General features: G+C 36.6%; 1 protein-coding gene across 1 annotated transcript; it reads left to right on the top strand.

The window, feature by feature from the left end:
* The first annotated feature begins 38,353 nt into the window (after window positions 1–38,353).
* Hgsnat (Heparan-alpha-glucosaminide N-acetyltransferase) lies at window positions 38,354–142,499 on the top strand. Its single transcript, XM_090377329.1, has 16 exons — window positions 38,354–38,515; window positions 45,968–46,083; window positions 49,756–49,871; window positions 53,339–53,408; window positions 68,997–69,048; window positions 70,401–70,495; window positions 71,404–71,511; window positions 76,701–76,849; window positions 90,261–90,373; window positions 92,738–92,859; window positions 101,722–101,848; window positions 110,097–110,183; window positions 120,767–120,841; window positions 134,413–134,483; window positions 139,875–139,987; window positions 142,267–142,499. The coding sequence occupies exons 1-16, from the start codon at window positions 38,396–38,398 to the stop codon at window positions 142,440–142,442; spliced, it is 1,710 nt and encodes a 569-aa protein (XP_090233455.1). The 5' UTR covers window positions 38,354–38,395; the 3' UTR covers window positions 142,443–142,499.
* The last annotated feature ends 1,680 nt before the right edge of the window (window positions 142,500–144,179 follow it).

Raw genomic sequence — 144,179 nt, 5'->3', positions numbered from 1 at the left:
ATATATAAGTTTTCACGAATCTCTTCCCCATTTCTTGGTTTATCTTGCTTGCAATTAAATGATTTCTTTTTCCTAAGTGGTTTTTCGCTATCGCAGTTCTTTTTATTTCTAAATGGCTTGTGCCATCCTCTTGTATGTTGCTTCCAAGATATACAAATTATTATTATTATCAGTCATATGGTGCAAAGAAGCCTGAGGCTTATGCTGCACCAGTCAAAAAAAAAAAAAAAAAAATTCCCGAGTTACCCAGAGAGAGAGAGAGAGAGAGAGAGGGAGGGGAGTCACCAAGGAAGAGAAGAATGATGGTATCCAGCTCAGGACCCTGGGTGTGCAAGCCCGTACTCACCAGATGTGAGCCCCTGGGGTTAATGTACTTACTTGTTCAATTTCCTTATCTATTTTTATCTTGTCTGATTTTCTTTGACTTTCTTTTCCGGCAACCATTATTTTTGTCTTTTTTGTGTTAAGCAAGATTTGGGAATTAAAAAAAAACACGGAGAGCAGTTTTTTTTTTTTTTTTTTTTTTTTTTTGCAATAAGAGTAGCATTTCTTTCTTTATAAGGTACTTGCAAGACTGTCTTTGTCATCTGCTTTTGCAGCCAGCCAAATTCAAGTCAGAGGAAAGCGTGTTCTATGCTGACAGGTATGCGCGTGCGGAAAAGCGTGTTTGTAAAGAAGATGGGGAAACACAGACAAGAACGCAGGCATGCGTGCCTCTCATCTCAGTAACGCCTCGCGTCACTCCGTGATGTCTGATGTTACACAATCTATTAATATTTATCAAGATAATCCGTGTTTGTGGAAAGTAGAAAAGTAAAGATTATAATCTTCGTAATGAAGAATATAATAACCAGAATCTTCGTAATGAAGATTATGACAAACTTGTTTCTCTTTGCAAGCCGGTTTTCTCTTATTCTAATCGCGAGTTTGTCACACAAAAAAATTCTGTCTCCGCGGTTCCTTCCGTACTCCTTTAGACCTTCAAAGATTGCTTTGCATGTTTTTGGAATTAGAATACTGGGAGCCGCTCTAGCCATCCCTGTACTAAACAACTACAAAAAAATACTTTGATACTTTGTACTGTACTTTTATAAATATTCATGTGAATACGTCCTGTTGCAAGAAATCTTAAGGTGACTGGGAGCGTTTTTCAGCGGTTATGCTTACCACATCACCGTATCGTTTTTGATGATTTTATTTCGAACTAAATTTAATAAGTGATCAAATGATACTGTCCATTCTTAGATAATTTTTATAATCATCGGGGCAATTCTTCCGTAACTCAGCAGTTAATGGCATATGCCCAAACGTTGTCTATACTGTTTTACCCACACACTTTGGTGTGTCAGGGAATGACCACCGCATATCCCGGAGCAATATGGTCCTAGTTGCTAATGCTCCTAAAAACCAAATAACAAACAAACACTTTGGTGTCTATTTTCAGTGCCCAACACACTTAGAGTAACACATCGATTGCTCAGCAACGATTTCTTCTTCTTAACATGATTTCAGTTTCAGTGCACACGCTAATTTGAAGACGAATACTCGATTACGAAACAAGAATACGTTGGACGCAGAAGTATAACTGCAAACAGCGGCGGCTATTCCTCTTCAGACAGGGCCGGCCCGAGGAAAATTTGCACATGAGGCGGGGAGGCATGCCAGCACCACTTCCAGATAGAAAAAATTTAAGAGTTTTTATTGAGTTAATGTTTTTATTTTTACTAGAGAAAAGTTAAAAAGACAAACCAGAATATTTATAATGTTTTAATTGTCATATTAAAATATTAACAATAAAAATTTTACAAAAGAGTCAATTTTTTATAAGGACATTTATCAAAATACTAGCAGCGGGTTGCAGTTAGGCTTGTCTTTAATTTATATAGCAATAATAGTTTCAATAATTAAATTTCAGCCTCTCATGTGAAAGAAATTGGATGCACATAGGATTGTAGCCAATCACCTATATTTATACCAAATTTCAAATCGGTGTTCCATTTTGAAGTGGAAGGATTTAGAGACAGACTGACACTTGACAATACTTTAGCAGATGCTTACAGAATAAATATAGATTTTACATTACATTACAACAAGTTACATCAAAGCTATTTAAAAATACCAAACAAAAATTTAAGAAAAATTTTTTTTTTTTGTTATTAACACCAAATGTCATATTTTTATCGAGTGCCAAACGAAATTCCTTTAATGCATTCCTTTCCTTGATTTTATATCAGAAAATGTAATAAAGACATCGGTAAAATCCAAATTTGCATCCACATTATTTTCAATTGATAGTATTGCTAATGGATTTAATTTTGCCCGCGACATTGATGATCGCAAATATATTTTAATTAGCTAAAACTCCTTTTCCCACTTGCTACAGTTAGTGGAATTGTCAGCATAACTCTCAGTGCTACCCATAAATTTGGCAACGTATCTTGTTATTTATAAATTTCAAAATATATAAGTCTTTATCAGGTAGGTACCTTATCAGGCAAAAGTCTTATCAGCGTCTCAATTTCCTGATACAAATCTTCACCATTTACATCGCATTCACTTTTATCACTTAATTTAATTTCAAGTGCATTATACCCTTTCAATAAATCATCATGGTTTACATTTTTTTTTAATGTTGTGCAAAAATCTTCAAGTATCATTATCCATTTTCGCTAAAATCTTTGAAAGGCAGAAGGCCTTTGCATCGGACGCATGTCACATGACTGATGCATTTCGACTGTTTACAGCACTATAGAGAAAGAAAGGGACAGAGAAAGAGCCTCCATATCTTTCCCCAAATCTTTCGTTTTCCCCCTTCCACGAAGCATATGCGCCCTCTCAAACCTTCGACATCCTAATGTCATGCGCCCCCAAAACGTCAGCGCCTCGGGCGACCGCCCGTAGCTCGGGTCAGTCCAAATGACAATTTTTGTATTTAAGACGCTCGTTCTTGAACGGAAGCTGGAGCTCCAGTCGTGCTCGCAAAGTTTGCTGCAGTTTGGTTACCACGCTCTTAGCCGACCGGGCTAGCCGGGTGGGTAAAGTGCCTGCCTGGCAACCCAAAGGTCGTGGGTTCGATTCCTGCCTCGGGCTTGGATCAAAGTACTGCAAAAACTTTGGGAGGTGCATTATGGCCACAGAAGCCTATGCACCAACAACTACCAAAAAAAAAAAAAAAAAAAAAACCACGCTCTTAAATGGTACAGTTTTAACTCGAACTCAAAACCGCTTGAAAGTACGCGCGCAAGTGTGGCTACCGTTTAACCGACTGCAATCAAATCTGTGGGCAAAGTTTTGATTGCGGTCTTTAGTGTCACAGGGCTTGCGTGTGAGCAAACCCTCACTGTTCCAGTCACATGCGTGGTAAAGATTGTCCGTAAAAGCCGGAACTGTCTGCAGTGGCGTATTACCCATTAAGGCAATGAGGGACGTGCCTAGGGGCCCCAAGCCAAGACATTTTCCTGTAGTGTTCTAAAATAGATTGTTTTCAGTAAACACCATAAAAATCTTGATTAATTTAAGCAAAAATTCAAAAGTACAAAAGTTCATTTATTTGCCACCTAACTTTTATTTATTTTTTATTCTTTTTTTATTATTATTTTTTGGAGGGCCCCAAACATATGCCTAGAGGCCCCAACTATCCTTAATCCGCCACTGACTGACTGTCTGTCTGTCTGTGTGAAACTGGCGGGTAGCGGTGCGCCCAAAATTCCGACATACTGATTGTATTAAAAAAAAAAACAAAGTTAGTCTTATTGTTTTAGTTTTTTTTTCCTTTGGTAGTTATTGGCGCATCGGCTTCTGTGGCCATAATGCACCTCCCAAGGTTTTTGCAGTACTTTGATCCAAGCCCGAGGCGGGATTCGAACCTGCGACCTTTGGGTTGCCAGGCAGGCGCTTTACCCACCCGGCTAGCCCGGTCGGTATTGTTTTAGTTATATATATATATATATATATATATATACACACCTTATTTTTTTATTTTTTAAAACTTAATACCAACTGGATAAATTGGAGAAATTTAATAAGAATTTAGAATATAAATATTAGGGGTAAAAACTATACCCATGAGGCCAAAGGGCCAACTATTTAGGTAACCTAAGTTGTACTTCATTGTTGTACCCTATAAATAAACACATAGATTATAATAAAATAGTAAAATTAAAATGATGATATAGCTAATTATTGATATTTGGATACATTGAATGGAACGTTAACTAGGGCTAGCTCCACTCAATAAGTAGCTGAGGTTATCTGTTTCTGTTTGCCAGTTTATCCAGGTTCAAATATACTGAAAAAAGTAAAGTGCAGCCATTACAACCCACAGCAGGATGGAATCCTCCTCAAAAATTCATGCTGAGGGAAATGGACCATAATCTGCCACGCTGGTCCAGTGCGGGTTGGCAGATCGACCGTATTCAGCAGTCAGGGGGCTTGAAAAAAGTAAAGTGCAGCCATTACAACCCACAGCAGGATGGAATCCTCCTCAAAAATTCATGCTGAGGGAAATGGACCATAATCTGCCACGCTGGTCCAGTGCGGGTTGGCAGATCGACCGTATTCAGCAGTCAGGGGGCTTGAACGCCGGTCTACTCAAAGAGCGTGTGTTATTGCACTCCCGCTCCTGCCCACTCGGCTACGGAGGCATATACTATCAATTTAGTTTAATTACTTTAATATATGTTAAATTTAGCAGAAAACTGGCAGAATAACCACTAGCCCGACAGACAGCAGTGAAAATTAATAATAAAAAATAATGGAAGTGAATCAAGAATAATAAAAGTGAGTACCAACTATTAATTAGTGAAAAGGAAAGGTTTATGCCAAAATTAAGGCGAAGAGGAATAAGGATAGCAATAGACCGCAATCTCCCTCGAATTGCTCTAATAGATTTTGAGGTATAAAAATTTAGAGTTAGAAAGCTGAAAGCAAAAGCATAAGAAACAGCATATTATATAGATACTTGAGATTTACCGCGAGCGTAACTGCCCGACCTTTTAGTAAGGATCGTGGTATTGCAGCATGTAGTGATATTTGATGTAAATTAGAAGAAATTTTAGAATACCCAATATTTCATAAATCCAATAATGAATAGAAAAATTACCTAATATAAGTTTTATGAATAAAATAAATCCATATTCTTCTACATAATTTCACATATGGTTATATATATATATATATTCGTTTAATTGTAGATTGTTACCGATTATTGGTGTTTTTCATATAAGTATTAGTGTTCATACAAATTTGTAATCAAGTTATCCTAGTTTGGTTATCTTCATTCCATATGGCCTATACATTTTGAGTTAAGATAAAAAGTATAATGCTAAATGATAATGATTTTTCATAACATTTTACTAATGAAAACATTTATCTGTAGCAAGATAATTATTATATATATATATATACTAACAGTATACAATCAGTTCACAAAAACCACATTACTGACAATCACAGTTTAATGATATCAAAATCACAAATTAAAATTTGCAAAAAATCATACAAATTATAATCAAATGTTTAAGTATTATAATAATCTTATTATACTTAAATAATCTAATAATAATAAGAAGAAAATGGGATATTTTTTCCTGTTACCGCTTTCAAAATATCATGCCGGCGCACATGGTCATGCCTAATGTACAAAGAAATTCATGAAAGTACAGTAAAGAACAAATAAATACCTATATAATTAGTTTTAGTTATGCTGATGATATTTATGACAAATGTTACACACCTGCCAAAATACATTACTCTAAATTTTCATATTCTGAAAGTATTCTTATTTCAAGTTTTTTATCTTTGGCATTTCAATTATTGCTCAAGCGTTCTATACAAGTACCAAAATTCGACTTGAAAAATTACCATTTAAATGCAATATAATAAAGTAAAATTAATTATGTCGTTTTTATTTGCTTATCGTATTTTGAAACTGTTTTTTTTTTTTTTTTTTTGGTAACAGAAAGCATGATCTTCAAATTGAAAGAGATATTTGTCGTTAAAAAATTTTATTTTTTATATTCTTTCTATACAAAATTAATCTAATAAGGTAAATTTTTACTTACTAAAAAACTAATAAATATATAGAATATATTCATATATTTTTACAATATAATAGATGCTGTCGGGATTTTGGGCCAGACTGGGCTGATAGTACCTTCGTAGGCCAGGCAGTACCTCACAGTACTACCTGGCCTACTAAGACTGGTCCAGCTACTAAGACCATATTGCTCCGTGTCCCTGAGGTCGATTTTCTGTTTGCCAGACGAAAAACTCGAGTTTCCGGGAGAGTAGTACCGTGAGGTGAGGTACCTCACCTCACGGTACTACTGCGAGGGCCACAGATATACCATGAAAGGATGCTCTTGGTTGGAAACAGCTTATTTACTGATAATGTGTATGGTATCTGAATGATGCCCCACTGGTATCAAAGGTGGAGGGAGTCCCAATGTGCAATGCGAAAAACATTTTCTACACCATTATACAAAGGGTACTAGGAAAGTTTGGCAATACAGCTTTGTTTATTTAATTTTTTCAAAGTAATTTCCTCTACATTCAATACACCTCTCCATCCTCCGAAACCAATCTTTAAACCAGTTCTGCCAAGTTTCACTAGGGAGTAAAGCACACCCGTTGTCCCAAGCCCGTAGAAGATCCTCATCACTGGAAAACCGCCTCCCTTTTAGCTTCATTTTCACATGTGGGAACAGTGCAAAGTCGCAGGGAGCAAGGTCTGGACTGTAGGGAGGGTGCTCGAGAAGTTTCAGTCCTGTCGTGGTCAAATATTCGGTGCAGGCTTTGGCGCGGTGAGCTGGAGCATTTTCGTGATGGAGGTACCAGGTGTCCATTCTTGACTTTGGCTGCAGGTTCTTCATAGATCCAATAACTTTAGGCAGGCATTGTTCAGTATACCACTTAGCTGTGACTGTCTTCTGCGTGTCCAAAACGACACGTTCCACAATTCCACTCGATTTGAAAAATACAGCTATCATTTTCTTCTTTACAGATCGGGATTTTCTGACAATTACGGGTGTGTCGTCATCATCAAAGACCCGAACTTTGTTTTGAGCCTTGGTCGGCAGATCGTAATAGTACAGCCAAGTCTCGTTACCTGTCAAGATGTTGTTCACATACCGAGATTGTCCCTTATCAAACTTTTTCAACATCTCCCGGCACCAAGTCACACGTCGTGTCATCTGCTCTTCAATCAGTTGATGCGGCACCCAGAGAGAACAAAGTTTCTTCACGTGCAAATGATCTTGCAGAATCGAACGAATTGCTGGTGCATTTAGGCCCAAAGTATCCTCTATCTGTTGGTAGGTCACTCGCCTGTTTTCGTCAAGCATTTTCCTCACAGCAGTAACGTTTTCCTCCGTAACTGACGTTCGTGGCCTTCCCGGTCTCTCAGAATCCTCCAGAGTGAAATTTCCCCTTTGGAATTCGCTATACCACCTGAATATCGTACGATGTGGACAATCATCATCTAGTGCAAGAGTCATTTCTTCTAAGCACTGGTCTATGGTTAAACCACGCACGAAATTATACCGCAAAACTGTCCTTATCTCATTTCGTGACCACGATGCCATCGCAAGCACTTTACGCTCTCATTACTAATGAATAACTGACCCCGTCGACTTGGTGCAGCGGCTACTATGCACGTATGAACATGTCTCAACAAGCAGCTTCCTGTGATTCATTGTTGCGTCATATTGCAAAACTTTCCTAGTACCCTTTGTATTGTCACCACTAGCCTGCATTACAGTTACCTGGTAGGTTGGGTCCATAGAATTGCTGTTTTGTCCATATTTTGGTATTCCAACAGTGTGAAACATCAGAGAAGACAGTGTTTTTACCAACCCTTCACTGTCCAGTGTTGATGTTTTTGAGTGTACTGTAGCCTTTTTTTTTTTTTTTTTTTATTATTATTTCTTTTATTTATTTATTTATTATTTTTTTTTTTTCGCTGACAGGAGTGGAAAACCCTGTGTGACCGTTAGCTGCGATACGCAATCCGTGACAACGTACGTCGAGTTTTGCGTTCTGAAATGCCTCTTTGGTTACCAATAATCAAATTAGATATTATTTGATCCACACAATGTAACCAAATAACCCACACAATAAACTGTTGACCTAAAGTCAGCAGTTTATTGTGTGGGTTATTTAGTGTCCCAATGTTGGCATCTGTTAGTGGATCTCAGTCTTTGTCCAATATATATTTAGGTGGTACGAACACGTGACAAAGTTACTGAATGAGCACTCACTCCCTTCATGAAGAGAGTAGGTATACCTAATAAAGTGGCCACTGAGTGTACGTCAAGTAGTTGTAAAGTTTTTTTTTTTTTCAAGAGTAATTGGACAATACGTTTTGAACAACCTTGTATATTGAGAGAGAGGCTTTTTCCGTCAGGGTTATTCTGCAGCTCTCAGAAATCTTAAAGATTAACAGCAAAGCATTATTATATCATATGCATACTTCCTCTCACACACTTTGTTTGTGGCTTGTGTTATGCGTGGTCGGTCTATGTGTGAATTAACTACGCTTGTCATTCTACTCTCGGCATGACACAACAGAATTTGTGGTCCGTCGAAAGTAGACCTCTTTAATATACACATTCTCGTGCGAGCTGCAGCTGTTTAGTATTGAAAATTTATATGCTTCTCTCTGGCTTGCCATATTAGCATAAGCCAACTGGTTTCTTTAGCACCCGGATGTAAACCAATTTCTTAATTAGTAAACTGTGACAAGTGGAACGCTCACTGCCAAACGACAGTGTGAACGACAGTCGTACAGTTAGCAAAAAAGTAAGTAAAGTTAAATCTAAATACTATTAATATGTTAAGCTGATTTTAAGATTACCCAGAAAATGTACTAGTGTGGGATTGAAATTCTCCCTGATGTCAATCGCGAAAATATTAAGCAATAAGTTCTTTTTAGTAAAAGATGTGGCTCCATCTGGAATGTTTCGTTACTTAATAATGGGAGGATGATTAGACGTAGATGTTATTATAGTAAAGCTTGTTCCGTATTCTATTACTTCAAAATTATGTTTCAATGTACAGTATATAATTAAAACTTTAAGATAATGGTGTAACCGTGAATTTGTTCATTATCGGTGCCATTCCTTCATGTAAAATTCATGTCAGAAGAAACAAGATTTAATTGGTGGTGTTGCAAAACTGGAGATGAGTAAAGTGCTTCACCACCATATTTCGTGGATCCGTGTTATCTAAACACTGCACACTTGGAATAAAGTCAGCAACAAGAGGATTTTTTTAATTAATTTAATTATGAAAACCCACAAACACCAAAGTTATCAAAACCTGTAGTGATTAGTACCGCGCATGGGTTGAAGGTGATGGAGAGGGAGGGGATGCCAGGAACTTTGGTCTGGTGACTAAACATGTGTTTCACCACTTTCAAGCCTCCAGTAAGCAAATGCCGACCGGGCTAGCCAGGTGAGTAAAGTGCCTGGCAGCCCAAAAGTCGCGGATTCGAATCCTGCCTCAGGCTTGGATCAGAGTAAAATGCAAAAACTTTGGGAGGCGCATTATGGCCACAGAAGCCGATGCGCCAACAACTAACAAAAAAAAAAAAAAAAAGTAAGCAAAGTGGTGGTATTGCACCGGTTGATGAGAGTCATCTACCATATAGTGTTACCTATCAAACAGTAACATACTAACATTTAGATTTGTCAATAATTAAACCTTTTCTAAAATACTTTTTATTTTATCTTATTTTTTGTTTCAGTTTATGGATACAACTTCGTACGGTATTGGAAGCTGAGATGATTGTTAGTACATGCTCACAAGAGGGTAATAGTGGCTACACCAAAAAATGAACATCCTATGCTTGAAACATCAAGTGTTTTCAGTGGGAGGCCTTTTGGACAAACCCAGACCTGAAGGACCCTGTAATAAACTAGAGCAACAATTTTCACAAGTGGCAGCATAAATTGAATATTAATAAGTTTGCATAGATGCAGTCGGATCTATAGCTGAAGGCACTGAACACTAGTTTATGTTAATAAACTTGTGACACAGATATGCAGCAAAGAAACGCAACACGAATGAGGTTTCTTGACGCATTTGTGACATTGCCAGAACGTTGTCAAGTCATTTTTTTATAGATGAATGCATTATTTATCGCAATTCACGGCATCGAAATGTATATTTATGGAGTAAGCAAATCCTCTTTATTAAAACGTATTAGAGCATTGACCACCGCACATCTTGTAAGGAGGAATATTAAGTCATCATTTGTTTGGTCCATATTTTTGCTTGATTGGCCAGAGAGCCACAGCTCATTTAATTACCGCCCAGATGTTCAGATATGTGGGGAATTTACAAAGTTGTCAGACAGCGTTGTGAAAATACAGACGAGTTGAAGGACGCTGTTAAAAGTGCTTTTAGAAACTTGAACAATCATATGTTGGTAACATCATATATAGAATATGGCAGCGCATTATCCTTTGTAAAGAACCTCAAGATGTCCATATGGATCACGTTGATCTCTAAGAACCATTTTGTTGATTATTTTATTCCGTACGATATATATACAGTATTTGTCTTACTGCACTACTTCATTTAAAAAAAAAAAAAAAATTTTTTTTGTGTGCCGGAAGAGATAACAAGACATGTAGAATAGACTCGATTGGCTAGTTCAACAATCGAGATTAATTCCCCCCCACCAATTCCCCTATGACAAGTAGACCGATTTTCATGAAATTTTATATTTGATCCTTTTAAGAATGTAACTTTTTTTTTAAAGTTTTCAATTAACCCAAGCTGGTTACCCGTTTACCTCATTTCCTGTTGTAATTAAACAAGTTCTGGGTAGAACTAATGAATTATTTACATTTTCTTAGAACTTCCCCCACTTCCTTACCTATATAATATATAATACGAATTTTGTTCTGTTCAGATTGCAAACACAAAAGCCATTAGGACACAAACAGGACTTGATGGTTTAGAAACCCGCATTCTAGTTTTGAGGATTATTTATTACAATCCTCATTGGAAATTAGGCTGTGTCAGTTTTTATAGTTTTGTTTTCTATATTCGTTATTGTTATTTATTTATTTATTTTTTTTTTTTTAGGAGCATTAGCAACTAAGGCCATATTGCTCCGGGGGGATATGCGGTGGTCATTTCCTGATCTTTCCGCATCCTCCGTATTTGGTGGTCACGGGCTCGAACCCCGGTCTGATCAAGAAGCGTGTGCTACGCACTGCTGCTCCAGGCTACGGAGGGCGCCTTGTATATTCGTAGATGGCGTATGATTTGAATAGAAGTCCAAAACTTTAGTCGCAGAATGAACAGTTTATTTATTTATTTAGTTTATTGCTTTTTACAAACACCCTTAGAACAGCATGCAAGCTAGAAGGATGCAAAAAAGGAACCAATATAAAATAATTACAATTAAAAAAAAAACAATGACAGTATTGATCGTAGAAATATGTACAATTTATATTTGACATTTACATAAATATAAGGAATTGGACACACTGGACTTTAGATAGGAGAGTTCACTGATTCCTCGGATCAAGGGAAAAAACACAGTTGGTTCTTTCTTACTAGACATCTCTCATTACGTGGCTCATGCTGGAAATATATTGTTCAGGAAAGAAAGTATGTTGAGTTTCATTCTTAATGGAAACTGAGAATTCTGTTTGATTCTGTATCGGGATCTGGGCCCACTTGGACAAGGGACTCTTCCTTTCGAGAGGCAACCGCTAGAGGTCAGCGGCTGACATCCGGTACACAGCATTCCTGAGATGTATGATTAATTGGTCTGGACCTTTCTTTTACCAATATCGATCTGGTAGGTGTTGGGCAGGATGGTGTACACGCAATGCACAATCTCAATCTGGTAGTCCTTTTCTTTATGAAATCGGTCACAGTCAATGTCCAGGGTGAGGAACATACCTATAGTATTGGAAGGGAATATCCGGTCAACAGATTTTATCCTTTTCCTGGGTGGCTGCATTGTAGTATGGCTATGTTGACGGGGTTTGTTAGAATTTGGGTGGTGAAAGACAATCTCAGCTATGCTAGGGATTTCTATCTTTTTGCTGATGAATTTTGAGATGGTAGAAATGTTCATTTTGATTACTATCAGTTGAAAATCTGAGATTTTCAACTCGCGCAGAAGACTAAACAGGGGAGGCATAAAGGGCGATGGGAGAGACACATCTCACTACATAGCGTGTTACGAGATTAGAACTTCGAATCTCTGTCAGTTCCTGTTCTCCTGGTGAGGGGAAAAGGTGAGTTTTTCATCCCATATCATACCAAGGTCTTTGTATTGTTGCAATCTCTGAACAGGATGCCCATTGAGGAAAATACTGATATCATTCTTCAGCCTCTTCATAGTGAGTGACATTTGAGCGATCTTTTTCGGGTTTAGGGCAAGTACAATGTCATTTAGGAACAAGGTAAAGTCTTCAAGTTGCCTAGTAGCATCATTTGCAATTAACTGTGACTTGCGATCATCAATGGAAGGAATGAACCAGAAGTGCTGTAGGCGGTGTAAAATAATATATTCATAATGACAGATTTATTTTTAAAATCTTCACCTAAGTTGTATATCTAAGTTCACAACACTTCAACTTTAGAAGATTATAACGATTCCGTATATAAATATTTCCCATTAATTTCTGTTTGTCTAGTCAGATGCAAAGGATTGAAAGTTGCTTTTTATGTTATTATTATTAGCTATATGGTGCAAGGAAGCCTGAGGCTTATGCTGCACCAACCAAAAAAAGTTATCCTGAGAGAGAGAAGTAGAAAAGAATCACCAAGAAAGAGATGTTGTTGGTAAAGGGTGAATAAGCGGTCGATTGAACACACTGCGAAAAAATGAAATGTTTATATTTAACAGTTTCTTATATATATTTTGTGTGCTGAATCTGTGTTATTACTTTATCCCCTGTGCCAATATTTTGGTAGTAGCTGAAGGTTTTATATTTCTGTAACATATAGAGTAAGCTCCCATAGTGCTTTCAAAGGGATTGGTCCTAAAAGCACTGTAAACGAGAGTTATAATGGGATTTTTCCACATAGGCCCAGAAGAAAAGAGTGTAAGAGTAATAGTGTTGAAAGCGGGAGCGGTATAACGGGAGTTTATAACCCTCCCGTTTGAAACACTTATGTACGTATACGCTGTATTACCTAAGCGTTTACTATACATATATGGTAAATCCTTATTATTATTTTTATTTTTACAGGGGATACCAAACGAAACTGTAAGTTATCTTCGAACTCGCTGTGCCGTGTTTGTGTATATTGTAGTACTGTATATAGGTTCATAGCAGAAAAACATAAGGTTGTTGGTGGCACCAAGTTTTTCAGTTAGCACGAATCCTGTTTGGAATGCCTATGGGTGATCGAGACAAGTTATGAGCATGTCATTGTGCTGTAGTAATTTCAGGTCAACGTTACTGGATAGTTTCATGATATTCGTAAGTACTATACCCATTTGCTATATCTCGAATATGGAGAGAGCCCACAAACAGTCATGACGACTGCTACATTATCGAAGTTTAAAAAGTCTGCCAGTCGAAAAGCTGTGGTCTCCTAGAATTAGAAGTTGTATTTCGTGAACAGGATAACAAGGATTATGCCACAGAAGTCTTCTCAGATAAAAGCACAAAATTTCCTAATCAGCATAGATTGGATGACTGAGTAAGGGATTTAGTTCTAACAAAATCCACTGCACAAAGTAAATCCCAGCTGCAAGACTTCCTTATGTAGAAAAATACGTATCACTTAATGTTTTTTTTTCACCTTTACAGAATCTTTTGCCATTTTTTTATTTTATTTGATTGGTCTTTATGTAGATATTGGTATTGTCACAATCCAGAAGACTGGCGTCTTTTCATCGACAGTTCAGATAAAAGTTTGAATGCTTGTGTTGTCCATCTATTCCTATTGCACACTCTGTTCATATTAGAGAAGACTACGGAAGTGAAAAGCATGTATTATAAATAGGAAATTTATAAGCACCGAAGATGGACCTAAGGCTGGAGGTCCCCTTCTGGGTCTGCAAGATGATTTAGAAAGCGAAAGGGAGTTTTCTCTACCTCTGGGACAGCAGAGTAATCTTTCAGAACTACAAAAGAAGAGAATGGTCTGTCAGAATTGAACTGCAGCCTGGAGAACATAATATAGTAAACAATCCCTTGGTTCCAAGAAACCAAGTCTTGCCTCCACAACTCGATATCGAGCTGGGATTGATCAAACAATTGTTGGATCCTCAAGGTGTGATACTTTTGAGCATATACAATCTATATTTGCAAAATTATCTGATACAAAAATGAAAGGTAGCATATTATCTGTAGAGAAGTTAAACGTAATAAATTTGATATACAGTAGTATTTTGGCATATTTACTTTTATTTGATTTCTGGACAAACAATGCTATCCAAAAACTAAGGTTATATAGTTTTTGTCCATCGATTCCTCTTGCGCAGTCTGTTAATATGAGAGAAGACTACGGAAGTGCGAAGCATGTGTTAGAAAGGATCGTTTAGGATAAACTCTCTTCAACGCTCCCACTTTCAATGCTTTTTTCTTCTGATCCTATGCGGCAAAATCCCATTATAACACTGTCGTATAGCGCTTTTAGGGCTAGTCCATTTGAAAGCGCTATGGGAGTTTACAAGTGTTATGTAATTTGACATAACTAAAACTTGATGCCACCAACGACCTCATGCATTCACTTGCTTTGGACTTATATAATATCCACAAACACAGCAGAACGAGTTTGGAGATAACTTACAATTCCGTTTGATAGCCCCTGTACAAAAACAAAACAAAAAAAACCCCTTATTATGCGTATAAACTTCATTCCTAACACTCTTGCTTCAACGTCCTTTTTTTTTTTTTTATGTCCTATGCTGCAAAATCCCATTATAACACTCTCGCTTAGCGCTTTTAGGACCCTTTGAAAGCGCTGTGGGAGTTTACTAGATTTTCTACAAGTGATATGTAACTTGACATAACTAAACAGTACATAATGATAAATAACAGATACATATACAGTATTTATTTTTAAATTAATCGAATTTTTTTATGTGATTGATAGAAGAGAAAGGTAAATGACTAATTATCTTGTTAACAATTAATTATTGATTGATAAACTAATAATATATGAAAGTAAAAGTAATTGTTTTCACTTCACTGCACATATGCTCCAATCCACGTTTTGTAATATTTTCTAATACATAAACAAACCTCCCTCGCAGCCAACACAGCGAATGTATTTGAATACCAAATTCATAAACACCGAGAAATGTAGATAAACAAACATATTTTGAAAATTTATTGCATGTGTTATGGATAACCCATCTAAAGTTCAAACAATCACGTGAAATTTTTCTGCAAACAGAAGATAGTTGTTTTCACCAGATTTCATTCCTGGAGGTTGAAGGTCTTATTCGATATTTGTCTACCACAGATTCCTTGCATTCGGAAAATGCTTCACGCAGATAACACTATCACCTGCCATGCTCTCCTCACGATAGACTACTTGTATTGTATGGAATATTACTGTAGCAGTTTTCCTCAGGTTAACAGGAAACCTGTCCTTACAATGATGTGCCGTGTTTGATTCCATTTGTACTCTTGTAGGGACACTAGATAACTTGATGTTGCCTACACGTTCTTTGCAATTTTGCCATTCCTCTCCTTTAATTAAAATAATCACAGTAGTTCGGTTTAAATTAATTACCTTTGGAACCGCCCTCATTCTGAACTTAAATAATTTGACTGAGCGGGTTATTAACATAGAATCAAGCCTTTTTTTCATGTGAATACCCCATTGACGGAAACATACCCGAGTCGGGTTTCTGATGAAGATGAAAATGGATATTCATATTGGAAACCTTTAAAAGCTTTATTTTTCTCTATTCATAAAACGCCCTTGCAGCTGAAAACCCAGTGGAAAACACTTCTTTTCGAATCTCGAGATGGGAGGAATTTTTATGGATTTTTTACACCGCGGCCAAGCTAGTTGGTGCCTCAGGCTAGAGTCTCACTGTGTTAGTTAATTTACAATATATAAAAAAAAGAATTTAAATAAATCATTAAGCAAGACAAGCATATCTGCTATGGAATACACAGTTTACAGAACAGTATACAGTCGTCTCATGACGTTAATTGCCTTGCGAACATATTAATATTCTACCATAACCCGCAAAGGCAAAATAACGCGTTTTAGTATTATATAATTTTTGTATTTATTGTTAATTATACCAACCGATAATACTATGACGTCCTTATAGGAACTCTTAGTATTAATCGATTTCTATTTTGTCGGTGTCGTTGAGCTTAACTGGTATTACCAGTTTTAGCAGTTCATGGAATGCACCTGCCCTCATTTTGCGTTTACCATCACTACTACTAAATTACCTATGTAGGTAGTGTTTTTAACTCAATCGGTAAGCATTGTCCAGAGTCTAATTTCTAGATAATATTTGTCGGTTAAAATATTAAAAATACATATAATGGAATAGAATGTTTACTAGCTAATGACTAGCGTGAAATGATGTGCGATTTAATTACTGCAAAAAGTGATTTTTGCGGAAGTTTGTTATTGTTGAGTTTTAGGCGCATCAGCGACCACATTACACTATATATATTGTGAATTCAGCTGTTTTCCACCAGATGTGGGGGAGGACGGTGATTATTATATAAACATAGTTAAAATAATATAGTAAACTCCTCGGGTTAAAAAAAAAAAAAAGTGTACAATTTAGTCTACATCCACCAGAAGTCTGCCAGTTACTTGCGTTCCAGAAACGTTGTTAGCGATTTTCCATTGACTTAATGTCTTGATGGAATCATTACCACTGCTCCTCACGCACAGTGCCCAGTTTTCGAGAAAGAAGTATAAGAAAGAAGCGAATGCGAGAAATGAAGTTTCAGCGACATACAACATCCAATTTCTTTATTATGCGTCAAACATTTTCCGAACTTCTCCATCTCTATATGTAGAAAACAAAGTTTCCACAAAACCTTCTGCGCTATTAGTTCTAATACATTGGACATTTTTCAAAGCTTTCATCCCACAGAAGCTCTCTGGTTTGAGGCTTACAAAGATTTTCTCTTTCCCTTTTGCACCACTGATCTTCGGAAATTTCTCGTTTAAGTAATGAAATCCTTTCGAATACATCTGACCCATCTCTTTCACAAAACTCTTCATTAGGCCAAGCTAAATGTGGAGGAGTGGACAGAAATAAAAATTTTTATTGGCTCCACTAATGGAACATACTGCACACTTAGTGCAGTCGACATAGTATAACGTGAATACACTACTCGTTAATGGGCATGAATGTGTGTTAATAGGCATGAATGGAGGGGGTCACAATATATTGCTGTTTCCTATGCCTATGGACACACATTCATGCCCATTAACGAGTAGTGTATTCACGTTATACTATGTCGACTTTAATGAACAGACATAGTGTTAATTGTTTGGCAGCACTGGTAGTTCTCCTGGTCTACGTGTAAGTGTAGGGTTTGTGCAGCATAGTGTTGGGTTGTGTTGTTATGTCCATCTGGCCTCTTAGTCGCGGGGCACTTGGAAAACCTAGGCAACTCCTGTTTCCTAGGTTTTCCAAGTGCCCTGCGAAGGAAAGAAGAAGAAAAAAAAAAAGAGAACATGGGAGTTTGGGACAAAAGAGGAAGGCACAGGAGGTGGATGATAGGAAGCTTCTGCCTGGAAATAGGAAGAGTAAGGGGATGAACGGATAAAAAGGATAAAATGTTCATTGTGTAACAGCCCCAGGGGGTTTCCCCATCTCTGCATTGTGCACTATGTTTGCGTTTCACAGTATTCTGTGAAGGCCAGAGGTTTCAAAAAGTGTAAAATGTGTTAGTGTTGTGTAGTTGTTGTTGTTATTTGGTTTTTAGGAGCATTAGCAACTAAGGCTATATTGCTCCGGGATATGCGGTGGTCATTCCCTGACCTTTCCGCATCCTCCGTATTTGGTGGTGACGGGCTCGAACCCCAGTCTAATCAAGAAGCGTGTGCGATGCACTGTTGCTCCTTCCCACCTGGCTACGGAGGCGCCTGTGTTGTGTAGTATCATGTTATGTTGTTCCTCTGACTATTTAGCTGGTGGGACCCCCCATTGCCCATCCTTAGCCATGTGGACGCAGGTCAGGCAGTAGAGCGATCGCAATGGTACTCTGGCAGGTCCTGCCCCTAATTCCCAAGATTTCAAATTATTATATTAGAGCTGCCCATAATTTCTTATTTATAGCTGTATATGTATTATGTCTGTAAATTGCGTGTGTTCTCTGGTTGATTTGCCTGTTTTGCTGGATGAAAAAACCCCCGGTTCTGGTGGGGGAAACCTTGCTATCTATGCCAGAGACTGACTAATTTAGCCACGGAGTGAAAAAGCCCATTAAAGTTCCTGACATTATTGATGGGATTTGAACCCGGGCCTTTTCCACCAGTGTGGGGAGTGCGGTGACAATACCAGTGTTACCTGTGCAGACAATTTCCGAAGATAGGTGATAGGTATAGGTATGTTGAGGGTCTGACGGCTCTGGGGATTTCTCCCATCTCCGCGTATGTTCTATGTATCATGTGACAGTACCCCGTCTATGCCAGAGGTTTAAAAATAATGTATGGGTCATGTGGTACGTAGTTTGTTGTGCCCATTGTTCATCCGGCCTGTTGGCTGCCGGGCCCCCAGTGGGACCCGGCGTTACCATACCTAGTGACGGGGACGCTGGCCGGGTGTACCAAGAGACTAATTATACTCTGGCAAGTCCTGTCACTTACTTTCCTGGGATTTCGGTGACTAGGACCTAAAATAAAGGTTGGAGCTATCGCTGTTGATTTAAGTAAAATTACATTTAGAAACACTGCGTGGGGTTTTACGCTGAAAGAACTATTTCTAGAGAGTCTAAAAGGTCGGGCAAAATTTGATGTGATTTAAATTTGGACATGTGGGGCAGTTGCTGTACAAGAGAAAGTGATGGGAGGAGGGTGAAGATGGGGGATGAAATAGGAAGGTGGTCACCTTCCTATTTCATCCCCATTTTCAGTGGGGCATGGGCATGCCTCATGACAGTGAAAATTTGGGGAGGAGAGGAGGGAAAAAAAAGCCACACAAGGGATTGCAGTTTTGGGTCACCAGTAGGCCATCCAAATCATCCTAAAGTCTTGTCTTTCTGTGGTATGGTGAGTTTTTTTTACTTGTTCGACCTCCTGCATTCTTTCTAGTTGGGTTGCCTTTGGTGTATTTCTGTCATTGTTTTCCTTCTGGAAAATAGATCCAGGGCATATTGATTGAGTGCCTTGTAGTCCTCATGAGTGTCTAACAGTCTGGGTTCTTGGTTGTCTGGGATATATTGGATTGCCGTTATTAGGTGTAGGCATAGTTGTAGGTCATCATACAAATCACACTCAAACATTGTCTCCAAGACTCTGGGTTGACACAGGGACAGTCCGCATTATTTATGATGCCAAGTTGGTGAAGTTTAGCTTTAAACGGGCAGTGTCCTGTAAGGAAGAAGGTGGTATTTTGATCAAGGTGAAACCATGCTTGCGCCTTAGGGTACAGCTTGCTGACAGTGGGGAAGAATCTTCTGGTCACTGCACCTTTTTCTGTGTTGCTCCATCTCTGCCAAATCTGGACGAGGTAGTCGGTGATTCTTCTCTTCTCATAGTTGTGGTCATTAGTGATGTCAGTGATGAGGTTATACATTGTAGTCAATGTGTTTCTGGCAAGATGGTAGAGCAGACCACAGCGGGTAGCTTTGAGATCCAGGGGCAGAACTCCTACCAGGACTTGGAGGGCAGCCGTGCTAGTCGTTCTAGTTGCTCTCGACGTGGTAAGGAGGATGGTCCTCTGAATGGTTTTGAGGATCCATTTATTCACTTCTAGTCCCACCCTCGCGTACCAGACAGGGGAGCCATATGTGATGGCAGGGATGAAGAGAGCTTTGTAGTACAGAGACGGGGTAGTACGTTTGAGTCCCCAGTCCCTGTGAGTGACTCTAGCAATGAGGGCTGCATATCTTCTTATCTTTTGTTTAATCTATTCTAGGTGTGGCTTGAAATTTAATTTTCTGTCCAGGATTATTCCTAGGTATTTAATCTGTTTGCACAGCTTAACTGTTTTGTTCTCAATCTTAATTTGTGGTGGTCTCCTTAAGTCTAGCGTACCTTTTAGCAGCACCGATTTTGTCTTGTCGGGTGCTAGTTTGAGCAAGTGTAGCTTCGTCCAATCTAGCAGCTTTTGCAGAGCATCATTTGCTTGCATTTCTAGGGAGGATCTGCTGTCAGCCTCGATGGTCAAGACCAGGTCATATGCATAGGCCTGGGCCTCCACACCACTCAGATCCATGGCGAGGAGTTCGTCTAAGACAAAGTTCCACAGGAGTGGTCCAGGACAGAACCCTGGGGGCAGCCCCTGCGGACTGGGCGACTGAGGCATTTATATGGTGTGGTAACTTGCACTGCTCTATCAGTCAGGTAATCCTTCATGCAATTATAAAGATTCAATGGAAGGGTGGCAGCTCCGAGTCTTGCTAAGACGCTCGGCCACCAGAGGGTGTCGAACACCCTGGCGAAATCCACTGTGATGACGAGGAAGTATTTCCTTTTACAATGGGTGACTCTAGAGAGGAGGTTCTGTATTGCTTCGATAGTGGATTTGCCAGGAGGAGTAAATCCGTATTGCTTTGTCATGTTAGGATTTACTTCATTATAATGCCTTCTGATTCTGGTATGTAGCAGCCTTTCGAATATTTTACTGAGGGTTGGTAGCAGGGCTATGGGTCTTTAGGAACTAGATGTCTCTAGTGGCTTTGGGTTTTTTAGGAGCAGTTTTAAATTTGCCTTTTTCCACTGTAGTGGTAATTTACCTGCTTCCAGGCACCAATTGAATGGTTTTAGCAGTAATTCCGGTATATGTTCCATTACTTTTTTGGCCATCTCCGATTCAATTAGGTCCAGTCCAGGGCATTTCTTATTTTTCGCGCGGCTTGCTGCATCCTGAATTTCTTCTAAGGTGAAGGGGGGTTCTATTTGGTCATTATTATAGCAATTGTTTGCTTGGCAGATAGCCTGCTGCTCATCTGTTAGTGTTGTTGGCAGCTCCTGAAGAATGTTGTCCAGGATGTTCCCGGTCGACTCCTCCCAGGTTATGGTTAAATTTCCTTGTGCTGTTTTGGTGGCTGTCACGACTCCCCCCCCGGGAGTTTGTAAGTGGTAATTTTGTATACCATCCCCCAAGGGTTGCTGTTCCCTGACCCTTGTACCAACCTCTCCCACGATTCTCTTTTCTTTTTCTTTATCTGTTCAGTATAACAATTTCTAGCGATTCTATGTTTGTTCCTATGTTCAATGACTTCTTGTTGCGGGCGATTCCTCCTAGCCCTCTGAATGAAATTGTTTCCTTCTGTGCTGTACTAATTTCTTCATTTGTGTGAGCTCTGGAGTGCACCAGGGCGTGGCCCCTGCAATGGGGATTCTTCTCTTCATGGCTTTCTCTGCTGCTGCTTCTGTTATTATTTTTGTTAAATCCTTCTGGAGTCGTTCCGGGTTTTCGCTCCCACATTCCTGCTCCCTCAGTGTGTGCAGGTATTGCTGGCCTGCTGTGCATAGTCTCTCGGAACGTGTCCCAGTTTGCCTTGCTGAGGTCGAATCTATTTAGCATGTGCCTGTCTGTCGGCAGTTGTTCTTGTCAGATTCCTTTCTAATGTGAAGGTTATTGTACAATGGTCCGAGGTCATCCAGGCGTTTCTAACCATCCAATTTGTGATGCTTCTATGTTTGTGGATAATGTTATGTCAATCTCTACTTCCCATAAGGTGTTGCAGAAGGGTTGGTTTTTAACAACAAATATGGAGTTGGCCAGGTGCTCCTCGAGCCTTTGCCCATTCGTTGAGCCTCTTCTTTCAGGCGTGGTACTGTGCCAGAGGGGGGACCTGCAGTTGACGTCTGCCCCCACTAGTATCTTGTGTCTGCTTAGTGCAGTTTGAAGATTCTCCAGGTATGTTATCACATAGTTGATTTCTGCCCCTGGCCTGCATTATAGAGCAACCACATAAAGACTTCCCATTGAGGTGACAAGGTGGGCACATGCCGCCCAGGGAGTGCAGAATTGTGGGATTTTTGTGACCGTGATATGGGGGTTTCTGATTATCACAGTTGTCCGTGGGGTTTCATCTGTGTACTGCACAATTTTGTATTTAATAGGATATCCCCGTACTTGCTTTTGGTGCGTGTATGGTTCCAATATTATGAGGATGTCAGCGTTTTCATTATCAGCTTTTAGTTGGACTTGTTCCGCCACCGCCCTGGCATGCTGTGCATTGAGCTGGTGGAATGTGAGAATGCTGGAGTTGAATTGTTTATGGTGTGTGGCCATAATCTATTCTTTGTTGGTAGGAACTCTTGAATTTTTGGTATGTCGGATACCCAGTATCGCGGATGGAGTGTGAGTGCTCCAGTTTCAGACTCTTAAAGTTTGCACAGGTTGGTGCATCAGTTTTGTTGGGGCAGATATTGTACTCATGCCCTTTGCCAGAGCAGTGGCTGCAGGTCGGCTCCCTTTTGTGTGCAAGTATGGGTGGTGTGGCATATCTGCAGCAGCAAAAGCACTTGGGAATGGGTATATGTTCCCGGTATCTCAAGCTGCTCCATTCTATATAAATTCTGTTTTGGGTACTTAAGATTTGCCAAGCAGATGGTGCCAGTTCCACCATCCAGTTTACTCCCATCCTGTTCTTTGCTTTTATTTTGAACTTTGGAAAAATCAGCTCAGAGGGTTCCAACTCTGGGAAGTGGCTCTGTAAGTTCTTTCTATAAATCTCGTTGGTTAATTGCTGTGGATCCATGTCATACTGTACATCAAATATTAGTATAGTTGGGCCTTCTTTTTCGGTAATTCTGCCTTTAGCCCTAATGTGGTTATTTTCTCATTTGTTTTTATTTCTTCTATCTCCTTCTCGCTCTCAGTCTCAATCACGATCCCTGGGTTCCTGGTTTTGCGGATAGATTTTATCCTGGTGTTTTGAAAGTCTTCCTTCATATTATCTATGACTTTTTTGTTTGATTTGCTCACTTGATTGGTTGCTGTCCCCGGTAGGTCTCAGTATCACTATATTTGGAGTTTTTGTGAGTACTTTCTTCTTTTGCATTTGTAATTCACTGGTTTTTTCCCTCTCACTTGGGGTGTGCCTCAGCGCTTGGGCATATGATGGGGTGCACTGTAGCATTTGTTTGCCACCATCAGCATCTTTATATGCTTCTAGGGCTGCAAGTGCCCTCTGGTGCTCCACATTTGTTTGCAGGAGGATTGTTTCTAATTTAGTCCATTGAAGGACTATGTCTGCTCATAAGGTTGAAGAAATTCTGCTACTGTTATCTTTCATTATGTTTTCTAGAGTGGCTCGCAGGGTGAGCACTTGCTCAAGGACTGTTCCCTGTGGCAACGCGAGATCCAGGGGGAGATTTTTTCCCCCTTGTTTTTGCTTGGTTCCTGTCGATCTCTTGCTTCACTATTGCTCCTCATTTCCCGGTCTGGTTTTTTAATATTGTACCTCTTGTTTCTCCTCTTGCAGGTGGCGTTTTGTCTGGTTTTGTCCTGTTCTTCTGGTTTGTCCGGGGTGGGTTTCACTGCTCGCTGGTCGGTAGATGTCTGGGAACCCTCTGGCTGGCCTTGTTGACTGTCTGTCATCTCCTCCAGGTCTTGTGTTCCCATACCCAGAATTGGATAATGGTGCCAAGATAATTTTTTGCAGCAGGATGAAATCTGAGGGATGAAAATCCACAGGATGAAAGGTTCTGAAGGGCAGTTGCTGAGTTGCTTTGCTGCTGGGGTGCAGTGTTTAGTTCTGAGTCTTGGAGTTTTACGAGTGGGGGGGGCAAATCTTAACCCCTAATTATCAAGAATACCGGATGATGAGTTTGGTTTAGTGTTTGTCCTGGGGAGCCATTGGGAGCACTGCACTACGCATATTATTATATATATATATGTTCTCAATATCTTAAATGTAATGAAATTAATAACTTCTATTTATCATATTTTAAATCAAATAAATTTAGTACCAATAAATATTCTCGATATAGATGTCTTGAGGTACGTAGCTACCAGCTCACGCTAACGGTCACTCAAACAGGGCTTGACTGCGTGGTGTACACTGAGAACAAAGACCTTTGTTTATTAAGCAGCCTACTAAAGTCAAACAAGGAAAGCTAGCAAAATATCCAAAATTCATCATGAAAGTTATATGTGGTTGTAGAATTGTTCAATTACTGTTCCCGATAATTACTATCATCAATATTTAAGCAATATTTGTGGTACTGTTCACTTTAACAAAATTGACAATATAACAATATACAATGCAAAATCACGTTGTGACCCGGTGAGATCAACACTAATAAAAATGACCATAACTTTCTATTACCTTGGCCGATCTTCACGAAGTTGATGTCCATGGACACATCTTGAGAAGAGGAACTTGGACACAAAATAAATCAAAACTTGAAACCAATAAACGGCACAACAAATAACAGAGCACCAAAATGCGTGTGGCCAGTACTTGGTCAGCGCCCTCTCTTCAATTTCCGAAGATGTGAGCAATGGGGTGGTTGGCTTTAAGTTCCTGTTATGTAAGAGAATAACTTTCAAATTCCCTGTGAGGAATCGATGAAAATGTGCCATTCATGTTTCATCTGTGTACTGCACAATTTTGTATTTAATAGGATATCCCCGTACTTGTAATGTATTGTATACTTCTGCCAATTCCTTAAAAACTTCATTCATATCATGGCAGTAGCAGAGCAGACTGTTTATTGTAAAACACTGTTGCCAAAACTGTTTTTTTTTTCCCATAGTGCACCACTTCAGCATTCTTCTTTCCAAATTTTTTCTGTTTTAATCTTCAGGATAGAATTTCCTCTTAATCTTTGAAGAGAGCTAGGTCTCTAATTTGGTCATTCGACTCGTCATGGGTAAACAGCTCACCCCAGAATGAAGTAGCATTTAAAGCAATCCTCAAAGAGATATTTTTATCCATGCTCTCTGGTTCAATCGGAAATGCATGAATAGGGTGGCTTTATTGATGCCCTTAAATGCACAAGGATTTCCAGAATGGTACATAAGGAGTGGTATTAATCTGTAATCTCCCACTGCATAGCCCCAAGCAAGAACGTGGCCCTATCTTTTGAAGCCTTGAAACCTGGCATTGTCTTTTCCTCTTTGGCAATGTATGTTCGATCTGGCATTTTTTTCCAATACAGAGCAGTCTCATCACGTTAAAAATTTGCTGCATTGAATAGCCTTGAATAGCGTTGAATAGCCTTCATCAATAATTTTTTCCAACACATCACAAAATTTCTCTGCAGCTGCAGAATCAGCACTGCCGACTTCACCGCATAATTAATGTTGTGGAAACCAGCGCGATGCTTGAACCTATTAAACCACCTGTTGCTTGCCATGAACTTGGCTTGGGGTTTGCCGTACTTATCCTTAATATATTCATAAATACTTCTTGCTTTTGCTTGAATGGCCATTGGAATCAGGGACACTTGCTTCTGAATCTGATTTTCCATCCATATTATTAATAGCTTTTCCATCTTCAGTACAGCACCTGAATGCAGTTTTGTGATCAATCACCATTGATCTTAAATGCTTTGATCCTTTAACATGTTCTTTTATACATGCACTGTCCCTTAAAATAGTATTCACTGTTGAAGAGTGAGATCTAATTCCGTGCAATTGATGACAAACTTTGTCCTGCTTCATACTTCTTAACTAATCATCTTCATTTCTAAATCAATTTTGTTTCGTTTCCTGGCACTGCCACTACTTGTACTCTTAATTGGTTCCTTTCCCTTCATCATTGTAATACGTAAATAGGAATATAGAGAAGTTTCTGAAAATTCGTTTTTTATATGATTGAAGATTTCAGTGAAGGGGAACTCATTTCACCATAATACCATAATGTAAAAACCCACAGAATTCCAGTTATCACAAATGCGATAAGATCGAGTTTATTACCTATTTATAATAGATTGCGCTAACAGAAAAGCCCAATAAACCAGAAAGTGCAGATTGTTTTTTGGTCGTGACCTCCAGAAATGTGTTTTATAAAAATATCACAAAGGCATTCAAAATTAGTTCTTATAACGGGAACATATGATAACGATGAAAGTGTAGTGCAATTTCCATTATTAAAATTACCTTTTACAGAGATTAATAGCTTAGTGTTGGGTTCACATTACAATATGTATTGGGTTCACATTACGATATTTTCGCAATATCTCCATTTATCCCTACAGATGCAAAATACGTTTACATATTTTTTTCAGTTTGCACCGGCCGGCAAAAACTTACATAAAGTCGAATTTGCATAAGTCAAGTATTATGTAAGTTGGGTGGTTCCTGTAACTTCCTGTTTCAATAATTCGCCACATCTTATCTGAAACAATTTATAGTCAAATAATTAAATTACGAAATAACATGGATGTAGATATATTCAAACAATTACATAAATATGAATGTACAAATGATAATAATAATAAATAATAACTGTATTATGTATATTGTCTTAAATAAGTATGTGAGTTGTACTGTATAGTCATGTGATGAGCAAATCGAAACAGATTCGGAATCAGCTTTCAAATAAACTTTCATCCATATTCAAGATGAAAAATATCTGGTGGCCGTTGTTGTTAACCGTTCATATTTAATTTTTCTTGATTTTGAAATTACCTGCATAGTCATTGTTGGGACAACCTGTGTATACTTCTGTAATAGTATAAGTATTTTTGTACATGTTTAAAAAAAATCCAGGTTCGAATCCCATCAGAGACTGGAGGAATTATTAAAGGCCTCTTCAGGTGAGCTGTATTTATTTGCCTGATGTACCAAGTGGTCAGGAGCGAGAGTGCTATAGCCCATGCCCTCGAGTGGTCCATGGTTCAAGCTTACGTAACTGCTAAATACACGATTGTATTCATGATTTACTGTAAACTTCTCTGACCTGGTGGGCTTGCCTGCTGAAGTGTAAACAAGAACTTTTTTTATCTGAGGCTAGCAAATGCTTAAAAAAAATTCTTTGCCATGTCCGGCCACAACTTGACTTTTGATGAACTAATTTTCATGAAATTTTATATTTGACTCTTATAATAATAAAAATCTCTAATATAAATTCAGCATTTTCTTTCCCTACATGCATATCTGGAGTTGTCTATATATGTGAATTTAAATATTTTCGATTTTCGGGCATTACTTGAGAAGAAAAAGTTGGATTGGCACCAAATTTTCAGCCTGTGATCCCTTAGCTTCTGGATATTTTCGGCCCATTTTTCATTACATAGTACACCCCTCCCTCCTTATAGAAAGCAATTTATTTGTATCTGTCTAAGTATGTTTTGGATGTTTAGACATAACTCAAGTAGAAAAAGTCGAATGGACACCACATTTTCAGCCTGGCTTCATTGGTCTCCAGAAGGGTATTTGCACAGTTCCACTTCCACCATAGCCCTTAACCCACAGAAACATTGCCATAAATTTAAATCATTTTTAAAATTTCAAGACTTATTTAGAATATTCTTAGGGAAGATCTTTCTACCAAATTTCATGTAAAAAGGTTAACCTATTTATTTCCACATTGCAAGTACTGCTACCCATTACATAAGTATCACATGGTGAATTTTTGTAGCACTTCTTGAAGTGTTTGAAGAATTTCAGTAAAATATAGATGTTTTTAACCTTTATTTATTTATTTGTTATTTGATAATGGAATGCCCATGAAATGTCACATGATTTTTGAACACTTGATATTCTGTCATCCAGTCCAGGGGTGAATCCAGAGGGAGGTGACTGGAGATAAGTTTCGCCCCCAGTGAATTAAAATCCCCCCCCCCCCAGGAGCAGAATAAAAGTAATTTATTAATATAAATTAGTAATAATAAATAAAAATAAATAGTAATTTTTATTTTAACATTCGTTCAAAGACCTCGGAGGTTGAAATTTTTGCCACATTTTTTGTTTAATTTTAATTGACATTTACTTACTGTGCTCTTTAGTGGTCCATATTATCAGTTTACACAATGTTGTAATTATAAAACACAAATTCAATAAATTTATGTCAAATAAACAAAACACAAAAAATCACATCAATTAAGTGTGGTATTCATTAGGTGGGACACAGCGAAAATAAAACACTAAAATTCAAAATACACGAAATTTTCAAAATAATAAAATGGCAATATTTCTGGCTGCACAAATTGTAACTAAAAGCCACTGTTTCAAGTGTCGGCATTTTCTTTTTATGGTTTTCAGGTTCCCTTTATTTTCACACAAACAGTCTACTTGTGGCTAATTCTTTGTTTGTATATCGCAAATAAGATAACTGGATCTCAGGCCATGAATAGATTTGCCTGAATTGGTTCCTCACTGACGGATGCTATTGTAATTAGAAAGTGTCTTGTGGCTTTCAGAGGAAGAGCTAAATGATGTCGAGGCAGAGAAAGGAATCTACTTCAGCCACTACTTCAATCGACAGCAGTTTTGCTTTATGGTTTTTGGATTCCCTTTATTTTTTTTTTATAGCAAGAGTCTACTTATGGCTAATTCTTCCTTTGTATACCGCAAACCAAGACAGTTTGGTTGCAGCCTATAAACAGTGCATTTTATAATCTTTTCATTGTATATGTATCTGTACTGTAATATTGCAAGATTGCATGAAGATAAGCTTAGAAGGCCTGAATGAGTTATCAGAAAAATTAATAAATTAAGTGATTGATACATATGCAAAGAAAAAGCAAAGAAGAATAAGATTATTATAATACATGCATGTTTGATTATAATTTGTATGATTTTAAAGAGTGATTTTCATATTATTAAACCGTGATTATTATCAGTAATGTGGTTTTTGTGAACTGACTATTAGTATTTAGATGTTAAATAATAAATATTTCCTTTTGTTTCCTATTTTGTTTTCTTATATTCTCTTATTATAACATTCATAAATATACAGATTTGTTTGTAACATATATATATGTACCTTTACGTACAATAATGATTAATTAGATGTAAATATTAAATAATAATAAAAAATATACACATATACTACATGTAGTAGTAGTAGCAGTGGCATGTGATGCAAGAAAGCAAGTGTGTGAGCTTATGCAGCATCAGCCAAAAAAAAAAAAAAAAACATATATATAAAAAAAAAAAAAAAAATCACACCATTCATTCCAAATGCCTGTCCAGTTCCTCCTTAAATTTATTCAACCTATCAACTTCCACAACGACAGATGGAAGTTTGTTCCAGCAATTAACCACCCTCTGGCTAAAGGCAAATTTCCGCACATCTATTCTACATCTGTCTTTTCTTAATTTAAATTTATGCCCCCTTAGGTTCGTAATCTGAACAAGTGGAAGGACCCCATCAGAATTCAGCGTGCTCAACCCATTCAAGGCCTTATATACCTCAATCAGATCACCGCGCAGGTGCCTAGTCTCCAGCCACTGCAGTTTGCAGAACTTAAGCCTCTCTTGGTAAGAGGATCCCTTCATTCCCCTCACCAATTTTGTTGCCCTTCTCTGTACACGCTCAAGTAAATCTACATCCTTCCTAAAATGAGGCCTCCAGACCTGTACGCAGTACTCAAGGCGTGGCCTGACCATTGCCTTATTCAGAGGGACAATCACCTCCTTTTCCCTGCTAGCAAAATTCCTATATATCATTGACAAAACCCCATGAACTGCCCTGGCAGCCTGTCTGCATTGCTCAGAAAACTTCATATCTGACTGCACAATTACTCCCAGGTCTTTTTCATTTTCTACCACCTTAAGTGTAGTACCACATAATTGGTATGTTTCTCTGGGGTTACTTCTACCCATATGCAGTACTTTGCATTTGTCAAGGTTAAACTTCAGTTGCCACTTCTTAGCCCATCTGCCCAAATTATCTAGATCCTGTTGCAGTAGCACACTGCCATTACTGTCATTAACAACCCTGCCAACCTTTGTATCATCTGCAAACTTCGACGCTAAGCCTGATATACCTTCATCAATATCATTGATAAATATACAAAACAACAGTGGACCTAACACCGAACCCTGTGGGACTCCACTAATAACATTAGTCCAAGAAGAGCAGCACCCATCGATTACCACCCTCTGTCTTCTCACACTTAATCATCCTTTTATCCATTGTAGCAACTTACCCTTAATACCATTCTGCTCCAATTTGTACAATAGTCTTCCATGAGCAACAGTGTCAAAAGCTTTCCTGAAATCCAAATATATGATATCAAAATTATTTTTTGCATCAAGTTCCTTTGTAACCACATCATAATATCCTATCAAATTTGTCAGACAAGACTTTCCCTTAACAAACCCATGCTGTGTCTGAATTATTGCTACAGTCTTGTCTAGATGATCCTGCAATGCATCTTTAACCAGTGACTCCATTATTTTAGCCAGAACAGAAGTTAAACTAACTGGTCTGTAATTACTTTTGTTGCCCTTCGATCCCCCTTTGTGAATTGGGGATACATTTGCACATCTCCAGTCCGTGGGAACCTCCCCTAAGTCACATAATTATGGCTAAGGGTTTGCTTAGTTGCTTTGCCGCCTCCTTTAATATAAGTGGATAGATCCCATCCACCCCAGGTGCTTTTCTTATGTTTAACTTCAACAATTTCTCCTCCACTTTGCTTTCAGTTATTACAAAATCATTAAGTATCCTGCTACAATTTGATAACCTTCTGCCATTTTCAAACCTTAATAATTCCTCATGTGTGAATGTAGATGCAAAATACTCATTCAGTTTGTTTGCTATCTGAGCAGGATCATTACATTCTCTCCCCCACCCCCACCCCCGGTGCATGTATCCCCTGAATCTAATGTTGCATACTGTATTAGGATGCTATACATGTCATCAGAAATGTGAAATGCACTTCCTATTAGAAGTGCATTTCACATTTCTGATGAAGGGTATAGCTGGCAGACTTGGCAGTCTTAATACATGTCATCACATTCTATAGACAACGAGGAACAATATACTGTTATTGCTCACTGGCTGCAATAGTGGCATAACTCAAAAATCATAATTCTGAGATAATCAATGAGGAAAATTTTTCTTTTAAAATTAGTTTGTTTAAAATCGAAGAAATTATATGATTGTTGAAATATATTATGATTCATCTCATCATACCCAGTGGTACTCAAAATTAGGCTGGTTTGATTAACATTCCCTTAAGGATAACCAGAATACTCAAATATTTAACCCCCATTTTGGGTTGTGCCACTGTTGCACCAACAAAAACTCAATTTGTGACTTGAGTCTTCTAAAGATGGAAGGTAATTAGGATGAAGAACAAAAAGAAAAAGAAACATTAAACAAGAACTTTATTTATATTCATAAAGTCAGTAACATGTATGAACTACATTTTAATCTTTGAGAACATAATTGTGGTAAAACATAAATAAGAACAAGAAGTTAGTACATAATTATTGGTGTACAGACAAGCAAAATGGAAGAATTTAAGTCATTCTTAGAAAAATTTGTTCCTTCCATAAATTAACTTTTAGACTGTTATAAAAGCTGGCATGACATTGGGAATTGTGTTATTGTTCAGCAAACAGTGGAGCTCACTGTGCTTCTCTTTTGAAATCAGAATGGAACTCTTGTAGCCTTTTTTCAATTCAAAATCTACAAATGTCTCCAAAGGTTTTCCTTGTTTTACTAGCTTTAACATTAACTGATTTATAATCATCCTGTTTGTATGTTGTTTTATAAAATATAGTCCAAATGTTGCTTTTCTGCTTTAAAGCTAGCACTTCATCGGTATTTTCATTAAATTTCATAGTAGTGCATCCGGCAAAATCTTTCAAGTTGTAAAAATTGCAATGACTCATCTCTGTCACCTTGAAAGAGTTTCCTGTCTTTCTGGTAGTTTCTAGCTAATGTAACGTATCGTGGTGGGACGAATACAGGACCAGACTCTAGTCCTGTATTCGTCCCTTGAGGTTGTCACAGACATTCTCTCAGATATGCCAGACAAGCTGTTCTTGCTACTTGGGAGTCTAAAACGCTGATGGAACTGATATTCGGGTGACACTCAAGTCAAAGTGGACCCAATTTCGGCGACGTCCGGACGGTCTATGACAGCCAAATCCTCTGCTTGCACCTTCACGATGGTGGGACTGTTAGTAATCCTGGGTATAACCTTCATGCACAAGTACATGGTGGGTGACCACCCAGGTGTGAACCAACGTAAGCAGGGGTCGAGGTGTGGCGCCCACACCACATGGAGGAACGCCGCCCCTCTATGTTACCAGGCAGTACTAGGTGGTAGATGACTCTCATCAACCGGTGAAATACCACCACTTTGCTTATTAGAGGCTTGAAGTGGTGGAACCCATGTTTAGTCTCTAGAGCTAAGTTCCGGCCAACCCTTCCCTATCTCTTCCATCATGCAGTATGATTGATGATTTTTGAGGTTATGATGAATGTTGTGGCGAGATCCAATATTCCTTACATTTCGAGGGTACAGCTCTAAAACGGTGTTCGCAGGCCGGCCGCTAGTTAGTACACCGGACTGAACCTATTGGTAACTCTCTAGGAAGCTTCCGGATCAGCTAGTGTATAATCTTGCTACCTCTACTCTGCCAGATAGTGACTGGAGGGAGTCCGAGTAGTGTGTATGCGGGGAGCATTGTCGAGGCCACGTTATGTCAAGGATCTGGGTATATTCTTACCACATGTACGCCATATCCAAAAATTTCATTACTTCATACAGCATGTCCCACTCACTTTTTCTTACTATTGAATACACCATGAATTGTCAAAATAATAGAGCAAGCTTATCTGCGAAAAGATCTAAACCTCCCAAGGACTTCCTAATTCATTTCACAAATATACGTGGTCTCAATTCTAATCTCAACGATGTCCATTTCCACTTGCAGTCTTCCAAACCCCATGTACTTTTTCTGACTGAATCTCAGTTATCAGTTGATTCAACTACTGCTCATCTCAGATGTCCAAATTATTTGCTGTATGATTCCTTTCGCCTCAAAGGTGGTACTTGTGCATATGTCCGTTCTGATATTCCCTGTCAGAGACTTGGCAATTTGGAATCTCCTCTCTTTGATCTTCTCTGGCTTAAAATCTCTCTACCTCATTGTGTAAAATTCATCTGTTGTCTCTACCATTCTCCCAACTCCACTAATCACTTGGAGCTCTTTGACTTCCTCTCTTTGCGCCGACCGGGCTAGCTGAGTGGGTAAAGTACCTGCCCGGCAACCCAAAGGTCGCGGGTTCAATTCCCGCCTCGGGCTTGGATCAAAGTACTGCAAAAACCTTGGGAGGTGCAATATGGCCACAGAAGCCGATGCGCCAACAACTACCAAATCAAATCAAACTTCCTCTCTTTGCAACTTGACTTTCTCCAGTCCAACTTTCCTAACAGTGAGGTAATTTCCCTTGGTGATTTTAACGTTCACAACTCCAGCTGGCTTCCGTTTTCTAGTCACACCGACCCAGCAGGTCGAGATGCTGAGGCTTTTGCAATTACTAATGACCTAGCACAGATTGTTCATTTACCTACAAGAATACCGGACAATCCTAATCATACAGCCAATACGCTTGATCTTTTTCTCACAAACAACCCTTCTAAGTACAAGGTTGAAGTGAGAGGTCCTTTAGGCACTTCAGACCACAACTTGGTGATTGCCTCTTCTCCAATGGAACCTTTATCTCATGGCTATTCCCAACCTCGTATTGTTTGGCATTAGAAGAATGCAAAATTGGATGACCTGCGAGACTTCTTTTCTTCTTTTCCTTGGTCTGATTACTGTTTCAAAACTTCTGATGTCAACGTTTGCTCAGATCGTGTCAGTGAAATTATTCTTGCAGGAATGGAATCCTTTATCCCACACTCCACTTTAAAATCTCGTCCTTTATCTAAACCTTGGTTTTCCAATAAATGTGCTAAGGCTGTCCAAGAGAAGAACGTTGCATATCGTAATTGGCTTGTTTCCAATTCTTCAGTTTCATTTTCTGCCTACACCAAAGCTCGCAACAATTGTAAAGCAGTTATTAATCAGTCCAAACTAGAGTTTGAACAGGCTAAGAGTAGAAAACTTGCTTCTTGCCCTAATGGTAGCCGAGCATTCTGGTCTCTTGCCAAAGCTATTGGCCGCAACTTTTGCCCATCTCTGCTCCCACCTCTGTCCAAACCAGATGGTTCTGTTGTCACTTCAGCCAAGGATAAAGCTGACCTGCTAGCATCCCATTTTTCTTCCAACTCATGCATTAATGATCTTGGTAAAACACCTCCCACCATTCCCAACACGCTCCATTCAATGCCTCCTGTGGTCTTCTGTCAAAAGGATATCAGAAGGATTTTGATGAACCTTGATGCTAAGAAAGCTCCAGGTCCTGATGGTATTTCTCCACTTGTTCTCAAAACCTGTGCTCCTGAACTTACTCCTATTCTTTGCCGCCTTTTTTCACTTTCTTATTCCAAAGGTGTTTTTCCTTCTGCTTGGAAATTTGCTCATATCCAGCCAGTTCCTAAAAAGGGTGACAAATCCCTCCCATCCAATTATCGTCCCATTGCAATTACTTCTACTCTTTCTAAAGTAATGGAGAAATCAATTAACCGCCAACTCTTAAACTACCTAGAAACCTTCCGTCTGATCAACGCTCGCCAGTATGGATTCCGTCAGTGTCGATCCACTGGTGATATTCTGGCTTATGTTACCCATTTATGGACTAATTCAATGGAAAGGTTCGGTGAAACACAAGTAGTTGCTCTTGACATCTCAAAGGCTTTTGATCGTGTTTGGCATAAAGGTCTTCTAAACAAGCTTCCATCTTATGGTTTGCCAACTGTTTTTAGTAATTGGTTATCCAGTTTTTTCTCTGATCGCTCACTGAGGGTGATGGTAGATGGCTCTCTGTCTTCTAACTTCTCCACTAATGCCGGTGTCCCCAAGGTTCAGTTCTTTCCCCCACTCTTTTCCTCTTGTATATCAATGACCTTCTTCCATTGACTGGAAATCCTATCCATAGTTTTGCCGATGATAGCACATTGCATTCAACTTTCCATTTTGAGAAACCTTGTCCAGCTCAATCAGCTTCAAGTTCTCGAAAATCTGCTGCCAATTCCTTAAATGCCGATCTTCAGGTAATTCTCCAGTGGGGCAAAGACAACTTAGTTGATTTCAACCCTTCTAAAACTCAATCGTGTCTTATATCTCGCAAAAAGGATTCTTCTGCTCCTATGCTTATATTTAGTGACACTCTGATTTCTAGGCAAAATGATATATCTCTTTTGGGGATTACCCTGACTTCTAATCTCTCTTGGCACAAGCACATTACAAATATTGCTTCCTCTGCATCTAAAAAACTTGGTTTTCTCTTTCGCTCTCGGCGTTACTTTTCTCCCAAACAGCTGCTCACTCTGTATAAATCGCAAATCCGCCCTGCCATGGAATATTGTTCCCACATCTGGGGTGGTGCCCCCAAAACCTCTCTCAGGCTTCTTGATTCCATTCAGAAGAGGGCAGTTAGGTTAATTAATGATTCATCTCTAACAGAGTCTCTCCACTCGCTTTCTCATAGACGCACTGTTTCTGCTGCATGCCTCTTCTACAGATACTTCCACGGGCACTGTTCTTCTGAATTGGCTTCTATAATTCCCGCTTTCTCTTTCAAAACAGTCCGAACACATGCCGCCACCAGCCAACATCCATTTACTGTCCAACTTCAAACCCACAGAACCAACTTTTCATCTTCCTCATTTATTCATTCAACTGCCGTTTTCTGGAACAACCTTCCTTCATACGTATTTCCTGAAAATTACAATCTACAGAAGTTCAAGTCCAATATCAACAAATATCTTCTTTCGTCTTCTCAACCTCCAACCCAAGCACGGTACTAAGTACTATAGGTTATAATACCTCTCGTGTTTGGGGTTCTCATAAAAAAAAAAAAAAAAAAAAAAAGTGATCTTTTAATATTTTTCTATAATAATGAGTTGCACAGTCACCCTCGTTTTGTGTATGACTTACAACAAGAAATTTGCATTGCATTACACTCCAATACTGGCACAACTCAAAAAGGATCACTATTGCACACAGACCATGCTCCATTCAGTCCCAAGGTTGGGGCACACTGAAGAAGTGCCACTGTGGACGCTTCTCGATGCAGTAAAAACTCAGATGGCATAACGACACTTGTTTCACCTAGCGAGATAATATTGATCTCACTTTGTACTGTTATTGCATAAATGTAGAGTCCACTATCTCAACCTCATCAGTTGTATTAACTCAAAAATTAAGAATTTTGAGTTGTGCCACTATTGCAGCCAGTGAGCGATATGATTTTTGACAGAGTCCCATAGGGAGGAGTTACCCCACATCAAGTTGCTTTGGAAATAGTTTGGTTAAATTATTTCCATATTCATTTCTAAATGCAATGTATCTTCTCCAGGCCACTCTCAGAAATTGATCATAGTGATGTTTCCTAAGGAGACATCACCTATGGAGACTGCAGGCTTTCTATTGAAAACAAGGAATTTTGTTTTCTGGACCTTGATTTCACATACAACAGATACTGTATATGGGAAATTAAGAAAGAAAGAAAAGAACACAAACTGAATATACAATGAATTTTGTGGAATTTGATTTTATTACCTTTTTACTTTAAAAAAAAAAAAAAAAGTATCAGTGAATTTAAGACATTTATACACACTTTTGTGTATTTGTATTTTAGGGTTAAGCATAGAATGCTACATGAGCGTGCTTGTGAACAAACTATCCAATAATGTTATAACATTAGTTGATATCAACAAATACACTACATCATCAGACAAGGAAAATCCTGTTTATCCAGTGTGGCTCTTTTCACTTAAAAATGGTAGCTTCCCATTATGTCTGCTATTTCTGTGTTCAACGTTGCAACAGTGAGTTGGTTGGTTGAAAACAAAACTCCTCCTATGTAGGACTGGACTGATAGATAAGGTGAAGAGATAATTGATTGGGGGTTACCTGACAAAGGTTCAGCAAAGTTAATGTTTAATTATAAATACAGTAGAATCTCAAAAACATAACTTTTTGAATATTTTCCCAAAGGTAGTCAACCATACAAGGACAAAGGGAAATAGGTTGGCAGGATTTAAAATAAAAAAAAATAAAAATTATTCATTATATTCCATTAATAATTTCCGAACATCAATTTCTTACTGTTTTGCATATTTCCTAGATTGTTTTATCATTGTATTTTGTAATATGTATTTTCAACGTATAAAATTTCACTTTGCCAGTTATTCAACACTAGTTCACACAGTAGTACTTAATAGGACAGTAGTGTGTAGCATGTATTTAGTTTTTAAGATGATCTGATTGCTAAAATCACATCACACTATTTATACTTCATATTAAAACATGGACAATCACAACACCCATATTTCTGGGTGTTATGATTGTCCATGATTGTTTTAATTTCTGGAGAGTATCATATGGAAGTGTTCTACGTATCATATTGAGGTGAATTTCTCTTATTCTTTTACAAGTAATCAAATAATGTAATACTCAAAAGGTGGTGGTGGTGGTGTGCATTAGACACCAAAGCAACTAGGGCTATGAAACTTCCGTGTCTTGTTTTTGTAATAGCACATATCCTTCAGTCAGTTTGCTCGACGCTAATGACTGATGCAACATTAATGAGTGTATTTTTAGCTAGTAGTGCCACAAGACATTGGAACATGTCTAAAAATGTTGTTTTAGAAGCATCAGCACATTATCTTTGCAAAAATTAACATTAATGTATGCAACATTAATGTGTTAACAATAATTATTAATATTAATTTTTCTAGGTTTATTCCTTCTTGGGACCTTAAAAATAAAATGTGATATAATCATTTCTGTTATCAGAGATAACATTTTAAAAGTTCAGAGTTGTATAAATCAGTAATGGTACTTTAAATCTAAAGCTGACCAATAGCATCAAACTCAGAAATACTCATGGGCTGCTGTAGCGCACAATGTTAGAATGGCATTACCAAAAAAAATGTAATAAACATTTTCACATTTTGTCCCTTTCACATAAACAAATAATATCCTGAGTAGTATCACATGTGAATTTTTATTTCTATGAATTTAGTTAGTGTTTCCTTTAAGTATCACCATTTACCATTATTTACATGTTTAATACTGTATTATGAATGAATACTGACTATTATACTGTATATGAATACTTTCCAGACATTTTTAAATTGTCTGTATGTGAGAGTAAATAAAATTCCTGAAACTTCATTTATTTTTTAAGCATTTGGACTACAGTTTGCTTCACTTCAAGGGGAACTTAATCGTCAGTTTTTTTGGATTGAAGAGCTCTATGCAATGCATCCACATGACAATGGGACCTGCCCATCAATGGTAACAAATCAGGCATGCTTAATTATAACATCTTTCTTGAACTTAACTGTGAATTTGGAAACTCAGTCTTTGGAATGTGAACAGGTAAATTCTAAATCTTTAATTCTGAAACAAAAATGATTAATTAATATTAGCCATACAATACATCAACCAAAAATAAATAAATAATAATAAGTAGTTTATTTTAATTATTCATGTGTTTCCTTCCTCGTGTAGTACCTATCCAGCTGACCTCTGAATTTCCCCAAGCTGTAAATCTCAACCACAGAGGTATATGTATTCCAGTAGTTAATTATTTGCTGAATAAAAGAAATCAAGATTGTCCCGCAGTCCATTGTAAACATATTTCCTTGTAATTTGAACTTATTGCCCCTGAGTTCTGAAATCATTTATAATAGAGAAAATTTTGCCTTGTGTCATTTTACTATTCCCTCTGAGCATTATAGACAATCAGTTCCCCTCTAAGGTGCCTAGTTACCAAGCTCTGTAGCCCACATATTTGAAGTCTTTTCTCATATGGGTGCCCTTTTGCTCATCTCATCAGGCACATTGCCTTCTTTGGAACCTTTCAAGAAGCTCAATGCTTTTTCTCTTTTTTCGGCACTGTCTCCATACTTGGACATGCTATTTCAAGGGCATTCTCTCAATTGCCTTTTAATCTTCTAACTTCAGTAACTTTTGTTACAGAGTTTATTTGATGAGTTACAGCTTTAAATTATATATACAGTAAAATCCTATTATAACAAGTATTTCCAGGGTACACAAGTTCTTACATTGTACTGAATATTTTAATGATATTGAAATTTTAAATATGAATTAAATTATTAAATGAATCAAATTAAATAATTTGAATGATTAAATTTAAACTTGAAATTTTAATGATAATTGCTCAATATTAAAGAACCATTTTTTGTTTAAACTTTTCTGTTGTATCTTTCTGACATACATTTTCTTTATTTTCCTTAAATGTCAATTTTAAAATCAAAAATAAATAAATAAAATGGCAAAATATGACTACAGAAGTAAATATTTTTACAGGGTTCACTGGTGTAAAATTAAAGATATGTGAAATGAGCTGCTCAATTCTGTTGTAACACTAATTGAACTGTGGGCTATTAGCAGCATTGATTTTTTTTTTTTTTTATTTATTTTTATTTTTTTTTATTTTTTATTTTTTTTTATTTTTTTTTTTTTGTAGCTTAGTACACATTTTTAGTTATTTTTTTGCTTGTGCTTTTTACTTTTCAACCATTATTTATGAATTTTCAGAATGTTGAGGATTTTGGCACTGTCTCCATATTTTATGTTATTTCTAAACATTTCAAAAATTACTGCACATCGAATGCATTCCCTTGAATATAGATGGCAGCAAACAAACAGACTACACATTTTGAAATAAAATACATTACATATATATGTTGTTAATTTTAATTTTCATATATTAATACATTAATTTTTATTTGTAGTTTAGCATTATAAATGCAATTTTGGCATAATGCAAAATGTATGATTTCAGAATAGCTATTCCCAAATAAAATGTCCTAAGTCACGCGATGAGAAACAGCCTCACACCATAATCCTGTCTCCTCTGAACTTAATCATTAGGACTGCACTTGTTCTCCAGATGTTCTCCATGTCCTTAGTACACACCTACACCTATCCATCTGATTAGAAATAGGTCTAGAATTATTCATATTTATTGATAGCATTTGTTGCACCATGAAAGGCAAGACCGCTGATTGTAGTTGATGATATATGGCCTATGTGCTGCTGTTCTTCCATGAAAACAGAGGGAATGGAGCTCCTTACATAGTGTGTTCATGGATCTCAGTCTCTGTTGATTCCTTAAATTCCTGTTCATATTTTCCAGGGAAGTTTGATGAGATTGTCATATTACTCTTCTAAATATTGTCTGGTTGCATGGAATGAGCTTCCATGGTCTTGCTGAGTGTTGTTGGACTGTGGTGGTACTTTCTTTTTCATTTGTGTCCCAATTTCAACATGAAAATCCAACTGCCATTCATTCCTCCTCACATTGCTCAATCAGATCCACCCCTGACATGTGGAGTTTCCAAGCCCTGTAACTCAAACTTTAATAGCCTCTCTTCATAGGGAGCTTCCCTTTACCATCCTCTTCTAGTTAGATTAGTTACCCATCTTTTGGCCCTTTCAAGATGCATGATGTCTGTTTTTAGATTAGTCTCTAGACATGAACACAGTATTCTAATTGCAGATTTGCGATCGACTTATATGAATGAGCTCTAACCTCCTTCTCTAGATCCCAAGGAGTAGTAAGTTATTTAAGACGGTCTGCATATACATTGTGCATTTCAAAATGTAACTCATCATAGACATTGAGCAAAGGTCCTATCAGGACCTTTGCTTTTTCTTATGTTCCCTGCTGATAATATTTCATTGCACACAATGAAACTTATAATAAAAAGCTCTTTGGCCCATAGTAATCTCCTTTCTTGAAATTAAAATTTTTGTCCTGATCCTTGATTACTGATATCTCATTTGTCTGCTTTAGGGCACTGTGGTCACTCCTGCTAAAGGTTCCTGCACTGTCATATTTGAGAAATTACTTGGATCACTGTGATGACCAGATCAAGGATATCTGTGCTCCTTATACTTTCCCTGACATGTTGATACAGATGGGTCATAATGTCTATTAAAAAAAAAATTTACCCTACAGATTTGAGTTGCCAGTCCATGATTTCCATTCAATGAATGGTAAGTTAAAATCATGGACTGGCAAGTAAGATAAACAGGCTTACTTTCCCATTCAAGTTTCACATAGACTTGTCATACTCATCACTACCATGTGGACCAGTAGAGGGAGTAGAAATTTTTCTTTGAGTTATTCAGAGTTTTTCACGTAATGTGCAGATCACTCCATGAACACATACTTATACAGATATAATACACAAAATGTAATATGTCCTTAGAATGCTGATGCACCATAAAATAACAACATCAAAGATAATAGTTTTAACATTGCATGTGGCTGTCCCCATTCCTTCCTGTATACTTTTTTTTTTTTTTTTGTTAGTTGTTGGTGCATCAGCTTCTGTGGCCATAATGCACCTCCCAAGGTTTTTGCACTACTCTGATCCAAGCCCGAGGTGCGTTTTGAATCCATGACTTTTGGGTTGCCAGACAGGCACTTGACCCATCCAGCTAGCCCGGTCTGCATATACATTGTGCATTTCAAAATGTAACTCATCATCTCCAATGTGAGGGTATCACTAAGTCTCATTTAATCCTATTATATCAGCAGCTGTAGACTTAATTAGTAGCTGATATTCATATTATAATCTTGTTCACTTTCACAATACATAAATACCTTTTTTTTTTTATGAAAACCCCAAACACGAAAGGTATCAAAACCTATAGTACTTAGTACCGTGCATGGGTTGAAGGAGAAGTATGGGGGGGGGGATGCCGGAAACTTTGCTCTAGAGACTAAACATGGGTTTCACCACTTCAAGCCTCCAATAAGCAAAGTGGTGGTATTTCACCGGTTGATGAAAGTCATCTACCACCTATGCAAGAGGTGGTAGATGACTTTCATCTACCACCTTGTAATTATCAAAGTGTATTGTGCTTGCCATTGCCAATATTTTGTACACAGCCTTTTAAAATACACTGCTTGCTTGATGTTTGTGGAGCAATCGAGTACGAGACATGATATTGCCATGGGGGATGTCTTTGTGTGTGCGCAATGTAAGGAGTGTAAGGAAACCAGGCGACAACTCAGCATTGTTATGGGCCTATATGAGAGCTTGAAGGACAGGGTGGATGCCCTCGAAGGATCTAAATTGAGGGGCCCATCAAGCTCTCAGCTGCCCACATCAATGCCAGAGCTTGCACTTGATCATCACGCAACACAGCGGCAACCCCAAGGCAGAATGCACTGGTCCCACAGGAACTAGTAGTTGTTGGTGACTCTATTATCAGGGAAACGGAGAACATGGTATGTAAAAAGGATAGGTGGAACAGGACCAGGGTATGTCTGTCAGGGGCAAAGGTTGATGACGTTGTAGGAACAGGCGCATGTATACTTTTGTGTACACCAATGCTAGGAGTTTAGTAAATAAAATTGATGAATTTGAGGTATTGCTCAAAACGTCAAAGGCAGATATTGTTGGGATATCAGAGCCGTAGTGTCACACAGATATAAGGAATGCAGAACAGGAATTTGGGGAGTACAATATGTAGAAGAAGGGAAGAGGGGTTATGCTATTAGTTAAGAAACACATAAAATCCAAGGAAGTGAAGCCAGTCGACACCACTGGACAGTGCAGTGTCGAGTCAGTTTGGTGTGACATAAGCACAGAGAGATCAAAATTCAGAGTAGGAGTGTGCTATAGGCCTAATGACTCTGATGACTATAATAAGAAACTGTACAGGGAAATAGAGTGGACAAGTAAATCAAAGCGTCTTATAGTGGGCGATTTTAATTTCCCAGATATTGACTGGAATTTGTGGGCTGGTCACTCACACACTAGCAAGGCTTTTGTGAATTTATTGGATGATTGTTATCTACATCAGCATGTTCAGGAGGCAACTAGAAGGAGTGATACTCCTGATCTGATTATCAGTAGTGATTCTTCATGCATTAAGAATCTGCAGATAAAGGAACCACTAGGTGGCAGTGATCACAGTGTGCTGAAGTGGGATTTACTCAAAGAGATAACTACACATCAAGGGTAAAGGGAAGTGTTTTTTTTTTCGTAAAGGCGACTATGATGGTCTGAGACAGTATTTAAATTCTATACGGTGGGACCAACTGATATTACCAACAGCAAATTCAAAATGGGAAGCATTCAAAGAATTTATCTTGGAAGCTACTAGGCATTACATGCCAACTAAGAAATATTGTTCAAGGTTTAGGCCTAAATGGATGTCAGATGAACTAATGAGACATATGGCAGAGAAGAAAAATGCATGGGATACATATAAATTAATGGGTGACATGGAAGCCTATGATAGATATAAGCTGGTCTGTAACCAAGTCACAAAGGAGATTAGGCAGGCAAAGGCAGATTATGAGAAATCCTTGGCAAAGGATGCAAAGAAAAACAAAAGAATTCTTTACCTATGTAAACTCTAGAAGGAAAGGGATGAATCAGATTGGTCCACTGGATATTGATGGTTCAACTGTTGATAATCCTGCTCAGGTGGCTAACAACCTAAACGAGTATTTTGCATCTACATTCACACATGAGGAGTTATTCAGGAAGGAGAATGCCAGAGGTGAAGTAAACTCTGGCAGTGAGCTAGATGATTTTGTAATAACTGAGAGGAAAGTCGAGGAGAAATTGTTGAGGATAAACATAAAAAAGGCACCCGGGGTGGATGGGATGTATCCGCTTATATTAAAGGAGGCAGCAAATGAAGTAAGCAAACCCTTAGCCATAATTATGAGAGCCTCTTTGGACTCAGGGGAGGTACCCATAGACTGGAGATGTGCAAATGTGACCCCAATTCACAAAGAAGGATCAAAGACTGACACAAGTAATTATAGACCTGTGAGTTTAAATTCTGTTCCAGGAAAATTAATGGATGCACTGGTTAAAGAAGCACTGCAAGATCATCTAGACAAGACTTCAGTTATAGCTCGGACACAGCATGGTTTTGTTAAGGGAAAGTCTTGCCTGACCAATTTGATTGGATACTATGATGCAGTCACAAAAGAACTGGATGCAGGGAATAACTTTGATATTATATATTTGGATCTTAGAAAGGCTTTTGATACTGTTTCACATGGAAAACTGCTGCACAAATTGGAGCAGTGTGGCATTGGAGGCAAATTGCTGCTATGGATAAAGGGATGGTTGAGGGGGAGAAGACAGAGTGGTAATCAATGGATACTGCTCATCGTGGAATAATGTTATTAGCGGAGTTCCTCAGGGTTTAGTGTTGGATCTATTGTTGTTTTCTGTATTTATAAATGATATTGATGATGGTATATCAAGCTTAATATCCAAGTTTGCAGATGATACAAAGGTTGGCAGGGTTGTTAAGGACACTACTGACAGTATGCTGCTGCAACAGGATTGGGAAAGGTTGAGCAGATTGGCTGAGAGGTGGCAAATGAAGTTTAACATTGACAAATGTAAAGTACTACATATGGGAAACAGTAACCCCAGAGTAACATATCAACTCTGTGGTACTACACTGTCAGTGGTAGAGAATGAAAAAGACCGGGGGGGGGGATAATTGTGCAGGCAGATATGAAGTTTTCTGAGCAGTGCAGATGGGCTGCCAGAGCAGGTCATGGAATCTTGTCAATGATAATATAGGAACTTTGCTAGCAGGGACAGGGAGGTGATTTTCCAATTGTACAAGACAATGGTCCGGCCACACCTAGAGTACTGTGTACTAGTCTGGAGGCCTCATTTTAGGAAGTATGTAGAGTTGCTAGAACGAGTACATAGAAGGGCAACAAGGGGGGGGGGGGTGCCAGGAAAGGCTTAAGTTCTGCAAATTGCAGTGCCTTGAGAGTAGGCAACTGCGAGGTGATCTGATTGAGGTGTATGAAGGCCTTGAATGAGTTGAGCAAGTTGAATGCTGATGGGATTCTTCCTCTTTCTCAGAATAAAAACCTGAGGGAGCATAGAAAATTGATTTAAGACAGTAGTAGAATGGATGTGCGGAAGTTTGCCTTTAGCCACCGGGTGATTGATTAGTTCAACAGACTTCCATCTTTTGTTGTGGAAGTTGATAGCCTAAATAAATTTAAGGCTGAGTTGGACAGGCATTTGGAATGAATGGAGGGGTTAAATGGGAGGTTTTTTTTTTGTTTTTTTTTTTTGTTTTTTTTTTGGCTGATGCTGCATAAGCTTGCTTTATTGCATTGTATGCCTATGCTAATCTGAACATTAAGATTTTCCCTTATTCCCATGGTGACATTCTGATTATGTTTTATGCTTCTATCATAGATCTGGTTACCAAATACTAGCTAATTTTGTGGTTTATCGACCACATGATGGCATTTTTTCAATATTCAAAATTTTTTTGACAAGTGGATTAGGCTGCAAGGACCAAATCATAAACGAGAAAAATGCATTTATCAGTATAAGTAGTACAGTCAGAAATGTTAACATTTACTGGTTCCTGTGTGACTGTTCTCAAATTAAAAATGGATATGAAATTTTCCTTAGTGTGAAACTATTTAATTTGGCTTTTCTAACAATTTGATGACTTTGGTGGTTTAAAGAACATTTGGGCTGGATTGCTTTTTCTTGTGGTATGTATCAAGTAGTTTTGATAAAAAGATGAAATGCGTCTTTATTTTATTTTACAAAATGATTATTAGAAGATACAACATATATAGCATTCTGTGCATTTTATAGCATGTTTACAAAAAATGACTAAATTTGGTTTCTCTTAAGATATTTGTTATTGTTATTACTTAGTCTTTCTGAAAATATTTTTTTTTACAAAGAAAAAATTAATATATTATTATTAAAATTTTTATTTTTTATATATCCCTAGTATTCCTAGTCTTTATATCGAATTTATTTTTAGTGTCCATTAATGCAGCAAATGATGGTGGCTGACTCTAGTAATTATTCTCTTCTTGTAAATACTTCAAGTGGGACAAATATCACTATAAGTAATTCAACACATGCTAAATTATGTAGGTAAGTGTTTATGCAGTTTGTTTGACTAAGTGAAAATATAGAGATTATTCAATTAATGCTTTGGTGCAGAACCTCTATTGATGAATTTCAAAGGGCATTCTTCCCTTCCTCATATGGCCTCAAAGTATTGTAGTGGAAGCTTTCTTTCAAGAACTATGACTTCCTACAGGTAAGAGCCTATAGGAAGTCCAACTTCTTGCTTTTCATTAACTACAGTACTATCATAAATACTTTTATAGTTTGAGCAGTGAAATACCTGAAAAAAATTAAACCCCCAATTATATTATTCATTAATGCTATAATTAATATTATAGCTAATTAATTTTAGTATTTTATTCTTTGATAGGTATCAAAATAAGTAATGGTAGTTATGTTGATCCTTTTGTTCAAATTAATATAGAGTGGAGTTTCAAAATTACAAAAAAAAATATAACTTCACAACTATTTTCATAGTGTCTCATCCATTTTCAAACTTCTCTAGAAATTTGAAATTAGCTTTTATACTTTGCCATTAAAAGATACACTACCACCCAGAGAACTGATCACTCTAGATCTAGTCATCCCCTTACACTCAGATCTAGACAATTGATCAAGGCATATGCATTTGCAACCAAATTTATGAAAATCCTCTCTAATAGATGATAACCATGGAAAGGAATATCACCCAGAACCATGTCAAAGTTTATTAAATGTATGCTTCCAAAGTAGGATAGGGTGGAGTTGGGTAGGGCAGGGCAGGGCAGGGCAGAACAGAACAGATGCTAACTCACTCTAATGGAAATCAGGTAGTCATGATCAAAACTATTACTGTAGTCATATGTAGTAAAAAATAGACATAGAATAATCCTCTTTGTTGATGAGAATGATCTTAAATATTAAAGAAAAATGTAATCATCTAAATGATAAGGTTAATAATGGCTTCTGCTCCAGGGAAGTTGTTCGAGTTATGCACAAAGAGGAATTGGGTCATTTTGTGTCAGCTATAAAAATGGAGATGTGTTTGTGAACAAAGAGTTAACTTCTGTAAAAGTGTGCCTTATAGATAGTTTTAGAGAGTGTTATAAGATTCTTTGATTCTTAATCAAAGAATCTTCCATGAGAAACATTGGGCCTTTCAATAGAATTCAGCTCTTTATAAGGCTGAGATATTTAAATTTGAATACAGCCACTCCCTGACTTATGTAAGGGTTGCCTTCTGTGGAACTCGCCGTAAGTGGGAATTTACCTAAATGCTTATGCAGCACTCGCAACTATGCGCGCTGTATTTGATTGAAGCAAAAAATAAATGTTCGATGATCATATAAATAGAATTGTTTATTAAATTTTTTTATCTCATGCTTAGGAAAAATTACAAAAGTGTACAAAATTATAAAATTACAAAAAGAAAGAGGAGACAGGCATAACGTCAGCAAGTTTTACCTTTCTAGCATTGTTGCCAGAATTAGCTCTCCGCTGCAGAAGTTGAGGGCTGTGCAGATTTATAAGAGGTTTTTTTCAAACACGTCACAAAATTTCTCTGCAGCTGCAGAATCTGCACTGGCATCTTCACCACATACTTTAATGTTTTGGAAACCAGTGTGATGCTTGAACCTATTAAACCACCCATTGCTTGCTACGAATTTGGCTCGGGTTTTGCCATACTTATCCTTAATATCTTCATAAATACTTCTTGCTTTTGCTTGAATGGCCATTGGGCTCAGGGGCACTTGCTTCTGAATCTGATTTTCCATCTGTATTATTATTAACTTTTCCATCTTTGACATAGCACCTGAACACTGTTTTATGATCACTGTTGATCTTAAATGCGTTGATCCTTTAACACGTTCTTTTATACGTGCACTGTCCCTTAAAATAGTATTCACTGTTGCAGCAGCGAGACCTAATTCCATGCAATAGATGACAAACTTTGTCCTGCTTCATACTTCTTAATCATCTTCATTTCTAAATCAATTTTGTTTCGTTTCCTAGCACTGCCAGCACTTGCACTTTTCATTGGGCCGTTTCCCTTCACCACTCTAATAAGTAAATAGGAATGAAGAGAAGATTCTGAAAATTTATTTGTTTTTATATGATTGAAGATTTCAGTGAAGGGGAAAACACATTTCACCACAATAACATAAAACCCCACACAATTCCAGTTATTGATATTATCGCAAATGCAATAAGATAGAGTTTAAATAAATAAATATGATCTCTATTGTAAGGTTCATAAGTACATGCAGGTACGCTCTTTACAAACCCTTCACGGCGCTAAGCCAGCATTAATAAGCAGCGTCAGAGATACCATCTCGCTGGAAATATAATACAGAGTAAGTACAAATCTTAAATACGAGTCAAGTAAAGGACAATTATGTGTTAATAATGTCAAGCAGATTATATTGACTTAAAAAATAATAATAATATATAAAATTACAAAAAAATAAATAAATAAAAAAATAAATTAGAATAACACAAGATAGTTTTCTTCAGTTGGGTTTTCCATTGAGTTTTGGGTTTGCAGTTGGGTTTTCCAGGAGTTCTGATAAGGGAGGAAACGATCTTTGAGATGTATCCTCGAAGAGAGAGCAATAAGCTTGGGAGTGGAGCGGAGAGGTGGTTGGGGGATCTGCCAACAGTTGCTACCCACTAACAGAAAAGCCCAGTAAACTGGTAAGTGCAAATTGTTTTTATTGTTTTATGGTCGTGACCTGCAGAAATGTGTTTTAGAAAAATATCACAAAGGTGTTCAAAATTGATTCTTATAAAGGAACATATGATAATAGATATAAATAGTTATTTATATGGCGAAAATTTCAACTTCCAAGTTCTTGGAACGAATTAAAAAAAAAATAAATAAATAAATGTGTTATTGAGTTCACATTACGATATTTTCTCGATACCTCCATTTATTCCTGTGGGACGCAAAATACATTTTCACTATTTTTTAAGTTTGCACCTGCTGGCAAAAACTTACATAAAGTCAAATTTCAGTAAGTCAAGTATTACGTAAGTCGGGGAGTGCCTGTACTTAAACACTCTGTTAGCAAGAATGGCAACGGGCTCTTGTTTCACGACAATGCCCACATCCATTCCGCACTTGTGAAAACATTTCTGATGAAACATGGCATTATACAGATCAAACATCCATCCTACTTTCCTGATTTAGCACCAGTGAACTTCTTCCTTTTTCCCAAGGTGAAAACTGCTCTCAAAGGAAAGAGATTTCAGGACATAAAGAAAAACGTTACTGCTGAACTGAATATCATCTTTCTGGAGGCCTTCGCTGAATCTTTTCAGAAACTTTTAGAGTGGTGTAATAAGTGTATTCATTTAAGTGATGGTTATTTTGAATAAAAATAAAACCATTTTTGAGCTCTTCACTTTTTTTTTTGTTTTATTGCACTATTCTGTGAACCTTATTATACACCTCATAAAATTATTTTATATATGCAGTTATGCTTAAAAAATAATAAAAAGTATGGCTGTACTTTTGGTCACCAGTGTATTAGAATATCAGATAATCTTTACTATTTACTTAAGAGCTTTAATCTTTTCCTTGTTAAAAAGAAGTCTGTCAACCAATAGATTTTTTTTAATCACATAGAGAGATTTAGAATCTTTATATGAAAAATTACTGAGTAATCATAGATTATATATATATATATATATAATGTGAGATTTATTCTTATTTAGTGAAATTTATTACTTTGGAGAACATGGAACATACCGTCTTTTCTTGTCCAATCAAAGTGAAGAAAATATCACATGTAAAATCGTAGAGGAAGAATATCCAGAAAATATTTATATGCGTAAGTACTTATCCATATTCATTTTATATGCATTTGATTCTGATTATGTGTTTTATGTAAATGTTTACATTTTATTAAACAGAGAATTAAATTCATATGTATACATGTGTACAATATGTAATGGCAGCCAAATAAATTGCATCACCCTCTTAAATTTTAATATATCCTTAATAAGTAACCTTAATAAAAAACTCTCTCTGTAGGTAAAACTGTGTGATCTCAAGACACTATTACATCACACTGTAAAACCAGTGTGATATTTCTTGTCATTCTGTAATATTAGAGTGGTATGGATCATCTTGTTTATAAAAGCATTCACCAGCTGCTCTCTGGCTTTACTTCTTATTTGGCAGCAGTATGGTATACCAAGGGGAAAAAAGCATGATTATTGCTCTTCATTTGGAGGGGCTTTTCTGGTCAACATATAGCTGCAAAAGCTGATTCTAACCAGTCTGCTTTGTCAAGGTTACTTAAAAAGAAACGTGAGACCAGAAATGTCAAAAGAAAATTTGGAATCAGACCAAAACAGTAAAGTACTGTAACACAGGACATTAGCATTAGTAGAGGCATATGATGCAAAAAAGCAAGCTTATACAGCATCAGCCAAAAAAAAAAAAAAAAAACCCCTTCCCATTTCACCCATCCATTTGCTCCAAATGTTATTATTATTAGCTATATGGTGTAAGGAAGCCTGAGGCTTATGCTGCACCAGCCAAAAAAAAAATTCCCAAGTTACCCTGAGAGAGAGAGAGTCGAAAGGGAATCACCAAGAAAGAGAAGAATTATGATATATAGCTCAGGACCCTGAGAGTGCCAAGCCCATACTCACCAGATGTGAGCCCCTGGGGTTAGTTTTGTCTAGTTCTGCCTTGAATTTATTTAATCTGTCAACGTCTACAATGACAGGAAGTTTGTTCCAGCAATCAACCACCTGCTGGCTAAAGGCAAATATCTGCACATCTATTCTATGACTGTTTCCTCAATTTGAATATATGTCCCGTCAAGCAATTAATTTGGGCAAGAGGAAGACATAGTTTTAAAGTGTTTTTTTCCTCTGTGATTATTATGAGTTACACAGACCTAAAATCCATGTGAAAGGAATGTACTGGAGTAAATACAAGTGATAGAACTGTCTAGCAAAGTCTTATGATGAGTGGTCTGAAGTATATTGACCTTGTATAAATTCCTTATTGACAAAATTCATAAGGAAGAAACAGCTAACCTGAGCTAAAGAATATGCTAGTCGGACAGTCAAGAAATGGGAATTTATAATATTCTAAAATGAATTAAAATTTAATCTCTATAGAAAGGATGGTAAATTTTACATTTGGCACAGATGTACAAAGCTTATCACCCTGCCTCTATTCAGTCAACGGTAAAGAGTCTGTTGGACCTGATGGTTTGGTCATGTATAACAAGCAAAGGAGTGGACAGAATACATTTTGTAAATGGTATTGTTAATGGTGACTACCACACACAAATTTTTAAAGTGACTCTCCTGTGAGACATCAGAGACATCTTTCAAGAAATAGAAAACTGCATTTTCCAACATGATTGCATTCCTTGTCACACGGCACTTCAAGTTAGTACAACATTACATAATCACATAATACAAAAGAAGTTCATGTGAGTTGCAATATTTGATCCTTATCATGGCTAACAAATAGTCCCGATTTTGAACCCAATTGACAACTGCTGAAGTCTTATGGGACAGAAAATTGCTTCTAAAAAGCCATCAAGCAAGATAGCATTGCAGGAAACCATTATTTGTCTGGTACAATGAACTAAGCAGCGATCATATCAAGAATCAAATGCACTCCATGTGCCAGACATGGTGTGCAATGTGATAATTAAAGCACGTGGTGGACCAACAAAATATGGTTATCTGTTATAGAAGACCTAATGGTATTGCAACTGTATTTGTTGCCACTGGTATATATTTTTTCCATCTTATTGCATAATGTTAATGTCAAACATTTGTCAAGCGAAAAGGAATTTATATGGCCAGCAGTGTATTTCTGTGATTATTTGAAAATAAATGTCTGAATAGTTTTTTATTTAATTTATTTTAATAGAATGGGACTGATCAAGAAAATGCTTTCTTAATTCCCAAAGTTGAAATGTTTTTTTTTTCCCCTCCCAGATTTTCTTTATTTTATCTCTTTTGTACATAGAATGTAAATTTGTTAAAGAATAAGAGTTTACATCAATATGATATCAATGTAGAATGTATTGAGCATTATAGCTCTGGTTCATACTATAGAATGTAAATAGAATTTTGAAATTGTATCTATTGTTCATGTTTAATAAAAAATAAAAAAAAATCTCTATCTATAGTGAAAAAAAAAATAAAAGAGATAGAGAGTGATAGTAGGGGAATAGAAGGTAAAAAAAAATGTATAATAAAAGATAAATACCTACAAAATTAACAAAATAAGGATGTTGCCACACAACTTACAAAACTGTCCTCTCATCAGGTATTAGTGGCCAGGATTGCAAGCAAAATAGCAACATGTGTATTGCAACCCTGGCCATTAACACCTGACGAGAGGCCAGCCTTGTAAATTGTGTGGCAATATCCTTATTTTGACAATTTCGTAATTATTAATCTTTTGGTATACTTTTCTTTTTTGGTAACTTCTATCCTTCCATCTTTCTATCCTTCTATCCTCCATTCCAGGATTGCAAGCAAAATAGCAATATGTGTCTTGCAACCTTGGCCATTAACACCTGACGAGAGGCCAGCTTTGTAAATTGTGTGGCAATGTCCTTATTTTGACAATTTTGTAATTATTTTATGAAAAAATGTAATTTTTTCATCAAATTTGTAATTATTTATCTTTTGGTATACTTTTCTTTTTTGGTAACTTCTATCCTATTCCCCTAAATTTTTTTTATTTATTTATTTTTTCTAACTGTATTGTCTATGCACATAGGCTGCTGCCTTTAACTGCAATAGACTACTTCCTCATTTTTCTGTAATCCCCCCCCCCCCATTTTTTTGCCTTGTTTCCACTTTCTTGTTATTCTATTCTATATATATAATTTTTTTTTTTTTTTTGTTGCAATCATTTTTGCAGTACAGTGTGTGTGTGTGAATTTTTACACACAAAATATATAACAAATCAAAATATACAACACACACTCAAAGACAACCATAAACAAAAATGATGCTAGCAAAAAAGAGTGACATGGATTTTGTGTGAGTAACTGAATTTTTGTGTTTATAACAGAAGATAAAGTATCAAATACAATATGTATGTAACTTTAAAAATGCATTGTAAGATGGCATATTATAGCAGGATGAGCTTTAATTTCTAAATCTAAGCTCTCTTTTTTTTTTACCTTAAATGGAGATATAGTTATATAGATGTATTTTAGTTAAAAGAATTGTTTGAAACCACAACTTATTATTTTATTTATTTATTTTATACTAGTTTCTTTTTTTTTTATTTTTTATTCATTAGCAATTCTTATTGCTGTCATTGTGTATCTTGCCATCGCCATGGCATGGATCTTAGGAAAATATTTATATAGGTAAATATATAAATGCTAATTTATATTTTCATTACAAAGTTCCAAGTTATGTTCATTAGTTTGTTTTTTCTTCTCTCACTGCAATTGAATTTTTTTTCAAACATGTTTAGCATTCTGATATATTATTAGAGTAAACTATTCTACCTGCTTGAATATTTACATAAAACTACCTTGCGACAGTCTTGATTACAAATTCATGAAACAAAATTAAAGTTAGGTACGTTTCTTGATGGTATTAGTAAAATCTTCATTCCATTGGCTTTATTTGCATAGTAACAACTCAGCAGTCTTGTCAGCTAAGTTGGTAATGTGCACATTCAAAAGAGATAATCCTCTTGAAATTGAAGGTGCTCGAATGAAACAAGGATAGTTTGCTGCCTAACATAATATGTTATATTTGTGTCAAACGTATACTCTGATCATTACAAATTAATTAAAAATAAGAGCATCGTTCATGACAAAACGTACAACAGAATCAGTTGTCCACAAATGTGAATGTGACCACCAACCTGTATCATTGAATATCTACATACTGATCATCAATTGAATATATTTTTAAGCTGTATCTAATTTAAATATTTATTAAACATGTATTCTTTCCTTTTGTTTTTTTATCATGATCACTTTCACACCTCCCAGCTGTAAGATTACTAAAGGTTTAGGGAGGCCCCTTGCTATTCTCCTTCTACTCTTATATTTTTTGCTTTTTAATGTACAGTTTAATATACATCTCTCAGCATTATAACAATAACATTTTTTGCTAAGGTTAATTTTTTTCTTATATTGATCAAATGCTGTTATTTCACAGTAATATAAAATTAGTTGCTTACTTAATTAGTATCTATGACACTCATTATTTTTCATAACCGAATGTTGTTTGTCACAAACAGTTTATTAAATGAACATGATATATCAGAATTCACAGTTTTTCTCTTGTATCTTCACTGCACTTAATGTGTGTTAACCCTTGAAATACAATCTGTAATTTATAGGCGGTTTGAAAAATAGACTGTTTCTTTAATATGTACTATTATATTGGTACTAGTGAAAAGCATAGCAGACAGGAGTGGAATTTTTATATGTGAAAAATATTGATAGTGGTACTCTAGTTATTTGTATATTCACACTAAAATGTTGCTTTCGTTTCACTTAGAAGCATATGGCTAGGATTGAAAAATGGTTTACAAGAAAGAAGCTCATAAATTGTGATTGTTAAAAAAAAAAATGGGGATGAGGTTATTGAATTTATCTGCATTGAAGAAGAGTCATATTTAAATAATTAGTATACTTAACTTTTATTTATATAATATCGGTGTAGATACACCATAGTTTACCCATAAATTAAACTACATACATAGTGTGAAAGGCATCGTTTTTAATTGTATCTTATATTGTGACTACCTTCATGAGGTACCAGGTATTGCATTACTTCGAATAAGTAACGCTTCTCTAGTAGAGAAGACTAATGTTATTTATTCTCGGTGGATACCACCACCCAAACGGCACAGTAAAACTCATATTATATTATGCTTTGTGCATTTAATCTTCAAATATTGTATCATTCTGTACACCATTTGGCATCTCTCATATTGTGGAACCACTTTGCAACTGTGATGGCATGTTTACATTATCTGGGTACCTGCCCACCCACTGATGATAGGCCAACAGCTTTGAAATGGAGCCATCTGGGTGGTGGTATCCATTGAGAATAAATAACATTAGTCTTCTCTACTAGAGAAGCATTACTTATTCAAAGTAGCACAATACCTGGTATGTTGTGAAGGTAGCCACAATATGAGATATAATTAAAAACGATGCCTTTCACACTACTAGTTTAATTTATGGGTAAATTATGGTGTATCTACACCGATATTATATAGTTAATTTAAACCGATATCATATTATGCCTTCTGCATTTAATCTTCAAACTTAACTTTTAAGTATATCACGATTACCAGTTCTCATTGATCTCTACAAACAGGTTGAATAAATAGAAAAACTAAAATACTGTATGAAGTATTTTTTAAAAATTTTTTTTTATGACTTTCAAAGTAATTTGCTGAAATATTTTTATCTATATTCATGTTTACAGTTCTTGCTATTATGAAGAAACTGTAAAGAAGCTGAAATTCATGCATCATGGGAAAAGTATTCAGCATATAAGTGAAATTTATATAATATCGGTGTAGATACACCATAGTTTACCCATAAATTAAACTACATACATAGTGTGAAAGGCATCGTTTTTAATTGCATCTTATATTGTGACTACCTTCATGAGGTACCAGGTATTGCATTACTTCGAATAAGTAACGCTGAGCATGAGAAACAAATGTTCCCCTTGTGAGTGTGAAGACAGTACTGTAATTTTCCATTACAGTACTGTCTTCTAACCAAAGCAGTAAATTAGCATTAGCATTAGTAGAGGCATATGATGCAAGAAAGCAAGCTTATGCAGCATCAGCAAAAAAAAAAAAAAAAAAAAAACACTCCCATTTCACCCCTCCGTTCATTCGAAATACCTGTCCAGCTGAGCCTTAAATTTATTTAGGCCATCAACTTCCACAAGGGATGAAAGTCTATTCCACCAACCAACTACCTGCCGGCTAAAGGCAAATTTCCGCACATCTATCCTACATCTGTCTATCCTCAATTTGAATTTATGCCCTCTCAGGTGATTATTCTGAACAAGAGGAAGAATCCCATCAGCATTGAGCATGCTCAAACCATTCAAGGCTTTATACACCTCTATCAGATCACCTCACCGGTGCCTAGTCTCCAGACACTGTAATTTGCAAAACTTAAGCCTTTCTTCTTAAGAGCAACCTTTTGTTCCATTCGCTAATCTTGTTACTCTTCTCTGTACTCATTCCAGCAGCTCTACATCCTTCTTGAAATGAAGCCTCCAGACCTGTATACAGTACTCAAGGTGTGGCCTGACCATTGTCTTATACAAGGGAATAATCACCTCCTTATCCCTGCTAGAAAAATTCCTGTATATCATTGACAAGACACCATGAGCTACTCTTGCAGCCCATCTGCACTGCTCAGAGAACTTCATATCTGCCTGCACAATTACCCCCAGGTCCTTTTCATTCTTTACCATGGTCAGTGTAGTACCACAGAGTTGATATGTTGCTCTGGAGTTGCTGTTTCCCATATGTCATACTTTACATTTGTCAATGTTAAACTTCATTTGCCACCTCTCAGCCCATCTGCTCAACCTTTCCAGATCCTGTTGCAGCAGCATAGCGTCAGTAGTGTCCTTAACAACCCTGCCAACCTTTGTATCGTCTGCAAACTTGGACATTAAGCTTGATATACCATCATCAGTATTATTTATAAATACAGAAAACACTAATGGACCCAACACTGAACCCTGAGGGACTCCGCTAATAACATTAGTCCACGATGAGCAGTGTCCATTGATTACCACTCTCTGTCTTCTCCCCCTCAACCATCCCTTTATCCATAGCAGCAATTTGCCTCCAATGCCACACTGCTCCAATTTGTGCAGCAGTTTTCCATGTGCAACAGTATCAAAAGCCTTTCTAAGATCCAAATAAATAATATCAAAGTTATTCCCTGCATCCAGTTCTTTTGTGACTGCATCATAGTATACAATCAAATTGGTCAGGCAAGACTTCCCCTTAATAAAACCATGCTGTGTCCGAGTTATAACTGAATGGTCAAACAATCACTAGACACAGTAATAAACTTCATTAGTTTATCTTCAAACTGATAAGTGAAGTAAATTATAGTATTACAACATTTTTTAATGTTTTTTTATTTCATTAGCAAGTTCGGGAGACAACTAAAGGGAATAATACTCTTAATCTGATTATCAGCAATGATTCTTCATGCATTAAGAATCTGCAGATAAAGGAACCACTAGGTGGTAGTGATCACAGTGTGCTGAATTGGGATTTACTCAAAGAGGTAACTACCATCAGGGATAAAGGGAAGGGTTTTTGCTTTCATAAAGGTGACTACGATGGTCTGAGACAGTATTTAAATTCTATACAGCAGGACCAACTGATGATGTTACCAACAGCAAATTCAAAATGGGAAGCATTCAAAGAATTTATCTTGGAAGCTACTAGGCTTTACATACCAACTAAGAAATATTGTTCAAGGTTTAGGCCTAAATGGATGTCAGATGAACTAATGAGACATGGCAGAGAAGAAAAATGCATGGGATACATATAAATTAATGGGTGACATGGAAGCCACACAGGCAGGCAAAGGCAGATTATGAGAAATCCTTGGCAAAGGATGCAAAGAAAAACAGAAAAGAATTCTTTACCTATGTAAACTCTAGAAGGAAAGGGATGAATCAGATTGGTCCACTGGATATTGACGGTTCAACTGTTGATGATCCTGCTCAGGTGGCTAACAACCTAAACGAATATTTTACATCTAATTTCACACATGAGGAGTTATTCAGAAGGGGAATGCCAGAGGTGAAGTAAACTCTGGCAATGAGCTAGATGATTTTGTAATAACTGAGAGGAAAGTGGAGGAGAAATTGATGAGGATAAACATAAAAAAGGCACCCGGGGTGGATGGGATCTATCCGGTTATATTAAAGGAGGCAGCAAAGGAAGTAAGCAAACCCTTAGCCATAATTATGAGAGCTTCTTTGGACTCAGGGGAGGTACCCATAGACTGGTGATTGCAAATGTGACCCCAATTCACAAAGGAGGATCAAAGACTGACACAAGTAATTATAGACCTGTGAGTTTAACTTCTGTTCCAGGAAAATTAATGGAGGCACTGGTTAAAGAAGCACTGCAGGATCATCTAGAAAAGACTAAAGTTATAGCTTGGACACAGCATGGTTTTGTTAAGGGAAAGTCTTGCCTGACCAATTTGATTGGATACTATGATGCAGTCACAAAAGAACTGGATGCAGGGAATAACTTTGATATTATATATTTGGATCTTAGAAAGGCTTTTGATACTGTTGCACATGGAAGACTGCTGCTATGGATAAAGGGATGGCTGAGGGGTAATCAATGGACACTGCTCATTGTGGACTAATGTTATTAGCGGAGTCCCTCAGGATTCAGTGTTGGGTCCATTAGTGTTTTCAGTAATTATAAATGATATTGATGATGGTATATCAAGCTTAATGTCCAAGTTTGCAGATGATACAAAGGTTGGCAGAGTTGTTAAGGACACTACTAACGCTATGCTGCTGCAACGGGATCTGGAAAGGTTGAGCAAATGGGCTGAGAGGTGGCAAAGGAAGTTTAACATTGACAAATGTAAAGTATTACATATGGGAAACAGTAACCCTGTGGTACTACACTGACAGTGGTAGAGAATGATAAGGACCGGGGAATAATTGTGCAGCCAGATATGAAGTTTTCTGAGCAGTGCAGATGGGCTACAAGAGGAACTCATGGAGTCTTGTCAATGATGTACAGGAATTTTTCTAGCAGGGATAAGGAGGTGATTATTCCCTTGTATAAGAAAATGGTCAGGCCACACCTTGAGTACTGTATACAGGTCTGGAGGCCTCATTTGAAGAAGGATGTACAGCTGCTGGAACGAGTACAGAGAAGGGTAATAAGATTAGTGAATGGAACAAAGGGTTGCTCTTATGAAGAAAGGCTTAAGTTTTGCAAATTACAGTGTTTGGAGACTAGGCACCGGCGAGGTGATTTGATAGAGGTGTATAAAGCCTTGAATGGTTTGAATATGCTCAGTGCTGATGTGATTCTTTGTCTTGCTCAGAATAATCACCTTAGAGGGCATAAATTCAAACTGAGGAAAGACAAATGTAGGATAGATGTGCAGAAATTTGCCTTTAGCCGGCGGGTAGTTGGTTGGTGGAACAGACTTTCATCCCTTGTTGTGGAAGTTGATGGCCTAAATAAATTTAAGGCTCAGCTAGACAGGTGTTTTGAATGAACGGGGGATGAAATGGGAGTGGGGTTTTTTTTTTTTTTTTTTTTTGCTGATGCTGCATAAGCTTGCTTTCTTGCATTATATGCCTTTGCTAATGCTAATTAGTACAGCAGTTTTTCATAGTTTTTTAGTCACTCTGGTGAGATTGGCATTTCCTTTCAGGCAGTTGAAATTAGTGGACAGGCCTTACCTCCATATTAATTCGAGGTTTTACTGTATTTATAAACTTGAGTTTTTTCCTTTTTTTTTTTTTTTTTTTTTATGAAACCACAAACATGAAAAGTATTAGAACCTATAGTTTGTTTGTTTGTTATTTGGTTTTTAGGAGCATTAGCAACCAAGGCCATATTGCTCCGGGAATATGCGGTGGTCATTTCCTGACCTTTTCGCATCCTCCGTATTTGGTGGTGACGGGCTCGAACCCCGGTCTAATCAAGAAGCATGTACTACGCACTGCTGCTCCTTCCCACCTGGCTACGGAGGCGCAGAACCTATAGTACTTAGTAATATGCATGGGTTGAAGGTTGAGAAGATAAGATACTTGTTGACAAGTCAACAAGTATCATATCTTCTTAACCTTCAACCCATGCATATTACTAAGACTTGTACAGGAACTCCCCGACTTACGTAAGGGTAGCGTTCCACGGAACGCTATGTAAGTCGAGGAATTTCCCCATGCTTGTGCAGCACTCGCAACTGTGCTCGCTGAATTCATTGAATCAAAAAAGAAATGTTTGACGAACATGTAAATAGAATTATAGTTATTGTATTTATTAAATTTTTTATATCATGCGCAGGAAAAATTACAAAAGCATGCAATTTAAAAAAATTTCAAAATTATAAAATTACAAAAAAAAAGAGGAGACAGGCATAATATCAGTAAGTTTTTTACCTCTCGAGCATCGCTCCCAGAATTGTCATCTTCAGCTGATAAGTGCGCCGCTGCAGAGGTTGAGGGCTGTGGAGATTAAGAAGCTGCTCAACCTTATGAAAGAACATATTAATGTATGACTGGATGGTGGCGTTTTTCTTTTCATCGTAGATTTCTTTGTAGCAAGCAAGCATATCATTCACCACCTCTGTTAACTTTTAAGAATTGTTTGCTGTCAGGATCCATCTTCTTAAACCTCGCCTTGCTGATGCAATTTCAGGAAATGCCATTGCCATCTTTCTGGTAATGAAGCGTCTCAGCTCCTCATCTTGAGCTTAACCAGCATTTTCTTCTTTCACTATAGCTGCTTGAAAGTCAATAAGTTGTTCATTAGATAATTCCTTCTCTTCTTCCTCTATTAACCCCTCCACATCTTTGCCATCAACCTCCAACTGAAGTAGCTTTGCAACCATTACAATCTTATCTGTAACCGCTTCATATGATTCATCTTTTTCAAATCCTTCGAGGCCTTTTACCTGCCGTGGGCATATTTTCTTCCATGCGCCATTTAAACAACTTTTAGTAATTTCCACCCAGGCCTTATTAATGTTTAAATTGGCGTGGTAAATATTCTAAGATTTCCAAAAAAATCTCTTAACGTAAAATTTTTCTCACTGTCTACAGCAGACAATGCCTGAGCAAATGTTGTGCGTAAATAGTATGCTTTTAAATTTGAAATAATACCCCGATCCATAGGTTGGATGAGTGAAGTCTTGTTTGGCGATAGAAATATGACTTTCACGTTCAGATGAAATCATCTAGATGTGTAGGATGTCCAGGAGCATTATCTAATAGAAGCAAAATCTTGAAAGGAACATCGTTGTCTTTACAATATTTTTCAACCTTGGGAATGAAGCAGCATTTAAATCAATCCTCAGAGAGAGATATTGTTATCCATGCCCTCTGTTTCGATTGGAAATGCACTGGTAGGGTGGCTTTATTGATACCCTTAAGTGCACGAGGATCTCCAGAATGGTACACAAGCAGTGGTTTTAATCTGTAACATCCTGCTGCATTAGCCCCAAGCAAGAGCGTGGCCCTATCTTTTGATACCTTGAAACCTGGCATTATATTTTCCTCTTTGGCAATGTATGTTCGATCCGGCATTTTTTTCCAATATAGAGCAGTCTCGTCGACGTTGTTGAATAGCCGCCTTCATCAATAATTTTTTCCAACACATCTCAAAATTTCTCTGCAGCTGCAGAATGGGCACTAGCGACTGCAGTTTGAAAATGGAAGAAGGTTATCAAATTGTAGCAGTGTGCTTAATGATTTTGTAATAACTGAGAGCAAAGTGGAGGAGAAATTGTTGAAGTTAAACATAAGAAAGGCACCTGGGGCGGATGGGATCTATCCAGTTATATTAAAGGAGGCGGCAAAGCAACTAAGCAAACCCTTAGCCATAATTATGAGAGCATCCTTGGATTCAGGGGAGGTTCCCACGGACTGGAGATGTGCAAATGTATCCCCAATTCACAAAGGAGGTTCGAAGGGTGACACGAATAATTACAGACCAGTTAGTTTAACTTCTGTTCCGGGTAAAATAATGGAGTCACTGGTTAAAGATGCATTGCAGGATCATCTAGACAAGACTGCAGCAATAATTCAGACACAGCATGGGTTTGTTAAGGGAAAGTCTTGTCTGACAAATTTGATTGGTTATTATGATGTGGTCACAAAGGAACTGGATGCAAAAAATAATTTTGATATCATATACTTGGATTTCAGGAAAGCTTTTGACACTGTTGCGCATGGAAGACTACTGTACAAATTGGAGCAGAATGGTATTAAGGGTAAGTTGCTACAATGGATAAAAGGATGGTTAAGTGGGAGAAGACAGAGGGTGGTAATCAATGGGTGCTGCTCTTCGTGGACTAATGTTATTAGTGGAGTCCCACAGGGTTCGGTGTTGGGTCCACTGTTGTTTTGTATATTTATCAATGATATTGATGAAGGTATATCAGGCTTAATGTCGAAGTTTGCAGATGACACGAAGGTTGGCAGGGTTGTTAATGACAGTAATGGCAGTGTGCTACTGCAACAGGATCTAGATAATTTGGGCAGATGGGCTAAGAAGTGGCAACTGAAGTTTAACCTTGACAAATGCAAAGTACTGCATATGGGTAGAAGTAACCCCAGAGAAACGTACCAACTGTGTGGTACTACACTTAAGGTGGTAGAAAATGAAAAAGACCTGGGAGTAATTGTGCAGTCAGATATGAAGTTTTCTGAGCAATGTAGACAGGCTGCTAGGGCAGGTCATGGGGTTTTGTCAATGATATATAGGAATTTTGCTAGCAGGGAAAAGGAGGTGATTGTCCCTCTGTATAAGGCAATGGTCAGGCCACGCCTTGAGTACTGCGTACAGGTCTGGAGGCCTCATTTTAGGAAGGATGTAGATTTGCTTGAGCGTGTACAGAGAAGAGCAACACGATTGGTGAGGGGAATGAAGGGATCCTCTTACCAAGAGAGGCTTAAGTTCTGCAAATTGCAGTGGCTGGAGACTAGGCACCTGCACGGTGATCTGATTGAGGTCTATAAGGCCTTGAATGGGTTGAGCACGCTGAATTCTGATGGGATCCTCCCACTTGTTCAGAATACGAACCTACGGGGACATAAGTTCAAATTAAGAAAGGATAGATGTAGAATAGATGTGCGGAAATTTGCCTTTAGCCAGCGGGTGGTTAATTGCTGGAACAAACTTCCATCTGTCGTTGTGGAAGTTGATAGGTTAAATAAATTTAAGGAGGAACTGGACAGGCAATTGGAGGGTATGGTGTGATTTTTTTTTTGGCTGATGCTGCATAAGCTCCTACATTTGCTTTCTTGCATCAAGTGCCACTACTACTACTTCACCACATACTTTAACATTGTGGAAACCAGCGCGATGCTTGAACCTATTAAACCATCCGTTGCTTGCCTCGAATTTGGGTTGTGGTTTGCCGTACTTATTCTTAATATCTTTATAAATACTTGTTGCTTTTGCTTGAATGGTCATTAGACTAAGGGGCACTTGCTTCTGAATCTGATTTTCTATCCATATTATTAACAGCTGTTCCATCTTCGATATAGCACCTTAACGCTGTTTTGTGATCACTGTTGATCCTTTGACCTGTTCCTTTATACGTGCACTGCCCTTTAAAATAGTATTCATTGTTGAAGCAGCGAGACCTAATTCCCTTGCAATAGATGATAAACTTTGTCCTGCTTCGTACTTCTTAATCATTTTCATCTTCATTTCTAAATGAATTTTGTTTCATTTCCTGGCACTACCACCACTTGCACTTTTCGTTGGTCGCTTTCCCTTCATCATTGTAATACGTAAATAGTAAATAGGAATGAAGAGAAGTTTCTGAAAATTTGTTTTTTATATGATTGAAGATTTCAGTGAAGGGGAACACGTTTCACCATGATAGCGTAAAAACCCACAATTGCAGTTATCGGCATTATCACAAATGCAATAAGATCGAGTTTACTACCCATTTATTGCACTAACAAAAAAGCCCAATAAACCGGAAAGTGCAAATTGTTTTATGGTTGTAACCTCCAGAAATGTGCTTTAGAAAAATATCACAAAGGCGTTCAAAATTGATCCTTGTAATGGGAACATATGATAATGATGAAAGGGTAGTGCAATTTCCATTATAAATATGACCTTTTAGAGAAATAAATAGCTTAGTAATATAGCAAAATTTTCAACTTACAAGGACTTGGAATGAATTGCAAAAAAAAAAAAAAAAAAAAAAAATGTTATTGGGATATTTTCACGATACCTCCATCTATTCCTACGGAATGCAAAATATGCTTCCATGATTTTTTTAAGTTTGCACGGATCAGGAAAAACAAAGTCGAATTTCTATAAGTCAAGTGTTGCGTAAGTCGAGGAGTTCCTATATTTCTGTACATCTTAATTTTCAAGAAATACATGTGAAGGAGGGTTGTTCCAGAAAACAGAAGTTGAAGGGATAAATGAGGAAGAAGGAAAGTCAGTTCTGTGAGTTTTAAGTTGGACAATAAGTGGATACTGACTGGTTGTTACACTTGTTTGACCTGGTTTGAACAAGGTTTTAGAAGAACAGTGACCATTGAAGCTATCTATAGAAAAGGCATGCAGCAGAAACAGAATATCTATGAGACAGAGAGTAGAGAGACCTTGTAAGGTTTGCATCATTAATTACCTCACCACCCACTTTTGAATGGAGTCTAGAAGCCAAGAGAGGTTTTCAGTGCACCATCCTAGATGTTTGAACAAAATTCCATGATAGGACAGATTTGAGATTTGTACATAGTGAATACGGCCTCCGTAGCCGAGTGGGCAGGAGCGGGAGTGCAGTAGCGCACGCTCTTTGAGTAGACCGGGGTTCACGCCCCTGACTGCTGAATACGGTCGATCTGCCAACCCGCACTGGACCAGCGTGGCAGATTATAGTCCATTTCCCTCAGCATGAATTGTTGAGGAGGCTTCCACCCTGCAGTGGGTTGATAATGGCTGCACTTTACTTTTTTTTACTTACATAGTGAATGGTTGCTTAGAAGAAAACCAAGTGCAAAAGAGAAAGGATTTTTAGATGCAGAGGAAGCAGTATTTGGGATTTGCTTACGCCCCTAAAGAGATTAAAAGTTATGGTAATCACTAATAGGGATATATGATCTTGTTTAGACAGCTGAGTTTGAAGAATAAAATACTTTTTATTTCAAGAAAAATATTTTTTTATTTTGAGACATACAGATTTATCTGAATGAACAGAATATCTTCAATTCTTTTCTGGTGAAAGGGCATTCTGTAAGAAAAATCTTAAAATTGCAAAAAAATGACGTGTGTGATATAATTAACTTTTAATAATCTGTGGATGGGGTTTGGTTACAGATGTTTTTGTGCATAAAAAGAATATAATACTTTTTTATTTCAAGAAAAATATTTTTTTATTTTGAGACATACAGATTTATCTGAATGAACAGAATATCTTCAATTCTTTTCTGGTGAAAGGGCAATCTGTAACAAAAATCTTAAAATTGCAAAAAAATGACATGTGAATATAATTAACTTTTAATAATCTGTGGATGGTGTTTGGTTTCTGATGTTTTTGTGCATAACTTGCTCAGTCACAGTGTGCCAGTTCATTGTTTATTTTGTGTTATATCTTTACAGAATAAGTTAGTCCATAATTTCATTATGACTCGTTGGTTCATACTATATAATGGGAACAGTGAAATGGGGGTGCACTTCTTCCTTTCATTCATTCAACATTCAATGAGGTTTACATAACACAATATGCAGCATACACATGGTTGTCCAGCTTTTGTCTTGATCTCCCAATTGGTATCCAAAAATAAGCTTGTTTAACTTTATTACTTTATTTTATATATATATATATACAGGGTGTTTCAGTTAAACATTTCAGAACTTCTAAGAGGAGTAGGGTACATCCTGACAACTCGAAATCATATAGCAATGTGGGGTCGGAAATGCTTTCCTGAAGCGGTATTGTACACAGAAGCACCATAAAGAAAAGAGACCGTAAGTGAGAAATCGTTTTAATAATACATGAAAAGAAGCAAAAGGTACATGGATTAAAGTAAGTGTTCGACGTTTCTTCCACGGGCTACAATGCACGCCTCACATCTCCGACGCATGGACATCCGAACATTCTGGAATACTCCAGGCAGCGTGTCCAGACACAGCAACCGGAGGATTATGCACCTCTTTTTGCTTTCGCACAGTGGTACCTTGGAAAATGTGCTACAAATCCCCTTTTTCCTGCTGAAGTGTTGTTTTCCGATGAGGCATCCTTCACAAGGGAAGGAATTTTCAACACGCATAACGACCATATCTGGGCGGTCGAGAACCCGCATGCAATACGACGTCGTGCAGCACAGATTCGATTTTCGGTCAATGTATGGGCCGGTATTATGGGAGATCACCTCATCGGACCTTACCTGTTACCGTGTCGTCTAACCGGACCTATCTACTTGATCTTTCTGCAGCAAGTATTGCCACAACTTTTGAGAGATGAACAGATTTCTGCATCGACGCAACAGACAATGTGGTTCCAACACGATGGAGCCCCTGCCCATTATAGCGGAGATGTTCGTAACTACCTGGATGTCACATTTGGTCAACAGTGGATCGGACGTGGTGGTCCCGTGCGTTGGCCTGCTCGGTCACCCGACCTATCATGTCTTGATTTTTATTTCTGGGGTCATATGAAATCGCTAGTTTATGACACCCCTGTTGACAATGCTGAGGAGCTGGTTGCAAGAATCGCAGTAGCTGCCGAAGAAATTCGAAATTCGCCTGGAGTATTCCAGAATGTTCGGATGTCCATGCGTCGGAGATGTGAGGCGTGCATTGTAGCCCGTGGAAGAAACTTCGAACACTTACTTTAATCCATGTACCTTTTGCTTCTTTTAATGTATTATTAAAACGATTTCTCACTTACGGTCTCTTTTCTTTATGGTGCTTCTGTGTACAACACCGCTTCAGGAAAGCATTTCCGACCCCACATTGCTATATGATTTCGAGTTGTCAGGATGTACCCTACCCCTCTTAGAAGTTCTGAAACGTTTAACTGAAACACCCTGTATATATACACACACACACACGCACGCACACACCAACACACACACACACACGCACGCACACACCAACACACACTGAGTGATCATTGAATTATGACCACTTACCTAATACTTTGTAGGTTCTCCTTTTGCCCTCACTACAGCAGCTATCCGACTTGGCATTGATTCGACAAAATATCAGAAGTGTTCGGGAGGTATGGCCCACAAAGCTGTGTGTAATGCGGTCAGCAATGCAGGTATAGAGGTGATGCCAGATGCCTGATATGCCTTTCCATAATGTCCCACAAGTGCTCTTTGGAATTGATATCGGGGGAGTTCGGAGGGCAATTGATATGCTGGAAGTCAGCACTGTGTTCCTCAAACCATTCCTGCACGAGTGTCTGATGGCTCGGCGTATTGTCATCTTGGAAGACACCATCGCCATTCGGGAAAAAGTGTAACATAGTGGGGTGTGCACAGTCAGCAAGCAGTTGACGATAGTGGAGACCATTGATACGTTGTTCCACATGCACCATGGGTCCAAGTTCCTGCCTGTGAAACATGCCCCATACCATACAACTGCCTCCACCGACCTGGACTTTTGATACCAAGCATGTTGGATCAAGAGCCTCATGTTGATGCCAAATCCGTATATGACCATCCACGGTGTGCAGTAAATAATGTAACTCATCTGACCAGCACACCTTCCAGTCTTCTAACGTCCAACTTGCATGCCCTTTGCACCAGGCGAATCTTTTACACTGATGAACCTTGGTTAGGAGAAGATGCCGTAGGAGTCATCTGCTGGTATAGCCCATACGTGCAAGCGTGCGACTCATGGTCATGCCGGATATAGTTCTGGGTTGGCCCATGTTGTATTGGGTAGTCAGCTCTTCAACAGTGCTGCACCTGTTCGCCTGTACGAGTCGTCGGACCTGGCGCTCACCTCTAACATCAACCTTTCACTGACCTTTGCAGTTTTGCCGTCGGGTCGTTGTGTGACCATTTTGACACCAGTCCTGGTACACTTTAACTAGGGCGGCTCTTGAACATCCCACCAGTTCAACCATTTGGAAAATCGAGGCACCAGCTCATCAAGCACCCACAATATGTCAAAATCCGATAAAAATCCGATAAATCCTCCCTTTAGCCCATCATGCTTGGAATTTTACAACCTACTGAACCACTGACACCTTTTCTATGCTACGTAGGTCGACTAACTGCGCACTCTCTTACCTCACGTGGTCAGCGGGTCTTATTCAGTTTTCATAGGGGTGGTCATAATTCAGTGATCTCTCTCTCTCTCTGTGAGTACCATACACTAACTAGCTGATGAGCGATACCTCGCCCCAAAAGCTTCTTTTTTATTGCTTTTTATATATTTTAACGCTTTTATGTATTTTAACTGTTTTGTTTTATTTTATATCTGTTTTAATACTTCATTTATGTATTTATTTATTTATTTATTTTAATAAAGTTCAACTTAAACTAGCCTGTCAGTTGTTACTAGACATTATAGTGATATACACTCAAGGCCTGTTTTCTAATTTTTTTTTATTTTTATTTTATAGACTGATGTTATATTTTGATATAAATAGTCCATACACACACAAAAAAATTGTATGGGGAAGTCACACTATTATTGTGGTATCAATTCTCCTCATTTATTATGAGAAAATTACTTTATACAAAGAAAAACAAAGATAATAAAACAATCTGCATTAAATATACATAGATGACAACTAACACACATAAACCTATTACAACAGGTTCTCATAACAGATGACTTATAATTATGCAAAAACCCTTTTTCATCCTTCGTGTTACCTAAATTCAGAAAGTGATGCTTATTTTATAAAATTTTGAAAATCAATTATTGCTTTTTTTTGTCAGAACAGTGATGTACTATATAATTTGTGTGTACAGATTTGTAATTAATTTTGCAAAATTAATTATAAAAGTTAGTTTCCTTTAATGTTTTGTAATTTTAATGTTAATTATATATTTTAGTTTAATACATTAGAACAAATCACAAAAGAAATGTATATTCATCTGGATTTTTAATTTCCTAAATATATCAAGTATTAGGGCTTACTTTTATTCTGTTTAATAGGCATTAATTTTATATTATTAGTATTTTTTGAATGTACAGTTAAAATGATTGGTTAATTTATTTATTCCAGGTATGGATCATCTCGAGGGCTGCTTTTCAAAGACACTTATGACATTTCTGCAGTAAGTATTGGCCTTTTTTTTGTCAGGGTATGTCAGATCAAAAAACAAAGCATACAGAATACTGCTTGATTCGTTTTTTGATCTGAAATATACCGTTTTTGAAAATATTCGAAAATAAGAAGAATTCTGTAATAAAATTCCATCTTTTGAGGGTAAGAATTAGTCAGGTTGCCTTTTAAGGATAATAATGCATGTCTAGGGGCATCAAGAACCGGCATGGATTCTGGGAAAACAGCTTCACCAGGTGAAGGTGTAAAAATATTTGTTTGTTTGGAAATTCCATGGGGGGTGGAATAATGACTTTAGTTGCCTCAGTGTTTACCTTAAAACAATTCAGCCTTAACCTGTTGAATAGTAGAGATGACAACAGTCAAAATTGTATGGAGCAATATGGCCTTATTTGCTAATGCTCCTAAAAACCAAATAACAACATCAAAAGTGTAGGCAGTGTCAGAATGTATAAATGATCTCCATGCATGTAACTAAATATGGGTGCCTCCATAGCCAGGTGGGAAGGAGCAGCAGTACGTAGCACAAGCTTCTTGATTAGACCGGGGTTCGAGCCCGTGATCCACCAGATACGGAGGATGCGGAAAGGTCAGGGAATGACCACCGCATATTCCCGGAGCAATATGGCCTTAGTTGCTAATGCTCCTAAAAACCAAATAACAAACAAACAACTAAATATGAAAATACATAGTACATGTGATGGCTGTAATTGTTTTTATGTAATGCTGTGCTTCAGATTAAGACAGCTTATTGGACATCTGTGGTACAGTTATAACAGTAAGTTTGAGAATTAACCATCCTGGAAATGTGCTTGCTACAGCTATGGGAAGACTGAACTCAGCTGATAATACAGTCTCTAAAATAATGTTTGAATGATCAGAGACTGTCTTGCATTAGATTGGGCCAGTTAAGTACATCATTTTGCTGTAATAATTACATTACTGTTGTTTCTAGCACTATGATTTTTGAGGAGGCAACAATAAAAGGCAGAGGCCTTTTATTGTTGCCTCCTCAAAGAATATTAAACATATCAGCATACTGTTTGTGAAATTGAACCATATGATGACCAAGCAAGAAAGGGTAGAGAGGATGAAGAAATGGAGGTTAGATCATAAAATTTTTAGTTACTGTGTGTGTGCGTGTGTGTTGTTCGTTTTATCAGCATCTTGTGCAATATTGAACCATTAATTGCTGTTCTTGTGGCAGTTATTAAACATAGCACGATGAATGGAGTGGTATAAAAATGCAAAGCATATAAAATTTTGTCTTTATTCAACTGATACACAAGTGAAATATAATACTAAGGCAAGTTTTATCTTTTTACTTTTTTCTTTCTATTTTAGGGATTTTCAGTTTCACAGGATACTGTCAGCAGTTCAGCTGAAAGAAATAAGCATCTGAAACCACGTAGGCTTCGTTCATTGGATACAGTTAGAGGGTATGTTGTATATGTTAGCTTTTCTATCTTTTACTTGTTTAAAGTTGTTTGCCTTGTTTGATCATAAAGATTAAGTATTTATTTATATAGAAATTATAGCAAATTAAAAAAAACTACCTGTTTAATGCAGATAATCCTGTTTATTTGCTATCCCCAGGAGTTAATGAAGGAATACAATGTGAGTCTCAAATCTTAGCAAAATTACAGTAATGCTTATTGAAATTCAGAGAGAAAATATAAATATTAATAGTGCCTGAGGTATCTTAGATAAATCACCTAGAGGTCAATGCAGTTACGTTAGAATGTCAGCTTAAAAAAAAAATGAATTCCATAAGTTACCACTTAATTTATTAAATTTTAATGTGATAAGTAAAGGTCGTAACATGGCAACATAAGGGCGATGAAGAATATTGTATATTATTTCTAGTTTATTGCAGCAGTAGATGTTGATTACAGAATCCCCAACACCTAGAATAGACAATTTTATCAAATTAAGTAGGAAATAGGCTAGTTTCTGAATTTACATTGAAATCAAATTATCAGGCCAAAACAGAAGAGAGGAAAGAAGGAGAGGATACTCTGTAATAGATACAACAATATAAGCTGTAATTTAAAGAATCGTGTTAAGATTGATAAATTAAATTAAATTAAATATAATATGATGAAATGTGCATTTTAGTTAATATAATAATACAAATTTCAATATATGCAACTCAGATTTATATGTGGAGAAATTTTCAGTAATGGAATTAATTAATATTCTTTTAGTTTTACTAATTAAATTGAAAATACAAGTAATTTGTATTTTAATTTGCAATTCAAATTTTGAATTTTAATATTTTAATTTAATTTGTATTTTAGATAAGTAATTTGTTTATTAGCTAATAATTAACCATTTCTTTTTTCAGTATATCAATTGTTATTATGATATTTGTCAATTATGGTGGAGGTGAATATGTGTTTTTTCACCATGCAACATGGAATGGACTGACTGTAGCTGACCTTGTTTTCCCTTGGTTTGTTGCTTTTATTTAATTTCATATTTAATCATTTATCTAGTGATAAAAGTTTGAATTAGCAATGTTGAAGTTTATAACTTATGAAATGACAATATAGAGAAGTTTCAGATTAACAAAATTTAATTGTTCCAATATACCAGGTCATTGTTATTTAGTTTTTATAGTTTTTTATATTTTTTTTTATTTTCATGATAATAGAACCCCCTGTAAACAATTTTTATTTTTCATATTGTTATTATTATAAATTTTGCTAAAATGAAAATTTATTATAATTAATAAAAGTAAGTTACCTTGATATTAATGTATGATCCAAATAGTAAAATAAAAATTTTAACATAATTTAATTAAGTTTTCATAATATTGCAAAATATCAGTAAAAGACCAAGTTGTGTTATGTAACTAAGTCTTTTGCTGATATGCTCCTCTAGCTATCTTACTGACTGTAGCAATGCAGCACATTTTATAACTCACAGCGGCCAACTGCAGATTTGTGCAATTAGATCAATCGTGCCATAGTGAGTCGTGCATATGCACATTATAGCTGACATCAATATGCTCTGATGACTCAATACTGATGATACACTCTGTGCAGGACCAGCCCAGTATGTTAGTATACTCTTCTTCTATAAATGATGTCATTTTATATAAATAAATAAATAAATTTTCTGTTTATACTCCGGGACGACCAAACGGTCAGAGGAGTTCACAAGATTGACAGAATACAAGAAACAGCACCGTATTCATATATATATATATATGTTTAATTAATGATATTAAGAAAATAAAATAAAATAAATAAGAAAATAAATATAAAGCTATCATTAGAGGCAGCAAAAATACACATCCTCCACATGATGCCCATTACATAACTGATAATAAATATAAAATTAAAATCAAATTAAAACACATTTCACCCTACAGTTTTGCCAGTAGTATGGCAAGACTGTAGAGTGAAAATTTAACATAAAAATTAAATCAACAGGGAGGAGAAAAGTAAAGGTAACAAGACAGAAACTGTAGCCGTAAGCCTCCAAATAATTTAGAAAATTCAATTAAATCCAATTAATAGTAAATCTTTATTAAAATAAAAAATATAAGGCCAATTATATAGAAAGTTATCGGCACCCCCCCCCCCTAGTAAGGTACTAGTTCCGAGAGACGTGAAATATTACCAAAAAGGGACTAAACAAACTACTAAAATAAAACAAAGTAACAAAATAATAGACTGACCATTATGCCCCATATCAACAGAGGACCACGAGGCCAATAATGGTCATGGAATCACTGCATTTCAATCTCTAGACAAATGTTTCTGTCTTGTTACCTTTACTTTCCCCCTCCCTGTTGATTTAATTTTTATGTTAAATTTTTGCTCTACAGTTTTGCCATACTACTGGCATGTATTTTAATTTGATTTTAATTTTATATTTATTATTGGTTATGTAATGGGCATCATGTGGAGGATGTGTATTTTTGCTGCCTTTAATGATAGCTTTATATTTATTTTATTTTATTTTCTTAATATCATTAATTAAACATATGTAAATCAGGTGCTAGTAGTGGGTTTGATGTGCTAAAGCTGTGCCTATACTGCCATCTATATTTTTTTATATTTTCCTTTTTCTATCTATATAAGCTGGTTAAGCTTACATTATGTCGGTGGTGTGGCTCTGCTCTTGAGTGCTAGTCTGCTCTATAGTTTATTTTTCACTGCATAAGGACCACCACTATGCAAATCCTCAGCATTTGTGGTTCGATTGAGGGATGGCAGGGTGGTTTGGTCCCTCAGTCGGTTTGCATTTGTCTAGCGATTCCATGACCATTATTGGCCTCGTGGTCCTCTGTTGATATGGGGCATAATGGTCAGTCTATTATTTTGTTACTTTGTTTTATTTTAGTAGTTCGTTTAGTGCTTTTTGGCAATATTTCATGTCTTTCAGAACTGGTACCTTACTAGGGGGGTGCCGCTAAATTTCTGTATAATTGGCCTTATATTTTAAAAATTAATATGGATTTACTATTAATTGGATTTAATTGAATTTTCTAAATTATTTGGAGGCTTACTGCTACAGTTTCTATCTTATTACCTTTACTTTCCCCCTTCCTGTTTATTTAATTTTTATGTTAAATCTTCACTCTACAGTTTTGCTTTACTACTGGCATGTGTTTTAATTCGATTTTAATTTTATATTTATTATCGGTTATATATATATATATATAAAAAAAAAAAGGTATCTTAAGATTTTATTTATATGTGCCTAAAGAGTTAATTGCTAATGCTTTTTATATTTACATTTGTAATTAGTGTGATTCCTTAGAATATAAAATCTGGTTCATGTGCACAGAGTTTAGTATATTTTTCTTAGAAACATTTAGTTGGTCCTACATTATGACATTCACTATGCATACAGACATTCGTAATACATCCAAATTGGTCTCAATTTCATTTGTTGTTGTTGTTATTTGGTTTAGGAGCATTAGCAACTAAGGCCATGTTGCTCCGGGGATATGCGGTGGTCATTCCCTGACCTTTCCGCATCCTCCGTATTTGGTTGTCACGGGCTCGAACCCTGTTCTAATCAAGAAGCGTGTGCTACGCACTGCTGCACCTGCCCACCTGGCTACGGAGGCGCCTAATTTCATTTGTGTACTAAGTTATTTTAATATATAATCATCTTATGATAAAGAGAAAAGAAATCAGTACAGGAATAGTGGAATGAAACAGAGGACAACCAGAAATGCTTTGAGTTATTGATTTATACTGATGGTCACTGTGAAGTAAGTTCAGAAGGTAGGACTTGGCAAATTTTGTTATGAGTTAGAAGACAGAAAACAAAACATATTTGCTACTTTTCACTGTATTCTCTTGCTACCATATACATATTTCCTAATGATAATTCACTATTTTTATTTGTCTGAGTGTTATCACTGTAATTACACTGTTGCTCTCATCTTTGTCAAGGAGGCCTTTTAGTATCGGAGCCTTATAGCATAGAGCCTCTTAACACCGATATATTTTTCTTAATTGAAATTATTTGACAGTGACTTGCACTAGCTCTGTATTGAAAATAAATTTTAAGTAACTTGTTCACTGCTTCCTTACTCAGATATGTGGCATTGGAATTTTAATTCACTTTGAGAGAAACCATCCTACTAACTCCTTCCAATTTGACAGAAGAAAAACTAGATATTTTTGTCAAGAAATCTTCACTGGAGGCTGATTAATTTAGTCATAGAGAAGAAAGCCCAAAAAATGCCTCTGCCCTTTCCAATCCAAATTGACTCAATCCTTTTGTTTTCAATCTTGGATCAAAAAGCCAGCAGCAAAAGTGTTAAACTAAATAAGTAAGATTTACATACAATTTAAATCTATTTTAGCTGAATGTTATTACTAGCCATCTCTTGGAGAATTTTAAATTTATATTATAAAAGCAGCATGAAATGTCTAACATCATATGACTAACAGGATTAAACAGTGCTGTCTGAGTTACCATCATTAAAACCACCATAGCTCAATGCAGAACTAATGTGAATCACTGACAAATGATATTATGCTGTTTTATCAGTAATAAAGACTATATAGCTATTAAATTTAACTTTTAATACTAAACTCCATACTAAATAGCCGAAACTAAACAACTTTCAACTAAATAGCTGAAATACTATGTGATAAAACTTTGCTTTTATTATGATTTGGGGACAAAATAGTAATTTACCAGAAGTGCATCTGGCCAGTTACCTTGTAGGATATGGTTTATTTAAAGCTGTTTTAAATAGTTTTTACTCTTTCAATTTGCATACTTGCCACCTCTATCAATTTATGATGGAGAATTCATCTCTTAAAAAAAAAAGAAATAGTAAAACTATGATGTCATCATTAAATTTAGAATTTTTAAAAAATTTCTACAATTTCTGCTTATTTTCATTAATTAATTGGCTGCCAGGTGTTTTTAGTCTGCATTGCACGAGGTATATAGGGAAGTTCTTTTGGATCACAGCCTTATACAAGGCTGTGATCCGAAATAAGTTTTGATAGGCCACATCTTCAGTACTGTATACTAGGAAGAAGGTAGATCTTTTAGAATAAGTGTAGAGAAGAGCAACAAGGTTAGTCAGGAGCACAGAAGCACCCTCTTACAAAGAAAGATTTCAAATGTGCAAACTGCTGCATCTGTAAACCTGCAAGGAGATCTGATTGAGTTATTTAAGCTAAATGTTGATGGCATCCTTACACTTTCTCAGACAATGTCCATAAGGGGGGCATAAATTTAAATTGTGGAAGGATGGTTGCTGGACAGATGTGCGGAAACTTCTTTCAGCCTGAAGGTAGTTGATTGTTGGAACAAACTTCCCTCTGGTGTTGTGGAAGTGTGTAGTTTGAACAAATTAAGGAAGAATTATACAAATTAGTAGAAGGGATAAACAGGTAATGTGGGAAATGTGTGAGTGACTTTTTTTTTTTTTTTTTTGTTGTTGATGTTTGCTTTCTTGCATCATTTTTTAGTTTGCTATATAAGTTTGCTTTCTTGCATCATTTGCCACTACTAATACTAAATTATTTGAACATTGACATGAGGGTGACATTGGAAGCATAGATGCCACCCATTCGAAATATGTTCTGCTAGGATGAGATATTTACAATTATAACAAGCACGTAAATTGAGTTATCCAAAAGGTTTCCATGGTTATTTACATCAAAGTTATCATTAAAACAAAATAATGGCAACAAAAATTTTCTCTCATCCTGATGGAATTCTAAAACATGACTTTGAATCATATATTTGATACTTTTTTGAAATGTGTTTGAAAGGCAGAGAGAATTCCATGAGGCTCATAAAATTTTTTTTTTATGACAGATGTACAAAAATGTTGGGCTGCACAGGGTTAATATCATACTATAAAATTAAAAGTTAACATACTTATCTAACCCATCAGTATGGTAAATTTTTAATCTTAGATTAAAAATTTACCATATATTTTAATCTTAGATTAAAATGATAAAATGATTAAATTTTTAATAAAATTTAATCATTTTATCATTTGTTATTAAAAATAATAAAATAATATTTTATGATTTTTAATAACAAATGATAAAATCTAGCAGCTGTTGGCAATATTCATTCATGCTGTTGCTATAGTTTAATCAAGTTTGCAACATTGTTTTAATGTAATTTCATATATTTTAGGTTCATTTGGATTATGGGTGTATCAATGGCACTTTCACTGCGTTCTCTCTTACGAAAATCCATATCACGTGTAAAGATATTTAGAAAAATTGTAAAACGCTCAGTAATACTGTTTTCTCTTGGTATCATGCTTAATACATTTGATGGACGTAAGTAATATTGTATTTTAATTTTTTAAAACATTTTTAAGCGATATCCAAGATTTTTATATTTCTTCTTCATTCTTTTTAATTTGATAGTGTTGCAAAAATGTAAATAAAATATGTCATCTGTTAATCATGGGATATACAAAATCGTATGTGTTTATGTATGTGCATATTTATATAGACTATTGTAAAATGAACATAAACCATTGAACATACTATTTTTTTCAAGAAGCCGCATTGTGTCCATGGTTTATGGGAGCACAAAGTATTCTGATGGCTAGATAATTCAGCGCATTGGCAGAATAGCAATTTTATTTTAGTTAATTAATTTATCTTGCTAAATATTTAATATTTTCCATGCAGTTGAATTGAATGGCAATGGCTTGATACTCTGCAAACAGAAAACAAAAAGTGAAGGCATTGTTTACTATTTCAAGCCTCGAGCTGGTGAAAAATGAGAGAGCATATTCTGCTGAATATAATACATAAAGGGTTATAATAGTGTTCCCTGTTTTTTTTGATAAGAAGTCAGTTAATTTGATGAAAGGGATAGTTATAAATATACATAAGAATTGCATAAAACATTGGTAAGCAATGATAATGAATAAAGATAAGTGATACTAATAGATACTGACAATAATAAAAAAAATCTTTATTCATCATCATTTCTCATTAATGTTCTCAGATATATAAATTAGCTGAGTGGTCAGAAGCGCCCCTCGACGTGGGCACCTGTACGTGGTGAGGGGACCTCCCAGTGATGCTGCTGGGTTTCCAGATTAGCATCACTGGGATCTAACGCCCATACCTTGGTTCCAGGGTTACATCTTTGGAATCCAGCGTGTGCAGCCGTGCGCCGCGACCCGTGGAAGCGGAAAGGGGGATCCTGGTGGTTGAGGGGCCCAGCCTTAATACACCACTTTGGCCCCTGCTTCTACAAGACGGGTGGTCCCGGACCGGCTCGACTGGGATCAATCGGCGGGTGGTTCTATACTGCTAGGGTCAACTGCGTTCCAATAAGTCTCCCTCCCTTTGGTCCTGGGACGGGATAAAGACTTATTGGTAACGTGGGTATGGTGTTCTAAGCGAACTCGGCGTCCCATTCGTGTACGCAGTACCTGCTAGTTCACGAGTGGGCGCCCCCTCGTAGGGCTCCGTGGTGGGTGAGGTACTTAGGCATCAGACATTTTTTCTTTACTCTCATGAGTAATTTAAATCCTTCTTCTGGGGCCCCAACAAGGCCCCTACCTAATCGATCATCAGAAGATAATGACACCAATTCTGCTAAAAGAGCCAGAACTGAGGAGAAAACGCCATCTGTGACACCGCTTTTCCTCATTCTCCATTCCACCGGAGAGCAGTCAGTTGGGAAAATGTCACCTTTCTTTATCCAGAAAGGATTAGAAGGGATGGCAGGTTCACCTAAATCGGTAAAACGGCTGCATTCTGGAGATATTTTAGTCGAAGCATCAAATACAAAGCATGCTGAAAAAATTTTGAATTCCACATCTTTAGGGGGAATACCCATTATCGTAACCCCTCATAAAACTCTGAACTCGTCACGAGGTGTCATATCAGAGTGGGATCTTCTTCACGTTTCTGAAGAAGAGATCTGCTCTGAATTGAAAGAGCAAGGAGTGACAGCTGTGAAGCGAATATCTATGCGTAAGGATGGGAATCTTGTCCCTACCCGAGTTCTCATCCTAACATTCAACACCCCACGGCCTCCAAGTTCCGTCAAGGCAGGTTACTTAAACTGCCCAGTGAGGATTTACGTTCCCAACCCACTGAGGTGTTTTAAATGTCAGAAGTACGGCCACTCACAAACAGCTTGTCGTGGTAACCCTGCCTGTGCTCGATGTGGTGCTAAAGATCACGAGAGCAAGGAATGTATAGCTCCTAAGCCAAATTGTACTAACTGCCAAGGAGAGCACCCTGCATACTCTCGAGCATGCCAGCGGTGGATGGATGAAAAGGAAATTCAAAAATTAAAAACGGAGCTGAACATATCCTACCCAGAGGCCAGAAAACGCATCCAACCAGTAAATAGCGGGAAGCCTTCGTACGCCCAGAAAGTTTCTGGTAAAATTACGATTGGGACCCAAACTGATATGACTGTTCCCCCAAGGGACTCTTTTACTCCCATCGCCCGCTATTTATTGAGTTCACTAAAGCCCACCCAAAAATCGCAATCAGCTGCCACTCCAATATCGGTACCTCCCAACGCTCCAGCATTAACAACAGGGAGCACTAAATTAACATCACAGAAAAGTGAACTGCCCACTTCAGGGCAAGAAATAATGGATGTCACGACCAAGGAGGTACATGATGAGTCAGTCTTGGAACTCTTTGCGGAGGAAGAAATGGACACAGGACAGTGTCCATACTTCCCGAGGAAAGATAAATCCAAGTCTGACAAAATTAAGCCCTCAGCACCTCGGAAGCCGCCTGATGGACCCACCAAGCCAAAATAATGGCTAAATTCCTACAATGGAATTGTCGTGGATTCCGGCGAAATACTGATGACATCAAGGCCCTCCTGCAAAAGCACGAGCCAGTTTGCTTTTGCTTGCAGGAGACTTACCTAAAGGCAAATGATGATCCCACAATGCATAACATCACAATCTTTCGTAAGGATAGAAGTGCGGATGGTCCTGCTCATTGGAGGAGTGGCTATCCTTGTGGGCAACCAGACCCCAGTGCAGCCTTTGCTAATTACAACCAGCATAGAGGCTGTTGCAATTCGCCTTACAGTGGGATTTCTATTAACGGTCTGCTCTATTTATTTGCCACCTGGGACTGATATCTCCCAGGAAGACCTTGATGATCTTGTAACGCAGTTGCCTCCCCCTTTCTTACTTCTTGGGGATTTTAATGGACATAACACCCTGTGGGGTAGTGCTAACATCACTGGAAGAGGACGGGTCATAGAGCGTATGCTCAATGACAATGACCTTTCCCTTCTCAATACTGGAACAAACACCTTCTTCCACATGCCTACCCGTACTTTTTCTGCCATTGATCTCTCTATCTGCTCCCCTTCTCTACTCCCTTCACTCACTTGGGAAGTGGAGGAAAATCCATACGGAAGTGATCACTTCCCTGTGATAACCTTGTTACACAGTGGGAGACCATGTCATCCTTTTAGGTTACCACGGTGGAAGTTTGATCAGGCTGACTGGAATGCCTTCCAACATCAGGCAATTTTTGACCTCAGTACAGTCAGTCAAGAGCCTATCAATGACGCAGTAACGTACATCACAGAAATCATTGTCCAAGCAGCTGCGAATGCTGTTCCAAAAACATCTGCCCGGTTTCCACCATTTCCCAAACCTTGGTGGAATTCACAATGCACAGTAGCAAAAAAGGCTCAAAATAAAGCGTGGGGGATATTCCGCCGATATCCTACCACGAACAACCTTATAGCCTTTAAACGTGCACGAGCCAAAGCACGTTACATCCGCCGTCAGAGTCAAAAGGAATCGTGGATCCGTTTTACATCATCAATTACTCAGTCCACTAGTACTAAGGTGGTCTGGGATAAAATTCGGAAAATGAAGGGGAAATACACGGCACATCCCTCATCGGTCCTTGATTATAATGGATGTACTATTGCAGACTCTACTGCAATAGCCAATGCTCTTGGGGAAACATTTTCTAACATCTCTGCAATATCATCTTACTCCCCAGAGTTTCTGGTCACAAAGCGCAATACTGAAAAACAGGCCCTTAAATTCACATCGAAGGGTTCCCACCCATACAATGGGCCATTTAATATCCATGAGCTGAAAACAGCAGTCGCCCGTACAAAGGCTACCGCTGTTGGACCAGACAACATCCATTATGAAATGATCAAACATCTTTCATCAGAATCCATGGACCGTTTGCTCTTCCTGTACAACAGAATCTTCCTTGAAGAGCACTTTCCGGATACCTGGCGCAAGGCAACTATTCTTGCTTTTGCTAAGCCAGGAAAGGATCCTAAATGTCCAAAAAACTATCGTCCTATTGCTCTGACCAGCTGTCTGTGCAAAATATTGGAGAGAATGGTCAATGCTCGTCTGTTATGGTATTTAGAATCGAACGACCTTCTCTCCCGCTTTCAGTGCGGCTTCCGAAGAAACAGGTCCACACTGGACCACTTAATTAGACTGGAAACATCTATCCGAGATGCTTTCCTTAAAAGAGAACATTTGGTGTCCATCTTCTTTGACATGGAAAAAGCGTACGACACAACTTGGAGATTTGGTATTTTAAAAGACCTTTACAACCTCGGTCTAAGAGGTCACCTTCCCATTTTCATTAAAAATTTTTTATCCTCTCGTTATTTCCAAGTTCATGTAGGATCCTCCCTTTCGCGGCCTTTTTGCCAAGACGAGGGGGTACCACAAGGATCTGTCTTAAGTGTTACGCTTTTTGCCATTAAAATAAATTCTATTTCTGAACAACTTCCTCCAACTATAAACAGTGCACTCTACGTCGATGACTTCAGCATATTTTCTCAATCATGCAATATGAGGGTTATTGAGAGACAACTGCAACAAGCTATTGACCGTCTTAGCTCCTGGGCCACGGCCAATGGTTTCAGGTTCTCACCGGAGAAGACCGTTTGCGTACATTTCTGTCGCAAACGTAACCTCCACCCTGAGCCTGAATTACGACTTGGACAAAGCACCATTCCAGTTGTATCAGAGGCGAAATTCCTGGGACTCATTTTTGACAAAAAGCTGACATTCGTCCAACACATTCGTCAGCTTCGAACAAAGTGCACGAGAGGGCTTAACATCCTCCGCTCTCTCTCTTCTACCTCTTGGGGTGCAGACCGATGCACTCTCCTACGTCTGTACCGTGCACTTGTACGTTCAAAATTGGACTATGGGTCTCAGGTATATGCATCTGCCAGAAATAGCGCTGTTCGTTGGCTTGACCCCGTCCATCATCAAGCCATCCGCATTGCTACCGGTGCTTTTAGAACTTCGCCTGTCCAAAGTCTGTATGCCGAAGCAAATGAACCATCTTTGTGGCTTCGGCGAATGCAGTTGTCTCTGCAATATGCCTTCAAGCTGAAGTCCCTGCCGGACCACCCCACGTGGACATCCGTTTTCGAGCCACGATGGGAAAATCTTTATAACACACGACGCACTGCCAATCGGCCATTCGGCATTCGTGTTCAAGAGCTACTCAATGAGCTTAACATCTCGGTAGACAAGGTTGCTCGATCACCAAAGGAGTCCCTTCCACCCTGGCATGCACAAACCCCAGCATGTGACTTCTCGCTCAAACTTGCGATGAAGTCTAGTACTCCGCCCTCTGTCTACTTTCAGCTCTATTCACAACACCGTGCAGAACATTTTGACTTCTTGCCAGTTTACACAGACGGCTCGAAGTCAGAATCATATGTAGGATCTGCTGCTGTTTTTCCAGATAAAACCATATCAGAGCAGATACCTGTTAACTGCAGCATTTACACTGCAGAGCTGCATGCCATAGAGTTAGCTCTAGATCACATAGGAAAACACCGTTACCAACGGTGTATTATATATGCCGATTCAATGAGTGCACTACAGGCTTTATCAGCGATGTCACACACCAATCATCCAACCCTGTCCCGAATTCAGCAGATAATATACAGCCTCGATGCAAGCGGATTCGATATCCGCTTCTGCTGGATCCCCAGTCACATCGGGATTAGAGGAAATGATTTGGCTGACACTGCAGCCAAATCGACAGCCCTGACGGATAATCTTGACCTGTTAGTCCCCTATACAGACTACAGGCAAGTGATCCGTAGTAACCTGCAATCTCAGTGGCAAGATTCGTGGCATCGACTGATTACTTCAAACAAACTATGTCGAATTAAGCCTGTGATCCATCCTTGGCGGTCCAGCTTGCGCAGGGATCGCAAAGAGGAAGTTGTTCTTGCTCGGCTCCGCATAGGACACTGTTATTTGACACACTCCTTTTTGCTGAGGGCTGATGACCCTCCTATGTGTGAGCAATGCGACACCGTTTTAACCGTCGAACACATTTTATGTGATTGTTCCAGTTTTATAAATGCTCGTTTTACTGCTTTTACCCATCTGACTGATCCGTATACACTCAGTCAGATTTTAAATGACAACGACAATGTGTCAGCAGTTTTTCAATTTTTAAAGTCGATCAATTTGTATACAGTCATATGAAATAAACAATTTGCTTTTGTCATTGTACTGATTTTATGACTGTATGCACCTTAAGACGAAGTAGCTTTTTTACAAGTTACCAGTCTTACCTTTTTATATTTTAACCTTTTCCTGGCGCACTATAACCCTGCTGTTTTTGCGCCACAAAAAAATCAAAAATCAAATCAAATGGTCAGAAGCGAGAGTTCAGTAGCATATGCTTTTTGAGTGGACTGTGGATCAAGCTCATGACTGCTAAATACAATTAATGATTGTCATATTCATGATTTATTGTAAACTCCTCTGACTTGGTGATTATGCTGGGATATAACAAGAACATTTTTAAATTCTTATAATAAGATCCAAAGAGCAAAGACCTTTCACTTTCAAAGTCGTTTTACTTTGTTCCCACATGCAAAATTAAAACAAGTACTGGCTTTAATATGTACAGCTTATGATTACATCACAGGGATTGACAAATTATGGAATGCCTTATACGAGTTGTGCATTTTTAGTAACTATATATAGTTACTAAAAATGCATACCGGGGCTGGATTACATAAGGAAACAGGGTTATGTAATTGTTATGTAGTATGAGCTTGAGAATTGCTTCTACCACCACAAACCTATTCTTACACCATTTTGCATCTCAGTTTCAAAAATCAAAATGATTTAAGTTAATGGTATTTTGCTTTGTCAGTGATATATTTTGTCTAATTTTGTTCAGTTGCAATTGCAGTAAAATATATAAAAAAATTGCCTTACAGAACTCATATTAAAAAAACACTGGTGACAATTCTGACACTTTTACCCTCCAATTTAGAATTTGCACAAAAATATGCAGCATTCGCCACTACTAATACTAAATTATTTGAACAGTGACATGTACATTTGAGTTTGAAATTGCATGCCTTTGTCATTGGCATATTAATTCCCCATAAAATCCATAGAAAAATCATCTTTACACAGTGCATTAGATATGGACATATTTGCAGTAATTACATAATACTGATTCAGGCACTAAAGAAGCTTCATTAAAGATTAGCAAACAACCAAACTCCATCAAATTTTATCATATTTGAAAGGCAGTTTAGACAAAATTAACACCATCTTTAGATACAGTATTGCCTAAAAAAACATAATCTAATTTAAATGTTTATTCTCCTTATTCCACAGGTTTAATTATGTCCTTACTATAACCATATATATATATATTTTTTTTTTTTAATACTAGGCCTGCCATATTGTGACCAGCCTGGAAACGGGCATTGAAAGTGCCCTTCTGAAAATGCAATACCCATATTTTTCTATTACTGTTTTTTAATGTAATTTATTCTATTATATTTTATTAATATTTGACATTATCTATTAATATCTTTATTCATCATCATTTCTCACGATGCTTTATACATATATAAACTTACATAACAAGAATAAATGAATGAATAATACATGAAGACAAACTGTGGGGAATAATATTGAATACCTAGCAGACATGGACCCGTACAAAGCAACAGAGACCAGTATCACCAGAATATAAATATATTATGAGAAAGGACAGTTTTCCTCGTTACAATAACAGTAATGGGGAAAGTAATGTAAAACAGAAGTATAGTGACAGTGAAAATAAAGTTTTAAATGTAAAAGGGTAAGGGCAAAAAATATTTTAAAACCTAAAGGAATAAATTTCGAAGCCACTGAAGAGACTGGCTGAAGATTTGAGAGAGATCAAAATATCACAAATTTCAAAAGTAGAACTATATGCTAAATGTGCTGTAACAGTAGGAACAGATATAGCAAGAGTAAGTAGAATATACTGTGGAAAAGTTAATTTAGAAAATATAGTAATGCCCAGCATGGCTGAAAAAAAAAAAAAAAAAAAAAAAAAAAAGGATTTTGCCAGCTACAGACATGTCAGGGCAACAAAACATCAAAGTAAGCTGAGGTCTAACAAGCAAATTTTCCAACAATATGAAAGGAAAATGAAAAATATGTTTGTAGGCCACTAATCTGTTCTCTTCCATAAGCTATCAGATCCCTAAGATGCATTTAGGGCTAAAGCCTCAAGCTGTGAGCAAATTTAGACTATGCGTATATTAAGTGCAATAGCATCATTAATACACAGCCATTTCTGAATAAACAGAATATTTATAAGATGGTATCGTTTTAAGTTATATCTCATATTGTGAATACCTTCACAACGAGTTGCCATGATATTGCACTACTTTGAATAAGTAGTGCTTCACCTATGGAGAAGACTAATGTTACTTATTCTCAGATAGGTACCACCACCCAGACGGCACCATTTCAGGGCTATTTGGCCCTTCTTTGGTGGGTGGGTGGGTAGGTAGGTACCCAAGTGATGCAATGACAGCAAAACAGTTATGAAGTATAACTCCACAATATGAGAGATGCCTGATGGTGTATGATGTATTTAGACTGATGCATTTAGGGCTAAAGCCTCAAGCTGTGAGCAAATTTAGACTATGTATATATTGAGTGCAATAGCATCATTAATACACAGCCATTTCTGAATAAACAGAATATTTATAAGACGGCATCATTTTAAGTTAGTCTAAATAAAACATCTTAGTCTAAATACATCATACACCATCACTGCATCACTTGGGTACCTACCCACCGACCGAAGAAGGGCCAAATAGCCCTGAAACGGTGCCATCTGGGTGGTGGTACCTATCTGAGAATAAGTAACATTAGTCTTCTCCATAGGTGAAGCATTACTTATTCAGAGTAGTGCAATATCATGGCAACTCGTTGTGAATGTATTCACAATATGAGATATAACTTAAAACGATGCTGTCTTATAAATATTCTGTTTATTCAGAAATGGCTGTGTATTAATGATGCTATTGCACTTAATATATACATAGCTATCAGATCCCATAACTGACAAGTAGTATTTCAAAAGCCAGACAACCAAGAACTTGTATAACTTGTTTGAATGGTGCAGATTTTACACTGAAAAACTACTACAAAAAAGGAAAGATATCATAGCAAAAACACAAACCAAGAACTGCTGCATAAGATTAAATAGAATGTAAACTGTGAATGGATATAAAATTTATATAGACTGAATATGATTACTAAGCTCAGAATGAGTAAGGTTAACTGAAGTGAACTAAAATTTGAAAAATAATTCTCTCAAAGGACTATGGAGACAACAAAGATGGTGCAAAGCAACTTATTAAAATGCAAGTGTAAATATAACTTACAGAACAAGAATAAATTAATGAATAATATGAGGAGCGGTATGAAATTAATGCCTCCTATTTTTTTCCTCAGAAAATTTAATTCCTACCGCTCTATGCCTTTTACATCAATTAATCCTCAATCATTAATAAACACGCTGTTTTGTCCACAAAGTCACCATAATTTTTCTTGGTGCTTTCACCATCTCTGAGTCAGATGCTGTATTACAATCCTGTAAAAGTCCTCATTCTTGCTCTAGAGGGCTTCACGAACACTGTGCTTGAGTTGGTCGTTATCTGCAAAATGCTCTTCGGCCCACTGAAGGATACACGGAGTGCATTCTTCAGCAGGCCGAAGAGGTGATTGTTAGAGGGTGCAAGATTCGGACTATTAGAGGGGGTGAGGAAGAACAGTGCACCCCAGTTTTGCAGTGGCCTTCATCGTGCGCAGACTGGTGTGGATTTGTGCATTGTTATGGAGAAGAACCTCATTAAGGTTTTTGTCCGGTCAAACTCTATGGATTGCAGGCTTTCAACTTTTTCAACATTTCCACATATCGATCTGAATTGATTGTGGTGCCACACTGCAATAAGTCCACAAGCAAGACCTCATCTTTGTCCCAAAACACCCACCATTACTAACAGAAGAGGCATGTCTGTAGCCAGGTGAGCAGAAGCAGCAATGAGTAGCACATGCTTCTTGATAAAACCGGGGTTCGAGCCTGTAACCATGAAATACGGAGGATGCAGAAAGGTCAGGGAATTTTTTTTTTTTTTTAGCATTAGCATTAGTAGAGGCATTTGATGCAAGAAAGCAAGCTTATGCAGCATCAGCCAAAAAAAAAAAAAAAAAAAAAAGTAACATAAATAAATAAAAATAACCACTTCCACTTCACCCCTCTGTTCGTTCGAAATACCTGTCCAGCTGAGCCTTAAACTTATTTAGGCTATCAACTTCCACGACAAGGGATGGAAGTCTGTTCCACCTACCAACCACCCGCTGGCTAAAGGCAAATTTCCGCACATCTATCCTACATCTGTCTTTCCTCAATTTGAATTTATGCCCTCTCAGGTGATTATTCTGAGCAAGAGGAAGAATCCCATCAGCATTGAGCATGCTCAAACCATTCAAGGCTTTGTACACCTCTATCAGATCACCTCGCTGGTGCCTAGTTTCCAGACACTGTAATTCGCAAAACTTAAGCCTTTCTTTGTAAGAGCACCCCTTTGTCCCATTCACCAATCTAGTTGCCCTTCTCTGTACTCGTTCCAGCAGCTCTACATCCTTCTTGAAATGAGGCCTCCAGGCCTGTATACAGTACTCTAGGTGTGGCCTGACCATTGCCTTATATAAGGGAATAATCACCTCCTTATCCCTGCTAGAAAAATTCCTATATATCATTGACAATACACCATGAGCTACTCTTGCAGCCCGTCTGCACTGCTCAGAGAACTTCATATCTGCCTGCACAACCACCCCCAGGTCCCTTTCGCTCTCTACCACTGTGAGTGTAGTACCACACAGTTGATACGTTGCTCTGGGGTTGCTGTTTCCCATATGTAGTACTTTACATTTGTCAATGTTAAACTTCATTTGCCACCTCGAAGCCCATCTGCTCAACCTTTCCAAATCCTGTTGCAGCAGCATAGTGTCAGTAGTGTCCTTGACAACCCTGCCAACCTTTGTATCGTCTGCAAACTTGGACATTAAGCCTGATATACCATCATCAATATCATTTATAAATACAGAAAACAATAAAGGACCCAACACTGAACCCTGAGGGACTCCACTAATAACATTAGTCCACGATGAGCAGTGCCCATTGATTACCACTCTCTGTCTTCTCCCCCTCAACCACCCCTTTATCCATAGCAGCAATTTGCCTCCAATGCCACACTGCTCCAATTTGTGCAGCAGTCTTCCATGTGCAACAGTATCAAAAGCCTTTCTAAGATCCAAGTATATAATATCAAAGTTATTCCCTGCATCCAGTTCTTTTGTGACTGCATCATAGTATCCAATCAAATTGGTCAGGCAAGACTTACCCTTAACAAAACCATGCTGTGTCCTAGCTATAACTGAAGTCTTGTCTAGATGATCCTGCAGTGCTTCTTTAACCAGTGCCTTCATTAATTTTCCATTATACAGATAAAGTGGCTCTTGTTTTGTCTCAGTGTAGAAATGATTAGACATTGGTAAGCAGGGTGGCCTGCAAAGAGCCTGATTTGGTCTTGATGGATTTTTTATTTTGGGATTAGGCCAAAGTAAAAAGTTAACAAGAACACACCAATAACTGTTGATGAACTGGAAGGATGTGATTGACAGTGTTCCACTGGTTGTTCTTTCAATTCAGTGGAAAGTGTAATGGTGAAATTGAGTGGCCAGTGCTGGTGCCTATATTGAGATTTGAATATGTGTAAAGTGAATAGCATAAAAGTTGTATTTATAGTATGCAGGCATGAAAATTTTTGCTGCTGGGTTTTCCATTGACCATTTTGACCCAGGATTGTAAACCATGGGATTGAGTCAATCTGAATTGAAAAGGGCAGAAACATTTTTGGGCTTTCTTCTCACTATGACTGAATTAATCAGTCCCCTGTGAAGGTTGCTTGACAAAAATATTTGGTTTTTCTTCTGTCAAATTGGAAGAAAAGGTTTTTGAAAAAGTAGGGCAATTTTCCTTCCAAGTGGATTAAAATCCAAAGCTGCATATTTGCATTCAAGAAGCAGTGAATATGTTAATAGTATTTACAGATATTATGTCCCAATAGTAATCCAACATACCTTTTTAAAACAAGGTATTTTTAAAATTGCCACGTATATATACAAGTATACATAAAATAATTTTAGTTGGAACACTTTAAGTGGAAGAATTAGATCTATAAAACCAGAAAAATACCAATGAACCTAAATGAAACAGAATAATAATGATAAGCTGAAATTAACTATTTACATGCAATGATAATGTGATAAATCCATTTACTTTCTTTGTGCCTCAATAGGTATCACTTGTAGATTCAAATTCCATATGTTATATTAATATACACTGGTGTGCAAAACTTAAGGACCAGCACTATTTCTAAAAGTAAACAGCCACAAAATCTTTACTTAAGGTACTCTTTACTGATGAGAGCAGATTCAGTCTCAGTAGCGATTCTAATCTGGTGAGAGGTTGGCACATGGTATCACCCCGCAAATCACTGAAAGTGATCGATATGGCAGTCGAGGTGTTCTTGTCTGGGGAGGCGTTATCTTGGATGGACATAACATGACTCCAGATATTGGAAGGCGGTACTGTAACTGGTGCACGCTACTGTACTGAGGTAATCCTTCCCCATGTGCATCTGTTCCGAGGTGTCATTGGCCCTGAGTTTGTGTTTATGGATGATAATGCGACACCCCATTGCACTGCAGCTGTTGATATGCTTTTGGAAAGTGAGGATACTGTTCGTATGGATTGGCGTGCCCGTTTCTCCCGACCTAAATCCCATCAAACACATATGGGACACTCTGGGGAGATGCCTAGCGGCACGCCCACACCCACCAAAAAATGTTCACCAGCTTAAGATGGCACTGACAGAGGAATGGACAATGTTACCGCAAAAACTTATCAACAACATTGTTATAAGTATGGACAAGTGGTGCAAAGCCTGCATCGACATTAGGGGTGGCCATATCTCCTACTGAGGACCACCTCTTCCCTTTGTTCCATCTTTGGCAGTGATGCATCTGTATCATGGCAGCCAGTGCTATGTTGCCACTTTTGAATAAAGTCCCTCTGTACCGTTTTGTATCCGTTGTTGCGTCGGTGTTGTTTCCTTCATCATTTCTGTACCTCGCGAGGTTCCTTTGGTATGCTTTACCCATATCCAGGTCACTCCTATGAGAAGCTACAGGTGAAAACCTGACTGGTCCTTAAATTTTGCATACCAGTGTATATGCTAAAATGCAAAACTCTTTATTTTTTTTTATTTTATTTTAAAAATATATTTTATATTGTTTTGAGTGGCATACTTATATGGTTTTGAAATTACATTTTGTAGCATATTCTCTTGAAGCTATCCGAATACCTGGTGTACTTCAAAGATTTGCAATATCTTATTTTGTTGTATCCTCAGTGCATATGTTTTTTGCACAAGCACAAGATTCTCATGATGTAAGTTTCTTTATACAAATATGAGTAATTATTAATGAACTATTTTTGCCATAATGTTACCAAAAACAGAATTATTTGCTGTAAAAAAAAAATATATTCTCAAACTAATCACTATTTTTTGCCATATGGCAGAGATTCCCAAACTTTCTTGGCTCACTGCACCCTTAGTGTCTCAGTAATTTTTTCACAGTGCCCCTAGGCCAAAAGAAATACCTAACAGTTTTGTTTATTAAGTAGTTAGGTCCAAACAACTTAATAAATAATGTTGAAACTGTGAACTACCTCGAGGAAACAACAATACGAGACAGATGTCTAGTATTGTTGTTTCCCTCGAAAATTTAAAATATCCTGCGGGGTGCCCCTATGAGTTTGCTGCAGCACCCTGGACCACAGCGGCGCACAGTTTGGAAACTGCGGCCATATGGGAATTTTACCCTTAACTGGCACAGGTTATGATTGTGATGTGCTACCATTATCTGTATCCAAGCTGTAAGTAATTAAACAGAACTAAACAAATATGAAAGAGAATGATTAATTTAACACTACAAAATAAAAATAGAATAAATTATCCAGTGAGGACGATAATTACAATAATATAAAATCTTATGAAGGCAGTGTAATGAAGCAAGACTGAATACACATGCAGAAATCCTAAAGCAAATGTCAACACATGCTCCAAGAAGGAAAATAACATAAAGGAAAGAAAGTTTTTTGAAAAAAACATAGTAACGACTCGTTAGGATGACACAGTTAGCATTAGTAGAGGCATATGATGCAAGAAAGCAAGCTTCTGCAGCATCAGCCAAAAAAAAAATAAAAATAAAAATAAAAACCTTCCACTTCACCCCTCATTCATTCAAAATACTTGTCCAGCTGAGCCTTAAATTTATTTAGGCTATCAACTTCCACAACAAGGGATGGAAGTCTGTTCCACCAACCAACTACCTGCTGGCTAAAGGCAAATTTCTGCACATCTATCCTACATCTGTCTTTCCTCAATTTAAATTTATGCCCTCTCAGGTGATTATTCTGAGCAAGAGGAAGAATCCCATCGGCATTGAGCATGCTCAAACCATTCAAGGCTCTGTACACCTCTATCAGATCACCTCGCCGGTGCCTAGTCTCCAGACACTGTAATTTGCAAAACTTAAGCCTTTCTTCATAAGAGCAACCCTTTGTTCCATTCACTAATCTTGTTGCCCTTCTCTGTACTCGTTCCAGCAGCTCTACATCCTTCTTGAAATGAGGCCTCCAGACCTGTATACAGTACTCAAGGTGTGGCCTGACCATTGCCTTATACAAGGGAATAATCACCTCCTTATCCCTGCTAGAAAATTCCTGTATATCATTGACAAGACACCATGAGCTACTCTTGCAGCCTGTCTGCACTGCTCAGAGAACTTCAAATCTGCCTGCACAATTACCCCCAAGTCCTTTTCATTCTCTACCATGGTCAGTGTAGTACCACAGAGTTGATATGTTGCTCTGGGGTTGCTGTTTCCCATATGTCATACTTTACATTTGTCAATGTTAAACTTCATTTGCCACCTCTCAGCCCATCTGCTCAACCTTTCCAGATCCTGTTGCAGCAGCATAGCGTCAGTAGTGTCCTTAACAACCCTGCCAACCTTTGTATTGTCTGTAAAGTTGGACATTAAGCTTGATATACCATCATCAATATTATTTATAAATACAGAAAACAATACTGAACCCCGAGAGACTCCACTAATAACATTAGTCCACAATGAGCAGTGTCCATTGATTACCACTCTCTGTCTTCTCCCCCTCAACCACCCCTTTATCCATAGCAGCAATTTGCCTCCAATGCCACACTGCTCGAATTTGTGCAGCAGTCTTCCTTGTGCAACAGTATCAAACTCTTGTTACTGTGAATTTCAAATGATATGCTTCAGTCATGGCCTGCTTATAGAAAGCAAATGACGGCTGTTGTTTCTGTATGTCTGAGAAGGAAGGACTGATAAACTATAAACATTCTTAAATATAATAGCCCCCTCTAAAACCTAAAACAAAGAGAATAAAAATACCAACGCAAATTTCACTATCATCGAGGGGCAATCATCAAGCCTAAATATAACGCAAATATGAAACATTAAAAATAAAACAAAATTAAAATAAATCATAACTCGGGTTCATTTGAAATCAAATGAACTAAAATTTGAATGGATGAAATTAACAAAAAAAAAAAAAATGACGACAGGACTGCCATGATGATAAAGAACACTCAGGCTTAAGAGGAGCTGTTTTGAATTTTTTAAAATTCAGTATGTTAATTTTTTTTTTTATCTGTTTCTTTATTATCAGTTGTCATTTTTAAACCTTGCTTATTTTTTATTTACTTTTCAGGATGTTATATGGGCTTCTGTAAGAGACATTGTTTTATATTGGGCTGAGTGGCTGATTATGCTTAGTATTCTCGCAACCCATCTAGTTCTTACCTTTCTACTTTCAGCACCAGGTTGTCCAAGGTAAGTATGTCAGTATGTATCATTTGTAATCTTAATATGCAAATAACATTTTTCATTGGAAGTTTTATATTTAATATTTTGTATTCTTTCTCTGCATTTAATATTTAATGTGGAACCTGGAATTTGAAAGCTGTGATATTGCTTAGGATCAAACCTTATAAAACATACTAAGGCAACTTGAATTAATGTTTTAAAGGACATGACATTAGGCTCTACTAAGTAGATCAAAAATGTTACGATTAAAATTAATACTAAATATTAATATTACAGTCTAAAGAAATTAAAGTCTAATGTTAACAGGTATTTTCTGTCTTCTCAACCTAAAACCCATGCACAGTACTAAGTATTATAGGCTCTAATACCTTTCGTTTTTGGGGCGCTTTCATAAGTGCGTGTGTGTGGCAGCTTCTAAAGGGGTAACATTATGATTTTGAAAATAGTGAAGTTTGGTTATGTGATTGTGCAAAGTAATATAGTTAGCATATTATCCCACAAAGAATATTAGAATTTATACATTGAAATTTTTATGCTAATAAAATTATCAGACAGTATCAGACATCAAAGTTATAATGTGTATTTGTTGGAAACTTTCAGTAAAGGTGACAAATTATCACATCAAACAAAAATAAGCAATTACTAATGTGCGCTCAAAGCTGGAAATCTTGGATACACAAAACCTATAATTGCAAGCTGTACAAATAAATGAACTGCAGTTTCTTTTATTACTCCCAAGAATGAAAGTTGAAATGTCTACCAGAAAACTTCACCTCATTTCAATCTGCTGTCAGTTGTTGAGCTATTCATTTGAAATTACATCATTGCTGTAGAAGGAGTGAAATTCCCAGTACTTTTCTGAAGTATGGAAGGGAAAAAATGACCATGAAGAACTTCCAAATTTTAACATTAAAGCATTTCAACAGATTTAAAATTACATTTGATTAATTTATAGTAAACATAAACATGCTTTTGCCTTGATTGAATGCAATGACATCATCATATGGAAATGGAATTATCTCCACACTCTCAAAGTGTTCATTTTTGTTTATATATTTAGTGTTGTGTTATATGTTTAATACATCTATGATTTGTGTTACTCTTTCTATAAATATTCTAACTTCAAAATAACATTATTTAACATTTTTACTACCCTGTTATAACATTTAAATGTGGGAAAAAGTGTCAAATAGCTAATAGCTTTCATGCTGTTGTTATATTCATTTTAATTTTATTTTAAAATTCAGTTCAATGTGTTAATTTGTAAGCCAGTACAAAAAAAAAAAAAAAGTTAATGGTCATCAAATGAAAGGGAAGAAAATTAAGCTACAGTGTTTTTAAAATTATGCTTTCCAAAAGGAGAAATAATTAATGCTTAACCTTGTAGAGACAGAATTGATAAAATAAGACTGGTCAGCAAGTTTTGGTAATGTAAAGAGAAATAAACTTTTTAAAATGAATTCTGTTATGTTACTTGCAAATCAGGGCACAAATTTCACAGCACATCACAGTTTTGAAAATTGAAAAAATGCAAAAACATTGTTATAACAATGTTAGAAAATAAGCATTGCTTGTGAACTTGAGCAAAACAGAGGATTGGAGTGAATGTAGGAGGGAACCTACATTCACTCCAAGTGTGGATTACATACTTGGATGCAGTATTACAATTGCCTTATTTATACATGGAATTATGACTTCCCTATCTCTACAAACAAAAGCTCAATAAAACATTGACAGTACACCATGGGCTTTCCTTGCCATCTATCTACACTGGATAGGCAACATGGAAGGCCCATAGAGAACTTGAAGTCTGACTGTAGAACCTCCAAATCCCTTCCTTCATCTTCTGCTTTTAATTCAACCCCACCAAAGGTATAAGTTATTTTTGGGTTGCTATTGACCTTTTATTTTGCTGTATTAAAACATGGCTGCCACTTTTTGATCATACTTGAAGCCTATCATAGTCATCCTGAAGAAGCACCGCTTGATGCTGATCATTAACAATTCTGTGAGTCTACATCATATGAAAATTTTGACATGTCCTTTTTATTCATCAGTGTTATTTTTGAAAATCAGAAATAACGATGGTACCAAAACTGATCATTTGACTGGACTAATCTGAAAAGTAAGCATTAATCACAATTGCCCTACAGCCACCCTGTGATCCATCACAATCAGAAACTTACCTGCAATTTCAACACATTCCAGCTTTTTGGAGTGCATCAAATGCTTTGCTTAATTCAAAATAAACAGTGTTTAAATTATTTTATACATCCAGCTCATGAGTAACTATCAAAATTGACCCTGATTGACTTCCAGGATTCTTACTTTCCCTAATCAGGTTAGATAAATATGATTTTACCCTTGACAAAACTATACCATGTGGCTTTCAGAATTACATTTCTATCTAAATATTCCTGTGTTGCTCTCTTTATCATTGCCTCCATGATTTTCCCTACCACTGAAGTCAGACTAACATCTATAGTTGCACTCTTCACTCCTAGAATCACATTTATGTATTGTTCCTCTTTATGTATTAGCTCGTTAGTCCTAGAACTAAACCAAATTTATGTATTGGTGATACTCTGGCATTTCTCTAATACACAGGAATCTTCTCTCTCTCTCTCTCTCTCTCTCTCAAATCCAGTAATGCCTTCATAATTAACCTTATGAAGGCATTAGTCTTCAGTCTTACTTGGTCCTTCTTCAGTCTTACTTGGTCCTTCTTCAGTCTTACTTGGTGTATGTGATTGACTTCTGGATTCTTACTTTCCTTTCGGCTCAAGGATTTCTAATAAACAGTCATCTGTATCTTTTCATTTTATATTGCTCAGCTTCACCTGCACAGCCTCTTCACTCTATGAAGGGTCTTTCATCTGTAAAGATCAATGTGAAGTATCTGTTCACTTCGTCAGCAACAGCAGTTGGGTTATCTAAGACTTTTCCACACTCATTATGCAGGGGCCTGATCTGATCCAACCCATTTAGTTCTTTTTATTCCCACACATGAAAAATTCCTTGTTCCTACCTTTCTTTGCTCTCTTAGATGATTTCTTGTACTCAGCCTTTGCCAACCTCACCTTTTCTATGGTACTGTTACAGATCAACTTGAAGTTATCATAGAACTTGAGCACATTTTTATTGTTCTATACCTATCCCATGCAATCTTTTTCTACTCAGTTAGGCTGGCCAGCTCTGTATTTGTCCATCTCAACATCCTCCCCTGTGCTGTATATATGCATTCTTGGCTTCTATAACTATTGCTTTAAAGATACTCCATAATTCTAATGTATTAACCCTCCCCATGCTGTCTTCTGCCCAGTTCATAGAGGCCATGTAGCACCTTAAGCAGTCTTCCCCATTCCTGAAATTAAACTCTATGCCTCTGCCTTTAACAACTGCAGCTTCCTTCTTCATCTTCCATGTGCCATGTGATCACTTCCTGCTAATGGGTCCTATACTGAGACCCCTATTATATCACCTGGTTCATGTGTAATGCCCAGGTCTAGAACATTCTTTCCCTCTAGTATTTTCTCTATGCTGATGTAAATAATAATTGTGTAGTGTATTAAAAATTTTGTTCCCCATGCTGAGTTTCCCTCTCACTTACTCTAATAAATAAGAGACAAACTGAAATTGCCCATAATAATGAGACATTCACATTTACTCACCAATTCCCTTCAACCCTTCCCTACCTCTTCCATCATGCAGTATGATTGATGACTTTTGAGGTTATGATGAACATCCTGGCAAGATCCAATATTCCTTACATTTCGAGGGTACAGCTCTAAAATGGTGTTCGCAGGCCGACCACTAGTTAGTACACTAGACCGAACCTATTGGTAACTCTCTAGGAGGCTTCAGGATCAGCTAGTGTATAATCTTGCCTCTACTTTGCCAGATAGTGAGGAGGGAGTCCGAGTAGTGTGTATGCGTGGAGCATTGTCGAGGCCACGTTATGTCAAGGACCTGGGTATATTACCATGTGTACGCCATATCCAAAAATTTCATTACTTCATACAGCATGTCGCACCCACTTTTTCTTACTATTGAATACACCATGAATTGTTGAACTAATAGAGCAAGCTTATCTGCGAAAAGATCTAAACCTCCCAAGGACTTCCTAATTCATTTCACAAATATACGTGGTCTCAGTTCTAATCTCAACGATGTCCATTTCCACTTGCAGTCTGCCAAACCCCATGTACTTTTTCTGACAGAATCTCAGTTATCGGTTGATTCAACTACTGCTCATCTCAGATGCCCAAATTATTCGCCGTATGATTCCTTTCGCCTCAAAGGTGGTACTTGTGCATATGTCCGTTCTGATATTCCCTGTCAGAGACTTGGCAATTTGGAATCTCCTCTCTTTGATCTTCTCTGGCTTAAAATCTCTCTACCTCATTGTGTCAAATTCATCTGTTGTCTCTACCGTTCTCCCAACTCCACAAATCACTTGGAGCTCTTTGACTTCTCTTTGCAACTTGACTTTCTCCAGTCCAACTTTCCTAACAGTGAGGTAATTTTCCTTGGTGATTTTAATGTTCACAACTCCAGCTGGCTTCCATTTTCTAGTCACACCGACCCAGCTGGTCAAGATGCTGAGGCTTTTGCAATTACTAATGACCTTGCACAGACTGTTCATTTACCTACAAGACTACCAGACAATCCTAATCATACAGCCAACACGCTAGATCTTTTTCTCACAAACAACCCTTCTAAGTACACGGTCAAAGTGAGAGGTCCTTTAGGCACTTCAGATCACAACTTGGTGATTGTCTCTTCTCCAATGGAGCCTTTATCTCATGGCTATTCCCAACCTCGTGTTTTTTGGCATTACAAGAATGCAAAATGGGATGACCTGCGAGATTTCTTTTCTTCTTTTCCTTGGTCAGATTACTGTTTCAAAACTTCTGATGTCAACGTTTGCTCAGATCGTGTCAGTGAAATTATTCTTGCAGGAATGGAATCCTTTATCCCACACTCCACTTTAAAATCTCGTCCTTTATCTAAACCTTGGTTTTCCAATAAATGTGCTAAAGCTTTTCAAGAGAAGAATGTTGCATATCATAATTGGCTTGTTTCTAATTCTTCAGTTTCATTTTCTACCTACACCAAAGCTTGCAACAATTGTAAAGCAGTTATAAATCAGTCCAAACTAGAGTTTGAACAGGCTAAGAGTAGAAAACTTGCTTCTTGCCCTAATGGTAGCCGAGCATTCTGGTCTCTTGCCAAAGCTATTGGCCGCAACTTTTGCCCATCTCTGCTCCCACCTCTGTCCAAACCAGATGGTTCTGTTGTCACTTCAGCCAAGGATAAAGCTGCCCTGCTAGCATCCCATTTTTCTTCCAACTCATGCATTAATGATCTTGGTAAAACACCTCCCACCATTCCCAACAAGCTCCATTCAATGCCTCCTGTGGTCTTCTGTCAAAAGGATGTCAAAAGGATTTTGACGAATCTTGATGCTAAGAAAGCTCCAGGTCCTAATGGTATTTCTCCACTTGTTCTCAAAACCTGTGCTCCTGAACTTACTCCTATTCTTTGCCGCTTTTTTCACTTTCTTATTCCAAAGGTGTTTTTCCTTCTGCTTGGAAATTTGCTCATATCCAGCCAGTTCCTAAAAAGGGTGACAAATCCCTCCCATCTAATTATCGTCCCATTGCAATTACTTCTGCTCTTTCTAAAGTAATGGAGAAATCAATTAACCGCCAACTCTTAAACTACCTAGAAACCTTCCGTCTGGTCAACGATCACCAGTATGGATTCCACCAGGTCAATCCACTGGTGATGTTCTGCTTATGTTACCCATTTATGGACTAATTCAATGGAAAGGTTCGATGAAACACAAGTAGTTGCTCTTGACATCTTAAAGGGTTTTGATCGTGTTTGGCATAAAGGTCTTCTAAACAAGCTTCCATCTTATGGTTTGCCAACTGTTTTTAGTAATTGGTTATCCAGTTTTCTCTCTGATCGCTCACTGAGGGTGATGGTAGATGGCTCTCTGTCTTCTAACTTCTCCACTAACGTCGGTGGCCCCCAAGGTTCAGTTCTTTGCCCCAATCTTTTCCTCTTGTATATTAATGACCTTCTTCCATTGACTGGAAATCCTATCCATAGTTTTTCCGATGATAGCACATTGCATTCTACTTTACATTTTGAGAAACCTTGCCCTGCTCAATCAGCTTCAACTTCTCGAAAATTTGCTACCAATTCCTTAAATGCTGATCTTCAGGTAATTCTCCAGTGGGGTAAAGACAACTTAGTTGATTTCAACCCTTCTAAAACTTAGTCTTGTCTTATATCTCGCAAAAAGGATTCTTCTGCTCCTATGCTTATCTTTAGTGACACTCCGATTTTTAGGCAAAATGATATATCTCTTTTGGGGATTACCCTGACTTCTAATCTCTCTTGGCACAAGCACATTACAAATATTGCTTCCTCTGCATCTAAAAAAACTAGGTTTTCTCTTTCACTCTCGGCATTACTTTTCTTCCAAACAGCTGCTCACTCTGTATAAATTGTAAATCCGCCTGCCATGGAATATTGTTCCCACATCTGGAGTGGTGCCCCCAAAACCTCTCTCAGGCTTCTCGATTCCATTCAGAAGAGGGCAGTTAGGTTAATTAATGATTCATCTCTAACAGAGTCTCTCCACTCGCTGTCTCATAGACATACTGTTTCTGCTGCATGCCTCTTCTATAGATACTTCCATAGGCACTGTTCTTCTGAATTGGCTTCTTTAATTCCCGCTCTCTCTTTCAAAACAGTCTGAACACCTGCAGCCACCAGCCAGCATCCATTTACTGGCCAACTTGAAACTCACAGAACCAACTTTTCATTTTCCTCGTTTATTTATTCAACTGCCGTTTTCTGGAACAACCTTCCTTCATACGTATTTCTTGAAAATTACAGTCTACAGAAGTTCAAATCCAATGTCAACAAATATCTTCTTTCTTCTTCTCAACCTCCAACCCAAGCATGGTACTAAGTACTATAGGTTCTAATACCTCTCTTGTTTGGGGTTCACATTAAAAAAAAAAAAAAAAAAATTCCATCTGCATAGAGGCTCTTGTCATACTCTTCACTATCTTCTGGTCAGGAGCCTACCCCACTCTCATTTTACTTTTGCATGCACTACTTCATACCACCATAATGTAAGACTGTAAGAATATGATATATTTTTTATATATATATATATTAATTTATTAATATATTAATGAACATTTACAAGATTTGATCAGAAAATTTAGTGAATATAGTAAGAAATTAATTTTTTTTCAACAATATATGTTTATATTATTGATATTCTTGAATATAATCTTTTGCAACCACACACTTGTTCTATCTTGCCTGACATTTGTTTTCTTTGGTAACTACTTTTAGGTGGTCTGTCATGTTTCATCATATTTCTTGAGTTCACTCATATCATTTTTCCTTTCATATCCTGTTTTAATTTTGGGAATAGCCAAGAGTTATGTTGTGCTGACCCATGCTAATGGCGATGAGGAGGTGTGACATGTTGGGGATGTTTTTGTTGGATAAAATTTCAAATTTTCCATTTTAAGTACAGATAAAAAAGAAAAATTAGAATAAGCTGCAATGAGTGCTCACTCAATGCAGCTTTCCAGTAGACTGGCATGTAAAAAATTAAAATTTGGTGTTCACATGCTCAAAAGATGCCGTTACATGCTATAAAAAAAATTAATATTCGTTAACCAGTGTAATTATATGTTGAAAGTATGCTTTGTTAATATTGCATTTCAACCTTTCATTATGTTCTAGTTGTTCTCTGTACAGTGATCGTACTGTATGTGAATTTCATAAATGAATTCTCCACAGATCACTGCTGTTGAGCAATTTCTGTTTACCTGTTTCAGCAGTCCATTTGAGAAAAGCTTATTAAAATGGTGGGAGGTGCGAAAGTAATGATCTCTAAATATGTGAGCCAGTATACTACATGGTGTCTGTTTTGGGGGCTCTGAAGCATGCATATTTAAACTAGAACCTTCCAAGATTCCACTCTTCGTAATCAATTAAACATTCTTTTTGCCACAATCTGATAGAACTTGTATACAAAAATATGATTGAGAGTTTGATATGAAGAATTGATTAAGAGACAGCATGGTCCCCATATGTATTATGTAACAGTATTTACACTGATGCCAAAAGCGTGGTTACTTAATTTGGCTAAGTGCATATTAAAAGGAGGTACTAAGCCTAGATGACCATACTTTTTAAACATCCACATATTAGAAATTCCTAAGAGGTTTTTTTTTTAAATAATTAACAGCCATTTCTCTTTTTTGGCTGCTTCTGTGAGGTGCTAACAAGAAATACAGTGAAGTCTGATCATCAAGCTTGAAACATTTGTATTTATGATCATACCTTTCTGCTAGCACAGTGGATATACTGCTATTCTTCCTCACCACGTGAAAAATGCTTAAGTTCAATTCCTGTTGAAGCAGAATTTTTAACACCTTTTTCACACTATGACTGAGACTGAGGACGGCATAATTTTCCCTCCTGGGTGTTTCTGTTTATCATCCAAAAACTGACTGTTAGCAATGTATGTTAATGGTCAGTTTATACTAATTCCTTATAATATACTGCTCCCCATGGTCTTAGTTGTCTTGGTGCTTAACCCAGTTTGTGATCCAATGTTTGTTTGTTTGTTTTTTTTCCCTCAGCATATTTTGTGGATAATTTTTTTCTAATTCATTAAGAATTGAATGTAATTGCACAAATCTCATAATGAAAATATGTTACATCTAGTCTGGTCTTTTAATATCCTTTTTAACATTTTATTTTTTGGAAATGTTTATGAAGTTACTGTTTGATTTAGGATTTTTTACTCCCTTAATCCAGTGGCTATCTTGGACCTGGTGGCATGCATGACAATAATCAGTATTATAACTGTACTGGAGGAGCAGCAGGATACATTGACAGGATTATACTTGGGCAAAGTCACATCTACCAACATCCTACTTCAAAGGTTTGTGATTTTAAATTATTCTTAACATCAACATCTTTTAAATATATTTTTTTTGAAGAATAAGATGCCCATGAAAAAAAATTATAATTCTATTTATTTATTTAGCTCAAGGCAGGCATCACTCCAGAAGAGCAAAATATGCTAGGGGGGGGTGTAATAAGTTAATAAATAATACAACTATTAAAATATCCATACTGATTGCTTGATTTAACTTTTTAAAAAGAAATAAAATTAAAATATTTGTTAAAGTGAAATTGGTGAGAATTGTAGTATTCCTTCAATGTAGTTTTGACCTTCCTTTTGCATCATTGTTGTTAGATTGAAGTATGACTAAAAAAAATTAAATATTCACTCCTGGCTTAAAAAGTATCTCACATCCACTTGTATAACATTTTTTTCCATCATAAACAAGAAATTAATTTAAAGAATACTACTACTACTACTACAAGTCTTTATTTTTATTTGCCTTTGCTGTTATAGAAGACTGGTTGGCATTAGCTGTTAATAACCTCATTTGATTTGAAAATGAAATTCCAAAGTAATGCAAAATCCAAAAATGTAGTCTCTAGTTATATTTGGAAATGTTTCTAGTTATATTTGGAATTATCTTGAGGGATTATATTACCAAGAGTTCATCAGTAAACTAAATCTGAATCACACTGAAAAGCGTTGTTTTTTAATTAATTCAGTCATACTTATAAAATTTATTTAAAATTTATTTAAAATTATCACTAAACTGCTGATTTTTCACAAGAAATGAAAATTGATTTCAGAAAAGACAATTGCTTAACAGGCTGGATCTAAAACCTTAGAACAGAAAATCTATTCATGGCTGTTATTATTCTGTTTCCTGCCAGAATAAAATCCCATTACAACAAACTTGCTGTGGTGGTGGGGAGGGGTAACGTATCATTTTTTGTACTGAAATTCCATTATATTGAATATTGCTGAAAAAATTATTTTAAAAGAACCATTATTTGTTCAAACAAATTCTTTTTCTTTTCATATATATGAAGTGGCAAGGTCTGCTTTATTTTACTTAAATATTAACTTTAAATAAATGTCAATAACAAATAAATAAAATCACATAATATTTAACTGAAAAAATAAAAATATTTGTTCAGTGATCAATGTTTTGAAAGAATATTGTATTTATAAAAAATACTGTATTGTGTAAAATTCTAGCAATCCATACTTTCAGGAATGTGGTACACAGTAAATGTGACTTATCAAAAATATTAAATATAAACACATCAGTACTCTATAGTACTAGTGTGTTCATTTTTGTTTTTAATATTTAGCATTTTTTTGTATATTAATATGAAAATTCAACTTTATTTCAGTCAAAAACGTGTATTCAATTGCATTAAGTTAAATTAGATTACTACTTATAGGGCTTTTTTTTGTTGAAAAAATGAGTGCAGTGTTTTCTTTGATTTGTGTGGTGCACTGTTTTCACCATCCTACAGACCAGACTGCATCATCTCTCATTATCTGCTTTGGGGAAAGGTTGAAAATATGCTATACACTGTACCAAATGGATTTGAGCATAATCATTTAGAAATACAGTAAAGCCTCGCTAATCCAGAGTAATTGGGAGGAGAGATCATCCGGATTATGTGAGAATCCGGATTAGTGAAGAAAAAGATACCTCTAAAAGACAAAAAAAAAAAAAAAAAAACTTAGAACACAAATAAATGCAAAATTTAATGATTGTAGGTAGTGCTGATGAAAATAAATAAAACAAAATCCCTGTAGAGCCTTTATTTAAAAACTATAAAAAGATAATAGCTTTTATGTTGTTAATTGTCTTTTGTATTTTTATACATTTATCAGGTGGTTTTGGCCTTGCACACCAATGCATCTTGATCATTGCTGTGAATACCACTTAAATACAGCTTCTTCTAGCAACACTTCTTTTGGCTTTTTTTTTTTTTTTTAATGTCTCTCTATTTAATACACTGCCTTTATCACTCCCCACATTGAATTTTAAAGGAAATGTCTTTATAGATTCTTTTTGTTTTTTTAATATTGTAGTTTTAAATGTTTTTTTTAAATATCTGACAGCCTGTTAGCCAATACCAAATTCTTCAGCAAATTTTTTTTTTTTTTTTTTTCAGGACTACTATTTTCAAGTTAATGATAGTTATTTCACTTTTTATTCTTTAGAACTTCTTTATATGTATATATGTTAACTTATGTACTTATATACATCAAATGAAGTGATGTAAGCAATAGCATCCATCTGACTCAGTCAACAACGATATTGAACAACACACAAACCAATGTAATGTATGTTCCATCTCTCTCTGCACAGTCAATCAGCGTGCAGTGAGAGTTACTCATCTGCCTTCCTAAATCCCGCGTGTCTTTCAAGGTACTCAACTGTGAACAGAATTTTCATATTTCAATTCGGATTATATGACATCCAGATTAACTGTAACTAGATTAGCGAGGGTTTACTGTATGAAAAATTTAATAGACAGTGTGAAACTGAATTCTTTTGTCACATCTTTTAAAACTTTTTTTTATTGAAACATCCATATCTAAATATTATTAAATAAGGGAAGGCAGCCAGGATCTGAAAATACTATCACTAAAATGGTGTTCATTTGTAACAGGATTTTATTATATATAACAAGAATTTAATATAACTTGACCATGTGTACAATATACAGTGGTGGACAAAAAAACTGCATCACCTTAAAAAAAAAAAAAAAAGTAACATTCATAGTGAAATGTATAAGATATTCTTTGATTACAGTCATTTTGTTTGTTGCAAAGAAAGGTATTGCATCAGATAACGCTTCTATTGCATCAGACAGCAATTGCAAGGTATTGCATCAGCCGTTTCTATAAATACGCTGTTGGATGGGTATACACACTCATTAGTATCCTGTTTTGTGGAGGTGTAAGCATGGCTCCATATGTTCAGGTGACACCAAGGGAAAAAAAAGTGTAGCTGTTGCTCTGTCCCAGGAAGGGTTTTCTAAGCATGCTGTTGCTGATAAAATAGGCTGCCACCAGTCAACAGTATCCCGGGTGCTGAAATTAAAGTGTGAAACCGATGATGTGAAAAGAAGACCTGGATCAGGCTGTAAGAGGAGTGACAACACCTTCCCAAGATTGATATTTGAAACAGCTATGCCTTTGTAATCGCTATGCTAGTGCTCCTAATCTAAAACTGGTCTTTGAGATGGCCTCTGGTGTTGAAACAAATGCACGAGCTATCCAAAGACAGCTTTCGGAATGTGGTCTGCATGCCTATCGGCCTAAGTAGAAGCCTTTGTTGACCCAACAAATGAGGAAGAAGTGACTTGCTTGGGCTAAAACACATGTTTAGTGGACAAAGGAGCAATGGGACACCGTCATCTTTTTTTTTTTTTTTTTTTTGTCCTCGCCTTTTCCCATTATATGGGGTCAGCGTTTTTTTATTGTTTTGCCGTGATATTTTTTGCAGCTGGATGCCCTTCCTGACACCAACCCTCACCCTTCATCCGGACTGGGGATATGCAGTGGTCATTCCCTGACCTTTCTGCATCCTCCATATTTGGTGGTCACAGGCTCGAACCCCGGTCTAATCAAGATGCGCGTGCTATGCACTACTGCTCCTGCCCACCTGACACCGTCATCTTTTCTGACGAATCGAAATTCAACCTGCATGGCTTGGATGGGAAGCATTATGTCAGAAGATGAAAATCGGAGGCTTACCATCTTGACTGCATAACACCGATTATAAAGTTCCCCGCCGGTCAGACAGTTTGGGGATCCATAACGAACAAAGGGGTGGGGCAAATTAAGTTTATTAATGGAACGGTGAATGCAGAAACCTACACTGCTATCTTGGGGGAGTGCCTGAAACCTGTTATTAGGGACACCACACAGACGTCCAAAACTGAATTTTTCGACAGGACTCAGCACCTTGCCATACAGCAAAATTGGTAACTTTTATGCTATTTAGATTTAATGATGAGTTTTTCTCATCATTAAATTGAGGTATGACTGCACCTTAATCTCATTTATTAAGGTGCAGTCATACCTCAGAAATGCTGGCATTACAGTGTTGAACTGGCCCGGCAAGTCTAGATTGCTGGTACATAATGTCATCTAAAATTGCTCAGAAGAAGCTGACAAGTAAGATTCAGCTGCAGGAGAGCATTGTAAGGGTGTAGTACCACAAAATTGGGCAACCTGATATCCAGAAGTTGATTAACTCTATGCCAGATCGTTGCAAGGCTATAATTGCAGCTTGAGGAAGAACAACAAAATATTGAGGACTTATCTTGCTGATTTACATAATACTATTACATTAACTTGTCATTTCAGTTTGTACACTTAAATGCAATAAAATCTATGTTTGGTTGTCATGATTGCCATTTGCATGATTTCTCATATTTCCATTAATTAAGCATTTTACCATTTGGGAAGATATTTATGGCAGTTAGGTATATCAGGTAGAGTCTTTTTATTGGATTTCATTCACAGATATATATATATATATATATATATTAGCATTAGCATTAGTAGAGGCATATGATGCAAGAAAGCAAGCTTATGCAGCATCAGCCAAAAAAAGAAAAAAAAAAAAAAAAAAAAAAAAACCACTCCCATTTCACCCCTCCGTTTGTTTGAAATACCTGTCCAGCTGAGTCTTTAAATTTATTTAGGCTATCAACTTCCACAACAAGGGATGGAAATCTGTTCCATCAACCAACTACCCGCTGGCTAAAGGCAAATTTCCGCACATCTATCCTACACCTGTCTTTCCTCAATTTGAATTTATGCCCTCTCAGGTGATTATTCTGAGCAAGAGGAAGAATCCCATCGGCATTGAGCATGCTCAAACCATTCAAGGCTTTATACATCTCTATCAGATCACCTCACTGGTGCCTAGTCTCCAGACACTGTAATTTGCAAAACTTAAGCCTTTCTTCGTAAGAGCAACCCTTTGTATTAGATGATATCCCATGTAACAAATGCATTTCAAACATTTTTGCAACCCACAGTGCAGTGCAAAACACATTTGCAAAATTTACAAGTGATGCAGTTTTTTTTGTCTGCCACTGTATATCTAAATATTATGTTAATGTTTCTTTTAAAAAATTTTGTTGAGGAAACGCACGCGTGTGCTCTTCATCAACTCCCACCACCATCAATGTTGGTTATAATGATTTTCAGATGTTAGTAATGGAAAATTGGTGGTTTAGTTGTCACTGCTATACATGCTTTTTTATTTACCCTGCAATAAGTGAGTGGCTTGTTACATTTGCCAAACAAAAATGAAGATTTCACTTAATATAATTTACCACCATCCAAATCATTGAATGGGCAAAAATCACTTTCATATCTAAAGCCATGCAGTTTGTTACTGGTGTGATATCTTATATATTAATAAAAATGGGAGCTATTAAAAGTCTCTGGTTAGTGGTCTGTGTTATTTTAAAGATGGATAGAAATCCTTCATTTTTTAAGTTGTGTTTAATTAGTAAATTAAAAACTTAGGACTGTAAATCTTTAATATAACTTGACATATGCAGGATTAATATTCAGCATCTATTTTATAGGATACTAATTAAATGGTGAGGGTTAATTTAGTAGTATGAGAGAGTATAGTAATGGAATGACAGTTAATGTGGCACATACCACATGAATATATTAAATGGAAGCACACAAATTTCACTGATTATAATTATTGAAATAGAAAATTCAAGTAAGTGTTGGATTTACAGTGATGCTTCTGAATGAGAGTTCAACCTTACTTTGTTCAATATTAATAGTATAATAAAAATCAGAGCCATTTTTTTTATATGCAGTCATGGACATAGAATAAGACAGTTAATGTAATGGATACCATATTACCCTATTGAATGAATACACATGAATTTTAGTTATTGCAAGACTATTGTTTTTGGATTTACAGTGCATCGTAGAATGTGCATTGAATGAATGTTACATTGATTGATATAAATACTAGAGTAAAATCTGATTAATTTGAAGTTAAAGGGACCAAAATGTGTCCATTTCAATTTTAAATGGGTTCGATCTATCCACATAAGTTCATAACATGTCAATATTAATTAATCAGGAGAAATTTAGTCAGTTACTTTTATTAACACTGTGCAGAATTTTCACAATTCCATTTAAAGTATTACTAATCTTTTAGTTTCATTGTGGTAGACATTCACAGATAGATGGTTAATATGTTAATTTAACCAATACAAGAAAGACAGTAATTTTGTTGTGGCAAAATTCAGTAAATTTCTCACATGAGAGCAAAGATTGCTAAGTTTCATTTTTGTTGCTATAACAACCATGCAGCTTGATATACATGAGCTGTACATTAAAACAGTACATTAAAGCATGTTTTTATATATAATTGTACTTACCTTTTAAAGAGAGAGTATCTTCTTCTTTTTTTTTTTTTTTTTTTGTAGTTGTTGGTGCATCGGCTTCTGTGGCCATAATGCACCTCCCAAGGTCTTTGCAGTACTTTGATCCAAGCCCAAGGCAGGATTCGAACCCGCAACCTTTGGGTTGCCAGGCAGGCACTTTATCCACCTGGCTAGCCCGGTCGGCAGAGTATCTATAATTTGGGATATTTTTGCTGTTTAATACAGCAAAATAACTCAGGCAAAAAAAAAAAGTGAAAATTATTTGCACAGAAAAAGAACTTGGCTCAGAAAAAGTAGTACTGAAATGAGAGAAAAACTTCTGAAGCAACTTCATGGTTAATCTTTACCATAAAAGTGACTTAATTTGTGCACAAAAATTAGATTTAATTCCACACAACTGAGGTAAAATTTTTACCACAACTCTAATCAAATGTATATTTTTATTAAAGCTCCATTTTATCTTCCCCCCCCACCCTTAAGTAAGGAAAAGTAGTCACCAATTCATATAAGTTCTCTATGACTAGCTTATACTATAATTAGAAAGGGTAGTGGTATGTTATGAAGGTTATTGAATAAGTCTTTTTTTCATATTATTAAGTATTAAACAGCAAATAATATCCCAGAGTATGGATACTTACTCTTTAAAAGGTATGTACAATTATATATGATAAAAAAAAAAAAATCACAGCACTTGTATACATCGAGTTTCGGTACTATTATGGTGGCAGAAATGAAACTCTGTAATGTTTGTTATTGTGTGCAAGAAATTTAAAGAGATTTCATACCTCGTTGTGAATTTCTTAAAGAAGATCAAAAATAAAATTTTTGGAATAGTTTATTTCTTGATGGATATCACCCAAGAAGAAAATGCCTGATTTAAAGACATCATTAAATTGCTAAGAAGAGTTGTTATTATTATTATTTTTTGATCCTCCAATGCAAAAGTATTTTTTTCTCTGAAGCACATTTATTATATTCATTCTCTCTCGAATTCAGCATGCACATGTAGACACTTGAAGATGTATGTCATCTGCATTGGGAAATCGCATTTTGTTACCAGTCAGTGTATCCTCCCTGGTGGTAACTAGAATTGATTACATATGCACACACATGAATTCTCTGATTCTGTGAATAGAAATTTAAAGGCATTAAATTTAAATAAAATTAAATGCACCCACATACTGCATGATGATACTGTATGCAATACACTAACAAATTTTTGTAATAACAGTGTTTGCCTGTAGGGTTTTGGCAGTCTTTTCAAATTAGACAAGCTATTCACAAGTCGTGGGACCTAACTGAGATGAGACTTCAGATTTCATTGTAGATGTATTTCAAATAATCCACACTAAAATACATATAAAACTCTACATCAGATTTCAGATAATCCAATATCAAATTAATGAAGATATATTGTATGACAAAACCAGATAGAGGCACTTTTTTATATACATTCTTGAACTTGTAAGGTAACAAAGTAAAGGGGGAAGGAGGGAAGGATTGAGTGTTGTTACCCATTCGTAGGATTGTACTGCTGTATTATACCTGTGGTAATTTTTATGCAGCTTATGTTTCTGGAAACAAATTGACAACTAATAAAGGTAATAGCAAATCTTTATTAATAACTTTAGCTTTGAAGTAAAGTACACTGATCATGGATCACAGGTGAAGTACCAGTCCCCCCCCCCTTGCCAATTTACAGGGAGAAAAAGATCAGTTTATTCTTGGAACAGTATGAAGTATTTAATTGTTTGGCTGGTTAATAAAAATATTCCTCTTAAACAAATTTTTCTCACAGAAAAATAAAAATATCAAATGAAGTTATAATTTCAACCATGTACATTGTTTATTTACAGAAAGTGTATGGTGGTGATAAGCCATATGATCCTGAAGGTGTTCTGGGATGCTTAACATCGATATTCTTGGTTTATTTAGGATTGCAGGTAAATTTTATTTTAGTCACTGTATTTCTGTTTGGATATTTTTACACTGTGTGTGTGTGTGTGTGTGTGTGTGTGTGTGTGTGTGTGTGTGTGTGTGTGTGTGTGTGTGTGTGTGTGTGATAATCATCGTACCAGTTTGTTTTTTTTCTATGAGGGACTTAATATTTTAAATTAACTCATTAAATAACTTAATGAGACTCAGTCTTTTTAGATAGTCATATATTATGACAAGACAGTTGTTGGTAACACCTGTCTCATCATAGAAGTTTTTAGGGAGAACCTCAAATCTTCTCTGACTCTTCCACCACTACTTTGAAGGTACAGGTCTCCTGTAGAGTAAAATGAGGCTTGCACTGGAAGTCAGGGCCGATAAAGACAGTAGGTGCTGCCAAAATCTACCATTTGTTTTTATTTAGCTAATAAAATCAAATGGTATTTTTATATATGATATTTCCTGATAAAATTGTTAGACGTTTAAGGATTGAGAACTGTAATGTTGTACTAACAGTTAAAATAGGATTAATTTATTGCTAGTGAACTTAAGTTGAACTCTATATACTTGTATGTGAGTGATTATCATTATTTAATTAAAGCTTGTTTGTTGTATTTTATTTGCTTATTTTTGTTATCTAAGTGCAAGAACCTCTTTAAAAAATGTATAACAGTTTTTTTCATGTGGTGTCAATATATGTGTGTCCTTTCACATTAATTGCTCATTTCACTGTTGTTAGTTGTGAGTGGCACTAGTGCAGTTGTTGAAAAGTAACAGGAAACACCTGAGACAGATAAATATATACAGGGTGTCTCAAAAATACACAGCATAACTTCAGGAATGAGTTCCTCATATGTAGACAATAAAAATATTTTATATCAACATAGTTCCAGAAATGCTTGGTTCCCGAGCTATTAACCAGAATGTCTTATCTCCCACAGGTGATTTACTTCATCACAAGGTACTGACAGAATCTGGTGATTTTTCCATTCCGACCATGTACTCAAATCAAGAGCAAGCAGATATGCATTTTATATATGGTTTGGCGGACGGCAATGCTCTGGAGGCTCATCGTTTGTACTACGAAAAGTTCCCAGAATGAAGATGTCCAGACAGGAAAACATTTGAAGGTATCCATTGCCACCTTTGTGAACATGGGACCTTTACACCTCGTGCTGCCGACAGAGGACGACCAAGATCCACGATTCCTGAAGTAGAGGAGGAGATTTTGGATGTTGTGCATGCCACTCCTGGAATCAGCACATGCAGAATAGCAATGCAACTGGCTGTTTAACGTTCGACTATTTGGAGAGTGTTGCGAGAACACCAACTGTATCCTTACCATCTGCAACGGGTACAGGCCTTGTTACCAGCAGATTACCCTGCGCAAGTAATGTTCTGCCAGTGGTTCTTGCAGCAGTGTGGTACAACTTCTCACTTTTCTGTCTTACTGATATTCACAGATGAAGCACAGTTCATACGAGACTGAATCCAAAACTTTCACAATCAGCATGTGTGGGCTGAGGAAAACCCACATGCAATTCTTCCATCACATCACCAACAGTAGTTCAGCCTCAACATCTGGGCGGGTGTTTTTAGTGATAAGTTATTTGGGCCCCATGTACTTCCAAACAAACTCACAGGGCAGATGTACAGAAACTTTTTGGAAAACAGCATGCCTGATTTCTTGAACGACATGCCACTGATCATTCGTCAACAAGCACACTTCGTGCACAATGGTTTGTTTGTTTGTTTGTTTGTTTGTTTCGGGATTTATTGGGCGCATCGGCAACTATGACCATAGTGTGCCAGTGCACAATGGCGCTCCCGCACATTTCAGCCACCTAGCCCGCAATTACCTGAATCGAAGGTTTCCTGGTCGGTGGATATGTAGAGGTGGACCAACTGCCTGGCCTCCACGCTCACCTAATTTAAACCCACTAGATTACTTCTTGTGGAGCCATTTAAAGTCATTGGTGTATTTTACTCCTGTAGCTGATGTAGAAACTCTCCGCAATTGAATTGTGGCAGGTTGTGAGACAATACGAAACATGCCAGGAATTTGGCATCATCTTCGCGAGTCCATGAGACGTCGATGTGAGGCCTGTATTCAGGCAGAAGGTGGATGTTTTGAACAATTACTATAAGGTGATGTGAACAGTTAAGTGTCATAGACAGACCTTCAAAACTCGGAAACCAAGCATTTCCGGAACCATGTTGATATAAAATATTTTTATTGTCTACATATGAGGAACTCATTCCTGAAGTTATGCCGTGTATTTTCGAGACACCCTGTATGTATAGAAAGAGAGTGAGAGATGTCATGAAGGATTAACATATTTTGGGAGAAATGTTTACTGTTTTAAACATTTTGTTGGTGGATGATCACAGATATGAAGATTTGCTCTTTGTGTCCCCTGTTTTTTTTTTTTTTTTTTTATGGTGTCATTGGGACCTTTGTAAAGGCAGTTTATAATCTTCCAGAATTGTGTTTGCTTCCTAAGTTCATAAAAGCTGAAAAAAAAACATGGTGTGTCAGAACTGGGTTTTATTGGCCACCTTTTCCTTTTCTAAAGCTCAGAACATTTGTTTATAGTGATATATATACAGACTTGCAATTTAAATAAAAGAGCCTTAGTAAAATTTCTTATTTTCTCTGATTGCATATCTGTTCAGCTGTAGCTGAATAAAACTGACGGAATTACTTAACAAGTACAGGTCACTGTTGAAAAAAAGCTCTGAATTAGGGTTGAATTTGAAAGTGTCTGCAATTCTGCCCAGACACGATAGGAGGGAGTATATGATGAGAGCCCTGTCAATCAATTCAGCCCTGGAAAGATTGTGCAAGGCTCAAGGGGTAGATTTTTTTCAGCCTGGTCTGTACTTGTTAACAGGAGAGACTGCTTCTACATGGATGGGATACACTTAAATAGAAAGGGTGCAAGAATATTTGCTGATGCTATCAAGGCAGTGTTAGGTGGGTCGGAAAACTGCTAGCTTGGGGGGGATACAAGGACTAATAGATTAACAGTAGCCACTGGCACAGGTGAAAGTGATTCATACACTGCTTCTATTGGAACGAGCAGCAGCCTGGAAAACAAGATGCAGGGTATTTCAGAGACTGCTGGGAGTCATGGCAGTACAAGTAAACACATGGGTTGTGTTAGGATAGCTAAGAAAAAGAACAGGTGCATGTATACTTGTGTGCACACCAATGCTAGGAGTTTGGTAAATAAATTTGATGAATTTGAGGTATTGCTCAAAGCATCAAAGGCGGATATTGTTGGGATATCAGAGACGTGGTGTCACACAGATATAAGTAATGCAGAACTGGAATTTGGGGAGTACAATGTGTAGAGAAAGGATAGACAGGATAGTAAGGGAGGAGGGGTTATGCAATTAGTTAAGAAACACATAAAATGCAAGAAGTGAAGCCAGTCGACATTGCTGAACAGGGCAGTGTCGAGTCAATTTGGTGTGACATAGAAGGCCTCCGTAGCCGAGTGGGCAGGAGCGGGAGTGCAGTAGCACACGCTCTTTGAGTAGACCGAGGTTCAAGCGCCTGACTGCTGAATACGGTCGATCTGCCAACCCGCACTGGACCAGCGTGGCAGATTATGGTCCATTTCCCTCAGCATGAATTGTTGAGGAGGCTTCCATCCTGCAGTGGGTTGATAATGGCTGCACTTTACTTTTTTTTTTTTTTTTTTTTACATAAGCATTGGGAGATCAAAATTGAGAGTAGGAGTGTGCTATAGGCCTAATGACTCTGATGAGTATAATAAGAAACTTTACAGGGAAATAGAGTGGGCCAGTAAATCAGAGCGTCCTATAATGGGCTATTTTAATTTCACAGATATTGACAGGAATTTGTGGGTTGGTCACTCACACTAGTAAGGCTTTTGTGGATTTATTGGATGATTGTTTTCTACATCGGCATGTTTGGGATGCAACTAGAGGGAGTAATACTCTTTATCTGATTATCAGTAGTGATTCTTCATGCATTAAGAATCTGCAGATAAAGGAACCACTAGGTGGCAGTGATCACGGTGTGCTGAAGTGGAATTTACTCAAAGAGGTAACTACCATCAGGGGTAAAGGGAAGGGTTTTTGCTTTTGTAAAGGTGACTACGATGGTCTGAGACAGCATTTAAATTCTATACAGTGGGACCAACTGATGATGTTACCAACAGCAAATTCAAAATGGGAAGCATTCAAAGAATTTATCTTGGAAGCTACTAGGCTTTACATACCAACTAAGAAATATTGTTCAAGGTTTAGGCCTAAATGGATGTCAGATGAATTAATGAGATATATGGAAGAGAAGAAAAATGCATGGGATACATAAAAATTAATGGGTGACATGGAAGCCTATGATTGATATAAGCTGGTCTGTAACCAAGTTACAAAGGAGATTAGGCAGGCAAAGGCAGATTATGAGAAATCCTTGGCAAAAGATGCAAAGAAAAACAGAAAAGAGTTCTTTATCTATGTAAACTCTAGAAGGAAAGGGATGAATCAGATTGGTCCGCTGGATATTGAGGGTTCAACTGTTCATGATCCTGCTCAGGTTGTTAACAAACTAAATGAGTATTTTGCATCTACATTCACATATGAGTAGTTATTAAGGAAGGGGAATGCCAGAGGTGAAGTAAACTCTGGCAGTGAGCTAGATGATTTTGTAATAACTAAGAGGAAAGTGGAGGATAAATTGTTGAAGATAAACACAAGAAAGGCACCTGGGGTGGATGGGATCTATCCAGTTATATTAAAGGAGACAGTAAAGGAAGTAAGCAAGCCCTTAGCCATAATTATGAGAGCTTCCTTGGACTCAGAGGAGGTACCCATAGATTGGAGATGTGCAAATGTGACCCCAATTTACAAAGGAGGATCAAAGGCTGACACAAGTAATTATAGACCTGTTAGTTTAACTTCTGTTCAGGAAAATTAATGGAGGCACTGGTTAAAGAAGCACTGCAGGATCATCTAGACTATCTTCAGTTATAGCTCGGACACAGCATGGTTTTGTTAAGGGAAAGTCTTGCCTGATTAATTTGATTGGATGCTATGATGCAGTCACAAAAGAACTGGATACAGGGAATACTCTGATATTATATATTTGGATCTTAGAAAGGCTTTTGATACTGTTGCACATGGAAGACTGCTGCACAAATTGGAGCAGTGTGGCATTGGAGGCAAATTGCTGCTATGGATAAAGGGATGGTTGAGGGGGAGAAGACAGAGAGTGTTAATCAATGGACACTGCTCATCGTGGACTAATGTTATTAGTGGAGTCCGTCAGGGTTCACGTTGGGTCCACTGTTGTTTTCTGTTTTTTATAAATGATATTGATGATGGTATATCAAGCTTAATGTCCAAGTTTGCAGATGATACAAAGGTTGGCAGGGTTTTTAAGGACGCTACTGACGCTATGCTGCTGCAACAGGATCTGGAAAGGTTGAGCAAATGGGCTGAGAGGTGGCAAATGAAGTTTAACATTGACAAATGTAAAGTACTACATATGGGAAACAATGACCCCAGAGTAACGTATCAACTCTGTGGTACTACACTGATAGTGGTAGAGAATGATAAGGACCTGGGGGTAATTGTGCAGGCAGATATAAAGTTCTTTGGGCAGTGCAGACGAGCTTCAAGAGTAGCTCATGGTGTCTTGTCAATGATATACAGGAATTTTTCTAGCAGGAATAAGGAGGTGATTATTCCCTTGTATAAAGCAATGGTCAGGTCACACCTTGAGTACTGTATACAGGTCTGGAGGCCTCATTTCAAGAAGGATGTAGAGCTGCTGGAATGAGTACAGAGAAGGGCAACAAGATTAGTGAATGGAACAAAGGGTTGCTCTTACGAAGAAAGGCTTAAGTTTTGCAAATTACAGTGTCTGGAGACTAGGCACCGCCGAGGTGATCTGATAAAGATGTATAAAGCCTTGAATGGTTTGAGCATGCTCAGTGCTGATGGGATTCTTTCTCTTTCTCAGAATAATCACCTGAGAGGGCATAAATTCAAATTGAGGAAAGACAGATGTAGGATAGATGTGTGGAAATTTGCCTTTAGCCAGTGGGTGGTTGGTTGGTGGAACAGACTTCCATCCCTTGTTGTGGAAGTTGATAGCCTAAATAAATTTAATTCTGAGCTGGACAGGTATTTCAAACGAATGGAGGGGTGAAATGGGAGTGGTTTTTTTTTTGGCTGATGCTGCATAAGCTTGCTTTATTGCATCATATGCCTCTACTAATGCTAGCATACTTTGAGTATTCTAAATCAGATGATTGAAAGCCATGCACTGAATGGACATTGAAATAGGATTACTTACCCTAATGGAAGTAAAAAGACTGCACTACAGGAATAAAAGCTCTTGCAGCTGAATGCAGTCCACAGTCAGTTCTTTGCTTTGTGTACAACTGGCAATAGTGTTAAATGTGATGAGCAATGGGAATGTTCATGATATGACAGACTTTCAACAAGGCATGATTATTTGTTCATGTTGGGGAGGTGTGACCATCTCTGAGAGTGTGAGCACCTAATAGCCATTAGATGTGCATTGTGAAAGTGTAACAGGAGTGGCAGAACAAGGGACAAAACAGTCTGCACAAAACGTGTTGAGTGAAACTGATGGTGGATGAACGTGGTGAGAGATGACTGCAGAGACTTGTGGACCAACAAGACGGTCACAGCAGGTAAATGCTCTGGACTGTTTGATGTACTCTCCATTAGATGGGGTTAAGCTGAGTAGATGGCTAATTTGACATATTTTCCTGACTGCATAGCGCAAACATCTGCTTCTCACCTGTGGTATACAGAAAAAAATAGGTCATATTTATTTTTGTTCTGGTGATGTACTGGCTACATATGTACCATTCAATAACAATAGGAGGCAATGGACCCCACCTGCATAGCGAGGAAGGACAGTGCAAACCGTTGGTGACAGAGTTCTGATGTACAGCATGTTTTGCTGGGATACTCTGATCATATGCAAGTATGTTTTAAATTGGAGACCTGTTGTACCATCATTGCCAACATGTATACATGTTGATATGGCTGCTGTTCTCTGATGGTGATGGTGTCTGCTAGCAGGATAATCATACAGTAGCAGATATGTGCAGGTATGGTTTGCCGAATGCTAAAGAATTCACACTCCTGATTTCCTTAACTTTTGAACCCTACAAAATGTATGAGGGATGAGATTGAACAGTTACATGATGTTATACAGACAGCATGCTGAGCCATATGGACACATGTTGAAGCACTTTGTGACATCCATGCCACGGTGTGTGAAAATCATTTGGTGAGCCCATGAAAGTTTGACCAGTATTAGGTAAGTAGTCTTATTTCAGTTGTTCTTTTGTTATATACAGCAGACTCTCGATTAACTGAGATCAGATTAACCGGGACATTTCAAGACTCCAAATTAACAAAAATAATAATAATCAACTATAAATCAAAAAATTCAAGTAATAACTAGAATAGGTATAAACAGATATTTTGCAAGCTGTAAATAAGCGACAAGCAGCATAAGTCGTCATTGGTAGATTAGTGTACCCATTATCTTGCAACCCCTGCTATCTTCACACCCACCACTCAAACAAAAAAGAAAAAAAAAGAGAGACCAAATGTTTAGTTTGTTTTAGTGCATCGCGTCGGTTGTTGTGTTCCGTTGCAGCGCAAAAGGACAAATTTTGTTTCATTATTTATGTCAGGGATGTTGGAATTTTTTTTGTTCAGAAATCGCGAAAATGATATGTAAACGCAAAAGAGTTACGTTTTCAGTTAAACAAAAATTCGAAATTATTCAAAAGTTCGAAAACAGTGCATCTTAAATCTCTAAGGAATCATTATTATAAGTATATATCAAAATGGCCAAATATTAACAAGTATCGCGCGGAATTCAGATTTGTCAATAATAATATAGTAGCAATATGTTACTAGTCATTCCCAAGTTATGTAAAACTCGACAAAGTAAGAAGTGCTGGAACATATCTCTTACGTATGTCGAGGACTTTTGTATTTTTGGATTAACCGAGAAATCGATTATCTGGGATTTGTTTTTTACCATCTATCCTGGAAAATCGAGAGTCTACTGTACTATATTATACCACAAAGTTTAAGGAGTTGTATATTTAAATTCTTCCTGTTCTGATTTTAACTTTGTTATTTGTTTTTTAAATACAATATATTTATCTTTATTACTTTGTTGCAGATGTGCTACATCCTTTATTTAATTAACTTAAGGGATATTTAGTGAACATTAGATAAAGGAAATACACTAACTTGTCATTGGGAGTATATGTGTAAAGAAACTACATGCTGTTAATTTTGTAACAATGGATGTAAAATCTTAATAGAAAGGTCTGATACACTTATGTCCCCATAAGTGTATCAGACCTTTCTATTAAGATTATTTTGTTAATAAAATTAGTATTAGCCATATAATGCAAGGAAGCCACAGGCTTTTGCTGAACCAGACAAAAAAAAATCTAAAAAAAGTAGATAGAAAATACAAATTATGCACTTCCCTTCTTGTGTAGGTAACTATCCAATTTAACCCTTGAATTTATTAAAACTTTCAGCCCCAGCTACCTGTGGAGGCAATCTGTTCCAATAATCAGTAACTTGGTGGCTAAAATAAAACTGTCTATAATCTAGTCTAAACCTCTTCCCCATAATTTGAATTTATGGCCCCTACTTCTGGAATTCTTTTTTTCAATGAAAATTATGCCTTCGTTCATTTTACTAACCTCTCTCTCAGAGCCTTATAAACCTTCCAAGTCCCCTCTAAGGTGCCTGGTTGCCAAGCTCTGTAGCTACCCACATAATTTGAGTCTTTCCATTTACAGTTACCCTTTCACTTATCTCACCATGCAAGTTGCCCGTCTTTGGATCCTTCCAGGAAGCTTAGTGTCTTTTTTTCAGATGAAATTTCCATACTTGGACACAGTATTGCAAATGTGGTCTCAATTAGTAAGGATAATCTAAACCCTCATTTAAGAGGAAGTGGTTTGTCTCAGTACTTGTGTAGATTGTTGAAAGGTTAAAAAAAAAAAAGTAAAAGTGGTTTTAATGTTTTCTTTTTAAACTTGGAAAAAACTAAGTGTCATTATTATAAAATTTTTCTTTTCAGAGATAATAAATACATTTTAACACCATGGTAGAATAAAAACTTATTAAAGTTTATTTCTTTAAAGTAACATTTGAAAGAGTAAAGTGCAATCAACTAAACTGCTAACAGTTAATAAAAAAATAATATTTTGCTTTGGCAAAAGAAAGCCAGTTAAAAATTCAAATCTACAACTTAAAAAAAATAATAAATAAATAAAAACAATTCCAAGTTTGTACTGTGCTGTTCTTGGTTTGTAATTGTAAATTTGTTATTTGCTCTTTTAAATATAATATATTTATATTTATTGTTTCATTACAGATGTACTACATTCCTTTAATTAACTTTAACTGTTAACCAACAGTTAAATAAAAAATGAATATCTTATAGGTATGAGATATCTTTAGAGATATCCCTGCCCTTTGAAGGATTTTAATCCATGACCTCCAACTGATGTAGTGAGTTGAATTGAAAGTTGCCTAGATGTAAGCTAATTTCTGTTTCAGAAATTTTACTTAATTATGAATTTACTTTGTTTTATGGGTATTTGCAGTTAACTCTAAAACCTTGACCTTTATGGAAAGCTAAATGCACATTGCAATCTTTAAATCACTCTCATTGCAGGAATGTCTATGTATGCTTATACAATTCAAAAGAATAATTGGGTAATTTGTTTGTTTAACCCTCTCTCACTCATGTGGCATCTGACAGCCATCATTTTTTTTTTTTTCTCTCCTGAATTTAGGAACGAGGCCATTCCTAACCACATCTTTCCCATTAGTTTCTCTAAATGATGTTACAGTATTTCCTGTTCTCATTTAGGTTTACTATGGATTATGAGAACCAACTGTTTAGTTGGCTTTTAATAGATACCATGTGAACAACAGTATCTATACTTTATGTAACTAGTTGGGGTATACAGACATCTCTGAATTAGCAGCCATAATTCATTCATATATAACCACCACTCAGGATAGTTGGATAAATTAAATTAATAAAGGAAGTATCTCCCCATGCCACATTATTATGCATATTTTTTTGGAAATTGCATATTGTCATGTTTGCCAAATAATCAATCAGTCTAATAGATGCCATGTGAACAGTAGTATCTATATTTTTTATAACTAGTTGGGGTGTACAATCATCTCTGCATTAGCAATCATACATAATTCATATATAACCACCACTCAGGATGATTTGATAAATGAATAAAGAAAGTATTTCCCCCCACCTCCCTGCCACACTTGTAGCACTTTATAATTTGGTTCCCTGTGCCTATCGAGCATATTTTTCTGGAAATTGCATATTGTCATGTTTACCATGAAATGAAAAATTGGATGATTGACTGAGTGAATTTGTCTCTTTAAAATTATTATGTTGAAAATTTTTTAAAATTATAATACATATTTTTTATTTTATTATTATTATTTTTTTCACAATTTTTAATTATACTCACTAAATTCTTTGCATGAACAGGCTGGAAAGATTCTTCTGACTTATCAGGATTGGAAGGCAAGAACATTCCGTTGGACAAGTTGGGGTATCATACTGGTAATGATTTATTACTTGTCTTAATTTTTAGTATTATCAATCTAGTGGTACTTCATTATATGAAAATAAATTTGTTAGTGAACACATAATTTGGAGGATACTTTAATTATTATGATTAGCTCTTCTGTAGGTATATTGAGAGATTAATTACCTGAACTTTTTAAACATTTTTCATGGAAAACTTTATATAGAAATCTTGTCAAGTTCTTTTTTACCTTTCATGGACATTGAAGCTTTTGTTAACAGCAATGATTGATAAACTCTATAGTGACATGCCACAGAAAGGGCAAAAGGCTATGGAACTTTTATTCTTAAATTATCTTGATGCTCACTTGCTTTAGGAGTTTCTTGATGCATTGCCTACTCTGGTCATAGTGAGCCAAATTCATATAGTCTTACATGTGATCTTTATTTTGTGTGTACTACATCTGTAAAAGTAGTAGTAGTGGCATGTGATGCAAGAAAGCAAGTGTATGAGCTTATGCAGCATCAGCCAAAAAAAAAAATCACACCATTCCCTCCAAATGTCTGTCCAGTTCCTCCTTAAATTTATTTAACCTATCAACTTCCACAACGACAGATGGAAGTTTGTTCCAGCAATTAACCACCCGCTAGCTAAAGGCAAATTTCCGCACATCTATTCTACATCTGTCTTTTCTTAATTTGAATTTATGCCTCCTTAGGTTCGTAATCTGAACAAGTGGAAGGATCCCATCAGAACTCAACCCATTCAAGGCCTTATACATCTCTAGTTAAAGTAACTTAGATAGAGATTTGTAGGTATTACTTAGTATCGGAAAGGGTATCAAATACACGAGTTTACCGTTCATAGACAGCCGCCATAGTTACGTGAAAATTAATCAGTAAATCTATTAATCTTGTCGAACTTCATTGGCAATTAAATTGTACTTTTAACTATACATATAACCACATAGGTTACGGAACATAAATAATTAGTAAAAATAAATAATTAATACATAACTTGATACGGAAGTTATATAAAGGGACTTCGTAGATAACACTCGTTACTGAAACGCGACACAGCATATCTGGAATTCGATAGCATTAGCTTTGTCTGGTATAGTGCATAATATAATATTGTCAATTAATCAGTAGATCTATTAATCTTGTTAAACTTCATTGTCAATTAAATTGTTCTTTTAACTATATATATATAACGACTTAGAGTACAAGCGTAACAAATAATTAATACATACTTGATACTCGTTCGTGAATTCCCGCCATTTTTACACGATAGCATAAGCTTAGTGTAGTATAGTGCATAATATAATATTGTCAGTTATTCAGTAAATCTATTAATCTTGATAAACTTTATTGTCAATTAAATTGTATTTTTAACTCTATAAATATATATAACGACTTAATCGTAACAAATAATTAATACATAACTATAGTGGTACACGTGATACGGAAGTTGTATAAAGGGAACACTAGATACCGAAAAAAAAAAAAAAAAAAAAAAAAAACAATATATATATCCATATATATATATATATATATAATATAACTTAAGGATTTAATTTTTGTTTTAAATTTTATTGAATTACATTGGAATCATGACTCTAACCAGAGCAGCAAAGCAAAAGGCTCAAGCTAATGGGAGTGCTGTGGTTCAGGGGAGAACTGAGGGGGCCAGTTGCCCTCTGAATCACAGTCTATTAAAATGCACTGTTTGCTTGATGTTTGCGGAGCAGTTGGGTATGGGACATGATACTGCCAAGGGGGATGTCTTTGTGTGTGCACGATGTAAGGAGTGCAAGGAAATCAGGCGACAACTCAGCGTTGTTATGGGCCTTTATGAGAGCTTGAAGGACAGGGTGGATGCCCTCGAAGGAAATAAATTGAGGGGCCCATCAAGCTCTCAGCTGCCCACATCAACGCCAGAGCTTGCACTTGGTCATCAGGCAACACAGAAGCAGCCCCCTAGGCAGAATGCGCTGGTCCCACAGGAACTAGTAGTTGTTGGTGACTCTATTGTCAGGGAAACGGGGAACATGCTTTGTAAAAAGGATAGGTGGAATAGGACCAGGGTATGTCTGCCAGGGGCAAAGGTTGATGACATTGTAGAGCGGATATCATCTTTTAAGGGCACAAAAGGTGATATAGTTGTACACGTTGGCACGAATGATATTAAGAGTAGGAGACCGGCGGAATTACTTAGCAAGTACAGGTCACTGCTGAAAAAAAGCCGTGAATTAGGGTTGAACTTGAAAGTGTCTGCAATTCTGCCCAGACACGATAGGAGGGAGTATATAATGAGAGCCTTGTCGATCAATTCGGCCCTGGAGGGATTGTGCAAGGCTCAAGGGGTAGAATTTTTTTCAGCCTGGACTGTACTTGTTAACAGGAGAGATTGCTTCTACAGGGATGGGATACACTTAAATAGAAAGGGTGCAAGAATTTTTGCTGATGCTGTCGAGGCAGTGTTAGGTGGGTCGGAAAACTGCTAGTTGGGGGGGATACAAGGACTAATAGATTAACAGTAGCCACTGGCAGAGGTGGAAGTGATTCTTGCACTGCTTCTATTGAAATGAGCAGAAGTCTGAAAAACAAGATGCAGGATATTTCAGAGACTGCTGGTAGTCATTGCGTTACAAGTAAACACATGGGTTGTGTTAGGGTAGCTAAGAATAGAAACAGGTGCATGTATACCTGCGTGTACACCAATGCTAGGAGTTTGGTAAATAAATTTGATGAATTTGAGGTATTGCTCAAAACATCAAAGGCAGATATTGTTGGGATATCAGAGACGTGGTGTCACACAGATATAAGTAATGCGGAACTGGAATTTGGGGAATACAATGTGTATAGAAAGGATAGACAGGACAGGAGGGGAGGAGGGGTTATGCTATTAATTAAGAAACACATAAAGTCCAAGGAAGTGAAGCCAGTCGACATCGATGGACAGGGCAGTGCCGAATCAGTTTGGTGTGACATAAGCATAGGGAAATCAAAATTGAGAGTAGGAGTGTGCTATAGGCCTAATGACTCTGATGAGTATAATAAGATATTGTACAGGGAAATAGAGTGGGCCAGTAAATCAGAGAGTCTTATAATGGGGGATTTTAATTTCCCAGATATTGACTGGAATTTGTGGGTTGGTCACTCGCACACTAGCAAGGCTTTTGTGGATTTATTGGATGATTGTTTTCTACACCAGCATGTTCGTGAGGCAACAAGAGGGAGCAATACTCTTGATCTGATTATCAGTAGTGACTCTTCATGCATTAAGAACCTGCAGATAAATGAACCACTAGGTGGCAGTGATCACAGTGTGTTGAAGTGGGATTTACTCAAGGAGGTAACTACCATCAGAGGTAAAGGGAAGGGTTTTTGTTTTCGTAAAGGCGACTATGATGGTCTGAGACAGTATTTAAATTCTATACAGTGGGACCAACTGATGATGTTACCAACAGCAAACTCAAAATGGGAAGCATTCAAGGAACTAATCTTGGAGGCTACCAGGCTTTACATACCAACTAAGAAATATTGTTCAAGGTTTAGGCCTAAATGGTTGTCAGATGAACTAATGAGACATGTGGCAGAGAAGAAAAATGCATGGGATACATATAAATTAATGGGTGACATGGAAGCCTATGATAGATATAAGTTGGTCTGTAACCAAGTCACAAAGGAGATTAGGCAGGCAAAGGCAGACTACGAAAAATCCTTGGCAAAGGATGCAAAGAAAAACAGAAAAGAGTTCTTTACATACTTGAACTCGAGAAGGAAAGGGATGAATCAGATTGGTCCACTGGATATTGATGGTTCAACAGTTGAGGATCCTGCTCAGGTGGCTAACAATCTAAACGAGTATTTTGCATCTACATTCACGCATGAGGAGTTATTCAGGAAGGAGAATGATGTAGGTAAAGTAAACATTGGCAGTGAGCTGGATGATTTTGTAATAACTGAGAGGAAAGTGGAGGAGAGATTGTTGAGGATAAACATAAAAAAGGCACCTGGGGTGGATGGGATCTATCCAGTTATATTAAAGGAGGCAGCAAAGGAAGTATGCAAACCCCTAGCCATAATTATGAGAGCTTCTTTGGACTCAGGGGAGGTACCCATAGACTGGAGATGTGCAAATGTAACCCCAATTCACAAAGGAGGATCAAAGGCTGACACAAGTAATTATAGACCTGTTAGTTTAACTTCTGTTCCAGGTAAATTAATGGAGGCACTGGTTAAAGAAGCACTGCAGGATCATCTAGACAAGAATTCAGTTATAGCTCAGACGCAGCATGGTTTTGTTAAGGGCAGGTCTTGCCTGACCAATTTGATTGGATACTATGATGTAGTCACAAAAGAACTGGATGCAGGGAATAACTTTGATATTATATATTTGGATCTTAGAAAGGCTTTTGATACTGTTGCACATGGAAGACTGCTGCACAAATTGGAGCAGTGTGGCATTGGAGGCAAATTGCTGCTATGGATAAGGGGATGGTTGAGTGGCAGAAGACAGAGAGTGGTAATCAATGGACACTGCTCAACGTGGACTAATGTTATTAGTGGAGTTCCTCAAGGTTCAGTGTTGGGTCCGTTGTTGTTTTCGGTGTTTATGAATGATATTGATGATGGGATATCAAGTTTAATGTCCAAGTTTGCAGATGATACAAAGGTTGGCAGGGTCGTCAAGGACACTACTGACGCTATGCTGCTGCAACAGGATCTGGAAAGGTTGAACAGATGGGCTGAGAGGTGGCAAATGAAGTTTAACATTGACAAATGTAAAGTACTGCATATGGGAAACAGTAACCCCAGAGCAACGTATCAACTCTGCGGTACCACACTGACAGTGGTGGAGAATGAAAAGGACCTGGGGGTAATTGTGCAGGGAGATATGCAGTTCTCTGAGCAGTGCAGACGAGCTGCAAGAGTAGCTCATGGTGTCTTGTCAATGATATACAGGAATTTTTCTAGCAGGGATAAGGAGGTGATTATTCCCTTGTATAAGGCAATGGTTAGGCCACATCTTGAGTACTGTATACAGGTCTGGAGGCCTCATTTCAAGAAGGATGTAGAGCTGCTGGAACGGGTACAGAGAAGGGCAACAAGATTAGTAAATGGAACAAAGGGTTGCTCTTACGAAGAAAGGCTTAAGTTTTGCAAATTACAGAGTCTGGAGACTAGGCACTGGCGAGGTGATCTGATAGAGGTGTATAAGGCCTTGAATGGTTTGAGCATGCTCAATGCCAATGGGATTCTTCATCTTTCTCAGAATAATCACCTCAGAGGGCATAAATTCAAATTGAGGAAGGACGGATGTCGGATAGATGTGCGGAAATTTGCCTTTGGCCAGCGGGTGGTTGGTTGGTGGAACCGACTTCCATCACTTGTTGTTGAAGTTGATAGCCTAAACAAATTTAAAGCTCAACTGGACAGGTATTTCGAACGAACGGAGGGGTGAAATGGGAGAGGGTTTTTTTTTTTTTTTTGGGCTGATGCTGAATAAGCTTGCTTTCTTGCATCGTATGCCTCTACTAATGCTAATGCTAATGCTATCTCAATCAGATCACCGCACAGGTGCCTAGTCTCCAGCTACTGCAATTTGCAGAACTTAAGCCTCTCTTGGTAAGAGGATTCTTTCATTCCCCTCACCAGTCTTGTTGTCCTTCTCTGTACACGCTCAAGCAAATCTACATCCTTCCTAAAATGAGGCCTCCAGACCTGTACGCAGTACTCAAGGCATGGCCTGACCATTGCCTTATACAGAGGGACAATCACCTCCTTTTCCCTGCTACCAAAATTCCTATATCGTTGACAAAACCCCATGACCTGCCCTGGCAGCTTGTCTGCATTGCTCAGAAAACTTCATATCTGACTGCACAATTACTCCCAGGTCTTTTTCATTAAGTGTGTAGTCACAGCCTCATTTACTTGTTATGCAGGATGAAAATCAGTAACACCATAAGAGAAACCCCCCCTTTTCCTGAGATCACCTGGCTACAGTCTTAATTAAAGAATCCTTAAGAATAATTCCTCCCATCTCTAACAGAATTGAATCTAGACCTCTCCAAATGTGTGACAGGTAGCAAATCCATTCCTCCTGTCATGTTGGATAGTTATCTTGAAACAAGATACCCTCCAGTTAAATTATATGCATCAGCTATTTACAGTTCTTGTATTTACAGTCTAATTTGAACCACATATCAGGGAGGTTCTTGTTATCCTGATTGGGATATTTTTATTTTGATCTACCATTTTGAAACAAGATGGTTGTCATGCAGGTTGGGATGTATGTTTATATTCTGATTCATACCAAATTCACAATACACATGAGAGGATACAGAGCACTCTAATGTATTTTTATTTCAATCCACTATCTTGAAAGAAGAGAGGACAGGTGTGATCAGCTGACAATGACATCAGAACTGTAATAATGAAACGAGCATGGATTTGTTTCTAGAATAATTCTTTCTGATATTGATAATTAATTCATGTGCATTTCCATGCATTTTGCTGATAGTCTTTGTAGATATTGTCTTGATGGACAATGGATAAAAGAACTACGGACTCAACGCAATCAGCCAGATCTTAACACATCCACAAATAGCTATACCAAGGTCACTATTTTTGGTTTCCTTGTAGTCAGAAGTTGGATGGCACTGATCTAAGGACTCAGCCTTTTCATCATAAAATACAGGACTAACTTAGATGAAAGAGCATTTTTTTATCAGTGGTTAGGACTCTAGAACTCAGTGGTTAATAAAGTTCAGTGAACTTAGATGCAAAATTTTAGCATGACTTCAGTGGCAATCAGAGCAAAAAATTTTGACATTAGTCCAAAACGATTCCCTCACATACAAGGTGCAAGATGCTTCCTTGTATGCAGGGTATTCCCACAATTCACTGAGTTAAGATGTACAGAAATTTTGCTTCAGTTTTACCAACTTCATATCTGCAAAGTGTATTTCGAAGGGAGTGGAATCTCACTTGGGTGTTACTCCACTCCATTGTCATGAACTGAAATCTTTCAGGAACCTTTTCTCTCCTAATATATAGTTTATATAAGATAAACACACACACAATACTCAGTAAGACCTCTTTTTAAAATTAATTTACATTATTCATTTAGTTGTTTTATTTCCTTATTATCGGTTTGAGATGATATACAGGTAACCCTCTTATAACGCGGTTTATAAATTGTGGCTACCTTTGTATGACACGGTCGTGGTTTCAACCGTGTCATACAAAATTGTATACACGATCTAAAAATTGTTGTATCGCTTCTTTTCACACACTTTTACCACGCGGCTTAAAAATCAAACTTTATGTTCGTTAAATTTGTGTCTGCTCGTATAATGGGTGTAGTTGCCAGAACCGAATTTATATAAGGGGAAACACGCAACTACATACATACATATTTTTTTGTGTAGTGCCAATTTTTTCCTTATAAAGAGTTAATGGTTGCGCAAGTAGTTATAAATAGTGAATTTATTCAGGAAATACCCCTTGGCAAATAAAAAGTTTATTTTTTATAGTAATGGCCACCAAAACTGCAAAAAAAAGGAAAAAAACCAACATTGAAAAGAAAATTCATTTCTCTCGAAGAAAAAATTAAAATCTTGGATCGGTTGAAAAATGGAGAAAAACAAGGAGTTATTGCAAGGACTTTGAATTTAAATGAATCAACAATTCGTACACTCAAACAAAATGAGCAGAAAATCAGAGATAGTGTTATTGCTGGGTTAACAATAAGTGCAAAGCACGTGTTGTGGATGCTGAACTAAGTCTTATAACAAACCTGGCACACATTTGTGGTGGTGAGGGATTTTCCGATATGGTTGAAAATTAAATTCATGAATTAATTGACGAAGAAACAGATTTAAATGAGGAGGAATTGGTTCAATTAATAGAAGACGGCAAACCAAATATAAATGGTGAGGAAAGTTCTACTGAAGATTCTGATTGTGCTGAGTCCGTTAAAGAGTTCAGTCTAAAGAAATTAGCAGAAGGATTAAATTTGGCACAAAAGTTAGGAAGTTATTTTACGAATAATGATCCTTCAACAGAGTGCTCGGAAAAATTCAAAAGACAGTTGGACAGTTGTTTAGCTCCATATTATAAACTTTATAAAAAATTGCAGCATAGTGGTAAGCAAGGTCTTATTACCAACTTTTTGATAAGAAAACCAGCTGAAGTACCCAGTGAGAATTATACAAATAATGTGGAAGAGATTTCAAGTGATAACGACATCCGGCCACTCGTAAATAAAGAATATCTATGAAATATTTTTTCTGAAGACATTGATGATGATTAAAATATCCATTTCTTTAATTTTGAAATTTATGCATTATGTGCAATGAAATTTATGTACAATTCCTAATTTTTATAATTTTATGCTATGTATTTGTTAAATAGTTAGTTACATGAATTTTTGAATGAATAAAATATGTTTTTGTTGAATGTCATTGTTGTTTTTATAATTAAAAAAAAAACACTACGGAACATAACCCTATATTTTGTATGAAACCTGAACCTCATATAACGCGTGATATTTCTGGAACCTAACCTCCGCGTTATACAAGGGTTACCTGTATATGTATAATGATTGATGTCTGGAAATGTTAATTTATGTATTTATTTAACACTTTGTTCCAAAATTAAAAGATTTTAATAACATTACTTCCTAATATCAATTCTATGAAAAATGTTTTGCTGTAAATTTTATTTTTTAAATGTTTATTATAAATGAAAAAAAAAAAAAGTGTATAACTTCTGAATTTCATCCTTATTTATATATTCCTTACAATTATGTAACTAAGTATATATACTAAACAGAATAAGTAAGTATATATATATACTAAACAGAATAACTAAATAAGGCAGAATTTAGGGAATAGTACAGAAAAACTGTTCCCTAAAGCAATGTATGTTATCATCAGACTTTTCGGTAGTTTTTCACATATTTTGAACAAAGCTATATAGAATAAATTATATAGCCACTCTTCGGTGGCTATATAATTTAATTCTTCAGCGAAACTATAGGAGGTTTGAAGTTTAGCTGTATTGGGCCTTTTTTGTATATCTTTATTAAAAAAAATTTTTTTTTCTAAATTTTCTGTGTTCCATGGCTTACATTGCTGTTCCACTAATGCTATTTTTATTCCTTGCCCCAGTTTATATTATTCTTGTGCTTTACTTTTAGTTAAAATGCCATATTTTATTTATGTGTGTGTGTTGGTATTTAATCAGTTGATATAGATCAGGGGTGGCCAACGAGTCGATCGTGGCTTTAATCTTGGTCGATCACAACAAATTTTAAATATACGGTCATCCCTCGATTTGCATGGTCAGGTATACTACCAAAATTTTATATTGCACAGAGGGTTTCGCTACCTTCACATTATTTATTTATTTTTTTTGTGAAGCTTCAAAAATAGGAATGAAGAGCAGATTTTGAAAATTTATTTTATTTTATTTTTTGCGTGATTGAAGATTTCATTGAAGGAGAAACACATTTCACCATAATAACACAAAATACTACAGAATTACTGCTGTTGGTATTATTGCAAATGCGATAAGATTGAGTTTACTACCCGTTTATAATTAGATTGCACTAACAGAAAAGTGCAAATTGTTTTTATTGTTTTATGGTCATGACCTCCAGAAATAGTTTTAGAGAAATATCACAAAGGCATTCAAAACTGATTCTTAAATTCTTAAGGATATAACCAAACAGAGCAATAAACGGTGGTGTGTTTGTCCGGTTATTTTGGAAACAACTTCCTCATTCGGGAATCCTCTTCATCAATTATCCTATGTTAGCTGTTCAGACAGAATATTTTTCTGGTTCATGCAACTTAAAGTGTTTTAATCGGTAAGCATTGCTTTTGCTGATTTAATAACTGGACAGTACTTATATGTTAATTTAATACCTTTTGATTTAAAATGAATACTACAAAAAAGAGTAAAACGTATTTTCATCAAGAGTGGGAACTAGAATACTTTTTTGTAATGGTGAAAGAAAAATGTTGCTATTTGATTTGCAATGCTTCTGTGGCTATACCCAAAAAAGGAAATTTAGAAAGGCACTTCAATGCACTCCATGATAAATACCAATCGGATTTTCCACCGAATAGTGACCTAAGAAAAAATAAATTAGAAAAACTTAAATCTAGATTATTCGCACAACAAAATTTCTTCATGACACCTAATTTAACCTTTTTGTTATACTGTACATGTTTTTATATTACCCCATAACCTTGCCAAGCCACTGGCCTCCTGGCTGAGGCAGACACATTATTGTATCTTTACTGTCTATATAATATTGGTGTAGATACACCATAGATAACTCTTAAGAAACTACAATGGTAGTTGTTGTAGTAGGCATCATTTGCTCTGTGTCTCATATTGTGCTCTTCCTTTGCAACGAGTTTCCATAGTATTGCACTACCTCGAATAAGTAATGCTTCACTAATAGAAAACACTATTGTTACTTATTCTCAGTGAGTACCACCATCTAGACAACACCGTTTCAAAACTATTGACCCATCATCGGTGGGTGGGCAGGTACCCTCGTATTGCAGACATGACAACCCAGTTGTGATGACAGTCACACAATATGAGAGATGCCAAAAGGTTTATATGGTAATATTTGAAAATAACTAATTGCACAAGGCATAATACGTTAAGAGTTTAATATCTATATAATATCGGTGTAGATACACCATAGATAACTCTTAAGAAACTACGATGGTAGTTGTTGTAGTAGGCATCATTTGCTCTGTGTCTCATATTGTGCTCTTCCTTTGCAACGAGTTGCCATGGTATTGCACTACCTCAAATAAGTAACGCTTTACTGTACAATAAAGATTTCTTCTTCTTATAATGATTCAACTACAGAAGAGCACATAATACCATCATGGGTAAACAGCTTTTGAACTTTCCACACAAATCTGGAATAAAAATACTTTGTCAGACATCAACTTTAATAGAACTCAATATTTCACATTCCACAGTCTGATCAAAATCAGAGAACCATGTAGGAGCATCAGCAGTTTTCCCAGACATTACACTGTCAACCCAACTTCCAAAAGAATGCAGTTCTTTTGGAAGTTGGGTTGAAGTGGTTATTAGTAGAAGTTCAAATAGTACTGGAGCACTTAAAAACCACATATCATTCGATAATATACTGTAATTCCTTAAGTGTAATACAAGCCATACAAACCACAAACAATATATACCATCACTAGATGGGATATATTGTCTGGATGGAATATATTGATGGAATATATAAACTGTCTTGGGAAAATTAAACATACTAACAGACTTAACTAAAGAAAAACAAGAAATACTTTTGTGCTGGATACAGGACACAAAGGAATAAAATGAAACAAAGCTGACAGAACTGCAAAATCAACAAGAAAAGCAAAATATACTTTTGTGCTGGGACACAAATATACCAGGACACAAAGGAATAAAATGAAACGAAGAAGCTGACAGAACTGCAAAATCATCAGCCTCCAGACACAATCTTTCCCAGTTCCATATAAACCAATCATTCAAAACTGCTCTAACATGATGGCAAGAAACTTTTTTGTATTTCTCCTCTGGACACAGAGTAGGAGTGGAATTCACTGAACTGATTTCAGTAGCTAGGGTTGTTTCATTGAAACTGAGATTTCAGTTTGATCCTAGTCTGCAAGTTAGATTGTCGTCTAAGATTGTTAAATTGTCATCTAAGCCATCATCTGCATCGTCAAGTGCAAGTTAAATCATCATCTAATATGTGGCACCTGCACAGTACATCATCATCTAACAAGTGACGCCTCCATCTACATGTTAATCATCACCTAATGTGCGTCATTTGCACAGTACGTCATCATCTAATATGTAATGCCTTCATCTACATGGAAATCGTCATCTAATAAGTGATGCCTCCATGTACATGAAGATGTACATGGATGACAATTAACATCTAATGTACACATTAGATGTTAATTGTCATCTAATGTGTAATTAGATGATTACGCTTACAACTGCAACACTTTTGTTGAACGGCTTGAATCGATGATTCTGCCACTAGAGAAGAACTGCTGGGTATGGTTTCATTAAAAGAAAGAACTAGAGGTCTTGATGTCTTTAACTCATTCAAATATTTTATTGAAAAATTTAAATTAAATTACCACTATTTAAGCTCGTATCAGTAACAACAGATGGAGCTAAAGCAATGATGGGGCATCTTAATGGATTTATCGCATTATGCCAAAAGATGATGAATTCCCAGATTTTTTGAGTTACCACTGTATCATCCACCAACAAGTGGTATCCAGCAAAAGATTAAATACTAAAAGTGTTATGGACATTGCTTTCGAAATCATGAATTCCATCAGAGGACAATCTCTTCAAAGGAGACTTTTCAAAATGCAAGTTGATGAAAAAGAACCAGATCTGATATTACACACAGATGTGAGGTGGCTCAGCCGGAGTAAGTTTCTACAGAGATTTTGAAATTTGCTGAATGAAATTAAAAAAAATTGTTGATCAAAAGGGAGATAATTATCAGCAGCTACAAGATACGGAGTGGTTGTGTGATCTGGCTTTTTTGGCAGATTTTACCAGTAAATTAAGTGATCTGAATTTGGAATTACAAGGAAAAAATAAAAATGTGGGTGACATGATTAGTAATATTTCTGCATATAAATATCAATTTTTGGCAATGGCTAAGGATCTCAAAGAAAAAAAATTAGACCATTTTGCAAATATGCAAGATCATTTGCAAAAATATCCTGTTATTGAATTTAATAGTGAGAAATATGTTTCTGAAATTGAGAATGTTGTGGACGATTTTGAAACCAGAATCAGTGCTTTTAAAACAATTGAAGACATTGTTCAATATATTTCTTATCCATTTAATGTTCATTTAAATACGAAACAAATTGCAGAAAAAATCGCTGCGATTTTTCACATGGAGAAAATATTACTTGAAAATGAAATTATTACATTGCAAAACGATATCTTCCTAAAAGCCAGATCATCAGAAGACTTTTGGAAATATGTTTGCCGAGAAAAGTACCCAAATGTAAAAAAATGCGGTGAACTTTTAAATTCCTGTTTTGGTTCCACATATCTATGTGAATTGGCCTTTTCGTATTTGAAACAAAAAAAGACAAAGAATCGCTGTGCTCTTACGGACTTGCATACAGAAGATCCTTTATGGTTGGCCTTATCACAGTATATCACAGTTCAAGAAGTCATATTTCACATTAGTTTAATTCTACAATCGGCCATTTGTTTCATGTTTTGCTGCATGCTTAGAAATTATCAATAGATTTTTGTATAAGTTTGTGTTTTGTTTCATATCATATTATAACCATTCTTAAATATTTATTAAAATATAAGTGTATTTTGAGGTATTTGTTGCTTAACTGTAGTACACCAATGTGTATGTATTTGCACTTGCTAATATTCTAGCAGGTAACTTATTGAATGAATGAGCTTTATTTAGATTTATCATTTGATTTATTCTCTTAACAATATTACATGCAGGTCATTCTAGATTTCTTTATAACTTATTATATGACTTTGTTTTTGTATTTTAGGGCTCCCTTGCAATTTTACTTAGCAAAGGGACTCAAAATTGTGGGTGGATTCCCATTAACAAAAATCTCTGGTTAGTATTCATCTGCTTTTATTTCTTCTTGCTTAACTTTTTTCTTGTTCATATTTGAAGTAGTCTAACAAACATTAAGCAGGTAAGAAAAAAAGTGAAAAAAAATATGCAGAATGATGATATGCTGCTAGATTAGATTTTTCTATGACAGTTATTATAAGGTGGAATCAAAAAGTTTCAAGATTAAGTTTGTTAAAATATCTGAAGATTAAAAAAAAAAAAAAAAAAAAATGTAACTTAGAATTTCTGGAATTTTTTTTATAGTAGGTAGTGTTTTGTTTGCACATGCTTCATATATTGTTGATGGTAAATAATTTTTTTATTTTAGTTTATATTTTTTATATATCTTTACTTTTTGAACAAAGATCTATAAGATTTTGGTTTTTGTTGAGGAAATGAATCTCAAAAAGAGTGGAAATGATTGTTGAAGCATGTGGTAAAAAGCTTTAGCAAGGGGATATATGGATATAAATAAGTACAGGTGCTTCGAATAGAAAAAGATTGTTTCAAGGTGTGGGAAACATGGAACCAGTAAATGATGAACATGTCTCCCATGTTAGAAGCATTATTTGAGCTGATCTTCAAATAAGAATTGAAGATATTCAGTTGGAAGGACTATCATGCAAAGTATTTGCAAAGCCATCACGTTTGGTATTTTAAACATTCAAAAATTATACAACTTTATCTGCTTTAAAAACTTTGTTCCAGGTTTTTAATAGCAGATCATATGGGAAAACAAGAGTTGAACTTCAGATCTGGTTGAAATTTGTGACCATGATCTATGAGCAAAGATAAAGTGGAAATTACTCCATGATGATACTCCTGTTCATCATGCAACAGTAATTTATGAATACGTTTTCAAACACTCCATAACTGTCTTGCAACATCCCTTCTTATTCACCTGACCTTGCACCATATTATTTTTATTTTATTATTATATATATTTTTTTCTAAACTAAAGAATTTATTAAAGTGATGGTTGTTTTCCAACAAAGTAGTAGTTATCACAGGTACCACAAATACAAACAAGGAACTTAAAAGAAAAAAACTCATAATCTTTTTTGCAATTATATATCCAATGGGGAAAAAAAAAAACAATTATATAACCAATGGAAAAAAAAAAATGTAAATAGCCAAGATCATTAATTTGAAAAATTCAATATGTAATTATCTATAATATTTTTTTAAATAAAAATTCTGCCCTGAAAATTTTGATCTTACCTTATATTTTAATGTATCCCACATTACTAATATTTATTAATGAGAATTGATTTTAATCATATCAAAGATGAAGATATACAGCCTTACAATATTTTCAAATGAAAAGATTGGCATATTGAGGCATTGATCTCTCAAACTCCAGTGCCTTTGTTATTCTGGTCTCAAAAAAAAAAAAAAAAAAAAATATATATATATATATATATATATATATATTCCTTTCAAAGGGGGTTACTGCCATTTATTAACTGCTATAGTTGTTTCAGAAGCTTTTGTCATCTAAGAGAGTAAGCTCCAAATAACCCAGTAAAGATTTAAATCACGATAAGAGATGCAAAATAGTGAGTGAATTTTCAAATTTTATAAGTACCAATGCATTAGTGCAAGAACTTCATCTTCTCCTTTAAAAATTTATTTACACATCATCTCTAATGGGACTGAAGTTTTTTTTTTTTTTTTAAATCAGTCATTATGTGGTTTCTGGTTTCATATACTGCAGTTTAAATAATCAGTAATTTTTCAGCTGCTTCAGTGCAGTTGTATAACGTAAATTATGTAAGTTCCTGCTCACATTCTGAAAATACAGCAAAAACTATGTTTTGTTTTTTCAGCAAAGCAAACAAGACTATGTAATGTCATTTTAAAGTGTCGGTAAATTGTGTATTCTGTGCTGTTTGTTTATCTGGATGAAAAATCAGTTTTCAGGAGAAAGGGGCATGAATTCATCAAATGAGAATGGCTAACTTGCCACAATGTGAAAAAGCCCATATAAATTCCTGTGCTAACAGAATTTGAACCCATTCCTTTTCCATGTGGTGCAGAAAGACAATCATAACCACCGCACCAACCACATGGGTAACAAAAACTGTCACAAATTTGAGTCCGGATGATGGTATACTTCTTCTTCAAGAGGAGTGTTTCCATTTACAATGGGTTTCCTCAACCTACAAGTTATTTCTTGTTAGGAATTTTTTCCTGCTATAAAGTGCGGTTCAAGGTGTCTTGGTTGGTTAACCCTTGGGCTGTCATGTACTCCATCCCTCCATGTCCTCCTAGGTCTTCTCCTTCTTTCAGGAGGTATCCATTCCAGGATAGCCTTTGGATATCTGTTTTCTTGCATCCGTTTTACATGTCCATACCATGTTAGACGCTTTTCTTTGATAGTGTCAATAATAGTCATTTTCACTTCCATTTTTTCCCTTATGTCTTCATTCCGTTTTCTGTCACTTTTAGAAGTTCCTGTTGAGCGTCTCCAAAAATCCATTTCTGTGGAGAGCAATTTGTTTTCCGCTCGCCTATTCAATGTCCAGGTTTCCGCTCCATACAATAGAAGACTTGGTATAATTGTTTGAAATATAAGTTTCTTTGTTTTATTTAGGATATTTTTACTACAGAGAACAGAGTTTAACATGCCGATAGCCTTTCTGCCATCTGTAATTCTCTTATTGATCTCTGCTTGGGATAATCCATCACTTTGTAAGATTGATCCCAAATATCTGAATTTATCGACTTGTTTGATTTTAAAACCTGCAATTCAGTCTTGCTAAAATTGATTTTTAGACCCCATTGTTTATATTCCTCAAACAATTGACGACATGCATACTTTGCATCTTCTAAGTCTTGTGCTATCCCTACCTGATCATCTGCAAAAAGTAAATTGTGAATATAGGTGTTCTTATTAATCGGCAATCCCATTTTATTACATTTTTTTGACCAGGATCTTAGGCAGATGTCGATATAAATTTTGAAAAGTGTTGGTGACATGCAACAACCTTGTAATAAGCCTTTTGAAGTATGGAATTCAGGTGACAAAGCTAATCCCACTTTAATTTTGCATCTATTATTCCTGTAAATTGCCTTAATAATGTTAATCAGTTGTCCATCAATATTTGCCTCTTTCAGTGCTTCCCATAAGAGTTTTCTTGGAACACTGTCATATGCCTTTTCAAGGTCAATGAAAATCATAAAGATTTTTTTTCCTTTTGATTGGCATTTTCCAAGGATCTCTCGTACTGCTGAGATATGATCTATACATGACCTCCCAGCTGAAAAACCACTTTGTTCTTCTGATACCTCGATTCGGGCTTCTAGACGGTTCCCGATCCATTTTCCAAGGATCTTTAACAGCAGGTTCAGAACGCATATTCCTGTGTAATTTGAACAGCTTTTCCGATCACCCTTCTTATAAATTGATGTAATATATCCTGTTGTTATTTCTTTCGGTATTTCTTCTCCTCTCAGTATACTATTTAACAGTTTTTGTATCAGAACAGCCACTCCTCTTCCTCCATATTTCAGAAGTTCCATGTAAACTCCTCCAGGTCCAGATGATTTGTCATTCCTTCCTTCCTTTAGCAGGAGTTCCACTTCCCTAACAGAAAGTCTTCTACACCAAAATCCTCCATCATCTTGAACTCTTCCCAGTCTTCTTTTAAAAGCCCTTCATAGTACACCGTCCAGTCTTTCAAAGGTATTAATTGCAAACCAGCATTGTGTTTATTCTGTTTTCTCAAGTCTTTAAGGACCTTCCATGATTCCGCTGATTGCTTGAAGCCCAATTTGTTATTAATAGTTATGCATTTCCTTTCCCATTCTTCACTTCTACTACCAACTGATTGGCTATTTTCTTTTTTTTTTTTTTCAACATAAATGTTCCTATATGCATCATTCCTATCATCCAGCCATTTCTGATATGCAAGTTTGTTTTCCTCTACAGCAGCTCTTACTTTCTCTGTAATCCAGGTCTTTTTTGGTCCTTGGCTCTTCGTTTTGCCTAGGATTTCATGAGCTATTTTTTTAACAGTATTTTTTAAATATTCGTAATTTCTTCAGTATTACCTTTTATCTCTATGTTAAGTGCAGCATCCGGTCTGTGGGTGAAGTTGTTTCTAATGCTTTCGTCCTGGAGTAGGTCAATGTTAAATTGATCCACTTGTAGCATTTCTCCTTCCCTGTATTGTTGGTTGTCCACACATATTTTCTTAATTCAGTTCCACTTCAGTGTTGTTTTAACAAGAAAATGGTCAGATCCACATTCAGCTCCTCTATAAACTCTGACATCTTTCAATATGTCCCTGAATGTTTTGAAATAATGTAATCTATAACTGATCTAATTTGTCTTGTCTCCTGTGACCAAGTATATTTATGGATATCCTTGTGTTGGGAAAAATGTGTTGTTTATTCGCAAGTCGAACTGTTCACAAAGATTGCATAGTCTATCTCCGTTGTCATTCCTCTCTTTCTCTCCAAATCTTCCAATAACTTTGCTATTTTGTTCAGTTCCTACTCTTGCATTGAAATCTCCCATTAGAAATATCTCTTTGTTCTTAAGAATTTTTTCTATTAGTTCTCTCAGATCCTCCCAAAATTCATCCTTCAAGGTATCGGCGGTGTCATTAGTCGGGGCATATATTCCCAAAATACATATTTCTCTCCCGTACATTTTCAGTTCCAATGAGATCATTCTTTCATTAATAAATTGCCAGTTTTTGATGTTGTGTCTCAATTTCTTTTTAACAGCAATAGAAACTCCTGCTCTTGCTCTTTCACTCTTATCAACTCCACTCCAAAAATGGTAGTATTCTCCCATTATTTCCTCTCCACATCTTTTTCTTTATCTCTGATAACACGACGATGTCTAACTTGAATTTTTGCAGTTCATCCGAAAGAAAGTTTCTTTTAGTTGAAAGGCCTTGAATATTCCAGCATCCCAAAATCATAGTCCTTTTCCGTTTGCCGAGTTGTTTCCGAAAGTGCAATCCATTTTCACTTGTAGGTCGTTTAGCATTTGTGTATTTTTTACACTGAACGAGAAGCTAGCCCGTCGCAGCAACCCCCAACCTGGAGGGCCGGAGTATCTCTCTTAGTCTGGCCCCTACCCTTTGACCTGTCCAGCTTGAGAGGCCCTACTAGTAGCTAAGTTACCGCCGACTTAGCTCTCTGGGTCGGTCATCGGGTCACGCATATGATGGTATACCACATTACAAATAAACAATTATACTTCTTAAAAGGATAGTGTTTAAGTGTAATGCAAAACTGGGGCAACTTTGAATGATAGTGTGGCAGTTTGAGAAATCATTGCTTCAGTCTTACAACAAATTTATAAGCACTTTAGTAATTATAAGCAGATGGTGTATATCTTGTTAATCATTAAATAATATTTATATTTTGTAGGTCTGTGTCATTTATTTTTGCCACAGGGGGAATGGCTTTTATTCTTTTAACCATTTGCTATTTGATAATTGATGTGAAAGCATGGTGGACTGGGGCACCATTCTTTATTCCAGGTAAGCTGGAATGTGTTTTCTAAATTATAGTCATATCTGAAATAATAATATTCATAATCGAAACTTTCAGGTTATTTTTTAAAGTGACAAACTGGGCTTTTAAATATTTTTGTATCATTTCTCAAACATAAACATAATTATCATAGAAGGGTGGCCCAAAATAAATGAGGATGGTCCTCCCACTCTAGTGTTGTGGTACATCTAAAGCTGCACCGTGACAGTAGGATAATATAGTGGATTTTAAGAAAATGAAAAACACAGGCATTCTCTTTATAGCACAGTAATGTATGGTTGCTGGTGGTTCAAAGGCATTTAGCTTCACTTTCAGAAAAAATATGGTACTTTACAGATCTGCAATTAACTATGGAGGTGTGCAGATGACAAATGAGGCACACAAAGAATGTTCAGGGAAAATTACATAATTTTTTGGTAGTTTTTTTTTCTTTCTTCTTTGTTAGTGCATCGGCTTCTGTGGCCATGATGCACCTCCAAAGGTTTTTGCAGTACTCTGATCCAAGCCCTAGGCGGGATTCAAATTTTGGTAGTAATGGACTTCAAAAACATATGATGGTTTACTAGAAAGAATAACTGTAGAATTTTTTTCTTTCTTTTTTGTTGTCTGAAGGGTCATCACAGTAATTGTGACAAAATTTTAAAGTGACAAACTGGGCTTTTAAATATTTTTATGTAATTTCTCAAACATAAGCTTTTGGAAATTTTACTAACTACATTTCTTTGTAGTTTTATCCTGCCCAGCAGGTAGTATAACCATTGACGAAGCAAAGTACAGTTTCATTATCAATTTTGTTTTTCTAAAGAAAACACAAAAAATGGTGTTTAAGGAAAACACAAAAAATGATTCTGTAGAAAACATCATGCAAAGGCAGAATTGTGCTGAATAACTTAATGCTGTGTATAACAATCACCAGAATGTTTTTTTTTTTCCCAGTTAGTAACCTGGATTCACCATTTTTATCCTTTACCCAAGGAACACCCCAAACCACGAAAAACAAGTAGTAGAGGCATACAATGCAAGAAAGCAAGCTCATGCAGCATCAGCAAAAAAAAAAAAAAAAAAACCCCACTCCCATTTCACTCCAAATGCTTGTCCAGCTCAGCTTTAAATTTATTCTCATGAACAAGCAAATTTCTTCCAGAGGAGTGCCATTGAGAGGATGTTTTCTGTTCATTGCTGAAAAACGGTTAAACTGTACACCTTTGAAACTGTGGTGCGTGAAAAGTTCAGAACTGCCGTTTCAGAGATGCACTGTCCAGCATGCCTTGCACCTACTACCATGCCACATTCAAAGTCCATTAGATCACTCCATTTCCCCCAATCTTGCTACCGTTTGTATGCTTAACTGATACTAGAAAGGTTGTCCTGCTGCATTTATATCCACAACTGTGGTCATATGACTTGCAATGTTGTGGGACAAACCATTTGTGTGCACAGCAGGGGTGTACCTAATAAAGTGGCAGCACAGTGTATATTCAAAATCTAAGAAACATGAGTGTTTACAGTATCCATATTGAATGACATTGCAACATTCCATATTACTTGTTTATTTACAGAATCCATGACATTCAAAAATGGTTGAGTAATTTGTATCATTAAAATTCAGATTTGGTTAAACTATAGTCAAGGTATGTTAGACATAGAAAGCGAATTAGGATTCATAATAACACCCATACAATGTATACCTTAAAGTCAATGGTAGGCATCACTATTTCTGTCAAGAGATGATGTTTAATAAGGATTACAAAATGAACAAGGAAGTGACCAAACATCAAAGAGCATTAGCATGCAGTCATAATGGGGACTTGATTTAAGAATTAACAATAAAGTTTGTGTGCATTTAATATTTACTTCAATTTAGTAGTTTGTTAAAAATGTTTAAATATAGATTCATAAATTAAGCTAAAATTACCATTAAATCAAAAGATAAACAATGCACATACTATTTCATTCTAAGGATGCTAACTAGTTAGCAGCAGCACAATGTCAGGCCTTGTGTAAATGACTATGCACTGAAGATATATCACAAAACATTTATATAGAAAGCAATGGGAGAAATGATAAGATATGTGATTTATAGGAACTAGAGGATACTTTGAAAAAGGATACACTAAGTTTTTCTCAGAGTAGAGTAACTTTATTTTTAGTTTTCCTAAACATATTAGTTCAAAAGCAATCTTTATATAATTATTTAAGTTCATTAATGTGTAACATTTTTGGCAATGTTATGCATATATATAATATTTTTTATTTGTTTATTTAGGTATGAATTCAATCCTTTTATATGTCGGACATGAATTAACTGGAGGAATGTTTCCTTGGGCATGGGCCACGACTCCTTTTCACGGAAGGCTTCTTGCAATGAATTTGTGGGGAGCTTCTTTGTGGGTTATTATATCCGTATGGTTGTATCATAAAAAGATTTTCTTGGCTATTTAAAGAACATTGCTTCATTTCATAATTGTGAACATTGTAAATTTGTGATATATATTATATATATACACACATATGTTCTTTCAGCCCAGCACATTTTTAAGTTAATGGTTTATCTGTACAGAATTATTATGAAGAATATTTGATACTCAGAAGTTGTATTTTGTAACCTTACTGAAATATCAATATAAAAGTAAAGAAATTATATTTATATCTTATTTTTTATTTATGCATACTTAGTTTTACTGCAAAAGGAGGAAAAAATTTTAGGATATTAAAATGCATGACATTAATGAAAGAATAATGAATCTTAATACTATGTAAACAATCTTTATCACTGTGACAACAAAAATGTCACTTTTATTAAAGTGAATAGTATTTAATATTCACTTGGACACTTTATATGATATTGCAGTTTTTCTACACTATAAAATTATTTATGTTAATAATTTAATTTCTGTAACTACCAACTTTTTTTTTTTTTTGTGTTTTGAAAAATTTTTACCTGAAGAAGCAAGTATTGTATTTTTGAGTACACCATGATTTTGAAGAGAAGAAAATGAATTTAATTAAAATGGATGGATGAAGTGGTAAACTAGAAACAATTTGAGATTGTTTAATTAGGAGGAAAATGATATTTGGAAGGTATTTTTTAAAATTACCTAAACTAGTTTTAGTGCATTGTTATATTCATATAGCAAAATCCTGAAAAACGTGCAGATGTAGTATAATCTGATGTCATACACAATAAGAGAATCAACAATAAACTCAATCATGATAATATTGATTTTCAGCATGTATATACAGTACTCTGCTCATATTAGAAAATTGCTGTAGCTTCCAGGAGCAGAATGTTTAACTGATACCAATTGAACAATCTAGAATATGATTGGACAGTATACAGATACTGTCCAATGATGTGAAAGAAATTAAAAAATTAACTTTTATTCCTCTATATTAAATTAATTATAAAACACCAATATATCAAAGCAAATTGAAAAATACAGCTGACGATGTCATCAGCTGTATTTTTCAATTTGCTTTGATATATTGGTTTGATATATATTTGCTTTGATATATCAGGTCACTCCACGAGTTACAAACATCATACATATGAACAAAGATGCACAGTATAATGCATCATGAATGAATAACTTTATCCCCCCCCCCCCAAATACAAATGAATGAAACTTGCTGTCATTTAAGAACATGACAATTGAAATTTGATATACAGGGGGGGGGGGGGATCCTCGTTATGAGGATAACTGGTTCCAGAAAATTCGACTTAAAACATGGACCAAATTTTTGTAGTACATACATCACTCCTTTTTCTTGTCAATTTAACCTCAGAATGCCACATATTCTTTGCTCTGCTTTTGATATGCATTATTTAGGATAATGTGAATTATTGTTTCTGGGATCTCAAGGGAATGCGCTACATCAATTACTCGTTCTCCACTTGTTTTACGATGTATAACTTCTAATTTAACATCTAAACCATAACTTTTGCATTCTTTTTTTTTTCGTGTTTTATCATCAGCACTTTGCTTTTATACATGGTTAATAAAAATAAGAATTCGCTTAATGTAAAAATTATCGAAAATATTAGACATGTCTACTGCAAGCAACGGTAAACAAGAAACTGGCGGTAGGTAGAGTCAACAGGACACTCGCAGCAAGAGTGGGACAGAAATAGTCAAGTGTGTAGTGGGGTGCTTCAACATAAGTTAAAACAAAGTACAT

The sequence above is a fragment of the Mastigoproctus giganteus genome, chromosome 7, assembly GCF_048544385.1.
Source record: "Mastigoproctus giganteus isolate SK-2022 chromosome 7, ASM4854438v1, whole genome shotgun sequence".
Classification (NCBI taxonomy): domain Eukaryota; kingdom Metazoa; phylum Arthropoda; class Arachnida; order Uropygi; family Thelyphonidae; genus Mastigoproctus; species Mastigoproctus giganteus.
Note: the sequence above shows the minus strand (reverse complement) of the source record. Positions and strands in the feature narration are given on the sequence as shown.

Excerpts from the sequence above, each read along its gene's own strand:
- Hgsnat (XM_090377329.1), top strand. The coding sequence starts at position 38,396 with ATGCATCCACATGACAATGGGACCTGCCCATCAATGGTAACAAATCAG. Across the intron at positions 46,084-49,755 it reads ACACATGCTAAATTATGTAG|TGAAATTTATTACTTTGGAG; the intron begins GTAAGTGTTTAT and ends ATTCTTATTTAG. Across the intron at positions 101,849-110,096 it reads ACCAACATCCTACTTCAAAG|AAAGTGTATGGTGGTGATAA; the intron begins GTTTGTGATTTT and ends GTTTATTTACAG.